Here is a 144179-nt window from a genome sequence, read left to right as displayed (position 1 = left end):
CACAGTTCACTTACTTTTTTCCATGTGTGTTGTTTCCACTTAACTGCCCCCTATATCCACGAAGAGTCAGCTACGTAAACTGTACGGGCTGCAGAGAGTTTTTTGGTTCGTTTTTATATAAGGCCATGTAAACGTGGTCTTTTCCGAATGTACTTATGACCAAAAAGCGATCCTGGTTGTTGGACCCCGAATTTCTTTTGTTAATGAAGACTTTTGCGTTCTTGTGGAGTTTTTCCGTAACAGCTTTGCTCACCTAACAAATACTTCTTTACATCTAACCGAGAATTGAAATACCAATTTTCATAAATTTAGCTTTAAAATTTTCTTAAAAATTTTCGTCCACTGTTGCACTCCCTTAGGGGTTGAATATCCAGAAACAGTAAAACACTTGTTTTCTTTAATTTCTAACTGAGAAGCCAAATTTCATTTTTCATTGATTTAACTTTAATAATAGTTTCATAATAAAATATTTTCTTAAAAAATCTCATCCCCTATTTTACTCCCTTAGTGGTTCACTTTCCTAAACAGTATTGTTTTTTATTTGTAAGAGAGAAGTCAAATACTAATGTTTATAGATGGAGCCTTAAAATACTTTAGTAGTGTTTTAAAAATGATATACTTTCAAAAAAAGCTTTCAGCCACTATTTCATCTCCATAGAGGTTGGGATTTCGAAAAATCTCTTGTTAAACGACGTCTACAGTATAAGATCCACACGTTTTTCAAACTTAAAGTTTCTGTTGTGGATTGCTGTCTTCATTCGTCACATCCGACCAACAAGTGGTCCACGTCGCCTTTGACTCCACAGTCATAAAGCTGTCACTCAACAGCATAAATGCGGTGTAGCTCCTGTCTGAAGCATGCAAAATTGACGTTCAGTAGTGCTATAGTGGATACAAATTTCTGCCAAAACAGCTCCTCGTGCACAAAGATTTACTTAGAATTACAGGCATAATGATGGCCTCTAGATTTTATTTTGTGTTAGTCGTTTATGTTACACAGAAAGCCGTTTCTCCGTACTTTAGGATGTTTTTTCTTCACCACCATGTGTGCCTATTTCGCCATATTATCTGCTATTTCGTTTCTTTTTGGCACACGGTGACATTTGGTACAATACATTTTGACGTTACAACTAAATGAACACCCGTAGCTGCTTACAGGCGTTGACATACGTCAACGGGGACAGATGAAAATGCGCGCCCCGACCGGGACTCGAACCTGGGATCTCCTGCTTACATGGCAGACGCTCTACCCATCTGAGCCACCCAGGACACGGAGGATACCGTGACTGCAGGGATTTATCTCTGGGACGCCTCCCGTGAAACCCACATTCTCAACGTAATGTCCGGCACTACATTCGTGGTGCCCCCGCCCATTATACTCATTACTCGCGGCGCGTTGCCGTTTCCCGTAAGAGTTCGGGCACTGTTCGTGCATTCGCACAGGAGAAGAAGATGGTCAAGTGGCCGGTGAGCCTTATATATACTAAGATGGTATCTGTTTCTTCGGACATGTCTGAAAGAACCGATATGATCGGTGACCAGGCAGCTCGTTAGAATGAAATTACAACTAAATGGGCGGGGGCACCACGAATGTATTGCGGGATAATACGTTGAGAATGTGGGTTTCGCGGGAAGCGTGTCAGAGATATATCCCTGTAGTCGCGGTATCCTCTGTGTCCTCGGTGGCTCAGATGGATGGAGTGTCTGTCATGTAAACAGGAGATTCCAGGTTCGTGTCCAGGTTGGGGCACACATTTTCATCTGTCCCCGTTGACGTATGTCAACGCCTGTAAGCAGCTAAGGGTGTTCATTTAGTTGTAATTTCATTCTAACCAGCTGCATGGCCACCGATGATATCTGGTCTTTCGGACATGTCCGAAAGAATAGATACCATCTTAGTATATACATTTTGACTTGTTTTTTGTTCTGGATTTCTTCCAGTACGTCTTCTATTTGATGTGCTATTCTGTGACTTTCAAGAGTCATTGTTATATAACAAGCAACGGTTGCTTTGGAATCTGATTGATAGGCGTTGGTTGTAAGCATTACTCTAAGATGAAGAGGAATAATGGCGGGACGCACTAGATCAGTCAGAAGATTGGCACGAAAATATAAGAACCAAATAAATAAATAAAATGAAAATTGCGTAGTGTTGAGTGCATCCTTAGTGCGATGGGGCAAGGATGGAAAAGTTATGTTGTATCAGTTGCTTCTGTCTATATGCTTCTTGTTGTCCCGAGACCTTGCAGTCGGCACGTAAAACTATAAGCATACGCCACACATGCAACCATTTACCACCACACCAACTTAGTACTGTGAATTACTGGCACATAGCTAATGAATCTGTCCCTTGATTACTTACTGTGGAGGGAATACAAGTTACTATTTTAATCTCTCTTACCCTGAGCAGCTATAAGCAATGCAGGTTTGGTGTTTGCAGTCTCGCCAGCAGTCGGCAGACAACGTTCGTCCTTGCGAGCAGGCGTGCTTCACGCCTTACCGTTGGTGACGTCACCGGATGCAACTCTCGCGAGGCGCGGCTCGCATCGCTATGGCAACCAGTCAGCGCCTTACAGCGTGTTGGCAGGACGCCGTCCGGAAATCCTCGAATGATCCGTTCCGTCGGCCCACTTCTACCCTGCCGCAGCACTTTCACGGATATAACCGCGTTGCGCTGAGCTCATACCTCCATTAGCTTCACAACATACCTCAACATCAACTGGGACACGACGCAGGCATGAAATACCAGTACGTCATTTCCTTGCAGGAACCTATTGTTCTCAAGGAATACTCACGACATACTCGAGTACTACTCACGTAGCAATCTGTGCATGAACTTTCACTTGAACATGGCACTGTCTACTGTCGGCGGAAGCAGAATTTGGTCCGTCTCTAAGACAGCGCCATCTCGTAGTGCGGAGACGGACGAGCGCTGCGCCTGTGCTGTTGTGCTTAGCGGGGCGCGCTCTAGTGGGAAAGTTGTGTACACTCTGACTACGCGGAACTATGTACACAACAGAGTGACAAGCCGGTATTTGTTTATCAAAAGAATATTTTCGAAATTGTCTAAATATGTGGAGTGTCTTTCATTTATTTTTTTGGAAATAACGAAGTGAAGAGGCGTGACTTATTAGAATGAAACTGAAAGTTCCTGGCAGGTTAAAACCGAGTGCTGGACGAGGACTAAAGCCATGTACCTTGAGTTCGAGAGTTGATTTTGCACACAGATTTGGCTGTGGTTTCAGCCAGGAGTGCATGTACACTAAGGTGTATAGGAGAGTTTCCGTGCAGTTTGGAAAATAATACAGAGACACAAACAGACGAAGAGCTGTGTCGGCGTGTTGTGAGCTGCATCTGGATAGCTCAGTTGGTAAGAGAGCATCCTGCGATTCGCAAGGTTCGGATTTTGGATCCCTTTCTGGCACGTAGTTTTAATTTGTCATCAGTTTTCCAGACAAAGCGCGCTCCGCTGCATAATGAAAGATTCGTTCTGGATTACTTACAGTATTCGTCCAATTGGAATGGACGAAGGTTGGGGCGAGCAGTCGGATTAATAATAAGATAGGCGTCTTACATAAAACATTTGGTTACTTGATTAATCCATCTGGGAGAGTATTTCAAGATTTTTGAACTGAAACAAGATCAGTCCTAGGATTCCGACAAGCATAAAGCGAAACACGTATTTGCCTAACCTGCTCTCTAAAATGATTTAGAATGAAGTTTCCCTTAAAGCGAAGATTGCTCTGAGAATCACGGAGCTTCACGAGAAATTGGTGTTATCGCGATGTATGGGACAGCGTCACGGGTATGATACGCGTGTTGGGATACAATCATTAATGCAAAGGCGTTTTTCGTTAAAGCGAGATTTTCTCACTGAACTTCAGTCTCCAAAGTTCTTCTCGAAATGTGAAAATTTTTGGTGACACCCGCATACATTGGGAGAAATGATCACGATGGCAAAATAACGGAAGTGTTTATTTTCCCCGCGCACTTTCGGAGAGTGTAACGGTAGAGAAATATTGTGAAAGTGGTTCGATGAACCCTCTGCCACGCACTTAACTGTGAGTTGCAGAGTGGGCATGTAGATGTATATGGTCCTATCGGATTTGGTTTGTGCTAAATGTCAGCAACGTGGAGTTCCTGTCGTGGCGTAGCGTGGCATATTTCATATATTGCAAGAGGAGAAAGAAACGATAAAGGAGAGAAAAATTTCTAAGAAAGAGCGTTGAGATTGAACCTGAAACCGTTGTATTTTTTTTTTGGTAAACACTTAACTACTTAACCATCGACTCACTAAACAACCTTTCACGTCATCTATGTATGAAGTGATATGATGCTTTCCTCCATGTATTCACACCTTGCGGTCCACATGACTGCTACACGAAACATCCACCATTTTTTTTTTCTTACCTTCTAGTCACCATCCCCAACGGCTGCTTTTCCTTTCTATTGTTCTTTCCAGCTCCAAGTTCATTATTCTTTCGTGGAAGTCCCACTAACACTGTTGTTCTTTTGATGAGAATCTTCCGTAGACTTCCTCCCCATTTAGTCTGTTTAATACTTCTCGATTTTGTACCTTATCTATTTATTTAAACTGTAAAACAGGTAGATGAAACATATCAAGTGCTTGCGGTTTCCCTTGCTCCGGCTACAGAAGAGTCCTCAATTCGTTTCCATATGAAACTGACGCCGATACGAGTAATACAAGAGAAGTAAAACACTTTTAGGCGAAGACTAGAGCGTGCAGGATTACAGACAATCTTGAGTGCAATAATTACATACAAATGAAAAGATCAGTATAGGATAGGAAAAGATGAAGGAGAGGGTCGAACAAGTTTACAATCTGACTACTTTAAAAATAAGGTACACAAAATTCGCATGTATACACTATGATAATTAAAGTCTGTAGCCCGTGATGACTGGAAAACTTGCTTAATACATCAAGACTGGCAATTATAACGATACAAGTTGCATGTTTTTACAAACGGCAATTAAATGACTCTGTTCAATTCTAACATTACTAGAGTATTTATTCGTAAAAAAACTGACACATTAGAAATTTAATGAGTAGTTTATTCAGTAATTTGGTTGGGTAATTTTTTTGAGTCTCTTACAACCCTAACACTGTATCAAATCGATTAATACAATCTTCGTAATCAACAATCTTCAAAACGCACTGTTGCTTATCGCCGTGCTTCCATCAGCAAAGAACTTCGTAAATTTTATTAACTTGACCCTAATCTATTGTTGTTCCAAAATTATATACGTTGGGCGCAAAATAATTGTAGAGGATCAATATATCACTTATTTTATGAGACAGAGGGGAGTATATTCAACTTTGTATCAACATACAGTAATGGTTTAAGAATTTTTCGAATGGTTTCTGTAAAATTGCACAACAGGAAATTTCAAAGAAATAGTGTCTGATCATATGCGCTTGTATGAATACTTACTATGTAACATTCGACTAACAATGCACGTTTGCTAACAACATACGAATTTATATCGCGCTAAATTGTGTTGATCTGGCCTACGAGCACGCTGAGCGCTATCAGCAGGGCAGCCAGTGACGGTGCAACGATTCAGTGCACTACCGTTACACTGGTTGTGCTAGATGGTGGAAAGACACGCTGCTGCAACACAGTACCTGAGAAAGAGACGAAAAATGGCTGCTATTAACATATACAAGTACACTGAAGAGCCAAAGAAACTGGTACGCCTGCCTAGTAGCGTATAAAGCCCACGCGAGCACGCTGAAGCGCCGTGACACGGTGTGACGTGGACTCGACTGATGTCTGAAGTAATGCTGGAGGGAATTGTTACCATGAAGTCTGTTGGGCTGTCCAATAATGTTCATGTCTGGTGAGTCTGGTGGCCAGCGGAAGTGTTCAAACTCAGAACAGTGTTCCTGGAGCTACTCTGCAGCAATTCTGGACGTGTCCGGTGTCGCATTGTCCTGCCGGAATTGCCCGAGTCCGTCTGAATGCACAATTGACAAGAATGGATGCAGGTGATCAGACAGGACGCTGACGTATGAGTCACCTGTCAGATGATGTTTCGTAGAATGGTTCGCACGATGACGCTTCTTAATAGCCCAGCAATGAAATCTGTAGCAATTTGTAGAAGGGTTGCGCTTCTGTCACGTTGAACGATTCTGTTCAGTCGTCGCTGGTGCCGTTGTTGCAGGATCTTTTTCCGGCCGCAGCGATGTCGGAGATTTGATGTTTTAGCGGATTCCTGACATTTCCGGTACAGTCATGAAATAGTCGTACGGGAAAATACCCAATTCATTGCTACCTTGGAGGTGCTGTGTCCGATAACTCGTGCGCAAACTGTAACACCACGTTCAAATACACTTAAATCTTGATAACCTACCGTAGTAGCAGCAATAAGTGAACTAATTACTGCGCCAGACACTTGTTATCTAATACAGGCGTTGCCGATCGTAGCGCCGTATTCTGCCTGTTTACATGTCTCTGTATTTGAATACGTATACCTATACCAGTTTCTTTGGCGCTTCAGTGTATGATATTTATTATCCATCTCCAAATTTTACTGTAACACACATAACACATGCCATTACCACAAGAATTAGAATCAATAAGCGAGTTTGAGCTTCATTTTTGAGTTCTGTGATCCCAAAAAACAGAAATAAATTGTGTCCTATTTACTTTAACAACTGTCCTACCAAATGTTGTATAACAATGAATGCTGTAACCCAGTCAGTTCCCCACTATGTGTTTCTGTATGAAAATTAGTCCAAATTTACTTCCCACTATTTGAAAGTCTATGTATTACCTTAAATAAGTTCCATCAAACTGTTACCCATCCTTTGACTAAAAAGAACAGATTTGAACTGAATATAACTTCTTTTTATATTAAACGCGCAACTGAAGTCAAACAATTATCTGCTTCTAATCAAAATTTCCACTTACCTCGCATCTTGTCTACACTGTTGCAGTTTCTCGAAAGCACAACAGCATACAGCATGCTGGCACCGGCTGAACTGATTCCTGATTTTAAATAAAATTCCCAAGAATATTCAAAGTTTGAATACCACATAATGCAATGTGGTAATGCGTAATGTGAAACCATTTTCAAACAGTGGAATAGGGAGAGTAAATACACTCCTGGAAATGGAAAAAAGAACACATTGACACCGGTGTGTCAGACCCACCATACTTCTCCGGACACTGCGAGAGGGCTGTACAAGCAATGATCACACGCACGGCACAGCGGACACACCAGGAACCGCGGTGTTGGCCGTCGAATGGCGCTAGCTGCGCAGCATTTGTGCACCGCCGCCGTCAGTGTCAGCCAGTTTGCCGTGGCATACGGAGCTCCATCGCAGTCTTTAACACTGGTAGCATGCCGCAACAGCGTGGACGTGAACCGTATGTGCAGTTGACGGACTTTGAGCGAGGGCGTATAGTGGGCATGCGGGAGGCCGGGTGGACGTACCGCCGAATTGCTCAACACGTGGGGCGTGAGGTCTCCACAGTACATCGATGTTGTCGCCAGTGGTCGGCGGAAGGTGCACGTGCCCGTCGACCTGGGACCGGACCGCAGCGACGCACGGATGCACGCCAAGGCCGTAGGATCCTACGCAGTGCCGTAGGGGACCGCACCGCCACTTCCCAGCAAATTAGGGACACTGTTGCTCCTGGGGTATCGGCGAGGACCATTCGCAACCGTCTCCATGAAGCTGGGCTACGGTCCCGCACACCGTTAGGCCGCCTTCCGCTCACGCCCCAACATCGTGCAGCCTGCCTCCAGTGGTGTCGCGACAGGCGTGAATGGAGGGACGAATGGAGACGTGTCGTCTTCAGCGATGAGAGTCGCTTCTGCCTTGGTGCCAATGATGGTCGTATGCGTGTTTGGCGCCGTGCAGGTGAGCGCCACAATCAAGACTGCACACGACCGAGGCACACAGGGCCAACACCCGGCATCATGGTGTGGGAAGCGATCTCCTACACTGGCCGTACACCTCTGGTGATCGTCGAGGGGACACTGAATAGTGCACGGTACATCCAAACCGTCATCGAACCCATCGTTCTACCATTCCTAGAAACGGTAAGGGAACTTGCTGTTCCAACAGTTGATTCCATATTTCTAGATTTCCGGAAAGCTTTTGACACCGTTCCTCACAAGCGACTTCTAATCAAGCTTCGGAGCTATGGGGTATCGTCTCAGTTGTGCGACTGGATTCGTGATTTCCTGTCAGGAAGGTCGCAGTACGTAGTAATATACGGCAAATCATCGAGTAAAACTGAAGTGATATCAGGTGTTCCCCAGGGAAGCGTCCTGGGACCTCTGCTGTTCCTGATCTATATAAATGACCTGGGTGACAATCTGAGCAGTTCTCTTAGATTGTTCGCAGATAATGCTGTTATTTACCGTCTAGTAAGGTCATCCGAAGACCAGTATCAGTTGCAAAGCGATTTAGAAAAGATTGCTGTGTGGTGTGTCAGGTGGCAGTTGACGCTAAATAACGAAAAGTGTGAGATGATCCACATGAGTTCCAAAAGAAATCCGTTGGAATTCGATTATTCGATAAATAGTACAATTCTCAAGGCTGTCAATTCAACTAAGTACCTGGGTGTTAAAATTACGAACATCTTCAGTTGGGAGGACCACATAGATAATATTGTCGGGAAGGCGAGCCAAAGGTTGCGTTTCATTGGCAGGACACTTAGAAGATGCAACAAATCCACTAAAGAGACATCTTACACTACACTCGTTCGTCCTCTGTTAGAATATTGCTGCGCGGTGTGGGATCCTTACCAGGTGGGATTGACGGAGGACATCGAAAGGGTGCAATAAAAGGGCAGCTCGTTTTGTATTATCACGTTATAGGGGAGAGAGTGTGGCAGATATGATACACGAGTTGGGATGGAAGTCATTACAGCATAGACGTTTTTCGTCGCGGCGAGACCTTTTTACGAAATTTCAGTCACCAACTTTCTCTTCCGAATGCGAAAATATTTTGTTGAGCCCAACCTACATAGGTAGGAATGATCATCAAAATAAAATAACAGAAATCAGAGCTCGAACACAAAGGTTTAGGTGTTCGTTTTTCCCCTCGCTGTTCGGGAGTGGAATAGTAGAGAGATAGTATGATTGTGGTTCGATGAACCCTCTGCCAAGCACTTAAATGTGAATTGCAGAGTAGTCATGTAGATGTAGATGTAGACAATGCACGTCCGCATGTATCCCGTGCCACCCAACGTGCTCTAGAAGGTGTAAGTCAGCTGCCCTGGCCAGCAAGGTCTCCGGATCTGTCCCCCATTGAACATGTTTGGGACTGGATGAAGCGTTGTCTCACGCGGTCTGCACGTCCAGCACGAACGCTGGTCCAACTGAGGCGCCAGGTGGAAATGGCATGGCAAGCTGTTCCACAGGACCACATCCAGCATCTCTACGATCGTCTCCATGGGAGAACAGCAGCCTGCATTGCTGCGTAAGGTGGATATACACTGTACTAGTGCCGACATTGTGCATGCTCTGTTGCCTTTGTCTATGTGCCTGTGGTTCTGTCAGTGTGATCATGTGATGTATCTGACCCCAGGAATGTGTCAATAAAGTTTCCCCTTCCTGGGACAATGAAATCACGGTGTTTTTATTTCAATTTCCAGGAGTGTATTAGTATGAAATAATATTTATGAAATAATATTCCAAGAAAACGATTTTAGAATGAAGTGATTATTCAAAAAGACTTAGTAAAACTTTGCGTGGTCTTCATACATAATATTGGTCTGAACAGTATTATGCTTAACATAGTGAAAAATGATTTAAAAAGGGTATGGTGTGAACCGAGATTATCTATTGAAAAACCACACTACTTACTCAGTTGATATGTTAACGCATCATTTAGTGAAGGTGGGAGGTCTTTCTGTCAGCTCTGAGCAAATGAAGGAAGTTAAGTAGATGGCAATAACCAGTCCCAAACTAGCTGCGCAGTGCTCCATTCTTACCTCAAACTTCTTCTCTGAGAAAAAAGAAAGGCGAATAAAGTAACACCACCAATGCTCAATACTGTCTTGTTAAATTGTCTGTTTTCCCTTATAGTTATTGCTCGTAACTTCTCTTTATTAAGCAGTAAATTTTAACAATTTTTGGTTGGTTGATTTTCGCTCCATTCAACTAACTCATAATATATTTACAAAATAATGAAAAATCAGCTAAAAATGCTCGTGTCAGAGCCCAAAAAAACACATATATTCTCTTGAAACGTGGGAAACCAGCTACCGCTATACTCGTTTCGCCTTCCCCAGCAAAATTTTCATCATATTTACGCTCTTGTAACACAGAATATTCTGAATCACTTTCCCAACGATCTCTTTGTAGTAAAGCTTTCGTACTCAGGTTCTCCCTCTTTCTGCCACTGTCTATATGTGTCTCTCCCGCTGTTTCCATTTTTTCCCATTGATTTACGTTATATTGTATTGCCACTACGCCTTCTCTCTGCACCACTTTTATCTGCCTTTCAAACTGCCTCTGTTTTCATCATACCTTGGCATCTCAGAATTTCTGGAGGGATCGAACTTAGTTTTCCCTTATATCCACATGTGCAAAATTTCATTCCAAAATGCGTTTACCATTGTGTCTACGTCTAAACGTTCGCCAGTCTGGGAGGGTCCAGGTCCCCGAACCCTATGTATAATCTTCATTCATCGGTGTTTTACGTTTCCGCTGCCTCCTCCGTCTTTTACTCCCACTGCTACTATTTCTATCTCTCTTTCTCTTTTACTGCCACTGTCAATGACCATCAACACCTCCTCTATCTTTGGTTCTCACTGCTATGCCCGCAGTTCGTGGCCTAATGGCGAGCGTTGCTGCCACTGGATCGCGGGGCCCCGGGTTCGATATCCTGCCGGGTTGGGGATTTTCTTTAACTGGGTTTGTGTTGTCCTCATCATATCATCACCATCAATCGTGGCAATGGCTAGATTGGATTGTGAATAAATTGGACTGTGTAAAAAATGGCACTTCGTATGTGCGCTGATAACCGCGCTGTTGTGCGCCCCACAAACCAAACATCATACCATCCCACTGCTATTGTCTTCATCCATTTTTCTCTTCCCCTGGCACTTTTTTCTCTCCCTACGTTACTGCCTGCTCTCTTTTTCTCTCCGACTGCCACCGTCATTGTCTCTCTGATAATCTATTCAAGCAGAAAAAAACGCGAATACGTTCGCGTGACAAAATTTTTGGCGAAGAAGATGGAATGTGGTCTCAGGCAGATGCTTCGCCGCATTTCTATTGGAGACTTTTAAAGAGAAACATATTCGCCTTTTTCGTGCTCCGACAGGAGGATTTTTCCGCTCGTTTCCTTCTTTTCCCTGCTACAGGAGAGTGTATTGCACTATTCTATAGGTCCGTAAAGTTTTACAGTTGATTTATATACTTTGACACATTTATATGCTTCAACGCATTTATATACATTGACACACACAAACAACAAATAACTATACATAATATAAGGTTAACAGAAAATCGTACGCTTTACATTTTTTTCTGGTTCCTTTCCTCATCAATAGCTATTGATAGAAAACACTTGACTTACGAGTTGAATATTAAAAGAGTAAAAATATTATTAGAGATATTTTACTGAATTTGCAGTCTTTCCAGTTTGACATAATTTCTGGCAGTCATTTAAGTTGTTTTGGGGCTCGATAAGACTCTATTTATCCCATTTCGTGTCACTGCAGTACCACTTTGGGCGTGATTGTATAGGCATAATGTTTCCGTCATGCAGAGACAGCGCATCATGAAGCCCTATTTGTGAAAAAAGGCTATCTAAAAGTGGGGTCTGGTGACCTCTGATCCTTTGCGTTGGCCATGTCAATTAAAACTGCATTTAGGTCTCTGACCGAACATTGTGGTTTGATACTTGTGGATCAAAGAGGGTAAGGAGAATGAAATTCACGGGACATGCGTGGCGTGTAAGAGAACGACTGTAGGACCGTAGAAGTGTCTCTAGGTGGTGTGCATTCTTCAAGATGGCCGTGTGAAGTTTACTCATTCGCCACGCTCCGAGCGGCCGGTACAGCTGCAACCCCCGCAGATTGTGGGAGCAACTGAGGCAGCAGTTTTGAACGAGCGGCGTGCGCAGCTGCAAACCTTATCGGAGCAGTTCAACACTTCCTATGATGTGTGTACAATGTTGTTCACGACACGTTGAAATTTCGTAAAGTTAGTGCTCACTGGGTGCCTAAGAACTTGACAACTACAAGATCCCGTGAATGATGACAAGCTTGGATCACTTAACGCGCTACGCCTTAGAAGTGCCTGATTTTCTGAAAGGAATCGTCACTGGTGATAAATAGCGGGCGTAGCACTCCACGCCCGAAACCAAGCAGCTCTGAATGAAGTGGAAACATGCAGGTTCCCCAGTACGAAAAATATACAGTGTGACTGAGTCTGCTAGGAATGCACTTGTGGCAGTGTTCTGGGATATGCATGGTGTTTTACTGATGGACTTTGCTGAACACGGGACGACTGCGTATCAGTGGCGGATACATATGGGGGACGCGCTGGACGCCTCCCTACTGTTTTCTCGTACAGAGAACCTTCGATACGTAACGTTATAAATACGGACCACTCGCCGAATAAGAAGCTAGTTTACATTCTGAAGCTGAAATATTTAGACTGAAGAACAATAACTAAGAAGTCCTAGTTGTAGCAAGTGCAAGTGTGAAGATTACTCAAGAGTTAGAGTGATCAGTTGACTCTGAAGTATTAGTAATAGTAATTTCTGAGACTCGTAACAATATTTTTGTTAATAAATTAACAATAATTTCCCATACCTAACTTTTAATACATTGAACACTCACCCTGACATTGATTGCTCTACTGACGATGTGATTAACGAATTTTGCAGGAAGAAACGCACATAGAATTCATAATTTAAGGAAGAGAACCACAATTGTAGCTTTTTAATATCGTAAGATGGCATTTCTGTATCCGCCACTGCTGTGAATGCTACACCCTACAAAAAAACTTGTTGACAAACGCTACAACATTAATGTCATTAGTGTCAAACTTCTTCATGACAATGCTCGCCTCCATGTTGCTGCTTCTGTTCGTGAGGAAATCGTCAAATTTGGATGGAAAATACTCCAGCATCCACGCTACAGTTCGGACCTTGCACCGTCGCACTTTCGTCTGTTTGGTTCCATGAGAAATTTCTGGCTGGCCAGTACTTTTCGAAAGATGCGGAAGTGAGATGGCTGTACTCTAACCAAACAGACTTCTATGAACTGGGCATATGGGAACTGGTACCACATTGGGAGGAGTGTGTTGAGAACGTTGATGACTGCGTAGAAAGTCCATTTGTAATTTTTTGTTTTGTTTTGTGAACTATTAAACGTTTTGGCACTAGAACTATTGTGCGTTACTTTCAGATATCCCTTCGTATGTTATTACATTACATTTTTGCTTGATAATATCTTATTTCTTTAGGTGGGAAACAACGTTAGCAACACAAGTGAAATTATCGTTTGGCGTTACGATTTATAATATTATTAATCCGTCTGTGTAGTTTTGGGGTCGTATTCAATTGGTCTGCAATCTCCAGATGGCCGATTTTCGACGTTTTTTTCCTAACATATTTATCTGAACGTTTCACTTCCACTGTCCACTGCGTATTAATTGTATACGATCGCATAATTTACTGCCGCCAACTGTCACTGAATGTCAATCATTAACCTTTTGTTTGAGTTGTGGTGTCTATTTGTAGACTGATATGTGTTTGTTTACTGTTACGGGTATTTTCCCCTCGTTTGACAACATCTGGGTAGCTTCAGCTGATGCTGCTGATGAATCCAGCTGCTGGCTACTGGTGAAGGGGAGCAGCTCGTTAGCCGATGGGAGATCCGTGTTACGAAAGAGGGGCCGGACATGTAATGGCTGTAATGACCAGCTCCCGTGCTGTTACGTTTAAAGAGAGCATCCCGGCGTGACCGGAGAGCATGCGGTTCACCGGGCAGCGAGAGTTCTTTTCTTTCGGCCTGCCCTTAAGAAAATTAGGTTTCACTCCCAGGGATTTCTCCGAGTGTAATAACACCGGCAGTCTGCGGTTTTCTTGCCAGCTCTTTCCCCTCCCCCTCCGTCCATGATTTTCCCGCTCATTTCTCCACCTCTTTGTCTCTTTGGGCTACCAAGAGTCTAGAAGAATACACGATATTCACTTCACTGCAGCCAGAAATACGGGCGAACTGAAGGAGGCATCCCAGTTAACCCTGTGACTACCAATGCTTTCTGGCTAAAATTACTAAAGTACCAGTGCCTTTCGCATCAAACCGTGCGTTTCACTGATACATGTAGTGATACACTGAGGTACATCTACGAATGTAGTGCACTGCAGCAGTCACTTACGGCGTTCAAAGCAACACTTTGCGCGGGCATAGTGCTACATGATTGTAGGAAATTGTGACATGGGGTTTTCTTATAGTAGCCATACTGAGGCGATCAGCGCCAGTGAAAGTACATATATCTTAAGTAACATAAGTAACTGTTACGAATGGTTTCGAATTTAAGCCAGTGGAGCGGTATACAGGGTGGTCCACTGATAGTGACCGGGCCAAATATCTCACGAAATAAGCATCAAACGAAAAAACTACAAATAACGAAACTAGTCCAGTTTGAAGGCGGAAACGAGATGGCGCTATGGTTGATCCGCTAGATGGCGGTGCCATAGGTCAAACGGATATCAACGGCGTTTTTTTTTAAATAGTAACCCCCATTTTTTGTTACATATTCAAGAAGCAAATACCGTCCGCACTGGCGAAATGTTACTTGATCCCACGTACTTATACATTTGTGACTATTACAGCGCCATCTATCAAAAAGCGAAAAAGTGATCCAACTAAGACATTCACATATCTTTACGTACTACATGAATATTTAATAAAAATGGGAGTTCCTATTTAAAAAAACGCAGTTGATATCCGTTTGACGTATGACAGCGCCATCTAGCGGCCCAACCATAGTGCCATCTGGTTTCCCCCTTCAAATTAGATAACTTTCGTTCTTTGAAGTTTTTCCGTCTGACGCTTATTTCGTGAGATATTTGGCCCGGTCACGATCAGTGGACCACCCTGTATACTTTGATATAAATTTATTGTATTTTAGGCTAATTTTTGCTTGTTATTTAGGACTGTAATTTGTTTTAGGCATCGTGAGTTCATGAAAGTTTCGAGAAGAGGGATTTTGTCTAAGAAAAATGTGAAATTACTTTCAAATATATCTCATGAAATGATGGGTGTTTGAAAAATGTATGTACCAGAGGTTTTAAATTGAAACCACAACTTTAAAACAATTTATTGTACATTTTTTGCCGGTTTCTTCTTGTATTCTTTGGTTACTATGATGATAACGGTCAATTTCATGAAAAATTTTAAAATTTATTTTTTTAGTATAAATTTGTGAGTAAAACGGCTAATACCTTTTCTCTAAATATCAGCCTGCCGAAGGCACATGGGATGATATCAATCAACATGTGCAGCCATGGTTGTGGTAAATAGTTAGATCACGTTTTATTCAAGTTTTGTTATTCAATTAAGTTTTTTACAATTCTAATACCTGTCACAAATGAATAACATGTAGATGTACATTCTGGGTCCGTTTCTTGGAGGTGAACCATTTGTACTAATTTCACGGGGCCAGACACATAGGTGGCCCTGAGTATTCCAGAGATTATCCGCATTTTCTTCTTCAGTTGAACGTGTGCTGTAGCAACATGTGCACTTCTCATCCATATTGGCGAACTGTGTTCAGCCACGCTGTAGGCAAGGGCTAGTGCTGATGTTGTCAATGCTCTCGTTCCACAACCACCAATCGTTCCACATACGTGTCTACAGGGTATCATGGGATTTGTTTTGGGTCATCTAGATGAGGGTTATACTTTAAGTGGAATCACATTTCAGTCCCAGGTATTTCCGCTTACTCATGCCTGATGTGTTGGCTATTCATAGAAGTTGTTTTCTGTTTGTATCTCTGATGGTAGGTGCATAATGGTACTGTTTGTGTTGTTAGGGTTTCGATTTAGGTGTGACTCGGAGTGGGAAGTGTTCTGTACTTCCATGTCTGCAGTCAGTATTTCGTCGAGGTCGTTAAAACTTTTACTTTAGTATGCGATAACAAAGTAGTTCGTGTGCCCAAATTTAGGTGTCTTTATGCCTGGCCGTACTACGGTTATATGCTAGTTTTCAAAGGTATTAAAACAGTTGATCCGAGTTCAAATTACATTGTCATAATGGGAGGTATGCTGTTTATGTCGGTCGGCTGAGCCTACGTTCGCCGGCCGGAGTGGCCATGCGGTTCTAGGTGCTACAGTCTGGGACCGAGCGACCGCTACGGTCGCAGGTTCGAATCCTGCCTCGGGCATGGATGTGTGTGATGTCCTTAGGTTAGTTAGGTTTAATTAGTTCTAAGTTCTAGGCGACTGATGACCTCAGAAGTTAAGTCGCATAGTACTCAGAGCCATTTCTACCATTTTTTTTTTAGCATACGTTCAGAAAAGGTCAGCTTTTCTATAATTGTTTTCTCAGTAGACTGAATTTTTCTATCTTATCTTATCACACTTCCTGTACGTATTGTAGCCTTTCCAGAAGACGAGTGCAGCACTGCCGTCATTACAGGACGAGCTGACTGTAACACTTGATGTTAGCGGGAAGACATATCAAAAATTATCAAGGGACCCAACAACCAGAAAAATGGAGAAGCCGTTGGAGCATCTCAAGAGGTCGTCACTGTAAGAGGCCGTTATTTAAAATCTCCTCTCTCGAGCATCATCGTAAGACCTCAGAAAGTCTTACAAGAAGAACACACCTGCAAGTCCCATCGTGAGCAGCATTAGATCGCCGACTTAAAAACACCGTTCGAACAAGTCTTGAAGACCCGACGGTACTGACCGGCCGCCGTGTCATCCTCAGCCCTGAGGCATCACTCGGTGCGGATACGGAGGGATATGTGGTCATAACAACGCTCTCCCGGCCGTTGTCACTTTTCGTGATGGTGCCGCAACTTCTCAATCAGGTAGCTCCTAAAGTGGCTCCACAAGGATTGAGTGCACCCCGCTTGCGTACAGCTCTCGGCAGACCTGGATGCTTACCTAAGTTCTAGCGAAGCCCGATAGCCGAGCGGGATTAGCCGAGCTGTCTGAGGCGCTACAGTCGTTTACTGTGCGGCTGGTCCCGGCGGAGGTTCGAGTCCTCCTTCGGGCATGGGTGTGCATGTTTGTCCTTAGGGTAATTTAGGTTAAGTAGTGTGTACGCTTAGAGACTGATGACCTTAGCAGTTAATTCCCACACGATTTCACACACATATGAACACATGAAGTCCGATAGCGCGTGACTTCGGTGATCTGACGGGAACGGGTTTCACCACTGCGGCAAGCCCGTTTGCCATCACCGACTTACAGACTCGTTCCGTCGTGAAAATCACTGGATGGCTGACTTACAGACTCGCGAAGTATTTAGCCAGCCTACTCCGCATGTTACTCACTGTTTTCACTACATCAAGGAATGACCAACTTCATCAGTCGAATTAAATTCTCGGACTTGGAGAAAGTGGTATTATGGTCAGCCTTGATGTGGTATCATTATTCACGCTCGTTCCCATCGGGAATCCTACAGTGAAGCGCCGGAGAAACTGGTATAGGCATACGTACTCAGGTAAACAGGCAGAATCGACGTTGTGGTCGGTAATTCCTATATAAGACGACAAGTGTCTGGACCAGGTCAGTTACTGCTGCTATAATGGCAGTTTGAACGGAGTGTTATAGTCGGCCCATGAGCGATGGGACACAGAATCTCCACTGTAGGAATGAAATGGGGATTTTCCCGCACGACCACTTCACGAGTGTACCGTGAGTATCAGGAGTCTGGTAAACCATAAAATCTCCGATGTAGCTGCAGCCGCAAAAAGATCCTGCAAGAACAGGGCCAAAGACAACTGAAGAGAATCGTTCAACGTGACAGAAGTGCAATCCTTTCGCAAATTGCTGCAGGTTTCAATGTTGCGCCATCAACAAACAATAGCGTGCAAACCGTTCAACCAAACATCATCGATATGTGCTTTCGGAACTGAAGGCCCACTCATATTCCCTTGATGACTGCACAACACAAAGTCTTACGCTCCACCTGGGTCCGTCAACAGTTACGGACTACTGATGACTGGGAACATATTACCTGGTTGGACGAGTCTCATTTCATATTGTATCGAGCGGATGGACGTGTACGGGTATGGAGACAACTTCGTGAATCCATGGACCTTGCATGTGATCAGGGGAATGTTCAAGTTAGTAGAGTCTCTGTAATGGCGTGGGGCGTTTGCAGTTGGAATGATATGGGATCTCTGATTCGTCTAAATACAACTTTGACAGGTGACATGTACGTAAGCATCGTGTCTGATCACCTGCATCCATTCATGTACATTGCGCATTCCGACGGACTTGGTCAATTCCAGCAGGACACTGCGATACTCCACAAGTCCAGTATTTTACAGCGTGGCTCCGGGAACACTCTTCTGAGGTTAAACACTTCCGCTGGCCAACAAACGCCACAGACTTGAAGATTACAGAGTATATATATTGGATGCCTTGCAACGTTCCATTCAGGAGAGATCTCCACTCCATCCTACTCTTCTGGATTTATGGACAGCAAGATCATGGTGTCAATTCCCTCTAGTACTACTTCAGACATTAGTCGAGTCCGTGCTTCGTCATGTTGCAGCACTTCTGCATGCTCGTGGGCGCCCTGCACGATATTTAGGGAGTACTTTGAGGACAACATCCTGGACATGGCTCCTGCAAAGCCTAGTTGCTTTTATGGCTACATCGACAACACGTTTGTTGTTTGCTCTCATCTACATGAAAAGCTGGGAGAATTCTTGGACCATGTCAACAACGTCCACGACAACATCAAGTTCACGATGGCGGGAGAGGCTGATGGTGTCGTGCCGTTCCGTTATGTCCTTGTCTACCCAAAGGAGATGGGTGTCTCAGCCACACTGTTCACCGAAAATCCACCCACACTCACTAATTTCTGTACACTAACAGTTATCACCATCTGTCATACGAACATGCTGTTCTGAGGATCTTGATGTACTGAACAGACGCCATCTCAGACACTGTAAACCTGTAGAAGAAACTCAGCCTTTTACTTAAAGTATTTAAAGAAAACGGCTGTAACCACTACTACATTCAGCAAGCCATCTTTCTGAAAACACTAAAGCAGAAGGGTCGCGAGGGGGACTCGAAGAGGCTTGCGTTTTTGCAGTTCTGTGGCTCAGTGACAGGAAAGATTAACGGCCCTTTAAATAGGCATGAAGTTGACTCGGTCTCTAGAGTGTCAATAATTTTCGAGAATTCATGAGGCATCTCAATGACGATATAGGCCTCAGGACGATTTGAGTATCTAAAAATGCCATGTGGATGTGGACAGTTTGTGAGGTAATAGGCGAGTTGTGGTGCAGTGAAAATATTATAATTTCGGAGTTTCTGGTCTGCAGCTCGTGGCGGTAGCGTTCTCGTTTCCCGCGCCCGGGTTACCGGGTTCGATTCCCGGTGGGGTCTGGGGATTTTCTCTGCCTCGTGATGACTTGGTGTTGTGTGATGTCCTTAGGTTAGTTAGGTTTAAGTAGTTCTAAGTTCCAGGGGACTGATGACCATAGATGTTTCATAGTGTTCAGAGCCATTTGAACCAATTTCGGAGTTGGCGCGGCCGCGCGGGGGGCCGCACGGCAAGCTGGGGCTCGTCAGCGAGCTCGTGGTGCTGTATGTTGGTCGGTTCAAGAGGGTAGCCCCAGCACTTGGTCCAGGCTGACCACATGGCTGGGAAATCTATGGTGACGCAGTGTAGATGAAGGACATGCCAGGAGCGCCAAATGTGACGGACTTTGTGAAACCATAATGACAGACATTTCACAGTTCATACACAAATTAATAGTAGCCAGGGGAATCATGATACTTCAAAAGGAAACATGTTCAACACCATTATTTGCACGACGATTATGATGGTGTAATCAGAGTTTTAATATCTTTCTAAGTTTCAAGCTTAGTATCTGGCGATAAGTTATACTAGTAACTCCCAGCAAGGAATTTCCAAAGTACACTCCTGGAAATTGAAATAAGAACACCGTGAATTCATTTCCCAGGAAGGGGAAACTTTATTGACACATTCCTGGAGTCAGATACATCACATGATCACACTGACACAACCACAGGCACATAGACACAGGCAACAGAGCATGCACAATGTCGGCACTAGTACAGTGTATATCCACCTTTCGCAGCAATGCAGTCTGCTATTCTCCCATGGAGACGATCGTAGAGATGCTGGATGTAGTCCTGTGGAACGGCTTGCCATGCCATTTCCACCTGGCGCCTCAGTTGGACCAGCGTTCGTGCTGGACGTGCAGACCGCGTAAGACGACGCTTCATCCAGTCCCAAACATGCTGAATGGGGGACAGATCCGGAGATCTTGCTGGCCAGGGTAGTTGACTTACACTTTCTAGAGCACGTTGGGTGGCACAGGATACGTGCGGACGTGCATTGTCCTGTTGGAACAGCAAGTTCCCTTGCCGGTATAGGAATGGTAGAACGATGGGTTCGATGACGGTTTGGATGTACCGTGCACTAATCAGTGTCCCCTCGACGATCACCAGAGGTGTACGGCCAGTGTAGGAGATCGCTCCCCACACCATGATGCCGGGTGTTGGCCCCGTGTGCTTCGGTCGTGTGCAGTCCTGATTGTGGCGCTCACCTGCACGGCACCAAACATGCATACGACCATCATTGGCACCAAGGCAGAAGCGACTCTCATCGCTGAATACGACACATCTCCATTCGTCCCTCCGTTCACGCCTGTCGCGACACCACTGGAGGCGGGCTGCACGATGTTGGGGCGTGAGCGGAAGGCGGCCTAACGGTGTGCGGGACCGTAGCCCAGCTTCATGGAGACGGTTGCGAATGGTCCTCGCCGATACCCCAGGAGCAACAGTCTCACTAATTTGCTGGGAAGTGGCGGTGCGGTCCCCTACGGCACTGCGTAGGATCCTACGGTCTTGGCGTGCATCCGTGCGTCGCTGCGGTCCGGTCCCAGGTCGACGGGCACGTGCACCTTCCGCCGACCACTGGCGACAACATCGATGTACTGTGGAGACCTCACGCCCCACATGTTGAGCAATTCGGCGGTACGTCCACCCGGCCTCCCGCATGCCCACTATACGCCCTCGCTCAAAGTCCGTCAACTGCACATACGGTTCACGTCCACGCTGTCACGGCATGCTACCAGTGTTAAAGATTGCGATGGAACTCCGTATGCCACGGCAAACTGGCTGACACTGACGGCTGCGGTGCACAAATGCTGCGCAGCTAGCGCCATTCGACGGCCAACACCGCGGTTCCTGGTGTGTCCGCTGTGCCGTGCGTGTGATCATTGCTTGTACAGCCCTCTCGCAGTGTCCGGAGCAAGTATGGTGGGTCTGACACACCGGTGTCAATGTGTTCTTTTTTTCATTTCCAGGAGTGTATAAACAGTTCATCCGATTTTGTCGATCGACATATGTTTAGAAGCCTACTAGTATAAACCTAAATTGGTATAAATTACAGGCATGTAATTTGAATAGTACACAACTTTTGGAAAGTCAAAGTGGCCGATTACTATCGATCGCGTCAGGTCATAAGTACTCCACAGTTACACGAGAAAACGGTAGCAGCTCCTTATATATACAGGGTGATTCAAAAATGCATGTAAATATTTTAAGGGTGTATTTGTGAGGTAAATATAAGACAAAAATGTTCTATACAATTTTTGCTATACTTGGCTTATTACAGAGTTATGAACAAAACATGATAATACATTCAATACAACGTAAAGTATTTACTTCCCAGAGTTCACAGTTTAATTACAGTGCATTTGGACTAAAAACGCAAACTGGTAAATAAACGTGACGTAACAAACTGAAACAATTCCTCGCGAATACTGTATTACTTTAGTTCCTGTTGATTGAACTAAATCAATGCAAAATAACTAAGGAAAATACGTGAAGAATTTACAGACTGTACTGTACTGTATTTGCACGTATCTTAATGCAATGCATGTTCAAAATGCTGTCCCTGAACTTGCAGACAGACCCGTGCTCGTCGCCGCAATGATCTCTGCACATTACACAGTCCGTTCAACCCTCCACGAATAATTTCACAACCACCTTCAATTCTTTGTTGTAGCACTTCTCTGTTCGGTACTGCAGAAGAATACACCAATATCTTTAGTCGGCCCCATAAATAAAAGTCTAAAGGGTTCAGGTCAGGTGATCTGGCTGGCCAAGCAATTGGTCCTCCGCGACCTATCCATCGATGTGGATACGCATCATTGAGGTACGCCCTTACGTTGCGGCTGTAATGGGCAGGAGCACCATCGTGCATAAACCACAAGGTGGCTCGTGTTGCAAGAGGGACATCCTGTAACAATCCAGGCAATTCCCCCTCCAAAAATTCGCGGTAAGCGTGCCCAGTCAGCCTTGGAGGTAGAACATGAGGTCCGAGTAAGTCATTCCCCACAATGCCACACCAAATGTTTATGGAGAATTGATGTTGATATCCACGCACAATTCTCGCGCCAGGATTCTCGACAGCTCACTGGTGCATATTATGCGAATTGATTACACCCGCACGAGTAAACATGGCCTCATCTGTGAATAATATCCGCCGAATGAACATTGGATCATTCAAATGACGCTCTTGTAACCACTGGCAGAATTGCTGACGGCGAGGATAGTCTGCAGGTGTCAATTCGTGCACTTTGTGAAGGTGAAATGGATGCAACTGTTGTCTCCGAAGCAGCCGCCATACAGTAGATTGTGCAAGTCGTACAGCTGCACTCATTTGTCTCGTACTGATGGCTGGATCTTGGTCTTCCAGGTCCAAAACATGTTCCTCGACGTTCACTGCATGCTCAAGTGGTCGACCTGAATGTGGCCCAGGACGAATGCCATATTCCCGCAAACGTCTGTCCACAGATACAAACGTCTGATGACTTGGTAACCGTCGTCTTGGAAACAGCTCACTGTACCTTCGTCTTGCTGCAAGTGCGTTTCCATCTGCTGCACCATACACAAAGTGCATATCAGCATACTCACTGTTTGAGTACATCATGTGTACGAAACCTGTAGCCTTCCAACGATGAATGAACGACAGGAAGTACGTTTCTGTTACCAACAACATCAGCGCCATCTTCTGTACAGTAGTAGTAAACAGCAATTGCAAACACAAACAAACACTATTCATGCAGTTTCGAATCAACTGTTGGGAGATACGTATGTGCATTACGTACCAGAATATGGCATCCTGCTGGTTGCACTGACGTCGTTTTGATACGGACATGACTTTCGTATTTTAACGATAACTCTGGAATTAAACGTTTGTGGAAAAACATTTATAGAACATTTTTGTCTTATATTTACCTCACAAATACACCCTTAAAATATTTACATGCATTTCTGAATCACCCTGTATATATTTATTCGTCTATGTCTTTGTTTATATCCGATATATACTATACGTGAAGACATTGGTTAAATATTTACTGTATTTTAGAAAGCAGAGACTGTTGTTTCTATTCCATTGATATATGTTTATTTGATTTGTTTAGGTATTTAATAAAGTGTGTTAGGGCATGTTTATGGTCCATCCGCAAGAATATTTATTTAATTTCAAGTTATTTAAATGTAAATCCAGTATTTCGAATGTGTTTCATTATGTTTGTGAGTGTGCGTTGGTTTGGAGACAGGGCGGGAGCGCTCTAGCCAATCAGAGCGCTCGTTAATGAGTGTGACAAGAGGGCCGTACAGAAGAGGACTCCCGGGAGCTTGGAACAGTGCGATGTGAGGGACCGTTGCACAGGACGCAGAGGGCCCTGGACAGTATGGCGCGACAACACACGGTCCTGGGGAAGACTTGGAGAGTGGAGTAGTGTGTGCGTTGTCACGAGTGATCGAAATATTTCATAGTGCCGACCTGTGCACAGTTGAGATTTCTTTGGCTTTTGCAATGAAGACGTAGTATGCGTTTAGAAGTGAATATCTCACGAGCTATGTTGTTGCTCATAACCAACTAGGTGAAGTAGGAATGTATTGTTTCCCTGTTATTCAAGTTATATTTTATTTAATTACTGGACAATCAACACAAATAAGTGTTTGCAGTAATAAACGGCATTCGTAAAGGTTCTTCTGCTATCGTACTCCTCATTTAAAGTCTTTAAAAATACTTCCTGAAATTTGATCCGTTACATTCAAAATTCGCAAACCGAGCGAGGTGGCGCAGTGGTTAGCACACTGGACTCGCATTAGGGAGGACGACGGTTCAATCCCGTCTCCGGCCATCCTGATTTAGGTTTTCCGTGATTTCCCTAAATCGTTTCAGGCAAATGCCGGGATGGTTCCTTTGAAAGGGCACGGCCAATTTCCTTCTCAATCCTTCAATAACCCGAGCTTGCGCTCCGTCTCTAATGACCTCGTTGTCGACGGGACGTTAAACACTAACCACCACCACCATATTCAAAATTCGCAATTGCCGAGTGATAGGTACCTTCGAACCATTCGATTCAGGTGTATATTCATACTGTATATTGTAGACTCAGCAGTATTTGGCTTGTAATGCGACAACTATGTATCTCAGCCCCTAGACAAAGAAACCAGCCAAAACTTTCAATATCTCAACTCTGAGTCAGAGGGTACGCAGTCGAGGGCCATCACACCCCATCATTGCATTTTTTTTATATTAAATCCCGCAACTGGGGGCTCGTCCGTGATTTGTGCCTGCAAAATGGTAATTCCTTTGCTCTCTGTTATTCAGCGTACTATGTGAAGTTCAAAAACCGTTGCAAAACCAATAGAGATGTCTTTAGAGTGAACCTCTGACAAAATACAGTATGAGATCGTTTGCTTTTCGTAAGTAGGTTACTGGAAATAGTGAAATTACGCAGTAATTTTCACATTGAACACATGCTAACGATAGAGGCCTAATGTATCACGTTAAAGGCAATTGTCGTGGGGGCTCAGAGTCTAAATAAGTTGAGGGCAGGGAATAGTAGTGGTTAGCGTGTTCAACAGACAGCAGTACCAGAGACGCTTGGAACACGTGGTAACCGGCAGCAGCTACAACTACATCAGGCGAAACACCATGTAAATAGACACTCACACACACACACAAACACATAGAATTAAATAATTTCAGGCATAATAATAACATAGTTCTTCAAATCGTAATTTTGGCTTAAACAATTTATCTACTTTAAGGTATAAGTGGTTGCAGATGACAAACTGTCGGTCATTGTAGAAACACAAGACGTCAGAAAAACCACACCATGTGGTAAAAAGGTATGGATTTTCATAATTTATGTGTTTTTTCAAATATCTATAATTACATTTTTTTAAAAAAAACTAATAGCTACATGTATACAAAACAACAAAGAACGTTCTTTATCTTTAACAGATGGAAAATAAAAGCCCACTGAGGATGCTGCAACTGCAGTGAAACATGTTTGGGTTAAAAAACAAAACTGTGTTTCGCTAAAGGCGGACCCTATCCAAAAACATATATATTGTTAAAGCAAACACGGAAAAAAGAGCTTCAATACCAAGATGATTATTTGTAAACACTATTGGCCTGACATTTTAAACATTTAAATTATTTCTATGTAATTTGTTTTTTATGTACTTGTATGAACTGAAGAGTCCTTCTTCTGAACATTCCGGTAAAATAGTATGCTAATAAGTGGAGAAATGTGAGGTAACTGGTGAGTTGTGGAGCCCTGAAAATATCCTAAGTTCAGAGTTGGCGTGGCCATGCGGGGGTCAGCTCGGCAAGCCAGGGCTCGTCATCGACCACGTGAGGCCGTACATTGGCCGCTGCAAGAGGGGTAGCACCAGTGCGTCGTCCAGGCTGACCATGTGGCTGAGAATTCCATGGTGACGCTGTGTCGATGAAGGAGACATGCTAGGAGTGCCAAAGGCGACAGACTTGATGAAACCTTAGTGGCAGACATTTCACAGTTCACATAGAAATTAATAGTAGCTAGAGGAATCATGAAACCTCAAAAGGAAACATGTACAATAACATTTTTTGCACAATTCTAAGGTGTCATCAGATTTTCAGTATCTTTATTAGTTTAATGTTCAGTATCTGACAATAAATTATACATATAACTCCCAGAAACGAATTTTCAAAATCTAAACGGTTCGAGAAACTACTGAGGTGGGGATCAAAATTAATGGGCAGAAGATAGACATGGTTCGTTATGCAGATGATATTGCTATAGTCACGGAGACAGAAGAAGATCTAGAGGAAGTCCTTAGAACAACGGAAAAAATTCTATACAATCAGTATGGAATGAGAATAAACAAGAAAAAGACTAAAGTGATGGTATGCAGTACAGGAGCAGAATATGAACCTCCGAGAATTAGAATTGGAAGAGAGGAGCTGGAAGTGATACAGGAATTTACTTACCTGGGAAGCAAAATCACAAGGGATGGTAGAAGCCGGAAAGAAATTGCGACCAGAATACAAAAGGCCAAAATTGCATTTAATCGGAGAAGGAACTTACTCACCAGCAACAACATCAGTCTGAAAATAAGGAAACGCATCATGAAAGGTTTCGTTTGGAGTGTGGCCCTATATGGATGTGAAACTTGGACAGTTGGAAGAGCAGAGAGAAGACGGCTAGAGGCCCTGGAGATGTGGTGCTATAGAAGGATGATGAAGATCAGCTGGACAGACAAAGTAACAAATGAAGAGGTGCTTAGAAGAGTACAGGAAACCAGATCTCTGTGGAGGCACATCCAAACAAGAAGAGACAAACTTGTAGGGCACATCCTACGACACAACAATATCATTGGAACAATAGCAGAAGGAGTTATTGAGGGAAGGAATCGGCGGGGGCGACCAAGGATATCATACATGCAACAGATCATGAATGACGTTGGATGTAACACATATGTGGAAATGAAGAGGAAAGCAGACAGAAGAGAGGAATGGCGCTCTACTGCAAACCAACCTCAGGGTTGAACACTAAAGAAAGAAGAAGAAACGGTTCATCCGATTTTGCCGATCGACGTATCTTTAGAAGGCTACTAGCATAAACCTAAATTGGTATAAATTACAGGCATATAACTTGAATAGTACATGAGTTTTGGAGGTCAAAATGGCCGATTACTATTGGTCGCATGAGGCAATAAGTACTCCACAGCTACATGAGAAAACTGTAGCAGCAGATTTACAAATATATTTATTTGTCTGTGTGTTTGTTTATACCCGATATATACTGTTAATGAAGAAATTTGTTAAATATTTACTGTGTTTTAGAAAGCAGAGATATTAGGCTACTGACCCACCTTTTGTTTCTGTGATATATGTTTATTGATTTGTTTATATATTTAATAAAGTGTGTTAGAGCACGTTTATGGTCCAGCCACAGGAATATTTATTTAATTTCAAGTTACTTTAATGTAAATCCAGTATTTCGAATGTGTTTCATTATGTTTGTGAGTGTGCGTTGGCTAGGAGACAGGGCGGGATCGCGCTAGCCAGTCACAGCGCTTATCATTGAGAGTGTGACGTGAGGGCAGTGCGGAAGAGGGGACACGGGGGAGTCCAGAAAAGTGTGGCATGAGGGACAGTCGCACAGGACATGGAGGGTCTTGGACAGTATGGCGCGACAACAGACGGTTGTGGGGAAGAGTTGGAGAGTGGAATAGTGTGCGCATTATCACGAGTGATAAAAATATTTCATAGTGCTGACCTGTGCACTGTTGAGAGTTCTGTGGCTTCTGCACTGAGGACGTAGTATGCATTTAGAAGTCAGTATCTCATGATCTATGTTGTTGCTCATAACTAATTAAGTGAAGTAGGATTATTTTGTTTCCCTGTTATTCAACTTACATTTTATTTAATTGCTGGATCATCGACACCAGTAAGAGTTTGCAGTAATAAATGGACTTCTTAAAGGTACTTCTGCTATCTTACACATAATTTAAAGCCGTTAAAAATAGTACCTGAAGATTTTATTTCATTCCAATGTTTCATTTATAAATTTCTATGTTACATTCAAAATTCACATTTGCCGAGTCATAGGAACCTTCGACCATTCGATTCACGTGTATATTCAAATTAGATACTGTAGACTCAGCAGTATTTGGCTTGTAATGCGCCAACTACGTATCCCAGTCCCTAGACAACGAAACCAGACAAAACTTTCAATTTTTCATCTCGACGTCAGAGGGTACGTAATTGGGGGCCATCACACCATTTTCATTTTTTATATGAAAACCTGCATGTCGGACTACTGAGCAACGCTGTCTAGAACAAGGGAAATGTTTTCCCCTCGACACCCCGAGAAATCGGCGGTAGCTGAGCATACTCTGGAAAACGAACATCGTACTGCATTCTAAGAGACATGTGTTATTACATGGACCAATAGTTCTAGGATTGCGCAACTGAAGAGGCGATCGAAATAAAAAAAATGTGACAACATCTTCAAAAAATACGGTGGCCTGCAGTTAATCACGGCTTGGGATTCAGCTGTCAGAAGGTTAAAACGGGCGCGATGGGCGATCAACGAAGAAATTTCCTGCTATGGCGCTGGAGAGACAACCAGCAACGTCACACATGACAGTGCGGCTATACAGGAGGAATCATCTGAAACTTGCACCGCAAATATTGCAGGAATGGAAACTGCTGTTTATGTGTCGTTTTCACAGAGTGAATTGGTAGTCACAGGCTCGTATTATTAGCCAATAAACAGACTGTAATAATATTTAGAAAGTGCTTATTTGTGCAAACACACATTTATTTAAATGGAACAATTGCTTGATATTAACAAACAAAAAGCAGTGTACATTAGAATATCAGTGGTGTCTGTTACACGATTCTAGTGTGGGTCATTTATGAGATATCAAATTTTGTAAAGTTTCTACACCGACACCTGTTTGTGACCTTCAGCCAGTGTCGTTGTTAGATACCACGCTGTTATCTAGAAAAAGCCGACATACTCATGGTATATGGAGTATTTGGGAAGAATGCAGTTCGTTCATGTACGGTGTATGCAGCAGGATATCCCAATAGGCATCAACTATCTCGGCAGTTATTCATCAATCTCTTCTCCAAGTTAAGTGATAGTGATAATGTAACACCTAGACAACGCAACAAAAGGAAACAAGTGACAGCAGAAGAGGGGGAAATTGGTGTTCCTGCTGATGTTACAGTTGATCCGCACATTTGCTCCCACACAGTCGCACATGGAAGTGACTTGAGTCAGGCAAGTGACCTACGCATTCTCCGTCGACACAGGTTCCGTCCCTACCACATCTCTTTCTCCAGCTGCATGAAAACCATTTGCGAATCGTGTTAACTTCTGTACAGTGCCATTAAGACAGGGTACTCAGATATGTCTTGAATCTTGTTTAGTGATATATACCAACCACGGCCAGGTAAACTGCCAAAACATGCACTACGATCGTTTGACAATCTACGTTCGCTTCGTTCGGTGTAAGGTCAGCGTCCACGGATTGTAAACATGTGGTGTGGGATAGTGAACCACTAGTTGATAAGACTGTTTTTCATTGGCGAAACATTAAACGCGCATAAGTACCGCAGCTTCCTTACCAGACCATCTTCCACGGAAGCTAAAAGACGTCCCTCCGCAGACTAGGAGGAACCGGTAGTACCAACATGACGGCTTCCAGCTCATAATGCACAGAGTACTACAGAATGTCTTCACGAATTGTTTCCAAATTTTGGACTGGATCCTGAGGACCTGTACCTTTGGCAGTTCGTTCCCAGGATTTGAAGCCTGTAGACTGTTTTTCTGTGGGGAAAGATGGAAGGCGCTGTCTACAAGGATATATAAACTAACTCCAGTGATATGCAACGACGTATTACCGCAGCCGGCTCGGACATCTCTGCTCAAATGCTGACACGTGTACAGCAGTCATTCCATACCAGATGGAAAACGTGTATTGCCGCTGCCCGTGGTCATTCTGAACATAACCTGCGGAGGTCAGATGTGTCGTTACTGGAGAGATTCCACATAATTAGTGTACATATTTCTGCTGTTCTATAGTGTATGCTGCCACAGGTATTTCACAAACGTCGATGTAGGAACTTTTCAAAATACGATATCTCGTAAACGACTCGCATTTGAATCCTGCAACACCCATTCTAGTTTAGCCTACTTTTAGTTTGTTAATGTCAATTGGCATTGTTCCATTTAAAAAAGTATATGTTTTGCACAAGTCATGAACTTTCTGAGTAGTATTACAATCTGTTGATTGCCTGACAATATGAGCCTCTGACTAACAATCCATTCTGTGAAAGCGGCACATCAATAGCACTTTCCATTTCCCCAACATTTGTAGCACAAGCGTTTAGGTGATTCACCCTGTATAAGTCCCTAGCAGTAACCAAAAGACAGTTAGCACTTCACAACTGCCGTCGATTTTAAATAAGACGGCGCGGCTGGAAGTTCGAGAGAATGCACCGTATGTTATCAACTTTTTCCGTTATGATTAGCGGTATTGTTGCAATTGTTGGATGTAGCAGCAGTACCTCCTGTCACTAATAGAAGGAACAATTGCTTCCTGTTTCTACTACTGAACAGTTTCAGATGAGTTTAAATGTTATTTCTCGTGCCTTCTGTGTGCCGCTGAAGTCAGGTTCTAGTATCAAGCTGTGTGTGACGGCAGTACGCAGATAACAAATATCCAGGCTCCTGCGAAAGTGAAGCTTCCTTCCTGACTGAATTAAATTGTGTTTATCTTCTTCCTTTACAGAACGAAATTTGGACTGTGCAGCGGAGTGTACGCTAATATGAAACTTCCTGGCAGATTAAAACTGTGTGCCGGACCGAGACTCGAACTCAGTGAGGATTAGTTGCGAGTCGTGCTTGGATGCCTCAGTCGGTAGAGCACATTCTCGAAAAAAGCAAAGGTCCTGGGTTCGAGTCTCGATCCGGCACACAGTTTTAACCTTCCTGGAAGTTTCATATCTTCTTACTGTTCTTAATTGGTTTTAATTGTATTCATAGCACATTTTTTATTCCTTAGGGCTTAGTGTAGTTCTCAAATTGCTTGGGGTTGTTGTTCTATACTACATCATAGGGGTGGCCACAATAAGCCATTCGAGCCGCACGCGGCTCTTTCTTCACTGTAGTGCGTCTTTTGACATAAAGTAAATAAATAGATGAAGTATAAAAATAATTAAATTTTAAAAAGTTAAAAAAGAAATGATACACACTTTTGTGAAGTCATATCCACGTCGGAAGCAGCGCACAACGCACAAATCCGCGACGCAGAGCAACACTCAATGGCGCAGCGCAGCGTAGGTTGGAGAAGTGTGTTCGTAGGTTCGCAGCACTGTTCCAGAGTGCTTCGCAAAAAAATGAAAAACGAGAAACGCCCTCCAAACAGTGTCGCGCACGAAAGAACCATTTCCTTTGATGTACCGACCCTGCGCGGAACTTATTATTCCGCAGTGCGGCGCTGTTTGACATCCACACCTGACGCCCTGCGCTACGTCGAATATCTTTTGTTGGTTTCGCACAACGCATTGCGGCCTGGCCGGTGTTGACGAGACTTAACACAAATGGAGCTACTTGCTGAAAGTTGTAATTGCGCAACCTTGTCGATTTGACAGTGACATGCCCCGCCGGCCCTGAGGCGGCACAGATCAGGTCCGGCTGTCAGTAGCCGGTCACAATCGTAGGTAGTAACGTGGGTACATTGTTTATCTAAATGTGTGATTACTGCTGGTGTCCTAACAGTCTCAACGTTATCTAAGAAGCGTAAATACAAAGGGCGTTCAAAAACTTTTGCACAGTCGTCTCTAATGTTTTTATTTTTCGCAGGAGGAGAATGAAATTTTTTGTGAACGTACTTGGAACATTTAGCTATAAGTTGGTCTATAAACGTATGTTATTTTATTTACCTGTGAGCTATAATGGACCGCGAAGTAGATGTCAGATTTCGATGGAGTTCCTCTTCAAGACCGGCGATGACTCTGCCACATCGATTCACAGGAAGTGGCTCCATGTTTATGGGAAGGACACAGTGGATCGCAGCAGTATCCAGCGGTGGTTGCAGAGGTTTGAAGGTGATTTCTATCTGTTGGACAATCCACGATGCGGTGGACCATCGACGGCAGTGTGTGATGTGAATAAGGAGACCGTTGATCAAATCATCAAAAATGTCAGATCTGTGACGACACGACAGCTTGCTGAAATGACTCGTTTGTCATTGGGTAGTGTGGTATCACTAGTACAGTCACTAGGGTACAGAAAAGACTGTGCACGTTGGGTGTCTAGATGATTGACAAGAGAATTGGAAACGATGAGGAAGAATGTGTGCGAGCGTCTCATAAAGACCTTTACTGAAGAGTGGAAACAGTGCTTTGGCGGCGTCATTACCCAGGATGAAACATGGTTGTTTTTTGTCCGAACCTGAGAGCAAAACCCAATCCACGGAGTGGCGTCATCCGGGTTCCCATGGGAAGAAGAAACCCAGACTTTTACGATCAGCATGCTGATGGTCTCCTTCTTCTGGGATCAGTGTGGCGTCATTTTCATTGACTTTTTGGAACCCGGCTCCACAATGAACCGGGACCCTTACCGTTTGTCACTGGACAAGCTGAGACGTACCATCAAGACACAAAGACAACAGCTTCAGAGTCAGCTCATCAGACTACACGATGACAATGCCAAAGCCCACAGAGCCCTTATGACGCAGGAGAAAATCAGGAAAATGGGTTGGAAAATTGTTACTCATCCTCCCTACAGTCCGGACTTGGATCTGTCTGATTTTTACCTCTTTGAACGTGTGAAGGTCGACCTGCGCTATAAAATATTTGATAGTTAGAAAGCCCTTACTTCCTGTGTCAAGCAATGGTGTAAAAGTCAATCCCCAGAATTTTACCAAAGTGCATTTATATCATGGAAAAAACGTTGGGATGGATGCGTCACATCTGATGGGGGCTACATTGAGTAGGCTAGATGTATAGCTAAATGTTCCAGGTATGTTCACAAAAAATTTGATTCTCTTCATGCAAAAAGTAAAAAAAAAAAAATAGACTGTGCAAAACTTTTTGAACGCCCTTTGTACAACGAAAAGATCGGTGTGTGTAATAAAGAATAAGAGGAGTAACTCCTTTTTGTAGAGAGGAACGGTAACCAATACGTCTTTTATGACAAATGACATTGCCACAGCATAGGGCCAGTTATCTCAAACGCCATCTTGAAACTAACGACAGTGATTTCAGGGAAGAATTGCCTCTTAGTTCTCAGTTAAGGATAGGTAAATTATCGACATTAGAGTAAAAATATCAAGCACATGGCAGGCTTTGATCATGTTTACCGAATAAGCAGATTCAACAACCGCAGCTGGCTTCGTCTTTGCCATTATTATTGTAAAATAAAATAAAAAAATAAAAACTTACACATATGTGGAGTTTTTAAAGGTCAACATTGTACAAGCTGTTTCTAATTTAGACCATGAAAATAAGGACCTACAAACAATGATTGACCAAATGCCCTCTTCTAGACATACAATAGAGAGGCGAGGTTTTGCTGTTGGTGATGATATTGTAAGTAACTCCCATAGAAATATGTGTAACTGCCCAGCAATGAGTCTGGCTATGGATAAGTCTACAGATACCCAAAATATACTGCAACTTCCCATACTTGTAAGCAATGTATCAAATGACTTGGGATGGTGGAAGAGCTCTTAGACTTTGTTATATTGAAGGATACTACTCGAAGTTTTGAGAGCCAAGAAGCCCTGGATTGTGTTTCAGTGAACTATTCAGTGCCTGCTAGGAAGACTGTCAGCAATGCTACCGATTGTTCACCGTATACGACACGTAAAAAGCAAGGCCTTCTGGGGCTTATCAATGCTGGCTCTTCACACCTATAACTCCTACCTGTGCACTGTGTTATTCAGAGAGAACATTTAGCACCTAAATATCCACCTGTCATGCAGCTGGTGCTAAAAATTCGCATTACCGCTAGACCACCATGCCCAACAATAATTGTGAGCTACAATTCGCTCAGATATCAAAACGAACCGACAGTTCACGTCCTTCATAGAAGAAATGAGCAGTGACGACCTTCCTGGTACTACTTAGTGAGATGGCTACCACTAGGTAATGGTCCAGGCAGATTTTTCCTATTACTAGACCCAGTCAAGCAATTTTTCCTTCCACAGTGGCCCTTTTTACTGATATTGTTCAGCATTTACAAACACTAAACACGTCATTACAGGAAACAGATAAAATTATTTCTGGTTTAGCGCAGACTGTGTTCAGCTTTAATAACAAATTAAGTCTCTTTTGGTAAACCCTTGAGACTAAAACATATGATTGAAGATAATTACTAAAAGCCTTCCTTTATTCAGGTGCAAAAAAAAAGAAACAAATTCACTCCTGAGGTCATCGGTCCCTACGCCTACACTCTACTTAAACTAACTTACGCTAAGGACACCACACATACTCATGCCAGAGGGATGCCTCGAACCTCCGACGGGGGCAGTCGCCCAGACCGCGCGTATTCAGGTGCAAATAGAAGGTAACCTAAGCCATGCCCGAGGCAGGATTCGAACCTGCGACCGTAGTGGTCGCGCGGTTCCAGATTGAAGTGCCTATAACCTCTCGGCCACAACGGATGGGTTAAGGGAGACGATAATTTTATTATAATCGAAAGCAGAAAAAGGAAAGAAGGTAAAATATTGAGAGAACGCAAGCTGGCAGAATTTTGCACGAAGCTTAATTTAATCACTGCAAACATTTGATTTAAGAATAACTAAAGAAGGCTGCATAGCTGTAAGTGATCTGAAAACACCTCAAGGTTTCAGTTTGATTGTACAACTGTAAGAGGGATAGTTCTAAACTTAAATTGAAACTGCAAAACATTTGAGGCATATGTGGATTGGAACGATAATTTATTGGTTACGAACTGTAGCTTAAAACTGAAGAAATAGCGGACGACTAGAAAATTAAGGAACTGGGAGCTGGATACACTGAAAGAATGAAAGGTTGTTGAGAGTTTCAAAGAGAGAAGGAAATACAACTGCAAATTAACGCATAACTGTGAAAGATGGATGGTAGCAGTGGATCAAATAGACAAAGGATTAGTCCCAGTAAAATATTGTTGGACAGTACAGAAAATATTAGTGTATCTGATGAAAGGAGAAAATAGAAAAATGCGTTAAATGAAGTAGAAAGAGGAGATTTCAGAGTTTAAAAAATGAGATTGACGGAATGTGCATGATGGCTAAGCAGTTATGGCCAGAGGGCATATGCGAGGCTACAGATGCATCCTATAGTAAAATTAAACAGAGCAGAGAAGCAGCTGTATTAATATCAAGAGACCAGATAAAAAGACATTATTAGACAAAGAAGGGAAAACAGAAAGGTGGACCGAATACATAGATCTACAAGATGGAAGTGAAATTGAAGACAATTTTACGGAAAGGGAACAGGAAAGAAATAAAGCTGTGATGTGAGATACGATGGAGAAAAATTTGAGATAGCGCTGAGAGACCTATGTCAAAAAAAGATCCTTGGAGCCTATGACATTCTCTCAGGACGATTGCGGTCCTAGGGAGAACAAAATATGATAAGAATACTCCATTCGGTGTGCAAGACATACGAGGCAGGTGAACTAGCTGGACTTCAAAAAAAGGAATGTGATATTTCCAATGCCAAAATAGGCATGTGCTGTCGTGATGTGAATGTCACAGAAATATCAGTTAATGAGTCATGGTTTCAAAATATTAATGAGTCATGGTTTCAAGGAACTAACATGCATTATTTACAGTAGAATGTAAAAATTTTCAGTAGCTGACCACCGTGAAGGTTAGTTTGTGTCGCAGGAAAGTCATTCTAAGCAACAAAAACCCTACGATTTATCTTGAGATGAATTTTCATTAATAGACTTAATCCCTGACGACGATGATAGAAGCAGTTATCAAAAGCTTGAGATTTTATCAGAATATGACGTGGCAAGTAAACCGGGAACTCTTTATCCAAGGACTCAGTTGCGTAATGCTTCATAGTCGTACTACATTCATTAGGTTTCTAGAACTAAAGAAAGCTTTTGACAATGTTAATTAGAATACACACATTGTAATTTGGCAGTAGACGGGGATAAAATTCAGGGAGCGAAGGACTGTCTGTATCATATAAACAAACCAAATTGCAGATATAAGGGTCGCATAAAGGGAAGCAGCTATTGAGATGGGAGTAGGAAAGGATTCTTGTACAAGCCCGGTGTTATTCAGTCTGAATACTGAAAAAGCTGTAAGAGAAACGAAGGAAAAATTTGCAAAAAATTATTAAAGTTCAGGGAGACAGAATAAAAACTCTGATGTCTTTGTAATTCATCCAGTGACGGTGAAGGACGATTGAACATATTTGGAAGGGCCCTTGAATAGAATGAATAGCATCTTGTAAAGAGGACGTAAGATGCTTTGCAGATCAACACAGATACATCAAGAATACTGGAATGTAGTGGAATTAGGCAATGCTGGGAGAATTAAATTAGGAAATGATACCCTAAACTTAATAGAAGGGTTTTGCTATTTGTGTATCAAAATAACTGATGACAGGTGATATAAAATGCAGGCTGGCAATGTCGAGAAAATTATTTCTGAAAAAAGAGAAAACTTTTAACCTTGAATGTAAATCTGAGTGTTCTCTATGACTGTGTATGTATGAAGTGTAGCCTTGTAGGATATGAAACGTGGACAATAAACGGTCCAGGCAAGAAGAATCTTTCGAAATGTTGTGCTACAGAAGGATACTGAAGATTAAATTGGATTGATTGAATAACTAGTGAGATGGTACTGAACTAAATAGAGGCAGAACGAAATTGATGGCGTAAACCTGACTAAAACAGGGGATCGATTGATAGGAGACGTACTGAGGGATCAAGAAATCATCACAGGGAACAGATGCTAATGGAGAGTGTTTGCAGTATATAGACTTTCGTAGAGAGTTCCATCAAAGCCCTCTGCGAACTGGAGACCACAACCACAACCACTTAGGGAGAACGAAACCAGATTTAAAAACAAATACAGGCTGGGGCAAATAAAAGTGGCCCGAAGAACAGAGTTGCAGGGTACAAAGAAACTTACGCTGAAGAGCCAATGAAATTGGTGCACCTGCCTAATATCGTGTAGGGCCCCTGCGAGCACATAAAAGTGCCGCAGCATGACGTGGCATGGGCTAACGTTTGAAGTAATGCTGGAGGAAACTGATACCATGACACCTGCAGGGCTTTCCATAAATCCGTAAGAGCACGAGGGGATGGTGATCCCTTCTGAACAGCAGGTTGCATCACAGATATGCTCAATAATGTTCATGTCTGGGGAGTTCGGTGGCCAGCGGAAGTGTGTGTTCCTGGAGTCACTCTGTAGTAATTCTGGACGTTTGGGGTGTCCATTATCCTACAGCAATTATTGCCCAAGCACGTCGGAATGCACAATGGACACGAATGGAAGCAGGTAATCAGGCAGGATAGTTACATTTGTCTCACCTGTTACAGTCGTATTTACACTATTAGGGATCCCATATCACTCCAACCATGACAGAGCCTCCACCAGCGTGAACAGTCCCGTGCTGAAATGTAGGGTCCATGGATTCATCAGGTTCTCTCCATACGCGTACACGTCCATCAGCTCGATGCAATTTGAAACGAGACTCGTCCGACCATGCAACATGTTTCCAGTCATCAACTGTACAATGTGGCTATTAAAGGGACCAGGCGAGGCGTAAAGCTTTGTGTCCTTCAGTCATGAAGTCATCAATGGTACACGAGTGGTATCTCGACTCCGAAAGCCCTTATCGATGACGGTTCGATGAATAGTTCGCACTCTGACACTTGTCGATGGTCCACCACTGAATTCTGCGGCAATTTGGGAAAGAGTTGCACTTCTGTCACGTTGAACGATCCCCACTACATCGCTACCTCGGAGATGCTGTGTCCCATCGCTCGTGCTTCAACTATAACACCACATTCGAGCACAATTAAATCTTGATAACCTGTCATTGTAGCAGCTGTAACCGGTCTAACAACTGCACTAGACTTTTTTGTCGTGTATACGCATTGCCGACAGCAGCGCTTTACTTTGCCTGTTTACATATCTGTGTATTTGAATACGCATGGCTGTACCAGTGTCTTTGGCCCTTCGATGAAGCAGAGGAAATACTAACGTGATTATAGCAAATGCTGAAAGTGATTGCCATTCATCCTTTATCATTTCTGGGCGTGGTCAGCAAGTTGCTGCTGCAGTTAATGGAGAATGTAGTGGTTGTTGCGATACGCCTTAGACAAGAGGGCTCCACGCCCAAAGTAATCGCAAACTGACAGATCAGGTGACGCTGCTAACACCTCTGTCGAGGGTTAAGATTGTGCCGATGTGCTACAAAGTTCGGTCGTCTGCAAGGGAAGTCGGTGCATGCTGTTGGAAGTAACTGTCGATCTTTTCCTCCTCCGTTAATGGTGCCACAAACAATTTAAAAATGTTGGAAACGTAACGCGCCGAAGTCAGCCTCTGATGAAAGAAGATGGGACCAATAATGCTGCGTGCAGACAGTGCGTATCAAACACAAACTTTCTGATCATGCATTAGCGTTCCGTGGAAGTTGTGCGACTTCTCTGCTTCCCAGAACCTGTGATGTTGCGAGTTGACGTAACAACTCTGGTGAAACCAGGCTTCATTAGACATCAAGAACAGATACATGTCCAAGCCAATCTCAGTGAACAGCTCTCACAAAACTGGTGGCGCTGAGAAGCATCTGCTGGTTTTAATGCATGAACAACAGACGCTCGTTAGGGATGCGTGTGCAGGTGCAGGTGCAGTACTCGTCTACATGATCTAAGTGATATTCCTGTCTCTTTGGACAGGCGTTGGGTTCAATTGGTAGGGCTCTACAGCACTTTCTGATGAGCTGCAGTGACATTTTCCCCTGGGCGGTGCGTTTTGGAATGTTTATTTGACTTCACGAAACAGATCCTGTCTGACGCCATTTTCGGACCAAGCGTTGCATGGCACTCTTTGCTGGCACTGTGGCACCATTTAACTTCTCAGCAAACAACTGACCACACCGTTTCCACGTGTTGTCACGTAAAAGGGTGTAGGGAAGGGATGTAGTCTTTCACCCCTACTGTTCAATCTGTACATCGAAGAAGCAGTGATGAAAATAAAAGAATGGTTCAGAACTGGGATTAAAATTTATGGTGAAAGGATATCAATGTGACGATTCACTGATGACTGCTGCCTGAGCGAAAGTGAAGAAGAATTACACGATCTGCTGAATGGAATGAACAGTGCAATGAGTACAAAATATGAATTGAGAGTAAATCGAAGAAAGACGAAAGTAATGGCAATTAGCTGAAATGAGAACAGCGAGAAACTCTACATGAGAACTGATGGTCACGCAGTAGATGGAATTTAAGGAATTCTGTTACCTAGACAGCAAAGTAACCAATGACGGACGCAGCAATGACGACATCAAAAGCAGACTAGCACTGACCAAGAGAAGCCTATTGGTATCAAACATAGGCCTTAATTTGAGAAAGAAATTTCTCATAACGTAGGTCTGAAGTATTGTATGGTAGTGAAACATGGACTATGGGAGAAGCCGAAGAGTAGAGAAACGAAGCATTTGGTGCTACAGACGTGTGCTGAAAATCGAGATGGACTGATAAGGTAATAAATGAGGAAGTTCTACGCAGAATCGGAAAGGAAAAGAATATGTCAAAAACACTGACCAGGAGAAGGGACAGGATGATGGGATATCTGTTAAGACGTGAAGGAACGACTTCCATGACACTAGAGGGACGTGTAGAGGGCAAAAACTGTAGAGGAAGACAGAGATTGGAATACATCCAGCAAATAATAACGAACACCTGCTGCTCCACTTTGAGTGCCATTGTTCCCTGTGCACTACCCCATTCACACTGACACAGCCCACAATACGTTCTGAGCCTGTATGGATCACTTGGCGGATGTACATCTGGCGGGGGTACATTTTGCGTGCGAGTCATGGGGTATGGTTATATTCATACACTCACGTTCTGTCGTATCTACTCCTCCGGCCCACTTTTGTTTGCCCTACCCTGTAGTTAAATAGTTGAACACCGTGAAAACAAGAGTAAAGAGAATCGAAAGAAAATGAAACATGCTGGAAAGCACACAGTTTTTAAAAATTGGCAATGATGAAATATGAACAGACCTATTGGAAGAGAGGAAAGAAAGCTTCGCTTCTACGTTCTTGGTGCAATTTTAAATGAGATAATTCGGAAAAAGACGTATTTTTCCAGAAAATTTACTGTCCGGTATGGGGTTACACCAGATTACATTCCTTTACTTCGCACTGTTTTTGGCACGAATTTTATGTTAAGTTTGAGACTTATTCTAGCGAAGGTTCTTTAACTTCATTTCAATCTTTATCTACAAATTTATTCTCTGTTGGTTGGAGTTAAATCCATCACTTTTCTCAGCGAAATACGATCAGGCTAAAAAATTGCGTATGATGAGTGCCTTGTGCTTGTGACCCAGCTAGAATTTACAGCTAGTGGATTTTATTCGACGGTTTTTCCCAAGGTACTCATTTCGCTGTAGATGAGTTCCTGTTGGTAATGTAATGGGCTTGAACCCGAAAACGGAAGTAGTACGAGAGAAGTCATAACACCGAAATGATAACTTATGCGACACCCAGACCACAAGTGTGATCATGTGGCAGGCACTGGGAGACCCTCAAGGACAGATTTGCGGTTTTCGGAGGTGAGCGAGGTGGTTTGACCGAGAACAGCCCTTCGTTCTCTGGATTTCAAGGTAACCGCTATTCTGTTAAATCGATTGCAACATAGCGGTGTATCTGAAACGAGCAGCCAAACGTAAAAAAATTGTGAACTTCAAGACTTGTTACCAGTTATGATAAAAACTTTTCCTTTGTAAATTCTGAGTGTCGTCAACAGCCAGGTACAACAAGAATTAGAATGCCATTGCAGAACATATCTGTGGGCACTATGATTATCTGGATGATCTATTGAAAATACATATCATGAATAGCTGACTTGAAGTAGGCTGCTCTTGAATCAGAAAGACTGCTCTCGCTGCATCGGAGAATGTAATAGACTTCAGCTCACACTGCTCGCCCATGAGTCTTAGAAGTTGTAGACGCTGCCTCCCAGGTATTGTCACGTTCCTTAACTTACAGTAGGCGTTCAACATAATACCATTCTGTCGTAAAACAGACAAAATAGTAATATATAAGAAACTATCAGCCTCGATTGCGGTAATGAATCAAACCTTTACCTAGGTTTCAGTTGAGCCTTCTTCAGAAGATATATCTGAGTCTATAATTTGACTAAGAGCGCTGGCGCATTGGCTGGAACACAGGACACGTATTCGGGACGATAATGGTTCAATCTCGCGTCCAGCGATAATGATTTAGGTTTTCCGTGATTTCCCTAAATCGATCCAAGCAAATGTCGGGATGGTTTCTGTGAAAGGGCACGGTCGATTTCCTTCCGCATCTTTTCCTAGCCCGATGAGACCGATGACCTCGCTGTCTGGTCTCCTTGACGAAAAACAACCAAACCAAGTAAGAGGGCATAGTCTGGAAATAAAACCATGACCTCTTAGTCAAATAATAGATTCAGGTATATACTTTGAAGAATTCTTAATTATTTGGGCTGAAACTTACGTAAAGGTTGATTTCATTGCCGCAATCGAGGCAAACAGTTTCTTTTATATTAGATTATCACGATTGCTGACTGAGCTGCAATGTTGAAAGTACTCAAAATCATAGATTAGAATGTATCAAACGAGCTCTGCTTTGAAAATTGACTGGAGACTTCCTGCCAAACAACTAATCGCCGATCGCGGTGCTCTCGCGGTTCTAGGCGCGCAGTCCGGAACTGTGCGACTGCTACGGTCGCAGGTTCGAATCCTGCCTCGGGCATGGATGTGTGTGATGTCCTTAGATTAGTTAGGTTTAAGTAGTTCTAAGTTCTAGGGGACCGATGGCCACAGCAGTTGAGTCCCATAGGGCTCAGAGCCATTTGAACCAAACAACAAATCATGTGAGACGTCATCATCAGAAAAAGAAACCATCTCGCGATACCACAATTCAGTGATAATGGCCATAACTGTTCCCAATGTATGTAAATGACACACTGATAATTTCGGATACTATACTATCTACAACTCTGCACCAAAGAAACTCAGACCAGTAGCTAAATTGTCCATGTGCTCGTATTCTTATAAAATGTGGATGGCTATTGTTTTAGTTTGATAACCACTTATCATAATTTCTTCATAGGCTACAATCTATGACGTAGACTGATACAGATACACACACGCTTTCCAGCAGTAAGACCTCTTCTACAGTTGACCCATGGTTTACAAAACTGTGTGGAAAGGCCCACCCATAGCTTTCCATGGTACAGAGTAGTATTGGCACCCAATTACTTATCATTAGACTTTGATATCTCGCTATTTACTCATCCTGGCTCTCGACGAAGGATTTGTAAATGATATTAAACTTATCAAGGAAATTTTTGTTGTTATCGCGTAAAGTCAAACTCCGGCACGCCATTCGAGAACGACAGAGGAGAGATGGCTGCGAGAAGACGTCAGCCAATCTAACGCTGACCGACCCCTCTCCAGGACGACAACGCGACAGCAGCTGCCCCCAGATGAAGGGGACATAAAGCACCGCGCCCGACTGGTCACGGCCCAGTTGAAGGATAACTTCAAGACTAGTCATTTCGCTTTACTATGTAACACTATACCGAAGAAATTTGCTTATTACTTATGTCACCCTTTGCTTGGGACACATCTATGTAATGAACGAAGTTAAATATTGTAATCGTTACCATTTGTAATAAAACTCATTAATATGATTTGTTTGAATGTTGTCTAGCGATCCGAGATAGCAGTTTCCTAGACACCCCATATTTGACGAGAGGCAGGATTTAACATTTGTCATTTTTCTGTCCTGGTGAGATCACGGAGTCGCTAAGTATCTGTATTCGTGCATGGAGGAGACAATTTTCCTATTTCCCTAGGCAACTCAAAGTCATTAGCTGTAACTGAACAACCTGAAACCGAAGCAGGATTTATATATGCAGACTGAAGCGACGAATGAAAATTTGTACCAAGATAAGGATTCGGAACTGGGTCTCATGCTGACTGGGCAGGCCCACTGACCACTACGCCACCCTGGCACAATCGCTTTACACAGATACATGGACTGCGTCAGCACACCTTCCTCGTCAATCCAAATTCCCATTTACACCTCAGCCCACTTTATATTTCCCTTAAGCACTTACAAAATTACATAGGCTCTCATAATGTATTGGAATAGTACCTCAGCATCGAACGAAACGGAGGATCCTGCCCGAAAATCAGTCTGGTTACACCGAGTCATGGGACAGCAATATGCACATATACATATGGCGGTGCACATGAGGTACCAAAGAGTGGTGGATTGACGTAGCCGTCAATTGTACTGAAGTGAAACATGTGAAAAAGTTTCAGATGTGATTAAGATAGAACAAGGGGAATTCATACTTCGAAAGCGGAATGGTATTTGGATATAGGAGCATGAGACGTTTCACTTCAGAAGTCGTCAGGGAATTCGATATTCCGAGATGCATAGCATCAAGAGTGTGCATTACCTCTCACCATGTACAACGCTGTTGTCGACGACGTCTGCTTAATGACCGACAGCAGAGGCATTTATGTAATGTAGAGTTGTCAGTATTAACAGGCAAGCAACACTTTGTGAAATAATGGAAGACTTCATCCGTTACGACAGTGCAACGAAATATGGCGTTATGGTCTTTTGCACAGACGACCGACTCGACTGCCTTTGCTAATAGCGTCTCTCCTGGGTTCGTGACCATATCAGTTGGACGTTAAACGACTGGCTGGGTTCGTGACCATATCAGTTGGACGTTAAACGACTGGCTGGGTTCGTGACCATATCAGTTGGACGTTAAACGACTGGCTGGGTTCGTGACCATATCAGTTGGACGTTAAACGACTGGCTGGGTTCGTGACCATATCAGTTGGACGTTAAACGACTGGAATACCGTGGCTTCGGCAGATCAGTCCCAATTTCAGATGGGAATAGCTGATGGTAGGATTCGAATGTGGCGCAGGTCCCACGAAGTTATGGACCCAAGTTGTCAACTGATGGTGGCTACATAATGGACTCGGGCGTGTCGTCCAACTGAAACACGAAAAGATTGCTACTACCGATCTGTTACCAACAAGCTTACAGTCCATTTCACGTACTGTAAGAAGACGGAACTATAGGACCGTTTGAATGAAAAGAACAGCCTAATTAATACTGAACAGGTTCTGAAGGTGCACTGAAGAAAGACGAAAGTTATGCTAAGTAAGAGAAATGAGAGTACTGATAACATTAGCGTCATAACTGATGACCACGAAACAGGTAAAGCGATAGAATTCTACCACTTAAAAAATAAAATAAAAATAATAATAAGCAGGAAAGGAAGCAGGCACGGGCGAGGAGGATATTCTTGGCCAAAAGAAGTTTGTTGGCGCCAAACTTCAGGCTTATGAGGAAGAAATTTCTAAGATATACTTTTCGAACACAGAAGCATGAAGTATGGAAAAACTGGATAATAAGAGATTCGATGAGTTTGAGGAACGATGCGGAAAATTAGGTGAATTGATACCAAATGATCCGATTTTGAGCAAAATAAAAAAAATGGTTCAAATTGCTCTGAGCATTATTAGACTTGACATCTGAGGTCATCAGTTCCCTAGAACTTAGAACTACTTAAACAAACCTAAGGACATCACACACATCCATGCTCGAGACAGGATTCGAACCTGCGACATTAGCGGTCACGCGGTTCCAGACTGAAGCACCTAGAACAGTTCGGCCACAGCGGCCAGCGAGCAAAATCACGAAGGAGAGGAACATGTGGTATACAATGGGACAGATTTATACGAAATGTGTTTTGCTTATCTATATAATACTCATCAAGCAACCAAATGGTGCCGCGGCTTCCACCGTTGGAGTTTTGAGTCCTCCCTCTTGCGTGTGTGTGTGTTGTCCTTAGCGTAAATTAGTTTAAGTTAGATTACGTAGGGTGTACACTTAGGCACCGATGACCTCAGCAGTTTGGTTCCATAAGACTTTATCACAAATTTCCGACTTTGTAATGGTGCGTTGAAGAAGGCACTTTCGGAACCACTAACTGATTCCCCGTTCCCTGTTTCACTCGCTAATGGCGCATGTGAAGAATTAATGACAGTAAACCTCTGTATTAGTTCTAATTTCTCGGATTTTCTTGTCGTCGTTATTTCTCGAGATATATGTTGGAGGAAGAAATATATTTTGGAAATTCGTGGTCTTACGGGACCAAACTGGTGAGGTTATCGGTCCCTAATCTTACACACTACGTAATCTAACTTAAACTAACTTACGCTAAGGACAACACAGACACCCATGCCCTAGGGAGGACTGGAATCTATGACGGGAGGATCCGCTCGGACCGTTACAAGGCGCCGTAGACCGTGCGGCTATTCCGTGAAGCTGTAGTATATTATTCAACTCTCTCCGGAAAGCGCTCTCTCGAAATTTCAGTGGTATATCACTCCGTTTCGCTTAACGCCTCTCTTGTAGCGTCTGTCACTGAAGTCTGTTGAGCTACTTTGTATCGCTCTCGAGCCAACTAAACGATCCCGTCACGAAACGATCCGGTCTACGTTGGCTCTCCTCTATCTCTTCTAGCAGTTCTGCCTAGTAAGGATCCCAGCTTGATAAACACTACTCAAGAATCGATCCAAAAAGAGCCTTGTGAGACACTTACTTCGCGGATGAATTAAATTTCCTTAAGATTCTTCCTAGAAATCTTAGTCCGGCATTCGCTTTTCCTGCACTTTGTTCTATGATGTCGTTCTTTTTAAGGGAAAAGTCTAAACTAAACAGAACTCCGTTCGAACAGGGCATGAAAGGCCTAACGGTACCGACCGGCTGCCGTGTCATCCTTAGCCCACAGGCGTCACTGGATGTGGAGATGGAGAGGCATTTGGCCAGCTCATCGCTCTCCCTGGCGTATGTCAGTTTCCGAGACCGGAGCCGCTACTTCTCAATCAAGTAGCTCCTCAGTTTGCCTCACAAGGGCTGAATGCACCCCGCTTGCCAACAGCGCTTGACAGATCGGATGATGACCCATCCAAGTTCTAATCCAGCCCGATAGCGCTTAACTTCGGTGATCTGACGGGAACCGGTGTTACCACTGCGGCAACGTCGTTGGCTCCTATTAACGTAGCCCTGGATAATTACTCCTAGATACTATGCTGTAGATACTGTTTCCAGTAATTTATACAGTGATATGTAGTTGCACAGTAGTGGACTTATTTCCCTGTGAATGCGCAGAAGGTTACATTTATTTACTTATGTGGTATCTATTCTTTCGAATATCTCCGAAAGAACAGACATATTTTGACCCCGCATCCATTATGAATCACGATGCAATGAAATGACTGCCATTAGCTGTGCAAAGGTCAGCACACCTGCCTTGTAGAGATCCGGGTTCGAATCCCGGTCCACCACAACTGTACATCTTTCTTCATTGATTTAAATCAATACCCACAAGCAGCTAATGTCAGTCATTTTTTTCTGTCTCAGTTAATAATATCTTAGGAATCAAAGTTTGTCTGTCCTGCAGGTTATGTCTGAAAGAACAGACATAACATACTTACTTAACTTGAGGGCCAGCTGATCACTTCAGTGGAGATGCACGCCACGATCGAACTCTTATGGGAATCGGCTAAATGTCGCGAGTAATGAAGATTATGGGCAAGGGGCACTACATCAGTAGTGTGTGCATAAGTTGAGAATTTATATCTGACGGGAAACTTGTTAGGGTAGTTCATGCAGTTGCGATGACCATTGTGTCCGGATGGCGCAGAGATCAGCGTAGTAATCCGGTTTCGAATTCCGGTCCTGCACAAATTTCCAAATTTCGCCATTGATATAAATTAATCATCACTAGCAGCTAACGTCATTCATCCGTTTGTGTCATGATTGATGTCTATTTACGTTAAGGGGCGACTGCCAGAGCCTGAACCATTCCCGAATTCTCTGCAGGTTGTTCTGCAAATCGATACTACCTCCTGGCTTTGCTACTTTCTAATAAACAACAGTATCATTTGCAAGCAGTTTCTACTACTTCATTTATATACTGATGTCAATAGTAACGGTACTATCAAATCTCAAGCTACTATGAGGCAAAACTGCTGTGGCACACACAGTTTGGAATACATGTTCGGTTCGGTTCGGTTGACTGTGGTGTGGGGATCAAATATCAAGGTTATCGGTCCCATCGGATTAGGAAAGGATGGGGAAGGAAGTCGCCCGTGCCTTTCAAAGGAAACATCCGGCACTTGCTGACGCGATTTTGGGAAATCACGGAAAACCTAAATCAGGTTGGTCGGACGCTTCATTCTGCCGAATGCCAGTCCGGTGTCCTAACCACTGCGCCACCTCGCTTGGTTGGAATACATCATACAAATAATAGAGGATTCAAGGTGCAAGTGCAAAGTTGAGATTAGGTGTTTGGCACAGGAGAGAAAGTTGAGGAGAACGGTACCCACTCATAGGACTGATGAACCTCTCCTCCCCCTCCCCCCGGGCTTCCCCCCCCCCCCCCCCCCCCCTCCCAGCAAAAAAATACTGATTTTGTTTTATGCATATCTAACTTCTTAAATATTGCACCACCTTGCTCAACGCTTCTGCGCGACCCATAGCACCAGACTCTCTTGGAAACGAAAGGCGAGCAATACCGGAGTCAGTTCTTCCTATGTTTTTGGAGACGCTAAACGGTGAATGGGATGTCACGGGCGACTGCGCCGCTTTTCCACAGCAGTAGTGATGTCACTATTACCGAGTTTTTTCAGAGTCGGTCAGCTAGTGAGAGGTCTGTCCCGGATGGCTGCTCGAGTTTTGTAACGGCGTGGTGACATCACAGCCCTGGACGATCAGGATGAGCTGTGAAGAAGTGGAGGCTCGTAGAGCCGGATGCGCGGTCCTACTGGGAGAGTCGGGCATTCCTGAGCCGAGGGTGAGAGTAAGGCGCGGATGCTGCCCGCTCCTCGCCTCGACGTGTACTTTCTTCGGGCGGGGGTCCCAGCCGCCGCCGCTGCTGTAGCCTACTTTCTCCGGCGCCGCCGTCGGCGCCCATTGGTGCTGGTGGTCCCCTCCGCCAGCTCGGGCGCTTCTTCCCACCTGGCGTCGCGGCAGTTTATATAAAGGAGACGCCGTCGCGGCCGAGACATTTTTGCTCCCTCCACCTCCGTGCCGGCCAGGTACACGGGTGGTATACCAACCTCCAGTCTGTGTCAGTGTCGAGGTGGTCACGTCGGTGGACAGTGTATAGGAGCCCACAGTGTGTGACTGGTCAACGCTCTGGGATCGGGACGCCGACCAGCAGCTGTTGACAGGGTGTTCGTCGTAATGCGTTCTTCTCCGCTGCCTCCCAGCTGAGCAAGGAAGTGCCGGAAGAAGACCGACAGTGTTACAGCAGTGCCAGCGATGGCTCGAGCCACGAGTATCTTGCAGGTGAGTTGGCAGCTCGTGTCCGCTTCATTGTGATTCTCTGTGGAAGTGTATTGGAAAATTCGATTATTGATCAAAGAAGGGAAAGGAAGGTTAGTGTTTAGCATCCCTCGACGACGAGGTCATAAGACAGAGGGTTCATTGTCGGTTTGGCGAAACAAATCTTCCGTGTCCTCAAATGAATCGTCCCTGAATATGTGATTTAAGATTCACAGGAAGCTCGGAAAACGTAAATCTGGATGGCCGCATCAGAATTTGAACTACCACCTTCCGACAAAAGATTCTAGTGTATCACCAGTGCCTCATAGCACAGTGTTCTGACTTAAGATTCACAGTGATCGTAGGTGACAAGCCAAACTGTATAGCGCGTGACTTCTATTAAAACTGTGACCAGTTGATTTATACTGCATAAAAACATTATTTTCCCTTTGGCTATCTTCGATATATTTCTGCCGCATCACACGCTGTGGATACAGAAATCGGAAGCTTGCCCACAAGTAGCTAAATCAAGTGCTTCTAAGTGCTGTGATTTCCACGCTAGTGCATAGTGTGTGTAACTTACAACTTTGGGTATCACAAGACATCACTACGATCCAAGTGAGCAGATGCTTTTGGTTCAAAGTTCGAATTTATCTTCCATGTAGGGGTGTATAGGGCCTGATGATCTAGCGGTGAAGTGCGTGGCTGGAAATTAATACATCGCTGAATCGAATACAAGCCGGAAAACGGACACTTCGTCTGCCTGTAATCTAGCCTTCACCTGTCAACAATCGGATGGTTCGTCAGAAATGACACGTGTTTCAGATTCTTTGTTAATGCATAGCTCACATTTCCCAGATTGGATAACTGCAGTAGATTAGTGACAAGTAAGTTACCGAAATAGCGTCACACTGGAAAGTTTGCGCTGGGCTACTTAAAAACATCTGGTTATTTTTACATCTTAAGATGGTCATGCTGCGGCGTTAAATCTACGTAAAAATAGAAAAAAAGTTACTTTAAAAGAAACAATGAAAGCGACTGGCTGCAATTTCAAAGTAGATAGTCCCCTATTCTAACCGAATATGACAGACGCGTCTACCAAGGGAAGCATTCTACCACGTATTTGGTAGACTGAGGGCCATTAATTATGTTTGGAAGGACCAGGAGTAAAATGAGCTGAAGTGTAACCGCAGTGTATGATCCCCAATGCAGTTCACAGAGAGTGTGTGTTAAGAACATTTAATTTCTTTAGTGTCCTTCGCTATTTCAACTTAATCCAGACATATTTCCAACCATTATAAACTCTTTAGTAAGTTTCTTATTTTATTTAGTGTCGTGTACTAGAGTAAAAAACTGAGAAGTAAGTATTCTATGGTATCTAACCAAACGTGTAGGATCCGAAGAGACCAAGTTGCATTCTTAAGCAGAGAGATACATTTCACCCTCCAGTCGCTGATATTGTGATTTAAGTACCACTCACATCACTTCACGCTACTGCCACAGAGGTCTTTTACAAATCTCCAGTTAGAGACACCACGACGAAGTCGCTGTTATTTACGGAGAGTGTTATTCTAAATATTTTGTAGACCTACCCCGTGCCGGCCGGAGTGGCCGAGCGGTTCTAGGCGCTACAGTCTGGAGCCGCGCTACCGCTACGGTCGCCGGTTCGAATCCTGCCTCGGGCATGGATGTGTGTGATGTCCTTAGGTTAGTTAGGTTTAAGTAGTTCTCAGTTCTAGGGGACTGATGACCTCAGAAGTTCAGTCCCATAGTGCTCAGAGCCACTTGAACCAGTTTTTGAACCTACCCCGTACGGCAGACAATAAACACATTACTTTCTCCAACGACTCATGGAGAGAACGACAAAAAGTTAAAGGAATTCAGTATTGTATGGCGGAGTCTCTACAGTAACACACCTAACGAATGGAATAGCAGCCCGGGAAGTGGCCCTGACATATTGCGTATCCGCCACCATATACTGCAGTAAACACATAGAAATGTCGTCTTTATGGCCTTCTAGGCGCTTCAGTCCGGAACCACGCGGCTGTTACGGTCGTAGGTTCGAATCCTGCCTCGGGCATTGATGTGCGTGACGTCCTTATGTTAGTTTGGTTTAAGTAGTTCTAAGTCTAGGGAACCTCAGATTTTAAGTCCCATAGCGATTGGAGCCATTTGAACCATCTTTGCCGGCCTGTGTGGCCGAGCGGTTCTAGGCGCTTCAGTCCGGAAACGCGCTGCTGCTACGGTCGCCGGTTCGAATCCTACCTCGGGTATGGATTTACATTTAAATTTATATTTTCATTTATACTCCGCAAGCTACCCAAAGGTGTGTGGCGGAGGGCACTTTACGTGCCACTCTCATTACCTCCCTCTCCTGTTCCAGTCGCGTATGGTTCGCGGGAAGAACGACTGTCTGAAAGCCTCCGTGCGCGCTCTAATCTCTCTAATTTTACATTCGTGATCTCCTCGGGAGGTATAAGTAGGGGAAGCAATATCTTCGACACCTCATTCAGAAAAGCACCCTCTTGACACCTGACGAGCAAGCTATACCGCAACGCAGAGAGCCTCTCTTGCCGAGTCTGCCACTTGAGTTCGATAAACATCTCCTTAACGCTATCACGGTTACCAAATAACCCTGTGACGGAACGCGCCGTTCTTCTTTCGATCTTCTCTATCTCCTCCGTCAACCCGATCTGGTACGGATCCCACACTGATGAGCAATACTCAAGTATAGGTCGAACGAGTGTTTTGTAAGCCACCTCCTTTGTTGATGGACTACATCTTCAAAGGACTCTCCCAATTAATCTCAACCTGGTACCCGCCTTACCAACAATTAATTTTTTATGATCATTACACTTCAAATCGTTCCGCACGCATACTCCCAGATATTTTACAGAAGTAACTGCTACCAGTGTTTGTTCCGCTATCATATAATCATACAATGAAGGATCCTTCTTTCTATGTATTCGCGATACATTACATTTGTCAATGTTACGGGTCAGTTGCCACTCCCTGCACCAAGTGCCTATCCGCTGCAGATATTCCTGCATTTCGCTATAGTTTTCTAATGCTGCAATTTCTCTGTATACTACAGTATCATCCGCGAAAAGCCGCATGGAACTTCCGACACTATCTAATAGGTCATTTATATATATTGTGAAAAGCAATGGTCCCATAACACTCCTCTGTGGCACGCCAGAGTTTACTTTAACGTCTGTAGACGTCTCTCCATTGAGAACAACCATGCTGTGTTCTGTTTGCTAAAAACTCTTCAATCCAGCCACAGAGCTGGTCTGATATTCCGCAGGCTCTTACTTTATCAGGTGACAGTGTGGAACTGTCTCGAACGCCTTCCGGAAGAAAAAAAGCATCTACCTGGGAGCCTGTATCAAATATTTTCTGGGTCTCATGAACAAATAAAGCGAGTTGGGTCTCACACGATCGCTGTTTCCGGAATCCATGTTGATCTCTACAGAGTAGATTCTGGATTTCCAAAAACGACATGATACTCGAGCAAAAAACTTGTTCTAAAATTCTACAACAGATCGACGTCAGAGATATAGGTCTATAGTTTTACGCATCTGCTCGACGACCCTTCTTGAAGACTGGGACTACCTGTGCTCTTTTCCAATCATTTCGAACGTTCCGTTCCTCTAGAGACTTGCGGTACACGGCTGTTAGAAGGGGGGCAAGTTCTTTCGCGATGTGTGTGATGTCCTTAGGTTTAAGTAGTTCTAAGTCTATGGGACTGATGACCTAAGATGTTAAGTCCCATAGTGCTTAGAGCCATTTTGAACCATCATTATGGCCTGTCTTACGTCCTCGTTACAAGTGAAATTGATAAAGCCATAGAATCGGAGAAACGTAATTGGTGGTTACCTGATCCAAGCGAACGTTTTGACACGTCCAGTTCCCAGAAGAAACGAAAACTCATCTTACAGTATCACATCACGTACTGAGACCAATAAATTATCTCCGAATATGTGGTTTGCTGAGATGTACAGAAAACCTTATTGAGAGGACATTTATACATTTCAAGTATATGGTTAGGGTACATGATATATCAGAACTACTTCCCCTTCTTCCTATTCCATCCGGCAGGTATATCACTGTCGGAACTCCACGTTACATTACTGAATATCTGCAATTTTTTTGAATTTTTTCGTTTTGACGATGCGTTATTGGAGAAATTAATTTCTTTCTTGCCTCCTTTAGAGGTCATGTCCACAAAATATGCAGAATAAGACTCTCTACAATGTCCATCATCTTTCCTCCAACTAGGGCACACGTATCTCTGTTGCAGTTTTCATCATCACTATTCAAGGTTGTATAGGGAATTCCCAGAAATCCAAACAAAACAGAAAAGAAAGAGAACTGAAGTTCGACACATTGCGGGTCTTAGAAGCAAATAAGCCAAAAGCACCAACTCTCCCATCACGGGCCGATTTTGGCATGGATACGTATAAACTTTGCGGTTTGCTAAGCCTGTTTAAATTTCATATTGCTATCTGAGTCTTTATACCGTTTGATGACGTCTCCAGTATTGGGGTACGAAACGTTCGACAGAGGAACGTACTGTGGACCTGCCTAAAGCCCATAAAACCTGCATCACCAAGGACGCGAATACTAGCCGCAGAAGCCTACGTAGTATGACATAGCAATGTGTTTGTAAAACACAAAATACTGAATATATAAAGACCTGCCAAGTTTTTCTTTGTGTATTTGAAGGTCAATCTCAGGGACTACAGCGATTTTCATACTCTTTTCATTAACAGATAGATTGATTTGCGACGAAGATTTGTGAACATAATATCCAAATTTTTCGTTTAATTTGGCTGAACTATAACGAAGTTCATCGGGGAAGTCGTGACCCCTGAGAACTTGAGAGGCGTGCGTTGGTTAAATCGGGTAAGGAGTACTAGAACTTTGGTGGCCATTCGATCTGCCGAGGCTGTCGTGATTCGGGGTGCACTCAGCCATTGTGAGGCAATGGCTGAGAGATATTGATTGAGAAGTAGCGGCTCCTTGTAAACTGACATACGGTCGGAAGAAAGGTGTGCTGAACACATGCCCCTCCACATCCACATCCAATGACGCTTGTGGGATGAGGATGGCACGGTGGGCGGTCGGAAACATTGGGCCTTCCTGGCCTGTCCTGACGGAGTTTAGTTAAGTCGAATTAAATAAGGTGGTGCTGAGGGAACCAGATTAGGAAATGATACGCTTGTAGTAGATGAGTTTTGCTATTTGGGCAGCAAAGTACGCGATGACGGTCGAAATACGAGGGTATAAAATGTGCAGAAGCAATCGCAAAAATAGCGCTTCTGAAGAAGAGAAATCTTTTAACATCGAGTATAGATTTCAGTGGCAGGAAGTCTTTTATGTAAATATTTGTAAAGCGTGTATCCATATACGAAAGCGAAACATGGACGATAAATAGTTTGGATAGAATAGAATAGAAACTTCTGAAATTTAGTGCTACAAAAGAAAGCTGATGATTGGGTAGCTAATATATTCACAGATATTTACATCGCAGTTAAATTGTTCTGACGGCATTCTGAGTACTCACTTATAATTTATTAATTTATCCGTTCTCTCACACATTACGATGTACCGTAAATCACAAAGGAGAGCCTTCAAGAGTGAGGAACGTGTAAAATTATACAGTAACATGCAAATGTAGTTTCTGCAGGCTGCTTAAGTGAGGTATACTAAAACCAGTAATAACCGTACGGCAGAGAGACAGGACTAAAATTACTTCACAACTGGAAGCGTTGTTGCCACCTTTCAACAACGAAACGGAGAAGACTGCCAACACTAGTAACTACAAACCATAGGCACCTTGAACTGTGGCAACACTGAAGCGTCATAGAAACGTAAAAAAATCGTATTACGATTGGTAGCAATAATTCACCGAAGCAGTTCCGTTTATCTTAATTTAACCGTCACAAATCACTGCTCATTATATGGACTTCAGTGATAAGTACGCACATTGCCAATTAATACAATTACTTCTAGATTACTCTTCCTCGTATACGTATATTAGATATAAAAGAGCTAGTTTCCATAAATCTTTGCTCTTCCTCTTATATTATGCTACTATTTGATATTAAAAATTTAGCTCTAACGCTTTCAGAAATGGCTATAAGCCGTCTGTACACTACAAGAGCTGAAACCTAGTTGATATGAACGTTGGTGCTAACAGGAATTTGCGTTCACGATGTAATGTTTTCCTGGCGTATCTCTAACTTGTAGAATTCTTGGGTGTCCAGCCGGGTACGTTATAATTAACCCATTAGTTTTCGAGTAATTACGATGTGTCCAGGCTGGACACCCGAGAACTCCGATTTTGAAGAAAACTCTTTCTGAATATTACCTCTCCTTCTGTTATTATAGTTGTGAATGTTATTGTAACCCACAAATAGGTCTACCGTTGAGGAGTAAATTTATTGGCCTTTGAGTTTATAAACTCATAGTTTACCGAAGAGACTTTAACAGCCCATTGGGTTATCAGTATTACATAATTTTTTTATAGATTGCTACGAATCAGCATTGCTCCTACAGTTGTTGGCATTTGAGTTTGAGAATCAGTTGGTCCCCGAGGAGAATTTAACAGGGGATTCGGTGATCAACATTAAACAATATTTTTATGTACACTAACGCCACCGAAGCTGCAATCCTCCCAAAGCTTTCGCTATTGAACAGAATCGAGTTGAAGTATCCAAACTACTCGGCTAATCCTGTCTGCGTGTGAAAACATCGAGAGAAATTTTTATGTACGTAACAACCTGACGGAGCTTTTTGATTAACATGTTAGTGACACGCCAGACATAGTCTCGTTCTTGCAGCCAGGAAAAATAGTATATGTACCGAATTAAACGTGTTATAGTAGTAGATCGACTTTCTATAACAGTTTCGCCTTTTCTTTTCGGACAGACATCAACAATTTGTTAAGTCACGGACTTGGCACATCAACCGTTTACAAATGAAATGCGTATTAAGATTTGAGGTATTATTTTACATAAAAATATTCTGAGTAGTAAAATTTCGTTATGTACATAGCAGGCGAACAGGGGAAGCTGACATTATCAAAGGTCATATGTTCCTACATACGCAGTCGGTTCAAAATAAGCGAAATTCGTTCCGTATAGTTCAGTTTTTTATACCAGTCTCTTAATAACTGGAGAATTAGGTACTAACAATCCTCATCCTTTCCAAAAGGACATTTGTACTCGTTGTAAAATATTAAGTGCCTGCGTACCTTACGATGCACAATTTCGCTTTTAACACTGATGATCATTGTAATTTCTTGAGGTACTATCCTCCCGCATTTCGCTGAAAATAATCTCTCCCGTAATTCATCGCGATTCTTCACTTATTTTTCTAGTTTTGGCAAGAGCAAAGTGACATGATTTAGACGCATATTCGTCGTCTCTGCTGAATGCGTATCCGAGTAAACGACATGCAGAATAAATCTGAAATATATCCTGAATGGCTGAAGTTATCGAGACAAAGGCTCCTGTTTGGCTGTCTGTTTCATGGTCGTATCTTTTTCTCAACATATAATAAAGAAACCATGTTTTTATAAATATCTAACGATGAACTTATTTGACTGCTTAGAAATAGGAGCATTTCTTGTAGAATTTGCAGTATTTATTTTTTATGTTTTAAGTCATACGAAATCACCGTACGGCACTGATGGCCGGGCATCAGTTCGGTTGACGAGTTGCAAGTGTATTTTTCGTTGGCGCCTCATCGGGCGACTTGGGTGTCGATCCGAAATGAGTCCCCGGGCGGAGAAAATCTCCGATCAGGTCAGAAATCGAACCCGGGCCTGCTGCATTACAGCCAGACGCGCTAACTGGTCCTCTAAGGGAGTGGATATCTCTCAGAAATGTGCCGATTAAGAAGAAAACGATGGCGCCGAACGTCAAGATCAGTTATTTCACCGGGTGTTGACGAGATAAACGGAAATATTTTTATCGGGAATGATTGAAAAGAAAGCTACAATAAAGATCTCTTCTTTTTATGTGCTATGAATGGCGTTTAAAACAGTAATAGTTGCACTGAAATGTGTAATTCCCCCAGTTAGACACAAAAAGTTCTATACACTGTTTAGACACCAAAACGGATGTTGCTCTGCGTATTATAATTCCGAGTTTGTGTATTTTCAACTGTCTGTGAAATGTTAGGGGGTCGATGGAGCAACAGTTTCGTGTGTGTGTGTGTGTGTGTGTGTGTGTGTGTGTGTATTTCTGTGAGTACGGTCGTATCTGTTACTGTTCACGTCCTGCAGATATTTCTGGCCATAATGGAGCGATAAAAATGCTAAGAGCATTTACGTGATATGCAAACTACAAGAAACGAACCGAAGTAAAAACCCATTGTGCGCCAACTGCTTTAATTACAGTCGCGGAGAGTTCTAGTTAAAAAATATAAAATTTAAGTAATTTCAAAAGAGCAACTCCAAAACGCCCTAACCGCGCGCTATAAGCCTTTATAGGGGCGCACCCTCTTTCTTATTCAGTGAAGCAGTTGCGGACGCCGACCGCGTGTGTGGTTCGAACGCCGCCCTCCTCGCAGCTACGCAGCCTATGGCGCCGGCTCGGATGTTTAAACGGAAGTGAACTTTTATGGGCTCTTTGGAAATTTTGGTAGCAGCCAATACGGTCCGCAGCGGCGGAAGATATTACGGCCCGCCGCAGGGGCAATTCGAGGAAAACGTTAAATTTTATGTCGCTGCGTAACAACCGGAAGACACCGTAACCCGCAACATAAATTACGTCATCAATGACGTGACTTTGCTGGAAACTGTACCGTGCCTAATTGTGAGGCCGTTAAAGTAAGACGGACCGGAGAGCATTGCCGGTGCTTTGGTGCTCGGGCGCTGCGCCCGCCAGTGGCGGGGAACCTTGCCATGACCGTAACGCCCGGAATTGAGTTCAATGTCGGCCGCCCTCAACAGGCCGTCTAGTTTCTCCGGAGCACCGCCCCATTCCGAAGAGTCATAGTAAAACGAAGTATCTGAGTTGATACTGCAATTCACCTGACGTCGAATGGGGCGTGGGAAATGGAGCCTCTTTTCTCCTTTTCCTTTTACTAGAACACTTGCCTTTTTCAGCAGGAAGTAATGTATTGCCCAGTTCCACTTGTTGAAGATTTCATCAACCAATACATATTTCGAGACAGGTATCTCATTTTCGCTTGCCTTTATACGGGATGTTACAAAAAGGTAAGGGCAAATTTTCATGAAACATTCCTCACACACAAAGAAAGAAAATACGTTATGTGGACATGTATCCGGAAACGCTTACTTTCCATGTGAGAGCTCATTTTATTACTTCTCTTCAAATCACATTAATCATAGAATAGAAACACACAACAACGGAACGTACCAGCGTGACTTCAAACATTTTGTTACAGGAAATGTTCAAAATGTCCTCCGTTAGCGAGGATACATGCATCCACCCTCCGTCGCATGGAATCCCTGATGCGCTAATGGAGCCCTGGAGAATTGCGTATTGTATCACAGCCGTCCACAATACGAGCACGAAGATTCTCTACATTTGGAACCGGGGTTGCGTAGACAAGAGCTTTCAAATGCCGCCATAAATGAAAGTCAAGAGGGTTGAGGTCAGGAGAGCGTGGAGGCCATGGAATTGGTCCGCCTCTACCAATCCATCGGTCACCGAGTCTGTTGTTGAGAAGCGTACGAACACTTCGACTGAAATGTGCAGGAGCTCCATCGTGCATGAACCACATGTTGTATCGTACTTGTAAAGGCACATGTTCTAGCAGCACAGGTAGAGTATCCCGTATGAAATCATGGCGGTGAATCAAGGAAGTACAGTACATACTGACGAAACTAAAATGAGCTCTAACATGGAAATTAAGCGTTTCCGGACACTTTTCCACATAACATCTTTTCTTTATTTGTGTGTGAGGAACGTTTCCTGAAAGTTTGGCCGTACCTTTTTGTAACATCCTGTATAGTAATCGTTTTCATTCATACAAAAGCAGGCCACAAATTCGCTATATCTACCAATTGCAGTTGACAACAACGACCACATGCGTGTCGAATGATGCACATGCGTACATTACTGAATATCGGGGAATCAGCAATTTAGTGTGCCACTGACGAAAACAACACAAGTACCATCAACAGATTTCCCGGAAATTACCTCAATGGCAGGGGAGCCGAGGTAAGGGAACACGTGTCTCGGCTTATGCGTAGGTACTCAAACATTGGTGGAAAAACGACAGTCAAAGCTTTCGAGGCATTTTCGAGGTACTTTACGTGCACTGTATTCCCAGACGAGATTGGAGCTCAGTAGGCTTCATAATTTTGCGCCCATTGTTCTAAACCCGAATATTTATTTATTTTATTTTGTTTTACTATTGTTTTCGTTTATCTACCCGTGTTACTACACGACTGTTTTTTATCATATTTGGGGATTCAACGCCGTTATATGAATTGTAAAATTACAACTGGATTTCAAAATAAGCGTCACCTATTTAATACATTTATAGATGGGTATAATATGTTGAGGGTTTACAGTCATTTTGAATTCTCATATTCTGTTATTCATACGTTTACTCTTCAGCAAGATTTGGTACGTTTCCTTGGACGATCTCGATAGATATATTCCGAATACCACGAGCATCGCGTATAGGCAGGTTTGCCACAGTAACATTTCGTTCTATGAATCTCACTCGGGAAAGAAACGTCGTTCACAATGGCGAAGATTTCGCACGTTTGCAGTAATTTCGCAGCACACGATGAATAGCGGGTCACGTTTCCGAAAACTGGTGCTTGCAGTTGATTTTGAATCAAGATCATTACAGAAAATTCACCAAAAACAACTTCAAATAGTTTTTCTATTTTTTTAAATTCATTCGTCTGACATACAATTAGTTGGCGAATAATGACAATATTGTTTTAATATACACTGGGAAACATTCGTGTAATAATCTTCTCCAGACATCGGTATATAATCAAAAACGAAATTAAAAGTGAGGATCGGGTTTCGAACACAGAGCACATGGTTAAGAAGCCTTGATGCTAGACACTGTGCCACCATTTCATCTCCAGACAGGCTGCGGTAAAAGGCACATAAAGTATCCAGAAACATGCATCGAGATCCTTGACTGTCGATTTTTCAGAAATGGTTGAATGTCTACGGGCAGAGGGAGACACGTGTTCGCTTATTTTGATCCCTCGTCCACTAACCGAAGTTTGTGGGAAAATTGTGTTTTTGCAGTTCCTGTGTTCTCCTCGTGAGCGGTAGTTTGCACAGACACGGCTGTTGAATCCTTTATCAGAGCTGGTTCTGTGGGCATGACGACAGAAGAGTAATGATCGCTATTTGACTGTACCCCAGGGGCAAAGCATTCGCAGCGGAAGGTCACTCATAGTGTTTAGATTCTTCAGTCACCGAGCCAAGAGAGAACTGTTCGGAAGCGAGAGCCTGAACACAGTCCCAAACGTTCAGTGTGGTGACATGTTCGAGCATTAAAACTATCTCGACGTGTCTCCGGCCGCTTCGTTGATCGTTTGAAGTGTCCTCCACATAAACTGCAGGTGGTTCGAGAGTTGGGTGACATCGGTAGACGAAACAGACTCGCCAACTGCACGGGTATTATTCCAGTGAATCGAAAACTACTTTTTGTTTAACAACGGCTGATGCCCGATGAACGAAACTTATTCATGATTAGAGATGTTAACAAGGTACTGATCTCCGGCATATCCACGACATTAACATGAAAAGGCGCAAGCGAGTGCAAACGTTTTTGTGTATTGTGAAATTGGTATCTGTGAGATTATTCATTCCTATTTTTCTTAGTTGGACACCTGACCCGTAGTGCAAAATTGTGCAGAGGTTTGCTGAATAACATTTCTTTCAGCTGGATGGCGCAGCGGCTCAAACAGCAGACCAAGGCACGGTTATACTCGGCCTAACATTTCCAGAAACTGTGAAATCACACTTTGCCGATGCTACGTGTACGTCCAGTTCATCAGAGGTAACAGCTCCTGGTTACTTGCTCTGGGATTATGTGGCAGAGAGGTCTTTGTTAATCGTTTGCAGACATCTGACAAATTTAAGTCTGCCATACCTGTGACATGAGCTGCGCTCCGTAGGATATACCAAGGCGTGTTAGGAAAGCTTTTCTGTGACACGTTCAACAGAGTATCCAGACAAACGTGTGGAACTCGGGGGACGCTATTTTCAAGGTGCAGGCAGGTATGAAAATACGTACACCGGTGTGCAAAAGTTGAGGATGAACGCAACTTCACCGCGATGTGTCACTGCTCAATATTACAATTCATTTTATCTTCAACTAGAAAGAAATGCTCTAGTATAGTATAGAATCATCTAGATTAGTATAATATAGTATAGTGTAGTGTAGTGTAGTGTAGGAGATGAGCGAAACAAATACGCAATCACATGAACAGAAGTGACACAATAATTACACTGAAGCCATTTCGAATTATGATGGTTCACTGGACATTACAAAAGGCGCGACATCGCTTTCAGTAAATTGTGTGATCAACGCGGACGGCAAAGCATGCTCTGCAAAGAGCTCCCATAATGGCCACAAAGTTGGTTAAAGGTTTCTTGTGGTGGGGCCTTCCATTCCTCCACCATAATACTTGGACCACCAAAGCGATCTTCTTCAGCAATGTTCCTGGAGGCATAACGTGTTCCCACCTCTTATCTTATGAGGGTACCTCCAAAAGTGTGTGTGGTGTTGACAGGCATAATGCATGGAAGTACTGACCTCCAAACATTTGAACACAGTACTCCCATTATAGTAACAGTGTCACTGCTGTCACTGTACTCCTTCCCCAAGTGCGACTTTCGTGGGTTGCAGTCGATCCTGACTTCACTTATATGGATGAAAAGGTGCTACCGCATCGAACGACGCAGGTAGAGAAGCTCTTGGACTGATAGGGTATTCGGCGAACGGTCTGGTCCGGCCATTCCTCCAACTTGAGTACCGTCGTACATGCATTGGGGAGACGTATTACCACATGAACCAACTACGATTCAGCAGTTACCACTCGCGCTAGTGGAAGAATGGGATGCCCTTGCACAGGAACTCCGTGTCAACCTTGCGGCCAGCATGGAACCGTGTTCCAGAGCATTCACTGTCACACCTGATGATCACACATCCTTTGAACGTCCAGGAAACCATCCTAAATCACTGTGACTTCAGTGTAATTATTGTCTTTGAATACAAGTGCCATTCCTGTTAGTCTCATTGCTTATTTCAGTTACCTTCTGTGGTGTACTATAGAAGTTATTTCCATGTATGGTGCAAGTTTCATCGAGATATTGTACTTGGCGGTTATACATGATATGGAATTTACTTTCACCCTTTGCACACCAGTGTATTACATACTGTAGTAACTGCTGATGCATGTAATTAGGTCCCATAACTGAATTATGTTATTACTTGCAATCAGCATAATTCTGTTGCTTGAAGTTGGTAGATACAATGTGGTCCTCTCTGTGTATGTGTACTGACGACCCATCCCGGCTGCTCACAGTAGCCTGAAGTGTCTACGGCTGGGTGATTTAACTGGGGTAGCGGTAGTAAACTATGTTTTACTGGTTCGATGTAAGAGATCTTACATCGAATCTGATGGCCCTAATCAGATCAGGTTAAGTAAATAGATAATATACAAAAAAACATTTTTCGTGGATCAGTCTGCCGATGAGCGAAAACTATATCAAAATTCCTGCATTAGTTCCTGAGGTTAGCCTGAACATACAGAGAGGGAAATATGGCGGGTAACATTAACTTATCATAGACGAACAATATACGCCAATGTGCGGTTAGGAGTCGCTATATATTGTGACGGGTCGCATATGTCAGCCGTCTTCAATTACTATACAAAGAGATTGCATTTTGTAGGAATGTCAGAATGAGAAGTTTGACATCTGAGAAGGGAAATCAGACTTCGGAAAGTTGTTAATGCCTTTTTTTTCTTTTTTAAGTCATCAGCCTTCATGTGCCATCCTCTTTTAATAGAAACTGAAAATGTGATTCTTCAATTTCTCCAGGCGTATTTTATGACTACATAAATCTTGGGTGAACAGCGTCGTATGAGTGTGCATAGGACACAATATTTCAGCAATCGAGCACGTTGCCGTCATCAGGTGCGCTGATGTACTGACTGGTGGCGGGTCGGCGCCGTGTATATATAGGACAATCCCCCTCCCGCTCCTCCCTCAGGCGCTCCCTATGAGTCGGTGCGGTCCGCGCCCAGCGTGCGGTCCAGGTGCAGCGTCCGTTCTCCCGCCGTCTGGGCGCTGCGTCCTAGGTCTTCTCGTTCTGGAGGGTCTGCCGGCACCGCTCTCGTTATTCTTCCCTCCTCCCACGAAGTCGATACACTCTGGAAATGGCGCCGGCCCATCGCCGGTCACTACATCAGAGCAACAGATGATGGCAACGTGGTCGATTGCCGAAACATTGTGTCCTATGCACACTCATACCAGGTTGTTCACCCGAGATTTATTTCGTCACGAGGCTGAAAATAGTTACGGGGTGCCGCTGCTGGTGAACGGTCGATGGAACCAGTACTTGGTCGATAGCTGCGAGAAGCAGACAGCCGGGCGAGACTAAGGTAGCTGCCGAGGAATCCACCTGCTCAGAAATAAATTATGAAAAACTTTAAATATGTTCTGTTCTGTTCTAATGTCTACTTGAGAACGTAAAGATTAATGATAAATATTAGTTAGAGATTCCAAGAGAGAATGACTATATTTTATGAAAAAATACAGAGGCGTAGATTTTAATTTCTACTGGAAGTGGTTTCTGTAGTTTTAGTCTTGATGGTTTTATCTGCTGAAATTTTGTGATACCATATGATTGAAGTGGAATGTCTGCCACCGAAGCTGAGTGGACAGCGCGCCGGCTTCTCATGCCGGTGGGCCCGGGTTCGATTCTCAGATGGGTTGGAGATTTTCTCCGCTCAAGGACTGGCTGTTTGTGTCGTCTTCGTAACCACCATTTCAACTTCATCGACTCGCAATTCGCCGACGTGGCGTCACCTCAAAAGAATCTCACAACGCGATAGGGTCTACCCGCCTGGAGGCCCTCGCCACACGACTTTTCATTTCATTGAAATGGAAAGTTCGATTTACTGAAGTTAGTTATGTATTAACGGACTGACGGTATATTTTTGAAAATGACTGTTCATTTGTCGTGTGCAAGTGAGTGGATCTTAGAAAGTTGCGATTTTATTCAAGATCTGTGATACTCAAGTTCGCCCTTAACAGTTTTTGAGCGGTAAGACAAGTTATTATTTCAGGGCTGGGTAACTATTGTGTGACAGAAAATATCACGGTCGTAATTACACCGGCCTCATACTCGTGCGGTGTCTCTCAGGTCGATAAGTTGTTCCTGGTGTGCCTAGGTTCTTAAAGGCCAGCTGGTCGGCAGACCGTTTTATCCTGAGAATAGCGAGAGCCTAGAGGATAGATGAGAACCGCAAAGATTATAAAAATTAAAATTCCGCTGCTGCGCTTTTCGTCTGTATGTGGAGGCCATTCTTAGAACTGCTGTATTGTTGATACACAATCCACTTATAAACAGACTGATTGAAGAGGAAGATTTGTGTATACACTTTAATAATATATCGTGGAAATTGCTTGATCAACGGTGAACTAAAGTGTCCAGTCCCATTTTTCTGTCTGTATGTGAAGGCTAGCTTCAAGAATTACTGTAAGGATTTTGATACAGTTTTCACTAATTGATAAATTGATTCAAATAGGTTTGTGCATCCATTTCATAAATAGTTCGTGGAAATTGGCTAAACTATGATGAATTAAAGTTCCCTGTCGAATTTTTTGTTTTTGTGTATGAAAATTAATCTCAGGTACCGCTGTAACGGTTTTGGTATGGTTTTTACTCGTAGATATACTAACTTCGGTACGTTTGTGTATGTAACTTATGGCGGTGTGATGCCTCCAAATTTTTATGTGAAAACGTTTTAAGCTTTTTAAATGAAGCAGACTTCTATATGATAATGATAGACGTTCAATAAATGAATTAAGATTTGTGCCACGGCTGGGACTTGAACCTGTGACTCCTTACTTACTAGGCAGATGTACTAGCAATTACAACACTGCAGCACTACAGCTAATTTACCTGCATGGACCATTCTCATCCAGCGCCCTCCAGAACACAAACTTCAGTTCACGTCTTGATCTCGTTTTCCCTTCCTTTATTAGCATTCTACATTCTTCATGTGTATATATATATTTGTCTACATATTTCTCTCAAAGAGGGACAGTTTTCTTAATACCGTCACGGCAGAGTGTTTGACTTTTGACGGGGCCACACTCCATCCTATGGTTGCACCGCTTCATCAGTATCATAGTGCAGTGCTCGAAGATGTTCATTAAGTTTTGTAAACAGACAAAAATGGAATGGGACCAAATCATGACTGTATGTAGGATGATCGATCACGGTGAACCCAAAGTATCTGGTTGTAGCAGATGTAGTGTTTGTATATGGTGTGGCACTGTCATGCTGAAAGAGAAGGATCTCCATGTATGGACGAACTCTTCCATTTTGAAACACAACTAGAATACGCCGTTTCAGGAACCGACAAAGTTACTTTACATACTGTCATGTTATACGCTACAATACTGAGCCCTCTACCAGCATAGGGTTGCGAACAGGTAGACATGAAGAATATAGATATAGACTGTTAATAACTTTAGTTGTATTTAAAAAGTTTTAAGCGTTTTCACATAATTTCTGAAGCATTAATTTTGTGTATGGTATAATTACACCAGACAAGTCGTCCGACCGCAGATACTTAATGGCATCCAAGCGAAGTTGCACATCACTATGAAATAATGGTATAGTTCATATCAACGTACTTGAAATGTTAAGTTTTGAATCATGGCCCTTCTAATTGGGCTTAAAAATTCACCCATGACTGTTTACTGTATATGACTTACGCTATTGTAGACGACATCTGCCACTCTCTTATGGACCGAGATGGAGAGGGAGAGCAGGAAGTGTACGTTGTCCTCCGAGACTACCTGATCTCTGTCTGAGGGTCACGTCTAAAACGAAGTGTACAGCTCTCAGTTCCATACAGTTGAAGACTGGAGCAGCCACGGACTATATTGAATGTCTCCGTAACGCCCTTCCGCCGAATAAACGATCCGGTGATGTTGGATGTTCTCTGTCTCTTGTGTTAATCCGGCGTGTCCCAAACTCGAGAGGAGTACTCAAGAATCGTTCGAACATGCGTTTTGTATGCCACTCCTGTCAGGCTGAATTACATTTCCTAAGATTTTCTCAGTGAAACTTAGTGTGGCTTCTGAAGAGAGACAGAAAGGCTCTACAGTAATAGTATTAACCGTTTTGACGGATCCCTACAAAACCGCTCTTTACTTATTATTCAAAAGCACTCCGTCTTCAGGTCACGAGTGGCCCATCGGGACCATCCGACCGCTGCGTCATCCTCAGTGGAGGATGTGGATAGGAGGGGCGTGGAACAGCACACCGCTGTCGTTATGATGGTATTATTGACCGAATCGGTCGAGTAGCTCCTCAATCTGCGTCACGAGGCTGAGTGCACTCCGAAAAATGGCAACAGCGCATGGCGGCCTGGATGGTCACCCATCCAAGTGCCGACCACGCCCGACAGCGGTTAGCTTCGATGATTTCATGGTAACCGGTGTATCCACTGCGACAAGACCATTGCATTACTTGGTAAATAATATACATTAAATGTCATCGAGCCTTTACTTACTTTTCAGAGAAAAAACAACATTATTTGCATCTTCCTATGAACTCTATTATTATGTAGCTTTTCAATCTTCTTATTAACATGGTCAGTGAGAGAAGTCGGAGAATTTCAGTCTAGCTTCTTGCTCACGAGTCTGTTTTGAGTTGTCGGCCTGCCGTTTAACACAAACACTGTAAAAGTTTTGTAACAAATCAATATTTGAAACAGTACCATCAGCTTTAAATGCGTCGAAGAATACCGCGACTGACTCTCTGACACCCTGTGATTTCGACTGGCATGGCAGAGAACTGCCCCAAATAAAATCTAACACTTGTGCGCCACTTCTATCAAATCGTGAAAGCTTGGGCAAGCACTCGTGAAAAGAATTCGGCACAGTTCAGAAAGGCCATAAAGACTGGTGGGCATTTAGATGTTGCCTATGCTCGAGAGTAATCATTTAATACAATAATGTATCTGTGATAATAATGTATATTATCTTTTCATAGACTCCTCCTATCCCCAAATGAGATTTGGATTGATTTTGTCAGACCGCTCCCCTTCTATTTTGAGCTCACGTAATTAATAGACGTCCCATAAGGTCATTTTTGTTCACTCAACGACAGTGTGATACTGTATGTAATGCCTTTCCGAACTGATGCGACAAGGCACCACCCTGAGCGTCTTTGCATACAGCACTCCCCATCTCATGAACAAAGCGGGAGCTGTGTTCCGAAAGTCCTCTGTTTTCACAATGAGTGTTGTTTTTATTCATAAGATTCGCGTTCTCCACAAATGGCATAAACCATAAGCCTAAAGCAGTTTCTGTGATTCTATTAACACATTGACGCCAGCGATACAGATCTACAAATATTCGCATTTTTCTGATGACCCTTCTTATTCAAATCTCTATTCTTTCTGATGTCTCATTGTCGCCAGCAATGGATTGGAGTGCCGAGGCGGCGATCGTTCGCGACAGCAGTGTGCAGAGGTGCTGTAGAAAGCAGCTGCCGTTACGTCGCTTGTGATGTCACAACCGTCCTTCAGCCAGTAGCTTCTTTTTGCCGGCGCGCATTCCGCAGTTCATGGACAGCGCCCATCCTCCACTCGCGTGTTTTCCGCATCTCCGTCGGCCACACATCGCACTTGTCATCAAAGACAGCTTCATTTCAACTTCCAACATATTACGTCACTATGCCCTTCACCAGACACTACCAGCTCTGCCGTGGGCTGTGGAAGAATTCCTTCATACGAGCAGAAATACCAATATTTCAGCTACAACTGGAGAGGAACTCCATCTATTTCAAACCACCGCTTTTGTAACTCATATGGGCCACTTGTGGACCACTCTGATTGTGTTTCTGCTGTTGTCACCTGGCGCTTCTGGTGCTCCTGGTGAAATTTAGTAGCTGTTTCTTTAGTAGTACCTTGACCTTTTCTGTTAGCCCAGTATTTCTTCTGTTGAGCTCCAATTTGCGTTCCTGGGACCATTTGTTGGTCTCATTGCTGTTAGCTTGTGTAAGGGATGTTATGTAGGATCTGGTTTCAATAACTGAATGGTAGTCACACCTGTTAGCTACTAAGTCTTACCCAATATGAAGTTCTGCAAGGCTTGTTACTTGATTCATACGGATCCAGTTGTTTTACCGTTGTTGCCTACTATGAAGATGTTACATGGCAATTTATTTGAGTCCATTTTGCACATGTGACCACAGAAAGGTAGTCGTATTTTTCTGATGGCATCGGTGAGGTTTTTTTGGTGCTCGTAGGGTTCACGATTAGTTTGAAGCGTCGTCTCCCACCTGGTAGCATGTTTGGTCTTATGATCATTCGAAGGTATTCCCTTTCTTGTAATTCCAGGATTCTTGTTGGGGATGCCTCGCTTACAGGTAGTCACTCTGCTGCATACTGTGCTACAAGGTCTTAGTTTGATGTTCATCGGTAAATGTTTCGAGACGCACATTTTTCTGTAACCGTAGTACTGCCTAGACTGATTTTCCTTTGCTCGAGTGCCACCGTTACATTGACATCATTCCACATTGACTTTGCCACGTAACTTATGGTTTTGGCTCTCTTGATTTGCTTGCTAACACTATCTTTCCTCGTTTTTGGGGTATCATTAATTTGGTAAATATATCGGCCTTTCCGATGATGATCAAAAGACCTGTTGCCTCTGCTGTTAAATCGAGCACTTGGAGTTAAATAAAAGCCTCTTGCATAAATTTTGCCGGTAACGTCAAGTCGTTACCAAAATCCAGGTGTGAATCCTTGAGTTGTCTGCGTTGATCTCCATCCTTAATCCATTGTTTGCGGGTTGAGATCCATTCCAAGTCACAGTTGAACAATATAAATAATACCCCCTCCTTGATTCAGCGTAGTATTGATCGGGAAGCTCTCTCAGAACTGTTCTCTAAACTTTACTTTGGATTTGGCGACGTATAGGGCGGCCTTCAGAAATCGATTTAGTTTATAGCTTTGCCGAATCATGTGTCAGCACATTCCGCGATATCTTTAGTGAGTCTTAGTTTATTAGTAAGTCTGAAACGTATTATGACATGATAACATCTTGTACAAATTATGTGATTTCAAGCTAAAGCTGTTTTATATACAAAGTGGTTATTTACATCGGTTTCAGGAGGAACAGTAAATCATCTAGGAGCCGGTAGGAGAAACTAATTCGAATAATACAGCCTATATAACTTGTGACCAGTTTTTATCGATTAGAGACATACATATTGTTAGCGAGATAACTTTTCATTTCTTGTGATGGTAATCCAGCTCCTATGGGCTTATTTACCGACTGTCATTGTTGTTTTGAAGTTCGAGTTATGAAACTGTGATCGAATTTGCGAAGTTGAATTTCACAGTTGTGACTGGGTCTGATGAGTAATACCTCTGTATCGTTTAAAAATATTGCGCTTATTAAAAATGCTGATTATGCCGATATGATATTTGTGTACCGGTTTTGTAATGGAACAGCTGCTGATTCGTGTAGAGAATACGATAGATGATTTCTTAATTCGTGTTGTCAGCAAACTACCTGAAGCTGCTGCAGCGCTTGGCAGTCATATCTCATCATAATGTGCAAATGAACTGAGAGCAGATGAAGAAGAAGCCATTATTCAGTTCAGAATCTTGTCCTTCAGCAAACACGTCCAGAATTTCTGCAGATATCGATGTTCCAGAAAGAGGAATATGGCGCGCAATTCTTATCGACGGCCTCTAATATTTCCAGCGAATTCAATAGCATCATGAAGATGAAGGTAGACGATTGGAATTTTGTGTTTGGCTAATTGTAAATCTCTGACTAATTCTATTAATATTGTTTACTTGTCAAGCTTGGCGACAGGAAGGGCAGCCGGCCACCCCTTAAATTAACCTTCCCAAATCCGTTCAAATGGTTCAAAATCCCTGCACTCCAAAGGGGAGCGATCACATTCAGTGCGTTTGCTGACCACAATATCCTTAGAGAAGGATTCAGTAATTCGGGCATTCTCAGCAGTGCCAACGGCTGTCAAGAACGTCATCCTGTAGCTAATCACACTTCAAACTCTCGTTTTCGACCGCTAAATGTGTGTGAATCAACGCCACAAGGAAAGGAGTGGCTTCATTGATGCCCTTTATGATACCCCTTAAAATCTTTCGGTGTCCTCTCGGAGCAGCGGTGTGTCTCAAATGATTTCCTGTGCCACTCATAACAAAACCGCGTGATTTCAAACCTGGACCTGACCTCCATTCCAGTGGCGTCAAAAGAAGGGCTTGAAATGTGGGTAAGAGGGGACTGTGTGACAAGGCCCACGTTGGGCAGCATTGTGGAGTAATGTAGTGTCAATGTTACATCATTAGATAACCTTGTACCGCACATGCTCAGGCCTTTCTCTCTCGCGTGTCGCCACCGTGCTGTGTGAAACGTCGACGAGTCCCAGGATGACGTCGCAGGGTGGCGTGCTTTTGCACCGTTACAGAAGAAAGTTGTAAGGACCTTGGAGCCAAGTTTTATATTTCTATGTCGCAGTGGGAGACTACTGTGGTTTTTAGAAGAAGTGATTCTATAACAGACTTGCGCAGTGTATTTTATACGAGTGTTTGGTTCATCTGCTAAGCAAAGGAAGAGACACAACATCCAAGAATGCAACGGTTGACTACAGGATAGAAGGACAGAAGCTGAATACATCAAGACAGGAGAAAACATTTCTGGAGAGACTATTTCTGACCCAAAAATAGACAAATAGTCTAAAGTCCCAGAAACTTAGGTGTGTAATGAAGAGAATTCATGTAGATGTAGATAAAAAGCGATCGCGAAATGAGATCTGATGCAGTGGTAGCGTGGTCAACAGCGTCCAGAGATCAATCGCAATCCATTGTGTAAACGCTTAAAACACAAGGGGCGATCAAAAAGTTTCATTTTGAAGATCGTACAGACCAGAAGCAGTATGCCACTCAGGCAAAATCACTGTCAGCGCTGAGGCAATCATCCCACCGCCGCATTACCTGTTTGGTAAAATCCCGTCTGCTGCTGTGTGAAGTCTGTAACTGTCTGCTGCACATCCTCGTCCGAGAGGAATCGTAGACAATTCATGGCCTTTTTCAAGTGTCCGCAGTCGTTATAATCTCATGTGCAGAGATTAGGCCTATAGGGCTGGTGCCCTGCCACTTCAGTTGCTGTAACTTCTGCATTAAGACGTTTGCGATAAGGGGACGTGCGTTATCATGAAGCAGCACGGAACTTGGTGCACCATTTCATAACTCTGGTTTTCGACAGATATACTGTCCCATACAGATTCTTCATTCTCCGATGGATGTCTGCCGGAGTTTGTCCTTCGGCAACCAAGAAAAGATAGCAATGCATTGGTTCTGTCTGGATGCACGTTGAGAAGACACGAATGTCACCCTAATCCATTGGCTACGTGTTGGTACGCGTATACCTACACCACAGTCGCGTTGCGTTGCACACACTGATAAGTAAAAACATTATGTCCACTCCCCACTGCAAGGTTAGATGTCTCCTGTTAGCGTTTCTGTCACGTGACGTAGTAAGGAAAGTACGTAAGCCGAGCAGAGAAGGATGGGGGATTACACTAGCGAAGATAAGCGCTGAAAATGGAGAAATCCACTGATATAAGCGACTTTGCCAGCGGGTAGATTGTTAAACACGGAGCCTCTGAACGAGTACCGCGAAAAGTTTATCGAACATTCATGTGCTACTGTTGTGAGCATCTGCAGAAAGTGGTAGATAAGCAGTGAAACTACCACTAGGCGCTAAGTGATTGGACGTCCACGATTCCTCACATGATGTGGAGTTTGGAGGATTTGCTGATCTGTAAAACAGAATAGATTGTGATCTGAGGCGCCTCTGGTGAAAAAGCACAATGCGAGTGGACGCACAAGTGTTTCAGAGCTCACCATTCGGCGCATACTCTTGAATAAATGACAACACAGCAGACAGCAGACCACCCCTGCGTGTTCACATGTTGGCTCAACGACATCGGCAGTTACGATTGTAGTGGGCTCTGGATCATCGAGATCGGACCCTGTACCATTGGAAACGTGTCGGCATGTTGGATGAATCAAGGTCTTTCTATGCTAGGTCGATGGTCGTCTCCTCAAACGCCGTTATCCAGACGAACGGTTGCTTGCAGCGTGCACCACGCCAAGGACGCAGGCGGATGGGACCAGTATTATCATTGTTCTGTGACAGACATTCTCCCGCTCTTTTATGGGACCTACCGCAGTGCGGACCACCTGTCTCTTCATGCTTGAGTTCTCCCGGAGGACGATGCCATCTTTCAGTAGTGTAACTGCATGTGTCTCGAAGCTAGATCCGTGCTGCAGTGGTTCGAGGAACATAATAGTGAAATCATGTTAATGTCTGGGCCACCAGATTTTCCTGATGTGAATCCGATGGTTCCCATCAGGTTCATTACCGACTGCCATCAACTTGTACACAAATAAGCGGCCAGTTATTAACGGGAATTGCATGACTTGCACATTGACACCTGGTGCTACACAGCTCCACCAATGTACCAACGATCTATAGGATCGATGACGCGTGGAATCAGTGATGTATTGCATTACACATACAGCCCAACAAGCTATTAAGCAGGTGATCATAATGTTTTGGCTCGTCAGTTTATATACTGCAGCAACGTCCTCAAACGGAAACGTTTTATCGCCCTTACAATTTTTTGGAGTTAATTCGCTAAGTAAGGTCTATTCAATAATAAAAAAATACGTATTCCTTATAAAAAGTATTTTATAGGCAGCATTAGTTTCCTACAAACCTAACTCACCTATGTTCTGTTCACTTACAATTACTCCTTTACTATTGTAATACTTTATTCAATTCCTTTGCACGGGAAGTTCTATGCCTTCAAACAGTTGTCGATGAAGCGATTGTTTCAAACGCTTGAAGCTGTAATAACCCATGAGTGCGAGGTACAGTAGTATGGTGGCGAAAAATGTTTCTACGCAACTGCTCAATCTTATCAATGATACAGGGAATGCACAAATGACGGTAAGCGAAGGTTAGTAGAAATTCGTGCGTCTGTGAAAAGATATATGTGCGATGCATACAATAACTACCACAGTCACATCTTAGCAAAAGATTTGGCAGAGAACCCGAGAAAATTCTGAAATTACGTAAAATCGCTAAAGCAGGTCCAAGACTTCCATTCAGTCCCTTTCTGACCAGCATGCTGCAGCAATTAAAGAAAAAAAACGAAAGCTGAAGTTTTAAATTTCACGTTCAAGAAATCGTTCACAAAGGAGAATCGTACAAACACACTGTCACTTGACCATCACGCAGACTCCCGTACGGACGGCATGGTAAAAGCACACCTGGCGCAGAGAAATAACTGAAAGATTTGAAAGCAAATAAATCACCTGGTCCAGATGGAATAACTATTCGATTTTACCGTTGGCCCCTTACGTACCTTGCATTTATCGCCAAACTCACACCCAGGATAAAAACCCAAGCGGCTGAAAAAAACGCAGGTGATTCGACTATATAAGAATGGCGAAAGAACGGACCCACAAAATTACAGATCGATATCCCTATCTTCTGTATGCAGAACCCTTGAACACATTCTCAATTCGAATATAATAAACATTATTGAGACTAAGAAACTTATGTTCACGAATCAGCATGGTTTCAGAGAGCGTCGCTGGTGCGAAACTGAGCTTGTCCTTTTCTCACATTACTGGGACCTATGGATGAACGGCAACATTCAGATTCCATATCTCTAGATCTCCAGAAAGCATTTGACAAGGTGCCCCATTGTAAGCTGTTTACAAAGGTGTGAGTATATGGAATAAGTTCACAGATACGTGAGCGGCTCGAAGACCTCTTAAGTATTAGAACACAGTATGTCGTCCTCGACGGCAAATGTTCCACCTGTAAAGGAGGTCGCATATATGATGTTGGTGCGAGTTGTTCTTGAGTACTGCTCGAGTGTTTGGGATCTGTACCAGGTCGGACTGAAGGAAGACATGGAAGCAATTCAGGGCTGCTTGATTTGTTACCAGTAGGTTCAGACAACACCTAAGTGTTACAGAGATGCTTCGGGAACTGAAATGGGAATCCATGGAGACATGGCGACATTCTTTTCGAGACACGCTATTGAGAAAATTTAGATAAGCGGAATTTGAAGCTGACTGTCAAGCGATTCTACTGCCGCCAACGTACATTGCGCGTAAGAACCACGAAGATAAGGTATGAGAAATTAGGGCTCATATGGAGGCATATTGACAGTCATTCTTCCCTCGCTCTATTTGCGAGGGGAACAGAAAAGGAAATGACACATAGTGATACAGGGTGGCTTGCGGAGAATCTATGTAGATGTATATGTAGGTGTAGACGTTCAGACAACATTGTACAAACGCATGTGTTTGCGTTCCATTTTGCAAGCAATCTGCGGCACTGCTCTTTTCCGTGACAGTCACGTGAATAGTGGTGCATCCAACATAATGAAATTCGTCAGCCAGAAGACTAACCGCCAGTCGTCCACCAGATAGCGATTTTTGTATCATTTGCTGCAAGCTTTAATTGTTCGGGATATAGGGCCTTGCACACATCTCTTCTTCATGCACATTCACACTGTCATTATTAAAATCTCCACGCAACTATCTACCCTTTTCTTCACTCGATATTGTGGGGCCTATAAAGTAAGCACGTCTCCTTATAAATCCTAGTACCAGTAAGTCCTTTGCACACAAAACTAGAACAGAGCACATACTTAACAATTGCTTCGGGGTACAGTTTTCGAAATTGTGCCTTTTTGGCTTTACTCACAACAGAACTAATACTAACAGCATCTCCACTTGGTATTACTGTCGAAAATACACTCCTGGAAATGGAAAAAAGAACACATTGACACCGGTGTGTCAGACCCACCATACTTGCTCCGGACACTGCGAGAGGGCTGTACAAGCAATGATCACACGCACGGCACAGCGGACACACCAGGAACCGCGGTGTTGGCCGTCGAATGGCGCTAGCTGCGCAGCATTTGTGCACCGCCGCCGTCAGTGTCAGCCAGTTTGCCGTGGCATACGGAGCTCCATCGCAGTCTTTAACACTGGTAGCATGCCGCGACAGCGTGGACGTGAACCGTATGTGCAGTTGACGGACTTTGAGCGAGGGCGTATAGTGGGCATGCGGGAGGCCGGGTGGACGTACCGCCGAATTGCTCAACACGTGGGGCGTGAGGTCTCCACAGTACATCGATGTTGTCGCCAGTGGTCGGCGGAAGGTGCACGTGCCAGTCGACCTGGGACCGGACCGCAGCGACGCACGGATGCACGCCAAGACCGTAGGATCCTACGCAGTGCCGTAGGGGACCGCTCCGCCACTTCCCAGCAAATTAGGGACACTGTTGCTCCTGGGGTATCGGCGAGGACCATTCGCAACCGTCTCCATAAAGCTGGGCTACGGTCCCGCACACCGGTAGGCCGTCTTCCGCTCACGCCCCAACATCGTGCAGCCCGCCTCCAGTGGTGTCGCGACAGGCGTGAATGGAGGGACGAATGGAGACGTGTCGTCTTCAGCGATGAGAGTCGCTTCTGCCTTGGTGCCAATGATGGTCGTACGCGTGTTTGGAGCCGTGCAGGTGAGCGCCACAATCAGGACTGCATACGACCGAGGCACACAGGGCCAACAACCGGCATCATGGTGTGGGGAGCGATCTCCTACACTGGCCGTACACCTCTGGTGATTGTCGCGGGGACACTGAATAGTGCACGGTACATCCAAACCGTCATCGAACCCATAGTTCTACCATTCCTAGACCGGCAAGGGAACTTGCTATTCCAACAGGACAATGCACGTCCGCCTGTATCCCGTGCCACCCAACGTGCTCTAGAAGGTGTAAGTCAACTACCCTGGCCAGCAAGATCTCCGGATCTGTCCCCCATTGAGCATGTTTGGGACTGGATGAAGCGTCGTCTCACGCGGTCTGCACGTCCAGCACGAACGCTGGTCCAACTGAGGCGCCATGTGGAAATGGCATGGCAAGCCGTTCCACAGGACTACATCCAGCATCTCTACGATCGTCTCCATGGGAGAATAGCAGCCTGCATTGCTGCGAAAGGTGGATATACACTGTACTAGTGCCGACATTGTGCATGCTCTGTTGCCTGTGTCTATGTACCTGTGGTTGTGTCAGTGTGATCATGTGATGTATCTGACCCCAGGAATGTGTCAATAAAGTTTCCCCTTCCTGGGCCAATGAATTCACGGTGTTCTTATTTCAATTTCCAGCAGTGTACGTTGATGTGTATTGGTTGTAACTGTCAGGCACGTCGCATGGGGCTTGCCGTTAGATTTGCACACATCAGGCACACGTCATGTCATATCGATTCACATTGAATGTCCTGTATGTACGAGTTCACGGCCCATTCTAGCACTCACCTTGACTGCAATGAGGGTCGCTACGATTTTGTAGACTGCTGAGCAATTGGCAACGAGTGATTATGTATTTTTACCTTAATAACTGCCATTGTACAACGTGTACCACATTTTATCACAAGTACTTCAAAAATAATAACTCAGCACTGTAACAGAGTAAAAAATACCCTCACACTGTGCATGTCTCACCCCGAGACTGACGCCACTCCACTGTGTGAGGCCGTTCTGGAGACTGGTCTTCAAATGGTACCCAATCAGAGGCCAGGAAAGCCACTGCATTCTTACAAAGGATTGCTTTCGACAGCAAATGGAAGACGAAAAAATGTATTCCTCACACATTTCTTCTGATCTGCCACGCACGCAGCGCGTGATCACCACACAGTATATTCCCCTACTTGAGTTTATCACACATTGCCAACGTAATTGTTTCCATACAACGTTATACTTGGTTGGTGCGACTGTCTCCACATCTATGATATGTAGATATCATCCCAGGGCCAATTAGTCATAAATATTACATGTTGTTGTTGTTGTTATGGTCTTCAATCCTGAGAATGGTTTGCTGCAGCTCTCCATGCTACTCTATCCTGTGCAAGCTTCTTCATCTCCCAGTACTTACTGCAACCTACATCCTTGCGAATCTGCTTACTGTATTCATCTCTTGGTCTCCCTCTACGATTTTTACCCTCCACGCTGCCCCCCCCTCCCCCATACTAAATTTGTGATCCCTTGATGCCTCAGAACGTGTCCTACCAACGGGTCCCTTCTTCTTGTCAAGTTGTGCCACAAACTCGTCCCGAATTCTGTTCAATACCTCCTCATTAGTTATATGATCTACCCATCTAATCTTTAGCATTCTTCCGTAGCACCTCATTTCGAAAGATTCTATTCTCTTCTTGTCCAAACTATTTATCGTCCATGTTTGACTTCCATACATTGTCACACTCCATACAAACACTTCCAGAAACGACTTCCTAACACTAAATTTCGCTTCTTCAGAAACGCTTTCCTTGCCATTGCCAGTCTACATTTTATTTCCTCTCTACTTCGACCATTATCAGTTATTTTGCTCCCCAAATAGCAAAATTCCTTTACTACTTGAAGTGTCTCATTTCCTAATCTAATTTCCTCAGAATCACCAGACTTCTTTCGACTACATTCCAATATGCTCGTTTTGCTTTTGTTGATGTTCATCTTATATCCTCTTTTCAAGACACTGTCCATTCCGTTCAACTGCTCTTCCAAATCCTTTGCTGTCTCTGACAGGATTACAATGTCATCGGCGAACCTCAAAGGTTTTATTTCTCCTCCATGGATTTTAATACCTACCCCGAACTTTTATTTTGTTTCCTTTATTGCTTGCTCAATATACAGATTGAATAACATCGGGGAGAGGCTACAACCCTGACTCACTCCCTTCCCAACCACTGCTTCCCTTTCATGCCCCTCGACTCTTATAAGTGCCATCTGGTTTCTGTACAAATTGTAAATAGCCTTTCGCTCCCTGTATTTTATCCCGCCCACCTTACAATTTGAATGAGAGTATTCCAGTCAACATTGTCAAATGCTTTCTCCAAGCCTACAAATGCTAGAAACGAAGGTTTTGTCTTTCCTTAATCTACTTTCTAAAATAAGTCGATGGGTCAGTATTGCCTCACGTGTTCCAACACTTCTACGGAATAAATCATTATGCAAGTGGCTTCATAAGCAGTCAACAGATACCGCTACATTCCAGAAACATTTTTTCTGAGCTACATGTAGCCTATTTAAATACGAGCACACGGCCCTTTCTTGTCGTATACACCTCGTATTTACCCCGTCCTCCGTAAACACGACAGCGTTTTGTGGGTCACGCGTTGTGAGCAGTATTAGCGGCTCTGTTGACGGACGCTGGGAGGCAGCAGGAGCAAAAACACTCGGCACGCGAGGAGAAGTCCTGGACGCGCGCCGCACTTTAACAAGTCTGACGACTTTCTCCGCGCAGCTCGGCGTTCTTTGACCCGCGGCGTCCACGCGAGATAAGTGTGCCGTCTAGGGACGTCCGCCGCGGGTTACCTGCCGTCCCCGAAACCTACACCTCCGTGACACACTGTCCGGAACGGCAGCCACTGCCAATGGCCGGTACTGCCTCACGCCGTGCCAACAACAGAATGTACGGAGCTCTTAATTGAGACTCTTCACTTCCGCAGTCTAAATTAATATTAGTGGACCACAACATGGTTGCACCTGAGAGTGAGGGTGCTTGGGGTCGGGTAATCGTGATATTTCCCAAGGGCAATCTCAGCCACCTGATAGTGTATGCACAGTTGTATTAAAAGCATTCGTAGTGGGATGCATTTTCCTTTATCATCGGCTGCTGGGGCCGAGCGGTTCTAGACGCTTCAGTCCGGAACCACGCTGCTGCTACGGCCGCAGGTTCTAATCATGCGCCGGCCGGTAGTGGCCGAGCGGTTCTAGGCGTTTCAGTCTGGAACCGCGCGACCGCTAAGGTCGCAGGTTCGAATCTTGCCTCGGGCATGGATGTGCTTGATGTCCTTAGGTTAGTTCGGTTTAAGTAGTTCTAAGTTCTAGGGGACTGATGACCTGAGATGTTAAGTCCCATAGTGCTCAGAGCCATATAATCCTGTCTCTGGCATGGTTGCGTTTTAGGTTTAAGTAGTTCTAAGTGTAGGGGACTGATGACCTCAGATGTTAAGTCCCATAGAGCTTAGAGCCATAGCCTTAATCATCAAAGTACTTGTTTACTGCGGCGTCACCGTATGTTTCTTATAATGGCACAAAAATGGCTCTGAGCACTATGGGGCTTAACTTCTGAGGTCATCGGTCCCCTAGAACTCAGAACTATTTAAACCTAACCAACCTAAGGACACCACACACACCCATGCCCGAGGCAGGATTCGAACCTTCGACCGTAGCGGTCGCGTGGTTTCAGACTGTAGCACCTAGAACCGCTTGGCCACCCCGGCCGGCTATAATGGTCACCATGGGGCAAGTGCAATATTATCGTGGTCGCGTAGCAATTTCCTCTATTCTTATGTACTGAGTGCTCTTACTTGTACTTGCTGCCAAGAAAAGAGCCACTCTGAGATACAAATGTAGGTATGTGTGACACTGTGGCAGTTATTTCCGAGAGAATACAGAATACGTAGTGATTCAGTTAAGCTGTCCACTTTAGATATTTTCCGAATCGTTTAAGAAATCGTAATACTGTTTCCATCAAAATACTTGTGGAAAAATCTTCACTAAATGACGCGCAGTCTCTTTTCATAGCATTCTTAATTTACAAAGACTTTGCTTTTTCATGTAAAACTATAGTAAGTTCTACTGTTTTTGTAAATGATACGAGCGCGAAATGCGGACATCAGGATGACATATTTCAGTCAGTCGCAACTTCTCTGGATCAGATATGTGGATTACGGGGAAAAGCTGTCTGAATATCTTTTCCGTTAGTTCCACTATTTCCAATAACAATGTTCTTAAACAATTGCTAATCTATCATTCACATTGGACACCGTTCGCCGAGACACCTTAGTGCGTGTAAGTCAAGTGTTCCCTTTACATTGCTTCTGCATTACCCGTAAGGATTTAGCCAATCTAGCATCTGTTGACTTATGAAACATTTTTTCTTTCAAACTAACAAGCACTAGATACATCAGAACGGCACGTACAGAAACCTACGTTTCTTCCACACCTTGTTTACATCGGTATTGCGACTGTGTAACTCATTGTTTCCTCCTTATCCGATGTCACGTATTTTCTTGTGTGGGGGCGAAACGAAATTCTGCGTAAGACATCAATTGGTATTGTATTCAAAACTGATAAATCATAGGTTTCAAACACTGTAGTCACTCCGACGGCAAGTAACAGGGTTTTTAATAGTGGAAAGCTGCCGGATTCATCTCTTTTAGAAGTACCATACTAGCAGCAGAAACTACTATAGTTCCATTTCGAAAAGCGTACTTTGTACCTCTGTCTCTTAAGTTAACACAGCTCTGAAAGTAGACAATACGTCGTGTAGGTTATACGCCTTTCTCAAACTTCATCTGGGTGAAAACAGAATTACTATACCTTAAACGGTTTCGTAAACGCACAGTGTGCATAACTTCAGGAGGAAAGTAACTTTGGCATGCTGCGTCACTACCAAGTAACACATATCGATGAACGAGACGAACAGAAATTGCACTTTTATTCAGAGGCGATAATGGCAATGAAGTCACTTCCATTCGTAGTGGTTCCCTTGACATTAAAAAAACGCGGGACATGGTTCATAACAGGTTGTGTGATCACCGTGGCAGTAGTGCATGCTGAGCAACGTGATCCCATGGTGGCCACAACAATGGTAAGAAGTCCTCCACCAGCGCGGTTGAAAACTCCTGGGTGACTGTTGGTGCATGTCTGCGCAACGCATCCCACAACTGCTCGGTGGGCTGTAAGTAGGGGGACAGGTAGGCCACTCCAATCGCCGGATATCCCCTCGTTCCAAGAGCTACACCAGCTGTGCTGCTCAATGCGGTCACGAATTGTCTTTCACAAAAATGAAGTCAACGCCGAATGCTCCACTAAAAGCACGCACATGGGTTGACAGTATCACAATAACGTTGATAATTAGTTCACCATGTTTAATGATTTGGAAGTTAGTACGTCTCTGCGTGCTCGTAGCGTAACACCTGGCTCACCAAAACGGATCATGTTTTTGAGCTCACGGGTTATGCGTCGGTGGGAGGATGAGTGGCTGGAAGTGACTGACAATAAGCTCCGTATAGTCAAGCCCATAACGCGTGTGTGGTGTACTTCCTTTCAGCCCCATCGACGGGACGAGGTTCTCCTCACTCGGCTTCGACAAGGCCACAGCCCTATGACGCATGGCTACCTGCTCCAGCGAGAGGACCCTCCAATGTGTGGTGCTTGCGGCGTCCGGGTCACTGTGCGCCATGTTTTATTGGACTGCGTTTTATTTTCTGACCAGCGGGCCGCAGCTGACTTGCTAGCGGACCTGCCATCTCTTTTAGGCAACACTCGGACGAATGTGGCTAAAGTTTTAAAGTTCTGTGCAATGTCAAATGTTTTCACAAAGATTTTAGGGAGAGGATTTTAATTTGCTCACTGTGTGACAAGCTAGCCTATATTTTACGTAAGTGGCCAGCCAATAACAATTTCCTGTGACATTCTTGTTGCTGTTTCCCCTTTCCTTAGGTTTTACTTTCTTATGTAGCATTTTCCTTCTTTTCCTGATTTCTTTGAGTGTGTGCTTTAGTTTTCTTAGGTCTGTCCACGTTCGTTCCTTTTAATGTGTGTCAGGGCGCTGATGACCTCGATGTTGAGTGCCCATAAGCCCCAACACACCACCACCACGACTCATGTTCGACAATGCTAGAAGTACCTCATACGCAGTGAGGTGGGTACACGTAATGCACAGAGGAACAGTAGTGCATAACCCGTTCATGTTGTCTCCAAAGGGGTCCTTTATTCCCTGTTCTCGACCGCAATGTAGGTACGTTACTGTCTTCATTGCCCTTGAAGGAGCTACCATTTACACAGTTGCTTGTGAAAACCTGCTGCAGCAACGCCTTCAACAACGGCTTTCGCTATTCTGCTTATCAAATAACCTCTAGCATGAAGAGATACCAACTGCAATACTTCCACATCTTTTAATCCAAACACCTGGTTCCATTCGTTCACTACTACCGTGTAGTACAAAGACTTCACAGTACAGTGTATCGAATATGAACCTATCCTACTTGGATGACTATGCTAACAAATAACTAATTTTAACTTCAGTGCACGCTGTAATTCATCCAGTGCCAATCTAGCTTTCTCTTCTTTCACTAACACCAACAAATAATTAATTCTGTTGACATGATGCGTGGCCTGGGCTTACAATCTATGAACCTGGCTCCAGGAACGTGACTTGCTTTCCAAAAATTGTAGCACTAACTCGCACTCTGAGATAGCCAAACGGATACTATTTATTTCCCCTCTCTTGACTGTCTGCTCTCCCACCGTCAATATCACTGGCTCACTCGTAACCTTCTAAGATTTCCAAGATAGTCATGTCACAGTGCTCACAGAGGACTCTCCACTAATAGATACTTAATTAGTTAATAGTTTGCACAACTATCCTGGCATTCCCCTAACAGCCACACCTGCAACAGCACATAGGAAATGCAGAGACAATCTCTAACTTTAGAAACTAATGCTACAGGGATACACCAGCTAGCAACTGTAGTGAAGGGTTTAGGTGGAGTGAAGTTTCTACTATGGATTGTGCAGATGTGGGCTTATTTCAGTCATAATCATTTGTAAAAAAGAATTAAATTATTCAGCAAATTACAAAAATAGAGCAGGCCGCTGTGCCCAAGCGGTTCTAGGCGCTTCAGTGAGGAATAGCACTGCTGCTACGGTCGCAGGTTCGAATCCTGCCTCGGGTATGAATGTGTGATGTCCTTAATTTAGTTAGGTTTAAGTAGTTTCTAAGTCTAGGGCACTGATAACCTCAGATGTTAAGTCCCATCGTGCTTAGAGCAATTTGAACCATTTGAACAAAAATAGAAAATTAACAAGACAGAACCCAACTATCTCGCTTAACTATAAGCCCTGAATAATTGGGTGCCAAACGAATGTACATCTTTTTTTCTTCTTTTGCGACTGCTATAGTTAGCCAATTTGATATTAGATACTGCCTCGGTGGAAACAGAATTTGGGACAATAACATAACAATGTCCAATTCACAATACTCAGCGTCTGTGTCCACAAAACACAGTAAGACACAAAATAAAAATCAGCACTTATACGAGATTAAAATTATACCAATTATAATATCATAGTCGCAGCCCTCACATCTGAATAGGGCAAATATTTACTCACACTAAGACCCATCTCTACTTCTACTACCCACTCAAACCACCATCTACTCACTGCTGCTAATACTACTACTAAAAGTACTTGAGTTCTTCCTACGTTGAAATCATAAATCTTTGAAGAACTATAGATACATGTAATCTTAATCATGCTCACAGCATAATGACAACAACAGAATTCACAGAGCTCACTGACTGCAAGGAAAACAGCTCATACTAAACATGCGATATTTTGTTTTCATCCCGGCCATGGGAAATACAGTAGCCAAAAACTGTACACTCAAAGCACAGGGCTTGCTCCATTCCTTGTACATTGTACTCAGCTTGTACAACGTACAGTTCTACTGCTGATCAAATCACTGCCGACCACTACAGCACACATATAGCACACCGTTTCTCTTGCAATAACTGAAGCCCTTGTCTGCGCATCTCCTGCAGCCACCATTCTCTCGCAACCAGAACAAACATTGACTGCCTTCCTGGCCTGTTGCGATTCATCTCCATCCATGCCCTGAGTCGATCGTAGGTGATTCTAAATGTCCTGACACCATGGCCCACCAGCTCACAGAGCTCTTTGTTCCATTTCGCTCTCCTCCAAGTGACTCCATTTAGCCTCTTTCTGGCCGCACACGTCGACCCTATCGAACGCATGCAGAGAGCGAACTGTTTTGCGATGTGCAACATGGAAAATCCGTCACAACTGTACACATCTCGAGCACACACATACGTGTACGCAGTCCCATCTCCCCCGCCCCCTCCCGCCAACCTTCCCTCCCCCTGCACACTCACACACACACACACACACACACACACACACACACACACACACACACACACACGAATACTGTGACTTATAGGTGTTTGGAACGCATTTCCTCATACCTAACAAGAATAGCTCTTTATTACGTTATTCTGACTGACCTGCTCGTGTAATATTATATGCATTGCGGTAGTTGCAATATAGGAAGGTGAGCCAGACCCGTATTGAATCCGTTCGATGGACTGAGGGCAGTGGCTGGTGCACAAGCCTGGCTGAATGTGGTCTTTGGCGATTTCCACCGCTTTCTTTAGGCAAGTGTTGGCCCGATCAACAATTTATGCTCAGGAAGTACAGTACTAAAATACGATGTACTCAGAACAAAGCTTGTACCGTTAACAGACTAGACGGACGGGACTGATACTAAGAACATAACCTCTTATTGTGACCAAGGTTTTGGGGAGGTGTCCTTCATTGGAAGGCAACTTCTGGAACTACTAGTCTTCTTCTTCTTCTTCTTCTTCTTCTTCTTCTTTTCCCATCTCCGGTTTCGCTATGCAGGCAGCATTGTTACATGGTTTGTGAAAGTGTTAGTGTTGCCATATACCTTGCCTCACATTACCATTCACACCCGAGACGGAATAAGTGTACCTCCTCCGTCTGTATCTATAAAAAATCTCATGTTTTTTTTAAATTTTTGCTTAGCATATGACTGAGGTTTGTCTTGGGTACCAGCCCAGTATCTACTTTTTTGGATATGGGCAACCGCCTAAAAGCCACTTGCGTGGTGGTTTACTTTGCAGCCCTCCTCGTTAATCCACGAGGCACATGAGGTCCGGGACTGGCTCGGCTCCCCGTATCCCGAAAACAGGGTGTATCAAGGTGGGTAACTAGTAGAAACGGTAATCATGTCTCAAGTATTTCCAGTTAAATTTTCGGGTATGCCTCATCGGTTCAATGATCTGGACCCTCAACATACCGCTCTCCTCCTCCGCTCGTCAGCAATGATATCCACGACCGTGGCTGGCCGCTGTAACCGAGCGGTTCTATGCGCTTCAGTCCTGAACCGTGCTGCTGCTACTGTCGCAGGTTCGAATCCTGCCTCTGGCATAGATGTGGGTGATGTCCTTACTTAGGTTTAAGTAGTTCTAAGTGTAGGAGACTGATGACCTTAGATGTTAAGTTCCATAGTGCTTAGAGCCATTTGAACTAATCCCCGTCCGTCTTTGATCAAGGCTCGTCAGAAGCCACCTGTGTAATGTCAGCCCCCATGAATAGCTTGTATTAATAACAGTACAGCGATTTTGGTTCAGCCTGCATCCGGTCTTATTCGTGTAATTCAGTATGACATGTGCACTGTCCCTTTCACATCTTCATCTTACATAGTCTTTTAAGAAAGTCAGACAGTTTCAGATTCATAGCTTCGTACGCTCTTTGTATTTTTGAGATACGCGCTTCGAGGGAGGATGAGTTGCGTTCGATACACCCCTCTTCAACATATCACTTGGTTCTCTTCGCTTACATAATTACTTTCTGAAACTTGATCTTGTGTACCATCGCTGGTGCAGTGTGCAAAGCGTATAACTTGATACTTTCACTACGAATGTCGACATGGAATTGCCATAACATTCCGTCCCTCTTGTTTCAAAAAACGAGTCATGTTGGCGACGCTATGTGTTGTTTTTTCTGAGCTACTGAGAACTGACTGTCGTTAGCGGGAACTGCATCACAATTTGGTACGATTTGCTGCCAAAATATGGGATTTACGCCGCAAAGCCTGATATGATGTCGAACGCTGGCAGAATAATCATGTAACATTTCAGTCACGCGGCTCGAGTACAAGTGGGCGTGTGGAACTACGCTCTAGCCACAAGAACCAACTCTAGCTCTTCTTGAAATCTGGAAATTTTGTGAAACACGAGAGGAAACAGCAACAAATCCGACCACCGTGCAAGTTATTGCTGGGTTTCAGGCAACCCGCAGTGAATTTTCAAACAGTATGTATGGAAGTATAAACATTTACGGCGACTTTTAGTTAAACTATTAGACAAAATTCGAAATACTATTTTTACAAAAGCATTACGCGATTGCGAAACCAAAACAATATTTTATTTGTATGAAGATGGTATCTGTTCTGTCCGAGAAAACAGATACCATCATCATACAGATAAGGCTTACCGGCCAAAGATCTTCAGTGCAGGTGCACTCACATTGTTCAAACTCTTACGGGAATCGGTTGATTGACTGCCGCGAGTTATGAGTATATTGTAAATGTAGTGTGTGGACGGTAAGGTGGAAATGTCGGTCTCACGGGGAGTGTGCCAGAGGTGAGTCCCTGCAGCCGCACTATCTTCTGTGTCTTAGGCGGTTCATGCCAGCAAGGTACTCAGCATGTTACGTCAGATGGTTGCTTGCTCTGTGTAATGAAACAACTGGGTGAAGGGACCAACGATCAACTTTAACATATGTTTTGTGACGCCCGCCCACACCAAACGTTACGAGCTGTATCTAACAAAATGAAAAAAAATGTCGGATACAGCGTCTGCATTGTAAGCAGGAGATTCCGGGTTCGAGTCCCGATCGGGGTACACATTTTCAAATGTCCCCGTTGTTATTTATCAACGCCTGTAAGCAGCTAATGGCCTGGATTTATTTGTGATTTCAATATTTTATTTAGATAATAGAAAGTATGTCGATTTACGAAGTTGCACATGAGCATTTCGCTCCCTGTTCACATAATAGAATAACGTGTTCAAGAGTTATCAGTTTTTAATCAGCTTTAAAACGGGATGATAAGGTTCAGATGAAATAAGGGAGAGAATCACTTAGAAACTGAAGAACTAAAAAACGGAATAAATCACAGCAATCTGACTGTATTTGCGATCTTGAGAATAAACTTCAGCAGCAGTATCCGTCGTGGAGACATTACGAATAGATTTCACTAGATCGGAGGGTGAGCGGCAGCTCGAGAATCAGATTATCGTGATTGTGATCATTTATTTATATACTGATTGCTGCTTTTGTATATGGCCTGCACGCTAGGAAATACTACAGGCTGTGTTTCACGCTTATATTTGTTATTAAAGTCCATAACACATTAATAACGCCAAGACACATCGTAGCGATAGTTCCAAGAGAAGTTGCTAGATCGCGCGACGATCAAAAGCTCGAACTAACACGGAGATTTCCCGAGCTGTGTCGTCAACTGTTCGAGAAGTTGGAGTCGTGCTCATGTATGGTATTACAAAAGATGAAGTGCTGCTTACTGAGGTTGATTAGTAGTTTGTGTAGAACAACCGCCAGTAGGCGATAACCCCTACTGCACAATAATACACTCCTGGAAATTGAAATAAGAACACCGTGAATTCATTGGCCCAGGAAGGGGAAACTTTATTGACACATTCCTGGGGTCAGATACATCACATGATCACACTGACAGAACCACAGGTACATAGACACAGGCAACAGAGCATGCACAATGTCGGCACTAGTACAGTGTATATTCACCTTTCGCAGCAATGCAGGCTGCTATTCTCCCATGGAGACGATCGTAGAGATGCTGGATGTAGTCCTGTGGAACGGCTTGCCATGCCATTTCCACATGGCGCCTCAGTTGGACCAGCGTTCGTGCTGGACGTGCAGACCGCGTGAGACGACGCTTCATCCAGTCCCAAACATGCTCAATGGTGGACAGATCCGGAGATCTTGCTGGCCAGGGTAGTTGACTTACACCTTCTAGAGCACGTTGGGTGGCACGGGATACATGCGGACGTGCATTGTCCTGTTGGAACAGCAAGTTCCCTTGCCGGTCTAGGAATGGTAGAACGGTGGGTTCGATGACGGTTTGGATGTACCGTGCACTATTCACTGTCCCCTCGACGATCACCAGAGGTGTACGGCCAGTGTAGGAGATCGCTCCCCACACCATGATGCCGGTTGTTGGCCCTGTGTGCCTCGGTCGTATGCAGTCCTGATTGTGGCGCTCACCTGCACGGCGCCAAACACGCATACGACCATCATTGGCACCAAGGCTGAAGCGACTCTCATCGCTGAAGACGACACGTCTCCGTTCGTCCCTCCATTCACGCCTGTCGCAACACCACTGGAGGCGGGCTGCACGATGTTGGGGCGTGAGCGGAAGACGGCCTACCGGTGTGCGGGACCGTAGCCCAGCTTTATGGAGACGGTTGCGAATGGTCCTCGCCGATACCCCAGGAGCAACAGTGTCCCTCATTTGCTGGGAAGTTGCGGTGCGGTCCCCTACGGCACTGCGTGGGATCCTATAGTCTTGGCGTGCATCCGTGCGTCGCTGCGGTCCGGTCCCAGGTCGACGGGCACGTGCACCTTCCGCCGACCACTGGCGACAACATCGATGTACTGTGGAGACCTCAAGCCCCACGTGTTGAGCAATTCGGCGGTACGTCCACCCGGCCTCCCGCATGCCCACTATACGCCCTCGCTCAAAGTCCGTCAACTGCACATACGGTTCACGACCACGCTGTCGCGGCATGCTACCAGTGTTAAAGACTGCGATGGAGCTCCGTATGCCACGGCAAACTGGCTGACACTGACGGTGGCGGTGCACAAATGCTGCGCAGCTAGCGCCATTCGGCGGCCAACAACGCGGTTCCTGGTGTGTCCGCTGTGCCGTGCGTGTGATCATTGCTTGCACAGCCCTCTCGCAGTGTCCGGAGCAAGTATGGTGGGTCTGACACATCGGTGTCAATGTGTTCTTTTTTCCATTTCCAGGAGTGTAGTAATTTGAACGCCCTCACAGCGGTACTGCTGCTGTATATTGATGTACTTAAAAGAGGGAACGTCAATTATTTTACAGAACGCTTCGGTGACACGTAACGCGTAAATGTGAGTATGTCAGCGAACCAGAATGAGACTCCATCAGGCAGAGAAGACATTACGTCCAATTACCCGTCATATGTGTATCTGGGAAGAAAGTGCTCGACTGTGTTGGAAGTACTGGGTCACAGAAGAGACAAACCATCTCTGGTAAGTTCCCAGCCCACCGGGAACAACCAGCATATGAGAGAGCCGCTTCTGAATTATAACGCACACTATGGTTTCACTACACACCGCCTAATCACATATTGCCCTACACGGGGGAACGTTACCGTCCATCCGCACCATTGCAAAGCGAATGTTAGGAAAAGGCTTGCATCAACCACTTCTCTTGTTGCGTCTCCCCTCGACGCCCTTTCATTGTTGCCGTTTCGTATTTCTTCGCAAGATGTTGGCACGGACTGTTGAAGGTTGATGGGTTATGTCTTTCTCTCAGCTAGGGCATTCGTCTTCCCCTAGTGTGGAGTTATATTAAATATCGCTCAAGCGTAGCCCCTATTTTTCAACGAATCATGGGTGGTGTGAACAGCTATTTTCCGTAACTTCAAGACCTCGCTGGGAAAGATATGGAAAACGTGATGGGACAATTGCATGTTTGCGATATCTTTCAACAAGGTAACCTTCTACCACATACAACATGCTTTTCTGCGCCAGGAAGTAAAGTCGTTTTTTGATGTAATTTTTGCCATCAGGCCAACTTTCAATGTCGGCTGCTACCGAACCTGTCAAAGCGAGGGCTGCGTATCACATCTCGACGTGAGCTACAGACAAACTAAACACGGTCTAGCTCATGTAAAATATTAATTGAAAAAGTTTTACTGTTATTCGTCTTCCACTCTTGTTCAAAATTGGATAGTTATATGTCCCAGTTCCGGGCAATGCTGTCATCTCAACTGAATGTCATACATTACAGCGGTTGGTTGCGTAGGTCACAGATGGCTCTACCTACCACAATTGCCCTGCACGCTGCAGCCAGTATTCTGAAGTTATCTCTCTTGCCATTGTTGTCCTGTAATTTTTTCATTATGTACACATATAAAAATTCAAGGATCTAATGCACACTTGTGAAGCCGATCGACTGTCGTTGCAGAAATATCTGCAAAACCACACCTACTGTGCGTTAGATATTTACACGCCTCCATCAAGGTAGAAATCGTAAAAACCCGTAAGGGATCGTTACAACAAACTGAAAGGGACACCATGCGTTGATTCTGAACCACATTTCACTAATAGCTCGCCAATTGTTCGTTTCTGGAAGTAATTCCCTCCTGTTTCCACGTTGCGCTTTGGTTGGCAGGGACACTCAAAGTACCGGGTTTACTGCAAGAGTGGGAAAGCCTTCTTCATGGCATATCGTATAAATGTGCTTTGTACACGAGGTAGTTTCATTTCTAAAGTACTAGCGACTAACTGAGAGCGTTCCGTGCGCGTATACAAAACATAAACTTGAACGCCGTAGCACGGCGCACAAGCATTTTCCCTTTATTCTCCCCCCCCCCCCATCCTCCCCCCCCCCCCTCCAACATCCAACGCCCCTGTGTCAGGCTCTGTCATATACAAGCACACGCGCAAGTGCAGACACACACACACACACACACATACACACTGTCGCATGTACGCTGCACATACAATGGTTCCTACTTCACGCGCCATTGCAACACGCGTGGAACCTTGATGCGTGTGCATTGTGCGTCCTATCGCGTGTGTGGTGTAAACACTTGCAGATACCCGGCTGTTGTGATTGCGTACGCTGTGCGCTCGGCGGATGTTGTTGCAATCGCCGAGAGCGCTGAACTGCTGCTGGCGGCGTGGTGTTGCTTGCAAATCACTTACGGACCAACAGGAGCCGTTATATCTCAATGGAGAAAGGCAGAATTTAATACTGCTGCTTTACTGTCTGATGGGTGGGACACCTCCTAGGTAGGAAGGAGGCAAGGAAGGAAGACTAGAAATAAGCGGAAAGTCGACAACGTGGTCGTCAACGACCTAGATTCACTAGTAACACAAGAAATGCAGAGGGTAGGGGTTGTGGCTTATTGAAACATCCGCTACGATACGCGATTCGTGTGATATGGGCAACTTCAATGATAAATATCTCTGTTACCAATTAAATAAAATTGTAGCCGACCCCAGTTTATGTGACCTGTCAAACGTTTACTAGGGGCAACAAAATTTCGGTTATGTGTATTCCATATCATTATTTAACAAACTTAAAAATTTCAAATGCTATCATGATCTACTCATTAATATGTTTAATCTTACCAGATTTAATCTTACCTGAAATGTTTAACACAATAAATCAAGTACTGAAGTTTGCAACTGAAATGCAGCATAATTCATGACGCTGAAATTACGAACGTTATATCAACAAATATACGAGAATGATTGTACTTAGCTACTTCCAATAATCTTTACATGTAATATCACACCTTAAGGAAAACAATAAGAAGAAAAAAGTTTATCGCTTACAGCAGTTTCGCGCTTTTGTAATAATAAATCCTCAGGCATGACGTTTTAGTTTATTAGTTCTTCGCTGCTGACTTACTCCCAACACATATTGCAGATAGTATCCATTTGAAATAGTGACTGTATCCGCAAAATGATGTCAGCGTACAACTCTTAGCTCAGGAGATATGACGTCATAAGTATTGAGATTGGTAGAAAATTAACTTGTCTTAAAGGGGAGCTCAAATTATCCACACTACATTGACGATAACGGCACATAGCGACTTCCAACAAGCCGTAATCATAATTTTATAATATCAATTTTTTTTATACACATCTCGTTTACAATCCAAAATAAAATGAACGATAAATATATCAGTGGGAAAATACTCCTATCGGAGCACAAATATGCTAATATGCTCCTGTTTATTATAAGGATCCGAATGGAATGTGGTTACCAGCTGACTCATTGTGCCTCCCTCAGCCACTTAGTGTTTTTCCTAAAATTTTTGCATGCGAACATATTCTTCCTTTAAAAAAAAAAAAACATGAAACTCACCTCTCACTCCTTCAAGCGCCCCTAACTGTAACAGGCTCACACCCACTGGTATATCTGTGTAAGCCACTCATACCCATCCACTCCAACTACCCCATTTCTCACTCACTCTCTTATTTAGCTCGACTCTTTGCCATTGTCTATTTGTGTCTTTCTATCTCAGTCCCCTCTTCCGCAGCCAGTCTCCTTTGTTCTGTCCTACTAATATTTTGTCCTCTCATTATCATTGCCTCTCTCTTGCTCTCTTATTGCTACTATCTCATCCATTTCATCCCATTCAAGATAACTTTTTTCAATGACACTATCTCTGTCTCCTCCCGTTGTCATTGTCTGTCATTGCTTCTGGCTCTTAATCATTTTCACTTTCTTGTCTCTTTTATTCTTCTTCCAATAACCATATCTCGCTCCCTCTTTTCGTAGCACTGTTCCGTTAGTGTCTCACACTGCTATTGTCTCCTTCATTCTTTCTATATCGAAACCATTGTCTACTATGTCTTGTCTCTTCACCAATGACGACCTCTCTCAGTATGAAAAAGCTTTAGTATGTTTGCGTGCCAAAATTTTTTAAAAGTGCTGAGGGTATTAGATAGGATGGGGCAACCGGTACCCCGTTTAGAGTCACAGTCTTTAACTAAAAAGGAGCATATTCACAAAGACAGCTAAAAAGCTCATGCTTCCAAGTTGCTGATAACCTACTGGCCATTAAAATTGCTACACCAAGAAGAAATGCAGATGATAAACGGGTATTCATTAGACAAATATGTTATACTGGAACTGACATGTGATTACATTTTCACGCAATTTGGGTGCATTGATCCTGAGAAATCAGTGCCCAGAACAACCCCCTCTGGCCGTAATAACGGCCTTGATACGCCTGGGGATTGAGTCAAACAGAGCTTGGATGGCTTTACGGGTACAGCTGCCCATGCAGCTTCAACACCATACCACATGGGTGTTGTGTGACGTCCTTAGGTTAGTTAGGTTTAAGTAGTTCTAAGTTCTAGGGGACTGATGGCCGTAGATGTTAAGTCCCATAGTGCTCAGAGCCATTTGAACCATTTGAACGATACCACAGTTCATCAACAGTAGTGACTGGCGTATTGTGACGAGCCAGTTGCTTGGCCACCATTGACCAGACGTTTTCAATTGGTGAGAGGTCTGGAGAATGTGCTGGCCAGGGCAGCATTCGAACATTTTCTGTATCCAGAAAGGCCCGTACAGGATCTGCAACATGTGGTCATGCATTATCCTGCTGAAATGTAGCGTTTCGCAGGGATCGAATGAAGGGTAGAGCCACGGGTCGTAACACATCTGAAATGTAACGTCCACTGTTCAAAGTGCCGTCAATGCGAGCAAGAGGTGACCGAGATGTGTAACTAGTGGCACCCCATACCATCACGCCGGGTGATATGCCAGTATGACGATGACGAACACACGCTTCCAACGTGGGTTCACCGCGATATCGCCAAACACGGATGCGTCAATCATGATGCTGTAAAAAGAACCTGGATTCATCCGAAAAAATGACGTTTTGCCATTCGTGCACCCAGGTTCGTCGTTGAGTACACCATCGCAGGCGCTCCTGTCTGTGATACAGCGTCAAGGGTAACCGCAGCCATGGTCTCCGAGCTAATAATCGACGCTGCAGCAAACGTCGTCAAACTGTTCGTGCAGAAGGTATTTGTCTTACAAACGTCCACATCTGTTGACTCAGGGATCGAGACACGGCTGCAGGATCCGTTACAGCCATGTGGATAAGATACCTGTCATCTCAACTGCTAGTGATACGAGGCCGTTGGGATCCAGCACGACGTTCCGTGTTACCCTCCTTAACCCACCGATTCCATATTCTGCTAACAGTCATTGGATCCCGACCAACGCGAGCAGTAATGTCTCGATACGATAGACCGCTATCGCGATTGGCAACAATCCGACCTTTATCAAAGTCGGAAACGTGATGGTACGAATTTCTCTTCCTTACACGAGGCATCACAACGTTTCACCAGGCAACGCCGATCAACTGCTGTTTGTGTATGAGAAATCGGTTGGAAAATTTCCTCATGTCAACACGTTGTAGGTGTCGCCAACGGCGCCAACCTTGTGTGAATGCTCTGAGAAGCTAATCATTTGCATATCACAGCATCTTCTTCCTGTTGGTTAAATTTCGCGTCTTTAGCACGTCATCTTCATGGGGTAGCAATTGTAATGGCCAGTAGTCTAAGAATAATCTACAGAAGCATGGCAAAGAAAACTGAGGACCAGTTAGGAGGCAACCAGTTTTGCTTTTGGAGAAGTAAGGAGGCACCTGAGAGGGAATTCTGATGTTGCGGTTGATAATGGAAGCAAGAATGAACAGAAATCAAGACATGCTCAGCGGATTAGTCCAGCCAGAAAAAGCATTTGACAATGTAGCAGGGAGCAAGATGTTCGAAATTGTGAGGAAAAGCTATAGGAAGAAACGGATGACGTGTGATATGTACAACAAGCAAGTGGGAACAAAAAGAGTGAAAGAGCAAGAATGAAATACACGTATTAAAATGGATGTAAGGCAGTAATGTAGGCTTTAACCCCAATTAAACAATGTGGAAATCGAAGAAGCAATGATGGAAATAAATTCCGGATTCGAGAGTGAAATTAAAATGTAAAGTGAAAGGAAATCAGTGATAAGATTTGCTGATAACATTGCTGACAACAGCGGAATTTTTGGAAGAATTACAGGATGTGTTGAATGGTGTGAAAGGTCTAATGAGAGTAGAATATGGACTGACAGTAAGTCGAATAAAGACGAAAGTAAAGAGGAGTATCAGAAATGAAACAGTGAGAAACTAAAGATTAAAATTGGTGATCACGATATAGATGAAATTAAGGAATTGTGCCTGGTCAAGAGAAGTCCACCGATATTAAACATAGTGTTTAATTTGTGCAAGAAATTTCTGAGAAGCTACCTTTGGAGCACAGCAATGTATGGTAGTGAAACATGGACTGTGAGGAAATCGGAATGGAAGAGCATCGAAGCATTTGAGAAGTAGCGCTACGGAAGAATGTTGAAAATTATATAGTCTGATAAGGTAAGGAATGAGAGGTTCTCCGCAGAATCGGCGAGGAAAGGACTATATGAAAAACACTGCCAAAATGAAAGGACAGGATGATGGGACATCTGTTATCGTATTAGGAAACAAGTTCCATGGTACTAGGGGGAGCTTAGAGGGTAAAAACACTGTAGAGAAACATAGAGATTGGAATACATCCAGCAAATGATTGTGGACGTAGGTTGCTGCTCTGAGATGGAGAGGTTGGCACAGTAAGGGAATTCTTAAAAAAGAACAAAAAAAAAGAAAAAAGGTCATCAGATTACCATCCATTTAGAGGCTGCTGCACGCAGTGACCGTTATTTTGATTTGTAAATAATATATTTCAGCTATCAGTCGTCCTTTGGAATATTTATTGGCAGACCTAGGTTTCAGCTACCAACTAGCCATTCTCAATGCACTATACTTTTTTGGTCAATGCATGTAATGTCAGTTGGTCTGGCTTTGTACACAGTTCTTCTAGTTCGCTTCTTTTTCCTGTTACAGCAGGGCATGGCACTCCAATGAAAAGAACTTTATGGGTCAGTATTTTGACAGTTTACTGCCTGAAATAGAAATATGGCGTAATTATATAATTTTACAACTCAGACATCATTTTAGATGCAGAGAAATTGTGGAAGTGCTTCAGTAGCACAATAACATGGAATTCCCGGAAGCCTTCTGATGATAACGGAACAGTATACTTGTCTGTGCTACGGCAATTTACAAACAGCGTTTTGGTCTCCCACCAGATTTTACGTGTACAAGTAGCGTAACTTTGAAACTGTATCTCGGAATCGGATTAAATATAAAAAACGTTTCATGGCTGCTCGAGATCGGGACTTGAGGAATATATTGTAAGAACTTCAACGATTTGCATAGCATAATCATCTAGCAATCCGGGGCTGGGGTTTGGTACCCAAGAACCATGTTTTTCGGTTTTCCTCGATGAGCACCTATACGTGCAATGCAAAAATTACCAACCGATTTGCTCCAGTTGCCTAGGCTTCCCCTGTACTGTAAAATATTTACAGAAACACGCTCCTTCTGTTGGGTATGCAAATGGTTCCTAACCCAAGGGCTGTCCACAACACTCGACACTACCTTTCTAGCACCAATAGAACACGACGAGTGAGCCCCGGAAAAATCCCGTTTTTATGCACAGCGTTTTGGAACATATTAGGTAGCGGATGACGTCGCTTAGGTTTCGATAATCGCTTACGAAATGTTCGTACTTCATGCAGTGAAACTTCACGCGTTTGTAGCAGTTTTGGTGTCAGCCTTTTTCATTCGTCCATAGGTAGAGACAGGAAAATGGTGTGAAAACGATAATGCGAGAAATAGCGCGAAAATTAGCTTTTTTTGCGAAATAATGCGAGAACAGTAATTTTTACGAGGTGTCCCGAAATTTGTATTTTACTGTCTCAAAATGTTATAAATCTGAGTACAGCAGTGTATTAATATTCGTAACCTATACTTATTAATCGTTAAAACTGCATTGTAATTCAGCCTCAAGGCTCTGGTTCGTGTACAATCTTAAGCCTCACGTTTAATTTCCCGGGTACTGTAACAGATTTTGATGTGACGATGAAAGCAGACTCGAAATTAGCAAAAATAACAGGAAACTTGCCAGGAAAAGACAGAATCGTTTGAAAAACTACTCGAATTTGACAAAAGACAGTGAATGTGACAAAAAACACATTTCGAAAAATAAACAACAGCAAATACGGTATAATAACCAAGACCGAATTTGGTAAGAATATATTATCGAATTTTGCAAGAAAGGTTACATAGAAATTCGCAAAGAAAGAAAAAAACTACAGTGTATTTGGACCAAAAGCAAAAGTAACCACGAATCTGGCAAAATTAGGAACGCCGAGTTTGACAAAATATACGAATTTGGCAAAGAAAAAAAAACCATGAACATGACAATGAAAGATACTGAACTAGACAAAAATTAACACCGAATTTGGCAAGAAAGACATCAAATTTGGGAACAAAATTGAACTGTATTTGGCGGAAACAGCACCGAATTTTGGCAGAAAATGATACCAAATTATAGCTTGTGTCCGATATGTCCTTTCTCTTCATGATATCGTATGATGACGTGAAATATCGACCGCAACTGCAACAGCAATGCAGCGATTCGTAGAGAAGAGAGCTGCGGGAGGCAAATTGTGTCGCGTATTCATCCATTGATTAGTTAATCTAAAGCGTATTAACTGACAAGAATCAGTTCTCGATACTGATAACGTTATCATGCATTCTTGATATGGGCTGCCTACCACGCTTTGCCCCACGAGACATTGTTAAAATAGTCGCCGCTCCTATATTAATTACATAAGCCCTAATTGCAATCAAAGTGCCCGCAGAAGAATTTTAAGGTTCGGATACTATACCGGAAAAGGAATACTTTTCATACTGCGAAGCTAACATCCACCTAGAAAAAACTGCGAACGGTTTAAAGTTACGATGTAAGTAAAACAGAAGCCCAAACTACAGTTTCTCTTCACGGACAGGTTCTATTGTCGGTACGCTGACCATCAAAAGTCCTCATAGAATTCTCTGGCGTCTTAATAAAAGAACAATTTGAACTTTCATTTTATTTTGGCATGAGTCGCTTAGTCACAGCTGACATTGTTTTAAAATTTATTGATGTGTAGTTCAAAAACGACACGAGATTTGAAATACTTCATGTTTCCAAAGAGAAAAATGATTGATTTATTAATTATTTTTCATTTCTCGCCGTGTTTCAAAGGCATCGAAAACTAGTCTGACACAGCCAAAGTTCCACAGGGGCCGTTGTTTTCTAAAATACTAGCTGAGCATCCGGCGTTTCTCGGAAATATATTTATTACAGCCTTCTACTAGTTCACCTCCTCCTCACCCTATCTTTGTTCGCTTCCTGCACCTCTTACCCTAACTGTATCCACCTCCTGCTCCTGCCTCTTTCTCTCTCCCTCTCTTCTCTCTGTCTCTCTCTCTCTTTCTCTCCCTCCCTCCATCGGCTTCTCCTCCTCTCTCTGTTCATCTCCTCTTTTCTTTCTCTGTCCTCTCCTTCCACTCTTTCCATCTCCTCCTTCCCCTTTCTCTACATTATCATCCCTGTAACGCAAGGAGATTATTGGTTCTTACGCCTGAAGTATTTCTTTCCAGATTGTAAGTAATATGTGTATCGAGATAAGCGGAAATCAGTCCAGAGATTTAGGCAGAACTTCTTAACTGTGACTGCACGTGCATGCACACGTCGCATATATTTCACGTATATTTATCATACTTCACACGTTCATGTAGACATATTTCACGAGTATCTCTAGCGAATTTCTGCCAACTGTTTAGTTTTCAATCAGCTAATTTGTTATGACGTGATATCTCCTTAACTGCGAGTCGTACAGTCATATATACTTCGCAGATATATTCAGTGGTATATGTAGATAATGCCAGCATAGTGAATTGCAAATAGTGCTAGTAGCAAATTAAAACGCCAAACCTGATGCGGCAGTTTTATTACATGAGCAGCGAAAATGTAGTAAGTGATAAACTTTTTTCCTTCTAACGTTTTGTGGGAGGGTGTCAGCGAGAGGAAGTCTTGTAGACATTTGAAATTATGTGTGAAGTTGGTTGCAAGTCAGTAAGCAATCGCACTCTCCTTCAAAAACATTGGTTGAATATACCCATCAGCCAGAACATTGTGACCACCGACCAATCACCGACAAAAAACCGTCCAGGCCACAGCCGAGTCGTCCTGCGAGGAACGATTGATGGATACACGCACTGGTGCATGTAATATTAGTGAGCGTGCTGTCCATGTGTAGAATTTATCCGGATGGTAGTGGCATTTTTCAACGAGATAATGCGCCATGTCACAAGGCCAGGACTGTGATGGAGTGGTTCGAGGAACACAGCGGGAAGTTCCAGTTGATGTATTGACTCTCCAACTCGAAAGATCTGAATCCGAACGAACACATCGGGGATTTAACTGAACATGGCGTCACAGTTTATCAGCCCCCTCTCCAGAATTTACGGGAATTAGGTAACGTGTAGGTGCAGACGTGGTGCCAACTCTCTCCAGCGACCTACCAAAACCTCACTGGTTCAATTCCAAGACACGTTGCCGCTGTTATTCCTACCAAAGGTGGACATACCGCCTGTTACGTAGGTGATCATAATGTTCTGGCTGATCAGTGTGTAATCTGGATAGTTGGTCTACACTTCATTTTCAACCAGACCCGGCTATCCGCTCGCCCATCCGGTTCTGGTAGGTAGATGGTCCCCATCCAGGCAACGATTCTCTCGAGACAGTAAGCGGTATGTGTATCGAGTTTAGTGGGAAATGATCCATTGCGTTTGGAGGAGATGTGGGACATTCATGTAAATACTTTTGTAATATGTACCGATGTTTTATTTCTAGTAATATGCAAGCTGGAGACTAAGAAGTAGATTGAAGAGGTGAAGGCATTCTGCTACGTTGAGACACTAAGCATGGTTTTTCTCGAGATGACCTTGCCATCTTCGAGTCTTTAAACCCAGCCACATACATGGAGATCTATGGCTTAATGCTTATTCCGAATCACGGCGCAGCTTTCCACTTTTCTAATTAACCTACCGTTGTAAGTAAAAGGCGAAAAATCAGATAGCTGAATTAACTCAAACGCCCCAACCCACTCTACAAGATATGTTCCTGAGCCCACGCATAAACCAAAGATAAAAAATAAAAAACTCCTCTAGTATATCATCTACATATGACAAAGACATTAAGAAGGATGGACACTTTTTTTTATTTAATCAGAATGATAAGGAAGAAAAATATTTGAATTTAATGGAGAATTGCGACAGTTGGAGTTGGGAAAAACAGCAGTACCCGGTTAACGAACCATTCCAGCAATCCAGCGAAGTGGTTTCATGGAAATCACTTTAAATCATTATCATGATGGCAACCTGGATATTTGAACGCCACTACTGTAGAAGCATAATTCAGTGCTGTAACCACTGAAACAATGAGTTCCTAAGAGCGATACCGAGCATAATAACACATCGTTTGTTTGAGATGAATGGTATAATATCGCAAAATATGAATGTGTCTTAAAAATGAGTCCATCGATGAGTCTTGGAGTGAGGAAGGTTGGAGAATTAACAGTTGTATCAAACAACTTACATTGTTAGTTTTGGGAAAAAATAGTGTTATTATTTCATGGTACAATTACTTTGTTACTGTTACATCCAAGAGCAACCGACACCAGCCTATGATCCATCTATGAGATTAAATAATTGCCAGAGTGACAGTCGCATGTGTAAACTGCAACTATACCAGAACCATCCCACAGAAATTAAAGGGGAGATTAATGGGTATTATCTGACTTCCGTTCTTTGATCAGCAAATACAAGAAAGCGGACGATGTAACGCAAATGAGAAACAATACACTGCATGCGCACTATAAATTGCAACTATAGCAGAACCATCCCACAGAAATTAAAGAGGAGATTAATGGGTATTATCTGACTTCCGTTCTTTGATCAGCAAATACAAGAAAGCGGACGATGTAACGCAAATGAGAAACAATACACTGCATGCGCACTATTCAGTATATTGATGCGCGTTTGGGGCTTGGGGAGCGACGGAGAGGAGGTTAAAGGGGAAGCAGGGAGTCATACACTTGGCATATTTAGTATACTGATGTGTTTAATTGGGGGGGGGGGGGGGGAGAGGCCGTGTGTCTATGTGTGGTTATGTCTATAAGAGAGAGAGAGAGAAAAAAAATTAATGTCCTTTTTTCATGATTGTTTCAGTTTCTAGACAGAAATAGCTATAATGAGTGCACATATGAACATTTACAACCTGCTGACTTGGAAAGTACTTTCTGTCACATTATTAAGAAAAAAGCAATAGTTTCTCCCTAGATGAAAAGATTACAGTCGCAGAGGAAATACAAAAATAGTTTCCTATTCTCACATTAACCACGAAGTATTCGCTTATTCGGTAGGTGACAACTTCATGAGGTAAAATGTTTCAACGCTAAGGCTACTACAGAAGGTAGGCTCCATTTGCAGTGACGACGTTTGTTTCTAATCTGGGTCCAATTACACGAGGTTTTCAGAGGAGTCACGTAATGAATAAAGGCTAGCAAGTGAGTTAGGCATATTATTGTGTCTTAAGACTCGACAGATCGCGGCATCATAGCGGATAATTCATAGTATCAAAATATAGACGTTTTTCTTTCGTTACAGGCTAGCTAACAATTACGTCTCACTAAGTTAGTTTTACGCTCTCTCCAGTTTATCTCTTAGTTGTTATTCTTGCACCTCTACTGTCGTTCATTGTTATATTATCTTTTTAGTTCCTGTTTTGTTTTGGAATCCTTTGGAGACAGTAATATTGTTTCGATACTTCGTTCTGCCTTCAGTTTTTTTTCTTTTTATAACAGTTTCTTCTAGGTCTCCAAGACCTTTTCTAAGCCATTTGAAGTTGTATTTTAATTGTTAAATGCTGTACAGTGGTTCATGTCAGGCTGGCTAGACTCATTCTTTCCACAGCCGTAAAGGAAATTAAACACCTTTTCCCTGATTCATCTGTAATTTTTCTAGATGATTGTATAATTCTGTTTTATATCTTCATTTACATGTTTCTATTGTTCTGTTTCATAGTAAAGCAATGTCTTTCCTTTTTTCGTTTCTTCATTTTCTTGTATTTTCATTTTCTACCCGCCACTTTCGAAGGTGTCCGATAGGAGACCAGCAACTCTACTTCGGGTAGACGTTTTTTAAGGACAGCAGTAAATTTTTTTAGCAATATGCGCTCGTGTTGTAGATGGCCTACCACGTGAGGAGGGCACTGCAGCGTATGCAACTAGCGACTTTAGGGAATATAAATAATTTTAGATATTGTACTGAAATTATGTGTGGAACAATCGGAAACAATATTTACAGTTAACGTTTTACTTATGTAACAGTCTACATTGCATTGCATTGTACCTCTGATGAAAGCGAGCTATGACTGAATCTACGTCCACATCTATGTTCCGCAAGTCACGTTACAGTGTTTAGTAGAGGGTACACTGTAATTTCCACCCTTTGCTTTCCAAACGGAAGCAGCCGGCGTGAAGAACGATTTTGCGTTAGCCATCATGTGAGGTCGAATCTATCTAACTTTACGTTTATGCTTCTTTCGTGAGATATCCGTAGGGAGAATGTACGCTCCCGCAATTTTAACAGTAAACCACAGCGTGCTGCAGAATGTCTCTCTTGTAGCTTCTACTACCGGAGTTAGCCAATCATTTCTTTCCGCTCACTGAACGGACGTGTAACCAAGTAAGCTGATCTTACTGAATTTTTTTCAATTTCCTCTATCAGTGCTATCCAGTACAGTTCCCAGATTCACGAGCAATGCTTCATCATTGGTCGAAAGAGCGTTTTGTAAGTTTCTTCCTTCGTAGGAGGACTATAGTTGATGACGACTCTTCGAGTGAACCTCAGCCTGGCATCTGCCTTAGTTTTATGAGGTTCATCCGTTTTAAAGAGTTCTTTGCAACATACTCCTAGATATTTTTATGGAAGAAACTGCCTCCAGTGCTTTATTTATTTATTCATTCGATAGTTTCTTGTTAGCCATAATTGAAAGACACGTTCTATAGCTTCTTACGCAGATCATGCAATACACGTTATTACTTAACTGTTTAAAAGAGCACTACCTCCCAAAACCACAGCCATTTCTGCTATTAATAATAATAATTAACTAAAAAAGTATTTCTACTATAAGTAAAAACTACGTTCACGACCAAAAGTATGTCATCTATTATTATAATAACTTCATTTCTCGTCTGTCACTCGCCAGTCCATTGGCATGCCTTTCCGATTTCTCGGGCTATGTGGAAGGCGTTGTGGTTGCCACTTCGTCTTCCATTGTTTGTTTTCTCCTTGGTTGCACTATACGAATCCACTGTTCCGAAGAAATATCATTATTGCTCATAACAAGCGCAGGTGGCACTGTGGGTGTTGACGAAATGCAGGTATTGGAGGGACCCGCCTCAATTTTATTCACGCACCTGTTTATGCTGTATATCCTCCCCCCTCCCTTCCCCACCCTAAAGATCTCGCGAAAGAATTGCGCGAAACAGGAGGGCTGCAAAATCATAAACAACCTTTGTTGCTTTGGATTATTTTCAAATTTCGTCAAATGGTGTTGGACGGTCCATAGTGGTTCTATAGCGTATACAAGAGAAAAAATTTGCAGCCGCATTACGTTCCAAAAGGGTCACACCACGTTCAGTTGGTTTGCAGCCCTACAGCTCCTTGTTCCTTAGAGATGGGTTAGAAATGTAGGTGGGGAGTGGGGCAGTGAGAGGTTAGCAGTCTTAGAGTAAGTGACGAATGTCGCCCTGTTGCACGCACCACTAGAAACGGACGTTTTCTGCCTTAAAATTCGTGAAAATGAACACCCAAGAGTGGTTCCATTTGTGCTCTTTGTACCACGTCGTGAGGTCTCATCGTGACGATTCTGAGAATCGGTGTGCCTGAAATGTTTTCTTCATCGAACCATAAATAAACCGCGTGATTTCAACATTGGCGTCGCGTTTCTGACATAAATCACAGAGACGTCGAAAGAAGGGTTACAGCATGAGTAAGTGGGGGCGTGACGACCTTCTCACCATTGCACGTTTTCTCAAAGTGTCTCGTTAATTGTACTACGGAGTGTTTATTATAAAAGAAATGGTCCTACAGGGTGTTCGGAAATTCACTATGCAAATTTCTACAGGGTTTGATGGGGGAGTGAGCTCAAAATATTTTGAGTAGGAACACATGTCCAGAAACGTACAGTCTCCATGCTACAGCCGTTCGAAAGCATGTTTGCTAGGTAGGTATACAATAAGGGAGTGATGGTAGGTGGGTGAGATGATTACATCTGATCGACTGATGTCATTTGATGTCAAATCTACTTATCTGGCTTGATTCGAGCCTCATTCACATGTCTGTGAGTGTTAGAGCAACATGGTCGGGTGTACGTTTACCGAATACACTGACATGATCCTCCAGAACTGCGAAGCTTACGGTACTGAAAGAGTTGCTCGTCGCCTTTATCAGGAGCGTTCTCCACAACGTCAGACTCCATAGCATACTTTATTTCGCCACAATTACGCAACAGTTTCGAGAAAGGGTATCTTCACCGTCAGCAGGCGTGACTCTGGTGTTCCAAGAGCACACGCACGCCCGAACTGGAAGAAACTGTACTGCTTTTCGTTAAAGAGAATCCGTCAACGGGTACACGAGAAATTTCTTTGGCTATCAGTGAGTGTAACTGTAAAACGAGCGATGTACTGGGTCGCGCCTAATCAATTTCTTGTAAAAGTCGCGCGTTATTACCAACATGTTTTCAAATGGTTGTAGCATGGAAACGGTAAGTTTCCGAACATACGCCCCAATTCGAAGTATCATCTACGCCCTTCCCTCTATCAGTCCTACAAAATAAGTAACAGGAATTTCAGAACAACCTGTATAACACTTTCTAGGGGTACGCCTGAAGTTAATTTTACGACTAAAGACTTATCTTCCTTGAAGAATAACAAACTGAGTTTTTGAGGAAATCTTCAACCATTCTAAAGTGGACGACATTTACGACGGCGGCCGAGTTTAGGTTCGTTCTTCGCATCTGACGTCACAAAACACAGTCAGCCAATGAACAGAGAACGACGTTGCCAGATGTAGACTGCAGTGCAGAGCACGGACGAGTGTCTTCAGTTTTAGAAACGTTCAGTCATAAATTAAGTAACTGAATAAAAGCAATGTCTTTATAGCAGACTTTCTTTTATACAATGTTTGGAAAAAGCATTCTTTATACCAATTGCTTCATATTCTATTAATTAATTAAACCAAACAAGCAATAAGCCTCCTAATTCAGGCAATAGCAAAGAAAGGTGTTAGTATCATTCTCATAAACCGCTTTTTCGCAATAAAGAACAGTGGTAATTGTTTCTTTCCTGTTGTACTTTGAAGAAACGTGAGTAATTCATAGTCATACCAACAATGTTTGTCGGTATTTTTCGTGCTATATTAAAGTCCTTTGGAAGATCCATTTACTGACCAGTTGGGTTAGCGTAATGGTTAAAGTGTCTCTTTGCTATGCCGTAGGTTCTGAGTTCATACCTTACCTGGTGCTTATATTTTCTTTATTTAAAAACAATATCGAAGTGTCATACTTCATGAATTTTATGCATTTGAACGTAATTTTTTGAAATTTCTAGTGGCAACTAAAATCGACTATACGGAAAGTATACGCTATGGACTTTTACCTCTCCAAACTCTTCAAAATTTCGTGCAATGATTTACTACATCTAATGCTGCACAATAACAGCGTTGAACATCAAAACAAGTCATTTATGGGGAGAAGGTACCTGTCAAGAAGATGTGTAAAAAAAATATAGGGCTTCATAGTTTTTGTGAAATCGAATGATAAAGCGTGTCAAAGCAGTCGAAACACCATGCGTCTGCACAAACGAGCAGTGCAGTGATGACATAATCGCGCACAGGGTGGAATGCGGGGAGCACGTCTCTGCAGCAGCGAAAGGGTTAATGCGGCCGTGGTGGATTTACTTCATGAACTGTGCGCTTCCCCCTAAACGTAAGTTTGCGAACTATACTATGGCGCTGCTTCTCTTGGCGCATGCAACTGGCAACGCAGCAATCTCCCTCGTCTGGGCGGGAATGCGCGAACCGCCAAGGTAAAAGAATTGAACTATAATATTTCGATATTCTGTACGTAATTCACTAGGCGTCAGTGCTGTATCGACCACCTTGTTTGGGGATAATAAACGATGTGTTTGCAACAAAAGTAACCTGTACTTCGTGGACAGTGAATATTTATGCTCTCTTCCACACCATACTTTGCTTAAGAGTATGTTTTACAGTCTTTGCCGCTGCGTTTGCGAAGATCGCTGTAGCCCCACAGTTAACTGACTCAAACAGCAAAGTGCGGAAGCCGCAGACGAGAAGAGTGAGCCTGCTGTGTGACCCTGTGTGGAGCGCCATTACACTGGCGTGACCGAGCCATCACCACCCACAGCGCCCCAGCCAGCAAGCCAGCCTTGCCGGAAGGGAGGTCCGCACAGCGGGCCCAATAAATTCGGGCTATTGCCGTCGCCGTCGAGGTGGTCCTAATGGCGTGTAATTATCATTAACGGCGTATCGTTCGCTGGTTTACGGCTGCCCACCTTTCACGCGCCGTTCGCAGGTGCTGCCTCTGCCGCTACTTTCGCGTGCTGGAATTCTGCCGAGTGCCAACGAGTGATGAGCGACCGGGCCTTATAAATTAACGCGCACTAAAAGGCGACATTATGGGCCCACCGCTCAACACATTCTCGTTAGCTGCGAAGTTCACCGACTCGGGTACGCAGACCAACACGTCCGCATCGTATCCCTCCAAAGTTATGGCGGCTACATATTTTACCACGTGTTTTATCTACACCATAACTCTTCCAATTTAGTCGTCACGACCCCATTCCAATAGAAAAATGGCTTCATGTGCCATTTGAGAGAAGCCGAAACCACGTTCCCAGTTCTGTGGCTTGGAAACGAGCGTACACTACCTTATTCACTGCCCTGGCAGCGTCTAAAACATCAACTCAGCCTCCTACTACAGGCGTTCAATCTTCTTTCCACAGTTATAGTGCAGTAGATAAGGCTCGACGATAGATTAAGGGCGGAAATGGACAGTGCAAATATACTTAAATAAGTGTCGAAAGAAGGCTCAGCGCCCAGAAGGGTTTGAGAGGGGTACATGATGTTTTTCAGTGATTGAAAAATCTAGTCACATTCGTAATGAACTCTGCAGTTTGAGACCACTTAGCACTATTAAGCTGCACCAGCTTTGACCAGAATGAGTGCCCTGTTTCGATAGAGATTAATGTCCTAACGCCATTGTCTCCTCTCATGAGGCAAGTTAGCCCGCAGCTGTTGTAACTCGTCTTTTACATATTGGACACTGATACTGGAACTGTATTGACGTCTCAACTGGTTCAATGTATGTTTTCCGATGGACATATCTGTGGATCTTGCTGGTCAACAAGCACCACAAACAGTTCCTCCCCTTCTTTCTCTCCATCTCCTCACCTCCCCACCCCTCCTTACCAAAATGCTCCTTCCTCCTCTCGCTGTTAATTTCCTCCTACCTCCTCACTCTATCCATGCCCTCTTTCCTTACTGTGCTCATTTTCCCCTCCCCCTCCCTCCATTCATTTCCTCCTGCCCTCTTCACTACCTATCTCTCCCCCCCCCCCCCCCGTCTCAGTTCATTTTCTCCTTTCACTATCCACCTTCGCCTCTCCCACCCTGCGCCGTCTCTGTTCATCTCTTCCTCTTCTTTTTCTCTTATCATTTTCCCCCTCTCTCCCTCTCTCTGCCTATCTTCTCCCTGCATGATTTCCCCACGTTGTCACTTCCACACCAGTAAGAGGTTGCAGGGTGTTACCCCCACAGTTTTTCTTTCCAGATAGCAAGTAATATGTGTACCAAATTTTGTTGAAATCGATGCAGAGGTCTAGGAAGAGTCTTTTTAACTGCAGATTTTCTAGAGTGTGCCTAAGCCACGTATATGTGACATACGTTGAACATATTTCACATATATTTGTACACATATTTCACCTGTATCTCTTGTGAATCTCAGCCCTGCAGTTTGTTTTCCACGCAGCCCAAAGTTTGCGACATCATAACTCTTGAACTATGAGTCGTACAAAGATATAGTTTTCCAGGTACATGTGATTATTATACACTAAATGTGCTGCTAATAGCATTAGCGATAAGAAACAGTAATTTAAAACTTCATGCATGATGTTCTAGTTTTTCAGGCATCTGAGCATTTATTACGTCATATCTCTTGAACTATGGATCACACAGTAATGTATTTTTCTAGGTGCGTTCAATAACATATTTGGATACTGTCTGCGAAAAGTGTTGCGAATACGGACAGTAGCAAAGAAATGGTAAACTAAACGTCATGCTTGATGCGTCATTTTTTCATTAATCTCGGTGTTTATGAGATGATATCTACTGAACTTTGTGTCCTACAGGGATATGGTTTTGAGAGTAAATTCATTTTTATTACTGAATACAGTCAGACAAATGTGTCACTAATACAGTTAACAGTAAGGAATTACATCATTAAAACGTCATGTATCCTGCAGCAGTTTTAGTACACGAACAGCGGAGACGTAGTCAGAGAGAAACTTTTTTCCTTTCGCCATTTTGTGGGTGTCATGACAGAGAAAAAGTTTCGTAAGGGTTTGAAGCTATGCGTAAAGTTTGCTGCAGGTCACCATTTGCTTTCATTCTCAAATACTGGATGAATAAAATATCAATAATCACACGTTTTGCACTACACTGACACTTTTACCCTCATCCCCACCCATCTGATGGGTAGGTGATTCTATCTCCCACAGTGATTCTTTCCAGGCGGTAAGCAACATGTGTGGTTTAGGAGGAAGTGAGTAACATACATATATTCATTTTAATATTATGTCCGGATTTACATTCTCGAGTAGTGAAAAAGCCTGGAAGTGGACAATGACCCAGTTTCAGACATTGAAAACTAAAATGCGTAAAGAACATTGATCGATGTAACATGCGTGACCTTAACGAGATGATACTGATGTGTGCCGTTGTCATTCTTCTAAGGATGACGGTGGTATAGTTCCATGCTAACATTTGACGTATTCGGATATGGATGAAATTGGAAACAAAGTGGTACAGAAAATCCTGTGTGACAAGTATAAGGAAGCGTCAATGGATGGAATGTAGCCGATCGCAGAGTTCCAGGACTGCAGCTATGCGGGTAAAGTTTCGGATAGAACCTTTATATCGGAAGGTAGAAGTAAGATACCGATGTGATGCATTTACCCATCTTCGATATAGCCTACGTTTGCTTTCTGAAAGCCAATACCGAAAATCAGTAAGTCTCATTATTCTGTCAAAACGCCACTCTGAAGCATAAATTAGTGGTTAAGAACCCAAACATTATGTTAGTGGTTTTAGGAATGACGATCATGTCTTGATAACATTCAATGTATCAGACAGTAATTATAATAACGCAGGAGAAAAGACAACAGTGTCCATATGAACTTTGTGGACCGCAGAAAGCGTATGTGAATGTCGCTAGAATCACATTGTGGGAAGAAATTAGAACGAATGCTCTGAGGGAAAAATGGATTAACCCGGTTAGGAAGTTATGCAATAACACAAAAATGACTCTGTGAATTACTTCTGGCTGCGTTAAATGCATCGCTTTCGGCTTAGTCAAAATTCTGATAAATCTCTGGTTTGCACTGTCTACGTTTCCTTTGATAAGGGTTGCCGAAAAGCGAAACAGCTACATGGATTTCTGACATTGGTAATCCACTGCGAGAAATTCTTTAAATTTCTCACAATTTAATTCGTCTTTCAAACTTTAAAGTTTTCAGTAGAAGACGAAATTAACGATACTCTAAACAAAAGTAGGAAGACCAAAGAGGTAAACCACAACATTTGTCGAAGGATAATGCTGTTTTATGTTTCATCCGATGATACTAATAATTTTCTGTTACGTAATGCGAAAATAGCTACTTATTTGTGTTACTGACAATAATGAATCTGTACCATACTGGACTGGCTGTCCACTAAATGTCTTCCGTTAAATGTATACTGTAAACCAGAGCCACTCTAGATTCAGAATTGGCATTTGCCATATTGAATCGGTCATCTCTATGACCATCAGTGGAGTGTGCACTGAAATATTACATTAAAATATTATTTACATAAAAATGAACTTTTGATTTAGCACTATTTTAAACTTGTATCACGTAATTTGTCCTAGTCCCATAGAGATTACTAACACCATACAGAGGGCACTGAAAAATCGTCATTGTGTATTTTTAGTACGTGTGAAGACATAAGATTTAAAACGAAAACCGTATAATTAATACATCAGTAATTCACCTCCTTACTGTAACCTATAGCATGCTCCCCACGTTTTTCGTTATAAATCTTACAAGTAATTCATAGCTATTAGAAATTTGCAGTCACAACTTTAAGTGATTATGTGTATGATGTTAGGAATCTGTAGGCGATTACGAGAAACTACCCTACACTTTTTAATCCAGTTTGAAAAAAGTGACATATTGAAAATTCATTTTCATTTAAGTAGTTTTTTTCTGCTTTTTTGTTCTTGCATGTACTGAAGCTTTTCATCGATTTCGAATATTTTGATGAGATTACAACACAGACTTATAGTAAATGTCAGGTTTATTTCAGTTTCTCTTCATCTCAGTCAACCAATGAAGTGCTTCCTTTTACGTGTACCTCGCGAGAAGCCGTAAATCTCGCGAAAAGACGCGTATCTCGTGAAAAGACGTGTATCTCCCGAATAGACGTGTATCTCGCGAAAAAAAACGCAAACACAAATCCACCGAGATACAAATAGAAGCTAAATGTGAGATTGGTGGGCAATACTCGGTATCGGGGGTGCGCGTAAAATGATATTTGGGCCCTTCTATCGTCAGCCAGGCTCATCTCCTGATATAACCGAAAGCTTTGGAGAAAACCTCAGTTCACTTTAATGTAGGTTAACCAGTCATACTGTAAACATCGGTGGAGACTTTAATCACCCAATAATTAATGGAGAAAATTAGAGTGTTGTTGCTGGTGGGCGTGATGAGACATCCTGTGAAACTTCACTGAATGCCTTCTCTGCAAACTACCAGGTACAAATAGGAACTCCACTCATTTGGAAAAATATTGGATCCAATGGGAACAAAGACACCTGCCGCCTTTGAGAATGTTCATGTAGAAACTGGTATCAGTGACCATGACGCGGTTGTGACAACAATGATTACCAAAATACAAAGGACCACTAAACGGAAGGATATGTATGTTCAGTAAACTAGATAAAAAACCAGTAGTGCCGTACTTCAGTGAGGAACTTGAAACTTTAAGCACAGGCCAGGAGCATGTAGAAGAATTCTAGCTCAACTTTAAACGAGTGGTTGATCACCTACTGGACAGGTATGTACCAAGTAGAACAGTTCATAGTGGGAGGGAACCTCCATGGTGTACAGCCACTGTAAAGAAACTTCTATTCAAACAGAGATTACTGCATAATAGTTGTAAAAAAAGCATAGCGCTTTAGATAAGGGCGATGTTGAATGAAACGAGTTTAGCTGTGAAAAGAGCAATGCTTGATGTCATCAATGACTAACGTAGCAGATTATTGTCAAATGACATTTCACAAAATCCAAAGAAATTTTGGTAGTATGTAGAGGTTGTTAGTGGCACCAAAGTTAGTGTCCAGTTCCTAGCACATAAGACAGGAATTGAATTTGAGGGCGGCAAAGCAAAAACTGGAATGCTTAAATCCGTTTTCATATGTTCCTTCACAGAGGAAAACCCAGGAGAATTGCCTTAATTTAATCCTAGTACCAATGAAAAAATTAATGAAAGAAGTAATTTCCTACACTGAATATACGGCTGGATTAGCCCCACTTCTAACTATAATCTATTGCACATCCTTCAAAGAAAAACACCGTGCCCAGTTTTCGGAAAAAGGTACAGGTCACACCCGTCTACAGAAAGTGTAGTAGAAGTGATCCACAAACTTACCTTCTAATATCCTTGACATCGATTTGTTGCAGAATCTTAGAACATATTCTGAGCCCAAACTTAATTAGGTATCTTTAACAGATTGATCTCATTGCCAAACAGCATGGATTTCGAAAACATCGATCATGTGAAACACAAATTTCACTCTTATCACGTGACATACTGAAAGTCTTCGATCAAGGCAACCAGGTCGGTTCAATGTTTCTTTATTTCCGAAAAGCATTTGAATGAGTACCGCACTTAAGCTTTTTGTCAATGGAACGATCGTAAGTGGTATCACGTGAAATTTGTTACTAGAATGAGGACTTTTTTCTAGGGAGGACACAGCATGTTATCTCGGGTGCAGAGCCATCGACAGTAGCTTCGGGTGTGCACCACGAAAGTGCGCTGGGAACTTTGCTGTTCAAGTTGTATATTAATGATCTTGCGAAGAATATTAACAGTAAAACCAGGCTTTTTGCAGATGATGCAGCTATCTATAATGAAGTACTATCTGAGAGAAGTTGCATAACCGTTCAGTCAGATCGTTATAAGATCTCAAAGTGGTGCAGAGGTTGGCAGCTTGCTCTAAATGTTCAGAAATGTAAAATTTTGCACGTAACAAAACTAGAAAATGTTGTATCCTATGACTATAATATCAATACATCACTGTTGGAATAGAACAACTCATACAATTAACTGGTAGTAACATTTTGTGGGGATATTAAAGTGGAATGATCAGGGTTCAGTTATAAGTAAAGCATGTGGCAGGAGACAGATTTTGGTTTACTGGTAGAATACTGGGGAAGTGCAATCAGTCTACAAAAGAGATTTCTTATAAATCACTCGTGCGGATATTGTTCAAGTGCGTGGAACCCGTGCCACATAGGATTAACAGGGGATATTGAACGTATACAGAGAGGGGCAGCACGATTAGCCATAGGTTTGTTTAATCAGTGGGAGAGTCCCACAAAGATACTGAAGGAACTGAACTGATAGACTCTTAAAGACAGACGTTAACTATCCCGAGAAAGGGTAATAACAAAGTTTCAAGAACTGGCTTTAAATGGTGAGAGATATACTACAATCCCCTACCCATCGCACACATGGGTATCGTGAGGATAAGGCTGGAATAATTACTGCACGCACAAAGGCATTCAAACACTCTTCCCGCATTTCATACGTGAGTGGAATAGGAAGAAATCCTAATATTGCTACAATGGGACCTACCCTCTGCCATGCACCTCACGGTGGTTTGAGGAGTATAGATGCAGACATAGATGTGGATGTAGATGTATACGAATGCTAAAATTACAGAGATTGGAGCCAACATGGAGGCTTACCGGTGGTCATACTTCCCGTGCACCATTGACTACTCAAACAGGACAAGACGGCAATTTCAGTGGTACACAAAGTACAGTCCTCCAAAGACCAGACTTCAGAACGAGATAATATTGCTTTGTCATCTGTTTTTCAGCTATGGTGAAATATTCAAGTCTCTAGTTCATTGGAAAATGACATTGGTAAACAAAGTATCTTCCGCCACACCCTAGACAAGGAAGCGAGTTAATATTCCATGGACATCGAGTTGTATGGTTAAAATTTCAAGTCTGTAGCTCATTGGGAAGTTGTTTAAATCAGTTGCAAAATTGGTGCCAAATACACAGAGTTGAAAGTGACCTAATTTTTAACGTGGTAAAAGTCATTTTTACGTTTAGACATTTCGTATCAAAGCCGGTTTCTGGCAACTAGTTCATAATTAAAGCCGAATAAAATATTTATATGTGGGAACTAATGGAAAACGAGTGAAGCTGCAGGCTAGAGAATTGTGGTAATAAAACATCACAGTGAACGGCGAAATGGGATCTCTCTATATCAAAATATTACAAATTAAGTGTGACATGATAAATTTTCGGTGTCACAATTTCGATTACTCGCCTTGTGAGTAGAACGAAGTGCCTTGCAAAATCTAAATTATTCTGTCACAAGGCAATAATGATTGAATCTTTGCATTCTTTTCTTAGTAAGAGTAGAAATTAAATTACTTGGCAAGAAGCTAATCAGACTTAGATGCAAATTGGATATCTCCATTTCTGAATAAATAGATTCCAAGAAACTAATACGAAAACAAAATGACAGCTTGAAGCTAGTAGCCATAAGACTGCATCCTGTCTTATCATTGTGCTACCAAGTGTGCATGATAGTACTAACAACGTCGTAGCTATTTCTTCAGAAGAATAGTAAACTTCGGTTAGTCGATGTTCTGCGTGCCTGAGAATCTGGTGGAAATCTTCGGATGAAGCTGGAGACATAGATGATCCTGAAACTGCAAATCGGTTTTCCGCATTAGGTCACCGGTGTCTGCCCTTGTGCAATGATAGCAGCTTAATGAGGAGTGATCGGTAGTTCCATAGATTTCGTAATTTCAAACAAGAGAGCAAAATTCCTTTCTTTATAATCGTAGCCGCGTGAAGGCTCGCGTACCAAATCAGTTCGCACTAATGCCGATAGACGTAAGCGACATCTTATTGCTGCTCACATGAAATTCACGTAATCGTCGAAAATGATAAACGAGCGTACCTTAGTATTCATTAACTTCTAGTATATTCTCTGAACAATGCTTTCCTACAACATGCGTCTGGAAATAATTAATTATCCGGTTAGTATTTTGACTTAAACTTACTCAAATTAAGATTTTTTCAAATGGCTGCCTTTCATAAAGTACCACGACACAAAGAGTTCCTCCTTTAGGATTACTCTTCAAGACAACACTAGTTATTCGTATAAGATTAACATTACTACTGTATATTCCAAGAGTGATTGTGAGCCGGCCGTTGTGGCCGAGTGGTCCTAGGCGCTTCAATCGGGAAACGCGCTGTTGCTACGGTCGCAGGTTCGAATCCTGCCTTGGGCATGGATGTGTGTGATGTCCTTAGGTTAGTTAGGTTTAAGTAGTTCTAAGTTCTAAGGGACTGATGACCCCAGATGTTAAGTCCCATAGTGCCCAGAGCCATTTGTACCATTTATGAGTATTTATGAGTCTCTCAGAACGCTAAAGGCGCTCGCAGGCGAGTATCACTATTACACGTTCATTAAAAAATAATGAAGTATTTCCTCTTCTGGTTGGTTTCATGTGACTCGCCATGCCCACCAGTCTTAACAACTTCCTCATTTCAGCACATAAACCCAGCATCCTCACTTATCAGATGGATACTTTGCGCTTTCTATCTTCACCTAAAGCTTTTGCCTTACTGGTCCCTCTAGTATCATGGAAGTTATTAGCAGACGTCGTCCTGTCTCTTCTTCTTCTTAGTGTTTTCTGTACTCGTATACTCCTTACCTCGCCGATTCTGCCGAGAACCTCATTTCTTACTTCATCAGTCCCCATAATTTTGAACATTCACCTGTATAACCACTTCTCAAATGTTGGGATTCTCTTACGTTCTGGTCGGCCGGGGCGGCCGAGCGGTTCTAGGCGCTACAGTCTGGAACCTCGCGACCGCTATGGACGCAGCTTCGAAACCTGCCTCGGGCATGGATGTATGTGATGTCCTTAGGCTAGTTAGGTTTAAGTAGTTCTTAGTTCTAGGCCCATTGTGCTCAGAGCCATTTGAACCATTTTTTCTTACGTTCTGGTTTTCCCACAATTTATGAATTGCTCCCATACAATACTGTGCACAAAACGTTCGTTGTCGAGGAGAAAATTAGAGAGATTAGAGGTAACAAAATTTACTGACAATCATTCAACCCATGCCCCATTCACGGGAGAACGGAAGTATGGGGTATTAGATAGTGATAAGAGGATTACCCCCGCCACACACCGACAAATGATATGCGGAATATAGACGTAGATGAAATTCCTTCCACCAAGTAAGGTCATATGAGCTATTTTTGCTTTGAGGTTATAGCATCCTTTCATTTCGTTTATTCTTTGGTCCCCAATTTTAACGTTAAGTTTATTGGCAATTTCATTTGTGCTCTCCCGCCGGAGTAGCAGTGCGGTTCTGGGTGCTACAGCCTGGAACCGGGCGATCACTATGGTGGCAGGTTCGAATCCTGCCTCGGTCATGGACGTGTGTGATGTTCCTTAGGTTATTTAGGTTTAATGAGTTCTAAGTTCTAGGCGACTGATGACCTCAGAAGTTAAGTCGCATTGTGCTCAGAGCCATTTGAACCATTTTTGAGCCATTTGTGCTATTTTTCCTGCTTCCGTTATCTTTACTTTCAATCCACATACTGTTTTCTGAGAATTTCGGCATGTCCTGCTGATCGTCCTGACTTTTGCTCAGTATACCAATGTCGTCAGGGAATCTTTTTACTGATATACTCTCACCGTGAATTTTAATTCAACACCTGAACATTTGTTTCCGTCATTTATTCTTAGATTTCATTGTGAATGCCCTCTCTTCTAAAGATAAAAGGGGGTAATGTGGCGAAAAGGATCTGTCGCCCTAGTAATGTGTACTGGGAAGCAAAAGATTGGTTGACACATATGCACTTTAAATAAAATCTTCTACTCAAATCGTAGCTGAAGAAATGCTACACTTAACTGATTGGTAATTCATTCAAACCGGTGTTTAAATACAGCTTTTAAAACTATTAATGTATAAAATTGAGTGAAAAGTCCAATAGTCCACTGTACTTGTGTTTATTTAAGTCCATTAGATACCCACAGAAGGGGTTTCGTAACTTTCAATTGCAACTTCTTGTGTATATTAATGCTATGTCATATGGCATAGAGAGCTGTTACAGAATGCCGCAGAGTAACACATGGCGTAGCTAGACAAAATCCTCAGCACTACTCATTACTATTGTCTAGTCTGTATGGACATCACTAATCGTCATCACTTTGTATGTTTCTGACGGTTTCTTTCGGTCTAAGGCAATGAACAGGCAATGTATGTTGCTTGAAATAGGCCGACAGGAACATATTTTAATTGATAAACTGATAAGGGCTGCTGATTTAATATAAGCTGGACATTCATCATTGACGATGGTTTGTATCAATTGAGCAGGGCTGTGAACTTTGCCTAGCCACGCCAACTGTTACTCGGTGGCTTTTTGTAACAACACCGTATATCATATGACATAGCATTTATATACACGAGAAGATGCATCTTAAAAGTTGCGAAACCGCCTCTATTGGAGTTTCGTTCCGTTTTATACTTTAATACTCTACCACTGCTCACGTGCCCTCGTTTCTCCACAGTCCCATCTGCCATTGCTTCGTGTTTTTAATCTATGGAGATAATTTGGGTAAAATCCGCATCCCGTCAGCAAGGTGTCTCATTTTCGCATGTAATCGGAATTAGTGAGACCGACTGCAACTGGAGTTGCTCCCACAGAATCCTGTGCACAGATCTGCAGCAGTGATCGCCAAGTTCTTTTGTATCTACATCTACATTTACATCTACATCTACGTGATTACTCTGCTATTCACAATAAAGTGTCCGGCAGAGGGCTCAATGAACCACCTTCAAGCTATCTCTCTACCGTTCCACCCTCGAACGGCACGCGGTAAAAACGAGCACTTAAATTTTTCTGTGCGGGCCCTGATTTCTCTTATTTTATCTCGATCATTTCTCACTATGTAAGTGGGTGGCAGCAGAATGTTTTCGCAACCGGAGGAGAAAACTGGTGATTGAAATTTCATGAGAAGATCCCGTCGCAGCGAAAAACGCCTTTGTTTTAATGACTGCCACTCCAATTCACGTATCATGACTGTGACACTATCTCCCCTATTTCGCGATAATACATATTTGTACTTTTCCGATGTCATCCGTCAGTCCCACCTGATGCGGATCCCACACCGCACTGCAATACTCCAGAATAGGGCGGACAAGCGTGGTGTAAGCAGTCTCTTTAGTAGACCTGTTGCACCTTCTAAGTGTTTTGCCAGTGAATCGCAGACTTTGGTTTGCTATACCCTCAATATTATCTATGCGATCGTTCCAATTTAGGTTATTTGAAATTTTAAACCCTAAGTATATAGTTGAACTGCAGCCTTCAGAATTGTGTGTCTTATCGCGTAATCGAAATTTAGCTGATTTCTTATAGTGCTCACTGTACTACTGAATAACTACAGTGACAGCCTATTTCCATGGACGTCGGTACCGTTCGCGTTGGGCGCGCTAGCCAGGAGCGCGACAAGCAGTAGACGTGACTCGGCACCGTGCGTCGCGCTTTGTTGCTACGCCGTGTATCGCTTACTGCCAGCTGAAGCTGGACCGCGCCGTGACGCTACATCCATGAGCCGCATAGCGAGCCTCTTACGCCCTCTCTAATAAGTAAAGCAGTGAAATACATTTTTGGTTTAATGTCCTGTTGACGAAGGGGTTATTGGAGAACGAGCTCGGAAAGTTAATAGAAGAATATCGGCCTTAGAAGGAGACATCCCGGAATTCACGTTAAGCGCTTTGCTGAAACTTAAATCAGGACAGCCGGACGTGGATGTGAACCGTCTTTCACCCCAATACGAGTCCACTGTTTTACGATTACCCTGTCTTACTCACTGGCTGAATATCCGTCGATGCTTTCTGTTAATTATACAACGAACGTGCAGATTTTCCCTCTTTCAACATAAATACATTGCTAGGAGTACCACAAAACTGTATCACCTGGTTACACTGATCCGTAGTACCCTTTCAGTATCGCAGCAATGTAGCCGCCAAATGAATGAAAGTCGTAAAAATGATATAGAACATAATCATTTGTTTACCTATAGCATGTGTAAAACCCAAGATCTGTTTGACTAATTGAACGTCAATTTTTTTCTCCTAAACGGATGGGTCTATCTCGTTAATCTTTCCAGCATCGTGTACTAAAATTATTCCAAAAATTTGAGGCTGTAGGTAATTAACAAATCTCCGTTGTTAGAATGAGACGCCGCTGCATTTATTGAAAATTAACGATTCTCACAATGTCCTAAATCTTTCGCGAATAACTCAAGGATCTGTATACACAGGTTGAGCCCGAATTGCACCGACAAAATCTCTCGGATTGACAAGGGGTATTTTAATATTTTGGTGTATATGGAAGCTTGGTCCCTTGAGGCATTTTGCACATTAATAGCATTTCATTTTATTTCTAAATCCCATTTATATTTGTATCGGTATTGCATTGAAAATAACTGTGTGTGTGTGTGTGTGTGTGTGTGTGTGTGTGTGTGTGTGTGTGTGTATGTGTGTGGTGTGGAACATAGACAGAGGAATATCGTCTAAATGAGAGTGAGGAAGAGTGAGAGAGAAGTTGAGGGAGGTAAAGCGATTGTTAGTTAATTGTGATTGAGTGAGGGAGGGCGAGTGAGTCAACGAACTTGTGAATTTGAGTCAGTTCATGTGTTTGAAAGAATTTTTTTTATTTATTCGAGTGGTTCAAGTACAATCATATTGCAACATATTTCAGTCTCAAGCGTTCTCCTCCGAATGTGAAAATACGTTGTTGACACCCACCCATAAAACGAGAAATGATCATTGTAATAAAATAACCGAAATCAGAGCTCAGACGGAGAGATTTGTGTGTTCGTTTTTCCCTTCACTGTTAGAGAGCGGAACGGCAAAGAAATAGTGTGATGCTGGTTCTATGAGCCTTCTGCTATGCACTTGAGTATAAATTGTAGAGTAGTCATGTACATGCAGGTATGATTCAGAAAATATGCCCCTATTCGTGGGTGCACCTCTTACAATAGCACGTCAGCACCACCATCATCATTATACTACATATATGGCGCTTCATACAGCGTGAACTCGTGAAAGATGTCAGACACATTTTCTCTGGTGTTTCAGCAGATATTTGCAACATAGTATTTCCTATTTGTAGCTGGTGTCAGCCCAAACAAACACTCCTCATCCTCTCTTTCCTGCGACGCCCAGTCCCAATGGAAAGCATCAGATTGCGTCCCATCACAAGCAAAAAGCTTAATTTTACGTGTCCATTCCATTTATCAGTCCCACATTAGTGGTGCTATTCGTTTTATCAATATGTCTTAACATGGATAGCGACTCGCATGTCACCTTGGCCTGATTGATATCACTATGCACTAGCGCTACTCATGCGCCACTGGTGGACTGATTTTCCGTCTCGTATCTGTTATCCGTATCGACAAAACCAATATCGCAGTAGGTTAAAGTGAGACCGCTCTACCGAATGGGCATGTAATATTCCGATTCAAAAATAATTTTGTTTGTAATGAGAACAACACCGACACTTTCTGTTGACACTGGGAGCCGAATTAAACGTGTGATGACCAGTATTTCTTTGCGCCGACACAGTTTACACATTGCATAAATGAAACTGCAGATACCTGTTTAAACACCAGGAAAAACGCGTCTGATGATTGTTAGGAGAGCATCCTTTATATTCGTTATAATATTATCACAGCTACCGCTCTTCCAGCAGTGGGGTACATATACAAAAAGCTTATCAGTCAATGTATTCTATAAGATATATATGGAGAAATCTGTTTCTTCAGTAAAGTTTTTCTGGGTATTAGAGCGGATACTCATAGTGTTATAACAGTAGCTGAAACGTTGACTTATACAGCTACGTGAGGATGCTGTCGAACACCAGAAAAAGTTTTAAAGAAGACACTGGCCGCATATGCCAACCCACTCGTACACACAGTATTTCTCATGGGTGTCTACTTCTTTTCCAGGTGGCCGTGCTCCTGGCGGCTTTAGTGGCAGGAAGCCAGTGTGTGGTGTCGACAGCTCCAGGAGCGATGCAGTCTGGCACAGCAACGACCACTGCTCCAGCTGCCCCAGCCGCTGAAGACAGATCCGGTGCTGCCGGAACGCAAACACCCTCAAATGGTGCGGACCGACGTGAGCTGACGCTGGGGCTGTCTGGCAGCTGCTGCGGCTCTGGCCCGCAGCTCAGCAACTCCTACGGTCCGCCGCCCCCGTCTGGGCCTCCTCTGCCTCGTCCAGTGTATGGGCCTCCGCCCCCAGGACAGCAACAGCAGCCTACCATCATATACGCGCCACCTCCTCCAGAGCCGCCACCACCACCGCCACCGTCGGGCTCTTACGGACCACCACCTTTCAAGCTACCATCACAAGGTGGTCCACCAAGAGGTCACCACCACAAACAATTCTTTCCGCGACCACAGTACGGTCCACCACACCCGCCACGTCCTAGGCCAGTGTATGGGCCACCAAAGTCACCTAGACCAGTATATGGGCCTCCACCACCAACCAAACAGTATGGACCACCACCATTCGGTCTGAGGCCACCTGCTCCACCCCTTGGACCACTAAAGCTCACCTACGGCACTCCATCGAAACCACCAAGTTTCTTGTCTAGCTCCCCTCCGAAGCCGGTCTATGGAGTTCCTACACCAACCTATGGTGTCCCACAAATTTCTATATCTCCCCCTCCTGCACCCAGCAGCACATATGGAGCTCCATTCCATCATTCTGGAGGCGGTGGGGCACCTCCTACACCACCAGTGATCAAGTACGATGGCTGGCAGCCAATGCTGGGCGTTTCACACAAACCGAGTGACACTTATGGTCCACCAACAGGTGGGAATTCTTCGCCGCCGCCACCTGCACCCAGTGTAGCCTATGGAACTCCACTGTCAAGCGGAACTGGCTTTAGCTTCAGCGGAAACTCGGGAGTATCAGGAAATGGTGCCAGCCTTCTTCTCGCAGAGCTGTATGGAATTCCTCAGAGTGGTGGAGGTACTGGTTCAGGTGGAGGTTTATTTGGAGGTGGGTCCTTTGGCAGCTCTTTAAGTACAACATACGGTGTTCCTAGTCTCAATCTTGGCGCTCCACCACCACAAGCACCACCAAGTAGTGACTATGGCACTCCACTGCCACCAGCTACAGTCACTGTTATAACATCTTCTACTGATGGAGGGTATGGTGGCTCTCCTCCTCCACCACCACCTCCATCATTGCCCAGCCCTGACTATGGTCCACCACCAAGTGGTGGAGATGTTCAGTTGCCTTCACTGCCAAACGGTAATGACATTGTACAGGCAGGTCCTATACCTACAGCTCCTAGTAACGAATATGGAGCACCACTGCCTCCTGCTGGTTTAACTGCTCCAGCTCTAAATATAGATCAAGGCATCGGTGATGCAGTGGGTGCTACAATTGAATCAGGACATAGTGATGCAGGGGCAACACATTCTTTACAGCATGACACTGCTCAGCTTGGTGTGCCACTGAGTAATGGACATGACGAAATACACTCTCCATCACCTGCTGTTTCTGTTACAATCACCAAGAGTCAGAGCATTGAGCTGAATCCGCTAGGGAAGAAAGTCACTCCAAAGGAACCCGTTAAATTTAGAGAACCTGTACCCCCTGGACTGCTGTCTTCAATTGCAGAGACAGTGAGACTGAAAGAAACATTCGGCACTGATGTACACGGCAATAAAGGACCAACATACTTGCCACCACCTATCCCAGATCCCGCTGAGACCAATCAGAACGATCCTTCAAGACCACCAGTCGTTTATGGCTCTCCAGAACCGGCACCATTTGGACCCCCTCCTCCACCAGATGACTCAGCTTCTTCGAACACTTTCCTTGTTCCACCTCCCAACGTTTACCGCCCTCCACTGGCAGCCACGAGCTATTCCAGCATTACTTCCGGAGATTTTGGCTTTGGGAGCTCCTCTCTCACTGCTGGTTACGGGGTACCACCTCCACAGCCTTTGTATCCTCCATCAACAGTATATGGGGTCCCCAACTTTGGAGGTGGCAGTGTCTCATTTTCTGCTGGTAATCTGGACAATTCGGGAGCTTTGAGTCACACAGTGTCTAATGTCTATGAAGGTCCTAATGGTGGTGGCCACAGCTGCACTGACACAGGCTTCATCCCTTCGAGTGGGTTTGGTACATCAGTGGCTGGTGATTCATCTGGACAAGGCGAGATAATTCACGGTACTGTGCCCAGTGGTGAATATGGTCCGCCACCACCTACTATATCTTCAAATTACGGTGCCCCATCAGCTCCTTCTTCCAATTACGGGCCCCCACTATCTCAATTTAGCCAAAGTTATGTTTCCTCTTCAGGTCCCTCCGCGCCCTCCACATTGTATGGTGCTCCTTCAGCACAAGTAGTGTCTGTTAGTTACGGCAGCCCAGATCCTAGAGGTGTTTCTGGAATCCTGTCAGCCCAGTCTTCCAGAGGAAATGATGTGTCTGCCGAGACACTGCCAGTGTCAGCCACTGGCGGTGATAATGGTGGCGGCCTGTCTTTACCAGAAGCCCAAGCACTTACTGCTTTAGGGACATCGGCCAGCAACTCGCAAGATTTCACAGTTCAGGGTGCACACGGAAGCTACAAACTGCATATTCAAGCAGCTCCTGGCGTGGGTGAAGACGGCTCCAACGCAAACATACCCCACGCGGCGGTACTCTCAAACGGCCTACTACAGGATATCCTGAACGCCATCGAGCAACAGCATCCGTCATCTTCCTACGGGTCTGATCTGCAGCAGGAATCGTCAGCCAGGGTAGACGTATCAGCGAGACCCGAGCCAAATTCCGTGCCAACTGTATCTCCATCCACAAAGGACGGGAATTACACTAAACACACGAGAAATTCTACGGCAACAACGAACTCCACGGCGTCCTCTGCGAGATCATCTGTTCCTAGTGACATTCAGTCAGCATTCCCATTCTCTGTGGCTGAGCACGGCATAGCGTTATTTTTCAATCGTACTGGGAAAGCTCTGAACGACGTAACAGCAGAGCGGAGCAACAACACATCAACGCAGCTACCTGAACACGATGTGAAACTGCCGGACGATGCAGGGACGTACGTATCATTCAGTGGTCCTCACGCCAATTACAAATATGGTGATACGTCTGGTTCCCAGGAAGATACGTCGCGCGCAGACACCAGAAGTGCTCAGTCATCGCAGGAGTCTCGGACAAGTTCTTCACCGGTAGAGAAGAAAGAATAACTCTGCGACACGGGGCATGCAGAACCATTAAAGCTGACGCTGTTATTGCCCTTCGACAAAATTTCTGTGGACAATGGGCGTTAATTCGTCTATGCCGTTCAAAAGTCATCAGCATAACGTATTTATTCCACAGAATTTCAGCTGTAGCAATGCGAATGTAGCGCCTGAGTTGTTATTTAGTACGGTAAGCATAATTTATTAATTTTGTACTTGCGACGTTATTGTTGCCGTCGGAGAGTGCGCTTTTTCGTTTTAAAACAGTGTGAATGTCACGACTTTCTTTCCATGAGTCCCATTTGTGGCGTTGTGGTCATGAGAGGACAGCAGGTTTTTTTTTTTGTTTTTTTTTTTTTTTTTACTTGATATGAATCCTCCAACACAGCCCCAGGTTTTCTTTCCATGAATCGCTGCTAAATACTTCGCTGCAGAGAACTGCACGACCTTTTTTATGTGAAAAGACGATAGAGACAGTGCGCTGGGTTATAAACTTGGAGACGATGTCGATCGGATTCTAAAATACTTTACTGGTGCTGCCACGTAATACAGGAAGTGTTCAAGTTTTCCACGACTTATTTACCTTCTTTACTATAAACTACCTAACGAATTCCTACTAGTGGGAAAACTGTACGTGTGTCCCTAGAACGTGTCTGTTCCGTTCCTTCATAAGGCACTACTTGTGTCTGTGCGATGAGTGCGGCATTATGTTTGCTGTTTGATCTGTCAACACGGGCAATGTAGTTAGAGAAACTACTATTTTAGGTAAGAACGTGAAAGACAATTTTGTGCCAATATACACTTCAGCGACTGCTCAACCTCATTCTACTATGTTGTTAATATGCATTTTTATACTGTATTGTATTATATTGTACAACAAACGAATGACTGTGTAAATACATCTTTTTATACGTTTTAATTTTATTTAATCGTGCTTTAGCTCCTTTTATTACCTCTTTATCTAATTCAAAACTATGATATGCAAAATATTTCACTTTTTATGCAAATAATCGTTACTGATCCTGTAAAGCATCAAAGACAGAGAGCTATGCAAGGCTTGCACATAAATCTTTACAGCGTTACCCACTGATATATTCTTTCATTTGCTTTAGGTGACCTTTTGAAATACTTGAGATTTTGCTTAAACTTCTTGTAAAAGGAACAATTAATGGCTTTGTACTTACAAACACAGAAACTTCTTAGGCTGTTGGTGTCATTGATGTGAAACGAGAAAGTGGTTTTCTTCTCAAAATAATCTACTCAAACGTCACCTTGACTTTAATGTTTTGTTAATATTGACATACTTCTGACATATGTTTCACATCTCACAGTATCAGTTAACTTACTGTCACCAGCAACGTTCTATTTTACTTCCACTACGCAATTCAGATTTTTGAGTCTCCAACAGCAGGCACATTTCGGTGAGTAATAAGGCAAATGTGTGTTTTATGTACGTCTTTAGGAGAACCTGTACCAGTGTCGAATAGTAGGGACGTAAGAAGCAGTATGAGACGGCTTCGAAGAACCCTCTGCCAGGTGCACCTCATACAATAGCACGTCAGCACCACCATCATCATTATACTACATAAATATACTACATATATGGCGCTTCATACAGCGTGAACTGCAGTGTAGTAATATACATGAAGATTATCCGGCTGTATTCCCGTAAGTTATTTGAACACACTATACGCAGGGAGAAGTGAGTTTTCACATGGGATGATCACTTTGTAGGGAATTTAAACTGATAGTATCTTCATTACATTTCTGGACAAGACACATAAAGATTAAATTTAAGGAATGTGTAGTTTTAGAGAACTTCTGTGAAACGAAAGCGGTTGTTATCTTTGCTCTGGATCTTTTTGTACTTCAGTGAACCCTTCTGCCTTCAGAAGACCGTGTTACCTTTTTATGTCGTCTTCTATAGTATTTCAGGTGCATCGAGGTCATTTTTAGTTTCCTAAATATTGCTTACTACTTGTATCCAGTTTTCAACCTATTGTACTGCAGTCGCAAGAGGTCTCTATCTGCACGATACCGCTGCAGCATTCGTGTGATATGGTTCAACGAACCATGGGACTAACACACGATCATAACCAAGAAAAGATATGGCCAAAATAAACTCGACAGCAAAACACATTCATTCCATATCTGCATTTTTGGCAACGTTACGGCTGAGATATTGTCTGGTCTTCTATTGTGTGTTTATAGTCTTTATTGTAACTTTACGGGCTCTTTAACTCTCCAAATACATAGTACAGTTTGTAAACCTATTCACTCCCGTTCTTTGCCTTTCTCGTCTTTTCCTTTCGCTTATTACAACTTTTCTGTTATTGTTATTTTGTGTTATGAAACACATTATGTGTAATTTTTCGGGTAGATGTGTTTGCATAATAGTGCCTTTGGCCACTTCTAATTCTGTTTCTTTTTAAGTTGCTTTTTTTATTTTGGCAACATGCTTCTGCTCCTGAGTTCGTCGGTCATTATTTCATTTGATTTTAAGACTTCAACAGTGCTTCGTTTGTATTAGGTTCAAGAAATACTTTAATTTATGGTGCGCGCAGGTGGAGTGACAAAACGCTCTCCTGGGTTGCATGGTTTGGTCTACAAATGGAATACATATCTTTGATTGCAAGCTATTACGCTGTTCGAAGATAATATGATGCGAGCTTTATATGTTATGTTCCTTAGCGCGGATTGCGTTAGATTCTTATGTACGTCCAGGTTATGTCGGTACCTATTATTGTTGTGCAGCATTCTTATTAGGGACCGTATTTCATGCGTTTTTTTTACCCTGCCACGTGCATCACGACGCTTTAGAAGCGTCTAACTTTTCTCTGAGGTAACTAACTATAGTTCCCTTCTTACTTTCATGTCTAGATAAACAGACATTGATGACTACGAGTATATACAGCTGTCCAAAATTACTTCGAAATAAATTTTCTGAAGGCGAATAATTTGGCCTCAGCTGCGTAAGGACAGATGTACTACGTATAGGTGACAAATGAAAATTTTTTAGAGACCGTTGCTCGAATTTGTATTTCCCGTATACGGAGAGCGGTCGGTCACCTTATCCAGTTTGCTATCTGTGCACGCCTTCCGGACCAACCCAAACTTTCATATGTCACACTGCCTTCATCCGTATACTACACACTCCTACGTTAATAACTAAATGCTCGCATCTTACAGGGTGAACGGGTGCTTGGTGAATGAAACAATGCCACAAGGTTGCGTAAATAAAAGTAAGGCTTATGTGTGAACTGAGTTGACATAATTTCTATGTTGTTACCTCTGTAAATAGTAAAGTTAATTTCGATAAAAATATCAATAAGTATCCTTGTAATATTAAAGCGCAACGTAAAATATGACTGCGACTTAAGAGTCCCACCAGGTCCAGGGGAGCTAATTCTCAAGTTGCAGTTACACTGATATTTGATTGCTTTCAGTTTACTTGGTACCAAGTCTTCGAATGAAGCCCTTTTGAAACGGTTTGAATCCACGAAATCCAGGGATATGTAGCACTATATGGCATTATCGTATATTTTGAGAGATGCATATTGGGCCTGAAGACGACATAGTGGAATGCCGAAACTGATTTCGTCAAAATAAAATAACATCTTACTTACATGGCTGTTGGAGAATTTCACTGATATTGACAATTACTTAACCAGCTGACATCCCATGTCCAAGATGGATCAACAGGCATTCTGTTACAGTGAGTCTCTTTCAAGTTCTACGACAACAGGAATTTGTGACACAGATTCCTCACATTATAGCCGTTTACTTTACCTGATAGATGGAATGTCGATTCATCCGAAAAGGTGAATCGCTAGGCTATTAGATTCAAACATAATATAGATGGGAATCATTCCAATTAGCCCAGAATACAAGTAGTTTATTGTCCACAGTCAGGTCACTTCACACTCACTCTTCGTCTTTGAGTGCTGCACTTCTGTTTTGTATGGTTTTCGTGTACTGAACTTAATTTCGAGTTCACGAGTTTTGCGACGCCAATAAGCAAGACTTGTTTCATTCTTGCGTTTATAAGCATACTGCCGACTCATTTAGTTCTACACCTCTGAAGTCGTCAGATTTTTTTGGATATACGCTTTTTTCCTACGGCGAAACGGTAAGTACCACGAGCAGACGCTAGACTTCAATTTCCTGCATTATATTTAATCATCGTCATCCGAGAAGAGCATCAACAACGAAAATCTTTCTGAACTAGCGCTCTTGATCCGTATATCATGTTTACTGCAGCGCATTTACTACCCATTTGTAACTGATTTTACCAAGATGACCAGCAATATGTTTTTCTGTTTCCTTTTATGCCGAGCGAGGTGGTGCAGTGGTTAGCACACTGGACTCGCTTTCTTGAGGACGACGGTTCAGTCCCTTGTCCGGCCGTCCTGATCTAGGTTTTCCGTGATTTCCCTAACTCGCTTCAGGCAAATGCCGGGATGGTTCCTTAGAAAGGGCACGGCCGAATTCCATCCCCATCCTTCCCTAATCCGAGCTTGTGCTCCGTCTCGATCTCGTTGTCGACGGGACGTTAAACAGTAATCTCCCCCTCCTCCTTCTGTTTCCTTTTAAACTGCACTTCATTTGTAGTTAAATGACACAACATTTCGGGAACGCTATAAAAAATGCGCGCTTCTTATTTGTGGTCAGTGAACTTCTTCTCCGACCAACGAATATGACTATTGCTCACTGTAAAGTTGTCGAACTTGGAGAGCTTAGCTTCTCGTTGAAAAAAGATATGTATTACTTACAAGTAATGTCAATGAGGAATTAACACACTGAGAAGCAATATTAGGACATTCTTGAATGTGCACCACGAACAAGGCATGTAAGCATTACTCTCTGTAGAAGAGACTCAGAAATTTAATTGGCAGCTATCATAAAATGTGACTCCTTATGATACTTACAGTCTCTCACAGAATGACACTGTCACCGTAAAGACTTTATTCCTTCTGCCAGGACTTCAGTTGCGCACAAGATTATTTCTTGGTTTCATTCACAGTTTGGTAAGTGTACAGATTCGTAACACGTCTATCCCTTCTATCCCTTTCATGTCCTTTGGCTCTTAAAACTGCAATCTGATGTACGTATCAGATAATTGTTGCAATTTTTCCGGACTATTCCACGAAACTTCTGAAGTGTAAGCGGATGACGTCGGCTTCTTGCCCCAATTATTCAGCCATATATAAGCATTACATCTCCACAGGACATTCCAGGCATTATTCTGACACGGAAATCTTGTCCTCGCCGAGATTCTCCTGGAATTCCATTATAAAGGGATCTATGGAAAACCGTTTGGGGAGAAGGTCTTATTAATCTTAATGGCGGCTTTCATCAGGCTAAGGCGTGGGACCGGTGATGTTTTAATGCCTACAGGAAGGAAATATTTTACGACTAGACGTCTCTCCGGTATTCCGAATTCCGACAGGGCGCGCCTGTGGCATCACCATTACGTATGTGCCTAAAATTCGAAGAAGGCGCGAAATTCGGCAGAGATGATTCATGTGGCGGCTGCCTTTGTGCATACCGCTCCGCGCCAGGTTTTGGTATAAAGTTAGCGGTATGAACTAGCAGTGGTCCAGTGCAAAACACTCGCCTGAAGATGGTTGTCAAGCGAAATATCGCGTCATCATCTGGCTGCAATCCCGAAACTTCATGGAATACGTATCAGTTGTTGATAACTTTCACTCGCCTGCTACCTTCAGAATTTCGAACACTGTTCGATCAACACGAAAGATACCTCTAACCTTTTTTTTTTTTTATTCATTATCTTCTGAGTGGTTTGATGCATCCCACCACGAATTCCCCTCCTCCGACAACCTTTTCCTCTCGGAGAAGCAATTCCAGACTACGTCCTCAATTATTTGCTAGATGTATTCCAATCTGTTTTTCTCTACTGCTCCCTCTGGTACCATGGAAGTTATTCCATGACATAATAACAGATGTCCTGTCATCCTGTCCGTCCTTCTTGCCAGTTTTTTCCACTTATTCCATTCGTCAACGATTCTACGGAGAACCACCTCATTACTTACATTATAACTACACCTAATTTTTCAGCATTCTGCTGCAGCCCCGCGTCTCAAATGCTTCAATTGTCTTCTGTTCGGGCTTTCCCATGGACTATGTTTCACGACCATACAATGCTATGCTCAAAACGCACATTCTCAGAAATTTCTTCCACAAATTAATGACTATACTTGAATCTAGTAGACTTCTCTTGACCAGAAATGCCCTTTCTGCCAGTGCTTTTTCCGCTTCTTGCCCTCCTTGTCCCATCATGCTTTATTTTTCTGCCTGAGTAGCAGAATTCCTTAATTTCATCTACTTTATTATCCCCAATTCTGATGTTAACTCTATCCCTAGTATCATTTCTGCTATTTATTACTTTCGTCATTCTCCTATTTACCCTCAATCGATATTCGTTAATACGCTCTCCATTCTGCTGATGCAGACCTGTAATTCCTTCCTTTACTCACGATAACAATGTCATCAGCGAAACTTTTCATTGATGCCCTTTCACTCTGGATTTTAATGCCCCTGTTGAAGCTTTCTTATATTTTCGTCAACTGTTCTTCGACGGACATACTGAGCTGTAGGGACGAATGACTACATCCATCAGTTACACACTTACGACCTTATTGTTCACTACTGGCTCTTGTACATATTATACGTTAGCCATCTTTCCCTGTAGCTTATCCCTGTTCTTCTCAGAATTTCGAACGTCTATCACAACTTTACAATCTCGAACGCTTTTCCCAAGTCGACAAATCCTATGAACGCGTCTTTCTTACATTATCAAACGCAACATCAGAATTGCCTCTCTGCTGCTTTTACTTTTCCTAATGCCGAAATCCTCATTTAACACACATTCTTCTTTTCCATCCTCGTGTGTATTATTCTTGTCCTTAACTTGGATGCATGAGCTATTAACCTGATTGTGTGGCAACTCTCACACTTCTCTTGTTTTTTCCCATCTTTGGAAATGTGTGGATGATGTTTCTCCGTAAGTCTGAGGGTATCCCCCGTCTGACAGCTTCTACACGTTAACGTGAATAGTCGTTTTGTTGTCAATCCTCCCACTGATTTTAGAAATTCCGACAGAATGTTACCTGTCCCTTCCGAAATATGTTCCTTCACTTGTCGAAAGCTCTTTTAAACTCTGATTTTATTACTGGCTCCTATGTCTTCTACCCTGTCGAATCCCGTATCTTTTTTTATATACATCGGCAGAGAAGTTCTGTGTCTCCCCCCCCCCCCCCCCCTACAAACAAAGGCCTTCAGTGTACTCTTTCCCCCTGTGTGCCATTACATTTAACGATGGGTTCCACAATGAACTCTTCATGTTACCGCCAATGCTTCTAATTTCGCCGCAGTTCGTCTTGACTTATCTATATGCTGAGTCAGTCCTTTCGACAATTATTTCTTTTTCGTTTTCTCTGCATTTTCCAGGCACCCATTTCGCCTTAGCTTCCCTCCACTTAATATTTCACTCCTAAGTGACATGTATTTTGTCTTCCTGAACTGCCCTGATAATTTTTCTAATTCCTTTTTTCTACGGTCAATTAGAGCATTTCTTCGGTTGCCCTTGATTATGACGTACTTTCCTTCTTGTACAGATGTTTTTATTTCGAAGATCCATTATGTCTCTTTTTAGAGACGTTCATTCCTCTTCAACTAACCTATACACTGAGCTATTCACTATCGCATTGTTTGTAACGTCAGAGAACTTCAACTCTATCTCTTCCTTCCTTAAGTATACCGCTTATTTGAGCATTGATCCTTTCCGACTTGTCATTTGAACTTCAGTCTACTCTTAATCATTACTAAATTGTGACTTGAGCCTATTCCAGCCCCTGGGTACATCTTACAACCCAATATCTGATTTCGGAATCTCTTTATGGCCATGATAAATCTAAATGGAATCTTTCCACTGGAATCTCCCTACATCTCCTAGCCTTTTCCAAATATACAGCCTCCTCTTGTGTTTCGCTTTTGCTAGTTGAAATTTATATCAGATCTCTATTAGCGTTTCTCATCTCTTTCCTACTGCCAAGCTCATACCCTCCTGCAACCCTTCCTTCTGTAACTTCGGCTGCAGGCGCATTCCAGTCCTCTATGACTAATAGGTTGTTATGTGCTTCTACGCCTACAGGATAATTAAAGATACCTTTGGAGATAGGAGAACCACTTGTATGAACATCAAGAGCTCAGATGGAAACCCAGTTCTAAGCAAAGAAGGGAAAGCAGAAAAGTGGAAGGAGTATATAGAGGGTCTATACAAGGGCGATGTACTTGAGGACAATATTATGGAAATGGAAGAGGATGTAGATGAAGATGAAATGGGAGATACGATACTGCGTGAAGAGTTTGACAGAACACTGAAAGACCTGAGTCGAAACAAGGCCCCCGGATTAGACAACATACCATTGGAACTACTGACGGCCTTGGGAGAGCCAGTCCTGACAAACCTCTACCATCTGGCGAGCAAGATGTATGAGACAGGCGAAATACCCTCAGACTTCAAGAAGAATATAATAATTCCAATCCCAAAGAAAGCAGGTGTTGACAGATGTGAAAATTACCGAACTATCAGTTTAATAAGTCACGGCTGCAAAATAACAACGAGAATTCTTTACAGGCGAATGGAAAAACTAGTAGAAGCCGACCTCGGGGAAGATCAGTTTGGATTCCGTAGAAATGTTGGAACACGTGAGGCAATACTGACCCTACGACTTATCTTAGAAGCTAGATTAAGGAAGGGCAAGCCTACGTTTCTAGCATTTGTAGACTCAGAGAAAGCTTTTGACAATGTTGACTGGAATACTCTCTTTCACAATTTGTACAGAAACCAGATGGCAGTTATAAGAGTCGAGGGACATGAAAGGGAAGCAGTGCTTGGGAAGGGAGTGAGACAGGGTTGTAGTCTCTCTCCGATGTTATTCAATCTGTATATTGAGCAAGCAGTAAAGGAAACAAAAGAAAAATTTGGAGTAGGTATTAAAATCCGTGGAGAAGAAATAAAAACTTTGAGGTTCGCCGATGACATCGTATTTCTGTCAGAGACAGCAAAGGACTTGGAAGAGCAGTTGAACGGAATGGAGAGTGTCTTGAAAGGAGGGTATAAGATGAACATCATCAAAAGGAAAACGAGGATAATGGAATGTAGTCGAATTAAGTCGGGTGATGCTGAGGGAATTAGATTAGGAAATTTGACACTTAAAGTAGTAAAGGAGTTTTGCTTTTTGGGGAGCAAAATAACTGATGATGGTGGAAGTAGAGAGGATATAAAATGTAGACTGGCAATGACTAGGAAAGCGTTTCTGAAGAAGAGAAATTTGTTAACATCGAGTATAGATTTAAGTGGCAGGAAGTCATTTCTGAAAGTATTTGTATGGAGTGTAGTCATGTATGGAAGTGAAACATGGACGATAAATAGTTTGGACAAGAAGAGAATAGAAGCTTTCGAAATGTGGTGCTACAGAAGAATGCCGAAGATTACATGGGTAGATCACATACCTAATGAGGAAGTATTGAATAGGATTGGGGAGAAGAGAAGTTTGTGGCACAACTTGAGCAGAAGAAGGGATCGGTTGGTAGGACATGTTCTGAGGCATCAAGGGATCATCAGTTTAGTATTGGAGGGCAGTGTGGAGGGTAAAAATCGTAGAGGGAAACCAAGAGATGACTACACTAAGCAGATTCAGAAGGATGTGGGCTGCAGTGGGTTCTGGTAGATGAAGAAGCTTGCACAGGATAGAGTAGCAGGGAGAGCTGCATCAAACCAGTCTCAGGACTGAAGACCACAACAACAACAACAGTCCGTACATCATCATGTTGAACTAGAAACTGTTTTGAGCTCGTGAATATTTCGTGTATTGTGATTACTAATTGGACTAAGTTTTTGCATATCTTTGATTACAATTTAGTTTAGAGATTCTGCTACCATTCCCGAATCCTTGATGATGCCTTTGATAAGGGTATATTCTGCCTAATTTTAACTGAATACCCCTGACCTCTTGCCGTTTATTCAGTATAATATATTCTGTCGTCCACATGAATTACAAACCTTATAACAAAAGTAACTTAACATCAGGATTGATGGTCACGAAGTCAACGAAGTTAAGGAATTCTGCTACCTAGGCAGTAAAATAACCAATGACGGACGGAGCAAGGAGGACATCAAAAGCACACTCGCTATGGCAAAAAAGGCATTTATGGCCAAGAGAAGTCTACTAATATCAAATACCGGCCTTAATTTGAGGAAGAAATTTCTGAGGATGTACGTCTGGAGTACAGCATTGTATGGTAGTGAAACATGGACTGTGGGAAAACGGGAACAGAAGAGAATCGAAGCATTTGAGATGTGGTGCTATAGACGAATGTTGAAAATTAGGTGGACTGATAAGGTAAGGAATGAGGAGATTCTACGCAGAATCGGAGAGGAAAGGAATATGTGGAAAACACTGATAAGGAGAAGGGACAGGATGATAGGACATCTGCTGAGACATGAGGGATTGACTTCCATGGTACTAGAAGGAGCTGTAGAGGGCAAAAACTGTAGAGGAAGACAGAGGTTGGAATACGTCAAGCAAATAATTGAGGACATAGGTTGCAAGTGCTACTCTGAGATGAAGAAGTTAGCACAGGAAAGGAATTCGTGGCGGGCCGCATCAAACCATTCAGTAGACTGATGACCAAAAAAAAAAAAAAAAAAAAAAAAAGGCAGTATCTATCTTACCCCTAGTGAGATAAGACTCTACATCCTTACATTTGTCCTCTAGCCATCCCTGCTTAGCCATTTTGCACTTCCTGTCGATCACATTTTTGAGCCGTCTGTATTCCTTTTTGCCTGCTTCATTTACTACATTTTTGTATTTTCTCCTTACGGACTATCGAATGCGATACAAAGGCTAGTAACTCATACTCTGTCTATCCTTAGTTCCATAATATACGCGGACAAAGTTGAGAGTCCTACTCTGCAGCATATTCAAACCTTCGAAATATAAATGTCCCTACAGACGCTAAAGTGTGGTGTCGACCATCCATATATCAATCGTTACCACAGTGAGTTCTGTCTCCTCCAAGCATAAATGTTCAAGTCCAGAATCGCTCCCTTGCGCTCTTCATTCGAAAAAGTCGCTGCCTCCACCTTGACTCCCATGGTGTTCTGCTCCTCTCTGTTTTACAATTGACTGAAGCCCGTCCCCCCAAAAAATACATCATTCTTGCATTTTACAGACATGATCTGACTCAGCATGACCACTTCCCAGACTTAACTACTGCATTAAAAAATATTTAAATAAGGAAATATGCTAAACATTCGGTCAAACTGACCATTGACAGTAAATATAAATATAGGTTTGTCCATAAATAAGTAACCAGTAACCTTGGTTAAGAGCACTCACGACATACGAAAACTGGTTGTCCTTAAAGATCCTTTAAACGACTTTCTAGGCCTCATTATCAGAGGGAATGTCAGAAAACATATGCGGCTGACCTCAAATTACTATGATTTTGTATTATCAATTGTAATTAATATTTCAGTAAAATTACTTGCGAACTAGCAAACTGGTCTTAAATACGTACGCAAGGATAACAAAATGTGAAGTATTCATACTTTATTCATCTGATGTGTAATTGTGGAGGAAACCATGTTCTGTCAAACGTTTTCATAATTAAAACATATAGAGAGTAATAAATCAAGTAATAAAACATATACAGAAAAGTACCTTCCTGTAATGATACTTACTCTGGGATATCTTATACTGCAATCACATGAAGCGTTTACAGGTTCTTAATTTGGAGGTTCATTGTGAAAACGTTTATTCGCTGTGAAATATTAACTTCGTAGTTTAACAGATACTGAAATACTGTTTTGTCATTGGATGGGCCTCATATTTCTTAGATCATAAATGTATTCAGATTTTCTTTACAACTTAAAAGTAAATTACTATAGGTTCTGAAAGAGCTATAAGAAGGCAACCTTCAGTTTGCCTCCAGACAGGCAATTGTTCGTCATTTCCCATTCTGCTAAGCGAGGTGACCGTCGTCGAAATCCCCGGCATTGGGAATTACCCGCATCTGGCGACGAGCTGCACCTGGCTGTCCAGTGGAAGACAAGACTCTCCCTTTGGCCCTGGGGTCGCGCAGCCGGTTCATCTCGTCACATGCCAACTGCTGAAGGCCACATCGCTCTCCTACATACGCTTCACGTTACACACCTCCACTTAATGCGGCACATTAACTCGGGCCGGATGTTGTGGACGAGCGGTTCTAGGCGCTTCAGTCCGGGACCGCGCCGCTGCTACGCTCGCAGGTTCGAATCCTGCCTCGGGCATGGATGTGTGTGATGTCATGTTAGTTAGGTTTAAGTAGTTCTAAGTTCTAGGGGACTGACGACCTCAGATATTAAGTCCCATAGTGCTCAGAGCCATTTGGACCATTAACTCGGTAGCATGCCACATTAACTCGCACAAAGTGTGACTAATTACATACATACCATAATAAATAAAACACTCTACCAAAGTGTCAGAATAATAGTGCGGTAGGGTCTGAAACAGCATGTACCTCATAGCCTATATCGTATAATCAGCTTAAATTTTCGAACTGTAACACAAATTAAAAAATAATGGTATATTAATTAAATGCCAAAATAAATACATAAATTTAAATAAACTCTAGGGTCAGCTGTTCCTTTTCAGAACTTTTTTAGCGCTTTTGCACTCGTTTGATAGTACCACTACATCGTAGGACTTCACTTTCACAGACACAGCGCACAGTCGGCATTCGGTCTTCGAAGTTTAGGTTGCTCCCAGTCAAGCCACCTCTGCCGGATATCGTGACCCCTTTGGTCATGTACTGCGCCGACGCATGCGTCAATCCGAGTCACCGCTAGTGCTAAAGGACGATAGCTGTCGAAATATGACTGTTGTGAAGTTACCAATAATGACAGAACTTCCGGAATCCATATAGATCAGGCCCGAACGCCCTCCCCAGTGGAACCGATAGTCACAAACAGGCTAGCAAGCCAAAATTGATTTATAGCGTAGGCAAAACACTTGTGATTCAGCAGGACATTTCAAACACTTTGTCGCTGTTCAGACTAGAAATCACTTCTTTCGTGCCATGAAATTCGTTCGACACCATAAATTCAATTTTTGTCATTACTCTACAATTTTATTTTTTGTAATTAGAAAGTATGAATCTAATACTAACCATCACACTCTTTGTCTTAAGAGTTAAACTGCACTACAAGTTTGTCAGTATCCTACTTTCATAATGAAACACTTATATCTAGATCAGTCTCTTAAACATGCTATGAAGCTAGCCCCAATATTTACTTATACAGATCTACAAAGAACATCTGAAATGAATGTAGAAAATGAGAGAGTCATAACAAGCATATTTCACATAGCAACCCATGTCCGCACCGTGCGACTCTAGGCCTCTTTGAACAGCGTCGCTCGCCGCCAAGAGAGTAGGCACACAACATGCTATTCGAGCCGTCATGGCAGCAGATCTGCAGCGTAACGTTTTCATTGTATTTATGGAGTCAAGCTGAATGAGAAGTCGTGGTGAAGTTTTATAACGTTTATCTGAATACTTACAAAACGTGCTCCAAATTACGCCCTCCTGTCCGAACTCATACCGTGCAACGACGCTAGTATTGTAACATTTATTTGAGAACTGTAATAAAAAGTGCTCAAAATTATGCCTTCCTGTTCGTGCAACGATGTTGGAGCGACTCTCACACTCTTTCAAACACTCCTGGTAAAGACGAAATTGCATCGGAGGCTGTCATAATCCGCTCTCAGCTCTTTAACAATTTCAATGGATACCTTATTAGTCTAGTAATATTAGCATTCAAATATGAAATAATTGCTACAAAAGGTTTTATTGTTTTAATGGCTTCGCTTGTGTCCCAGTATGACTATCCTAGGTTGTAGAAAAGTGGTGGGGGGCAAAAATGTACCCGAAGTAGGGGTATTTTTTCGGTTTTGTGATTATATCTCGTAAATAACTCACAATATCGAAAAGATGGTACAATTAAAAATTGTAGAGCATGAAATTCTGCATTGAATGGGACCATCCGCATATTTTTTGTACCACCTGTTTCGATACTTGTGCGCTTCAAAATTGGACCAATTTTACATGTTGATGAAGAATTTTCGTTTTAACCTCTGTTTTTTGGTAATATCGTTGAAACTAACATACCTATTAATAATGTCGTTCAGAAAAAAGATATAGAGAGATAAATTCTGAGTTCGATGAAATCAAAAGTGAATTTATTGGACCTCCCATTTGTGTACAGCTCCTCATTAAAGTTGGAAAATTTCTCATCAGTGAAGACAATTTCAAACGTAGTTCATTAGTAATTCTTATGTACACTCTATTAAATACAGAACAGTAACAAACCATTGTCTTGTACTTATTTAATATAGTAATAGAATAAAATATTATCATTTTGTAAAATTTGAAACATAATATTAAAAACGTTTTTCATATATCGAAGATTAGGAACTGAGACCTCGTATCTGACAGGTATCAGAAAAAGTCCTGGATAAAAAAAAAAACTTGTAAGTGAAAAAAAATATGTTATAACAAGATGGTGTAAAAAAGACATTGCACAACCTGAGGGTAATAAATGATTATGCTCTACATAAAAAAGTCAAAGCAATCAAAATTATTATTAAAAAGTTATGGTTTTTAGCTCCGCTGTAAAATTTGTCTTTTGTCAGATACGTGGACTCCGTTCTTAACCCTCGATATAATATAGTGATATCCATTCAAATGATATGAAGGAGGCAGGAAGAGAGAAACACTCCTTGAAATTAAGTAGTGGTTATTATATTTAGTAATTACAAAATTTTACATAAACGTATGAGATGAAAATGGTAAACATAGGTATGTACACAAATTCCACACACGTCGACGTTTGACTGTCTTCGCACCACTTGGCTCCTGAAAGTCTGTAATTTCCGCGTCCGACGCCCCGCCACTCGGCTTCTCAAAGTCAGTAATTTTCGTCATCTCATTTATACAGTCCAGGTCTTCGTCAACATCTGGTTCGTCAGTTTCATCTGGTTGGAGGGAGTTAGTACATGAGCTCCCATTGCCGTTGGCACAAATTAATGAGCACTTAATACAGCCTTCCGACACCCGCAACTGGCTGCACAGCTCTTGTTGTTGCATTTGCAGGAAATTGTTGAGAGAAGAGACTGTGGAGCTGGTTCTTTGGAGGTAATAATGGGCCAAGACCAAACTCTGAAGCCTGCCACCCCCAGAGGAGTGGATCCATCTGGTGTCCTATCCACATTTGTACTTGTTGGTAGATTCTCAAGCAATGCTTGTGAGCTGCTCCCGACGATGGTGGTAGGGGTGCTAGGGTGAATCTGGATTTCACAATCGCTTTGGGAAACAGGGCGAATCGCAATTTGTCTAAAGTGTCTCCTGCCGTACCTCCATAGAGGTTATTAAAAATCGGAGGCCTGCTTCGACAATAGTTTCAGCTGAGTGTAATGCTCTAAGAAAGGTTTGATATCTTCCAGAAGACATTTATTTTTGACCAGTGGACTGACCCGAGGAAAACGCGTCGCGGTGCGGGTGTGAGGCGCGGAGGCACGTTGGCGTCGCGACACGCTGCACGTCGCACGCTGCGGCCGCGCGAAACACCGGCACTTATCGCCGCGTGGAGATATACAAATAACTGCGTCGTTTGGCGTGCGTCCGACCCGGAAGGAAGGTGGTAACTGGCGAGACCCCGCCATAAAAAGCTTTTACCTGGGCCACACCTGCCCTTTTGTCCGCGTGTGGGGGCGGACGCAGGATGCTGCCGCCTTGTAACTGCACACTCACACTACGCACAATATACTAGTAAGGCAATAGCTGCTCTTCCAAATGGTGCACTTTAAATTAAAATCAGAGGTGACCAAATGTTTGAAGGTAACTTTCTGGACGATTACCTCAGATATTACAAAAGATACACTTTTGTCATTATTACACTGTCTTACCAGGCAGAAAATATACACAAAGGCCAAATAACAAGGTGCAAAAAGGCTTTGCCGTTTAATAAGGGATTGCCAAAGGTGACCTTAAAATTCTTGTCACAGAATGTACCTCTGACTTTGAACAGTTTTTAATTTTTTTTTTCAATCTTTCCTGATGATAATGTTATTTTTGAGTTCTCTGTATAAAAGTGATCTAGAGACCTAGATTTGTAAATGTGAAGTACTTACACGCATAGCAATGAAAGTACAAACTTAGCCTTACAGAAACGGGTGGTCCATTTCGCTTTTGGTCTCATCAAATGCAGAATCTATTCCTCTATATCGTTGTGTGAACTACTTTATTGATAGATGGTCTGTGATAGGTCTCTGGAGCTAAGGGGACAAAAGTCTACTCACAGGTCACGCATTTAGTTTCAACGATATTACCAAAAAACAGAGGTTAAAACGAAAATTTTTCATGAACATGTAAAATTGGTCCAGTTTTGAAGTGCATTAATGTGGAAACGAATGATCCAAGCAATATACAGATGATCTCATTCAATGCAGAATTTCATACCCTACAGTTCTTAATCCCACTCTGTTTTCGATATTGTGATCCATTTACGAGATGTAGTGAGAAAATACTCCTTTTTCGGGAACATTTTTGCCTCCACCACTTTTCCACAACTCCGCTCATGGGGGAAAACCTAGGATAGTCATATTTGGGCACAAATGAAGCCATTAAAACAATTAAATCATTTCTAGCAATTATTTCAGATTTGTCTAATTTTTAGGTTTAACACTACTGGATTACATAGACAACAGGTTTCAGGTGGCTCCAGAAGAAATAATCAGTGACTGTCAAGCCGGAGAGCGTGCAGGCTATGCCGACAATCGAACTCGTCCTATCCAATTCTCTACAAAGGTTTCATCGAAAGACATTCGCCTGCATGTGTTAAATGCACAGGTGCGCCATAGTGTTGATACCACATTCGCTGTCGCACATTGATTAGAACATGTTCCAACAACTCTGGCAGACTTTCTCGTAAAAAGATTAAGCACCTGGTTTGCTCTCATTTATGTCTGGATCGACCAGATTATCGCCTACCAAGCCAGCCAAAATGTTGGCAGCGAAGCGATCTTGGTGCCCACGCACACAGGCGGTGCCCTGATTTTCCAGTGCCCACACGTGTTGGTTATGGCTGTTAAACGTATCCTTTCGTGTCCAGGGAAGCCCATCCGTAAAAGGTACACGGTTCGAAAAGTTCGGTTGAACGGCATTCTGCAGAAACCACTGGCGGAATTCATTTGTATGTGGAAAACCGTCTGGTTTGAGGGCGTGAACCTTATAAAGGTGGTAGTGGTGCAAATCATCTTCATGTTACACACGCCAAGTTGTAGAATGGCTTACATCTACTTCCCGTGCAAAACCCCGTGTGCCTGCTGAGGGTGTGATTTAGGGGCCCGCCAGCCTTCTCAGTTGTAACAGAATGAATACAACGGGTTGCGTTTATCTGGTTTTAAACGATTCATAAACCGCCCAACGTACAAACGTTGGGCAGAGTGAGCATTTCCATCCACCGCCCCGTAAGCATAGTGTTTGTCAGCCCATTTCTCTCAAGAATAGAGCTCTATTTCCTATTCGCTCCCCACAGTGACAAACACAAGAGTGGCCCCGTTTGAAGACAAACAGACGCAGGGCGAAACAGACATCATAATGTGCACATCTGCTGCCCTCTATGCAACACCTATCAAACAGGCAATTGTACAGCCGAAAGGTTCACGTCGCGGCAAGAGGCGGAAAACCCGAAGTGCTGGCGTGGAATATCAACAACTATTTCTACTACAGCGTTGCAGTTAAAGGTCATAAAACTTCAACCTGAAGTCTCATTAACCTTGATGTCACAAATACAGTGGAGTAGTTCCCCTGCATATCTGCTACCCTCACGGCCTATCCCTTGGATGTGCGCGACGCTGTTTAACGACGCCTTGCTCAGTACGCTAACCGATGCACTCGTGGGTTGCTATGTGAAAAACGCTTGTTATGACCCACTACCAGCCCTCTTGTTTTCTACGTTTATTTCAGATACATCCTGTGTATGTAACGATTCCAAAGTAACATACGTTATATACGCAAGGGCCAAAGAAACTGGTATAGGCATACGTATTCAAATACTGGTATATCTAAACAGGCAGAATACGGCGCTGCGGTCTACAACTCCTATATAAGACAACAAATGCCTGGTGCAGTTGGTAGATCGGCCACTGCTGCTACAGTGGCAGGTTACCAAGATTTAAATGAGTTTGTACGTGGTGTTATAGTCCGCACAAGAGCGATGGGACACAGTATCTCCGAGGTAGTTTAAACACGTTCTCTGGCTACCAAACTCCCCAGATATGAACGTTACTTAGATATCTGGGATGCCTTGTAAGGTGCTGCTGAGAAGAGATCTCCACCTCCTCGTACTCTTACGGGTTTATGGACAGCACTTTGTCAATTCCGTCCAGCACTGCTTCAGACACTAGTAGAATCCATACCATGTTCGCTACGGCACTTCACCGTGCTCGCTGGGGTCCTACCCGATATTAGGGTGGTGTACCAGATCCTTTCGCTCTACAGTGTAATTAACTTAAGTAAGCATACTCCCAAAACCTTAAATCATCTTCTACGAGTAACTACCCGTTTTATTCCCACATACCTTAAATATTTAATGAGATCTGACGACCTGTACGCACCAAGTTTTGTAAGAACAATAACGACAAACAAACTACACATATTACACGAGAAACCCATCCAAAATATTACAAGTGGCACCTTTGATTAACCCCTCGAAATTTTTCCCCAAATCTGAAGTACGACATAGTTTATTTCTCTCTTTCGCAAATAACGGAATTAATTATGTTCTTCTATGCTCCATGACTCGAGATTCGTATGTTCAATATCGCCACTCTCCTTGCACAACCTTTTGCCGTCACACATTTTACTTAGATCTTACATTCACCATTTACCCTTTACACAAGCAATATAAACCTAAAAATTCGAAAATACTGCACATGAAATTACAATTATCTATATACACTTACATTTATACATGCCCCATTCTTCATTCACAAGGTCCACTTCTGCCACCGTTGCCCCTATAGAATTTTTCCGCCCACTGTGGGTATCTTCTCAGTCTCACTTTCTTACATTTCTTGAATTGCTCAGGTTCGAGCCCTCTCTCCTCGTTCATCAACGGACTCTCATGCTTACAGGCAAAAGTTATGGTTACCGCTGGAACATTGTTTTTTTTGTTTTGAGAGACGCACACTTTCTTACTACATTGGCCTTGATAGTTTCACTTATAGACTGTACATTTTCAGTTTAACGCCACTGTAAACATTGCTCCCTCGAAAGATCATTTTTCAATATCCATGCCTTTCACCACCACATCTATTGCACACATTGCAACATCAGATCAACCCTCAATTTCATTATCATCATTAAACTATTCACTAAACGCTTCCTTCCACCCGGTTTCGTCTTTCCTCCCTTCAAGACCTCTTGCTACTTAACATATCTCCAGTGCCCACCAATGATGTGTGCTTAATCAATCTTACTGTAATCCAAAGAAAATTAAACCACTTAATCTGGAAAACCAGTATGTAATGCGTTTAATGAAATCAGTCCCTCTGAAATGTACTCAGTCTCATGAGCAACGAGTTCTATTGCCCTGTGCAGTAAACTGATAAAATTCCCTATGTAAATAAACAATGAAATACATTTTCCTTATATCCCCGAGTCGCAACGGATGCAATCTTGGTATTCTGTTCTCTCCACAAGAGGCACACAAAATATTCAATCTTGGCTCAGCGAAATGCAACGCTGGCCGAAAAAATAGCTGCATACAAATAATGTCAGAAGATTAGTTGATAAATGAGAAACCTTACAAATGTTCAGTGAAAACATTGGATATTGGCTCAGCGCTGTGCAATGCTGCCCGCATTAAAGCTGTTACAAACGTTAATACCTTTCTGATTCTGGCACATTAATATTTTTCTGACTCTGATTGAAAACTCATTTCTTTAAAAAATATTCACTGTGTTCAAATAAACGCGACATGGAGGAGAATGAGGTACTGATAACGGGATATGCTAAGACCGAATGCTTCATTTCGAAACCTGTATTCATAATAAACTTTATCCTTCACAAAATCTAATGTGAAACATTTTACATTAATTTCAAAATCAGTGAACTTGTCGACTGTTCTACAATTCTCACTTACTCACATAGTTAACATTGCATTGATAGTTACATGAGAAAAGGTCTCACATCGTTTGACAAAATAGATTCCAAAATTAACTTGTCTGTATCACGATTACAAAACACAAAATATTACAAATCGGGTATACGTAATCAACCTATACATTAAACCTGATGGCAAATACTTGGTTCCTACATTCAAGGGACGATACTGTTAGAATTAGTAAAATCCACATTGCGCTGCTGCATACTTAAAACCAAATATACAAAATTTCATTACCTTACAAAACTGTGTTATGGTGCGTCCACAGGCCAACAGCTACATTGTCACAGCTAGCCATTAGCTTAAAGTCTTATATCCTAACTTTTAACATTGTGCAATGACAACTGCTAACGCTCTCTGCGCGTTCCCACTTAAAATCGATTCTGCCACTGACCGATCGGTTCTAGGCGCTACAGTCTGGAACCGCGCTGCCGCTACGCTCGCAGGTTCGAATCCTGCCTCGGGCATGCATGTGTGTGATGTCCTTGAGTTAGTTAGGTTTAAGTAGTTCTAAGTTCTAGGGGACTGATGACCTCAGA

The 144179-nt window shown here is 43.1% G+C and overlaps 1 protein-coding gene and 1 pseudogene across 1 annotated transcript; one reads left to right on the top strand and one right to left on the bottom strand.

Moving 5' to 3' along the window:
• Positions 1 to 46242: 46242 nt before the first annotated feature.
• LOC126268428 (5S ribosomal RNA) lies at positions 46243 to 46360 on the bottom strand (annotated as a pseudogene).
• Positions 46361 to 48387: 2027 nt separating this feature from the next.
• Positions 48388 to 124266, top strand: LOC126267330 (uncharacterized). Its single transcript, XM_049972435.1, has 2 exons — positions 48388 to 48665; positions 120081 to 124266. Exons 1-2 carry the CDS (start codon positions 48639 to 48641, stop codon positions 123351 to 123353), a joined length of 3300 nt encoding a protein of 1099 aa, XP_049828392.1. The 5' UTR covers positions 48388 to 48638; the 3' UTR covers positions 123354 to 124266.
• Positions 124267 to 144179: the final 19913 nt, after the last annotated feature.

Source organism: Schistocerca gregaria, chromosome 4, assembly GCF_023897955.1.
Source record: "Schistocerca gregaria isolate iqSchGreg1 chromosome 4, iqSchGreg1.2, whole genome shotgun sequence".
NCBI classification, from domain to species: domain Eukaryota; kingdom Metazoa; phylum Arthropoda; class Insecta; order Orthoptera; family Acrididae; genus Schistocerca; species Schistocerca gregaria.
This window is presented reverse-complemented; position numbering and strand designations above follow the sequence as displayed.

Coding starts and splice junctions, on each gene's coding strand:
- LOC126267330 (XM_049972435.1), top strand. CDS start 48,639: ATGGCTCGAGCCACGAGTATCTTGCAG. Junction 48,666..120,080: donor GAGCCACGAGTATCTTGCAG/GTGAGTTGGCAG, acceptor CTTCTTTTCCAG/GTGGCCGTGCTCCTGGCGGC.